The following is a 144,179-nucleotide window of genomic DNA, read 5'->3' on the forward strand; positions in this document are numbered from 1 at the left end:
GGAGGGTGAAAAAAAACATGAGACTGGGCCGGCTGATAACTAGGTTCAGTCATGCAAGTCTTAGTGACAGCAGCAGCACTGTTGCATCTCAACATTATTCAAATCAACTCTTTCCAGCAAAAAGAAAAAGAACACAGTAACTCCAGTGTCACATATGCCACTTCCTCTTATCTGTGATGAACAAAGATTTTCACGATTTTCACCGCTGACAGATTCAAAGCAGCAGTATTTGATACCCAAGGCCCATGGTCAAGGGACCAAAGCCACGCTAGCAGTGTATGACTTGAGAACAAATCCCTGACCAGGATATTTACCAACCCATTAGTGAAGTAGCCCCACCCTCACATTAAGACTGTGAACCAAAATGATCAAACTGGCTAACTTGACCATTAACCAAGTTAGCCAACCATTGTTTGAACTAACATGCTTTTGTGAGGACTGATTGAGTTTGTCTGTTATAGGTGTCATGTAGTGCATATAATTATCTATATTATAAAAGCCGCTCTGTCAAGATATAGTGAGCCATCCACCAACTTACACACCATCCTCTGATCTCTGTACCGTTTGTTGTTGGCCCCCACATCTGGCTTCTTTTCACCAGGGAAATCATTGCTTCATGCTTTTTTCAAATGATTTCACATTGAATGCTCCTACATTATCTGTGTCCCATCATGCATTGCACATTTTTGGCCCATCATGACGCAACCACGCAGGCCGACACTTTGCAGTGATGCACTCACATTATGACCAACAATTGCACCACAAAGGTTAACCATGCTTTCTTAGACAACCCAAGAAGAGGTCAATTTTCTTACGTTGAAATGTTATTGATTTCACAAAGGACACGCCCACATTTCACCTGGTTATTTTCAAGAGGTGGTGATGAACCAGTTGTCTGCCTGGGTGGTTGCCACTCGGGCCCTAAGGCGGTTCTGTAATGCGGTGATTGCAGCAGCATGTGGCACCAGCACATACTCCCAGACAGGACCTGACCTGCAACATTTTCCTTGGGACTTAAATCCTTGTGACATGATCCTATTCCCCATCATGCATTGCAATTTTTGCACACATTGTATCGCCAACAAGCAACGCAGCTCTTGTTGGACTGACTTACTGCTCTTCTCCTTAAATTGCAGATGATGATTTAAGATCTTAACAACAGTTGATGTCGTAGCTAACTTACGCTACACCAGGAAGTAACGGGAACGTCCACCTGCAGCTTGACAGAGGTACCTGGTTTTGGGTTGTGTTTGCAGATGTATTTCTGCATGACCTCTTTACTGTTGCAGCCTCGCAGCTTGGAAATTCCCCTGTCCTCATACTCAGGTCTTGTCTGTTCAATGTGTCCAAATTTGTGATTCATGCGTGCATGGGTGTTTCACACTTGGGGGGGGGGGGGGGGGGGGGGGGGGTGCACTGTGGTTTTCATCCAGCAGCCAATTATATAGTAAGTCTGAGGCAGCAGGAAGTCACATGCTACATGTATTAGCCAATGGGAAATTACAGGAAGAGGCCCCTTCAGGAAATGACTGGCGGGGTTTCAGACCACCAGTGAATGTTCTTATCAGCATCAGTAGCTGTCGTAGCTGTGCGTCTGTCCACTTATTCACTGTTTCATATTTTCAACTGCGATTCATCCTTCTTTCAGTTCATTTATTTTTGTTTTTTTTATGTTTTTTGGGGCGGTTTTCCTCCTAATCCAAATCTTCCTGCTCATCTTGAATCCGACTCCTTACGTTTTGACCTCCATCTATCACACTGTCTCTCCACCGTCTCTCAGGCCGCGTTGGTTGAAAAGTATGCTAAGATATTGTCCCATCCTGCCGCCATCATGTCCACTGACATGTCCGCCGCACCCTTGAGGAAGAAGCAGTCGTTTCCTCGGAGCCCCAAGCCAAGTGTCAGGATGTGTGTCCAGGAACAAAGGAGTATCCTGTAAGTTCAGATGTTCTGATGGTTCTGGTGCAGCGTGTTGGTGTCACTGGGTTTTATCACTTAAGGGAACTGGGAAGCTTTATGACCTGTTCCTGGAAACCTGTGAGGAAATAAAGGGATTCCTCATGTAGATTGCTTAATCTGGTTTCAGAAATCTGGTCTCTCTTAGTCAGTATCAGGGGTGCTTGAGATTTTTATTTATTTGAATATTTGATGGTGATTTATTTATATTATTTGACCTTTATTTAACCAGGTATTTTGATGGTCAGTATTTGAATTTAATTTGGTAAATTTTCTGTGTATTTTAAGATCTTGTTACTTTTATCCTCAAGTCAACTGTAACAAAAGCAAAACTTGCTTTATATAGAAATAAAGCAGGCTGAAGAACAAAACCAAAGCGTGGAGCAATGAATTACAACAATTTACAGCTATTGTTGCTTTGATACATTGTAATATTTCATATTTACTGTATATGTTGCTTCCAAAAACAGAACGTTTGAATTTATTTTAATGATCTGGACTCAAGGGGTACTATTTAGAGAAGATACCTCTAAAAAGACCTGAAACACCTTCTCTTATTTTTCTAGAGCTGCCCCTAAATCTTACACCATCTACTGCAGGTACATGTCCAAGAGTATTCGTTTAGTATTCGCTATGCATCAGTCGTCATCTTATTAGGTTGCCTCCCGGGTGGCGCTGGCAGCTTGGGGGGGTCATCTTTTCACATCATTATGGGGGCCTCAACTCCAGAAAGCTGTTGTGGTGCATGAGGGGTGTTGGTGGCCCTTGTGCCAGTGGATGGACCCAGCAGGGGCATTGGCCTGCTCTCTCTGTGGGGTTCTGGAAAACATTGGGGCTAAGGGTTTGTGTTACAGGACAACTTCACTCCTATGCACACGGGGGTCTTGGGTGCATGATTTTGTTGAGTGGCTAGTCTGTGGGCCCCGTGTTTGCGTTGGCAGTGCGGGGTAATGGTCCTGTCACGATGCATGTTCTCCCCCTGCAGGTGCATGCTGCTCTGTGAATGCTTGCTGTGGCTCCAGGGCCCTGTGGGGTGTCTGTGTATGTGCGTGTGTGTGTGTGTATCTCAGTTCACCATCCATGTGGCAAGTTTGTAACACCAACATTTACATTATCTCACCTCAGTCTTAAGCTTTCACATTTGGCACATAGATTCATAGCTTTCCACCAGAGGTGTCAAGTAACGAAGTACAAATACTTCGTTACTGTACTTAAGTACACTTTTTAGGTATCTATACTTTACTCCATTACTTATTTTTCTGCCTACTTCTGACTTCTACACATTACATTTTCACACAAGTATCTGTACTTTCTATTCCTTACATTTTTAAAACAAACAGCCTTGTTACTCTTGGCTTCAGTTTAATGTTTATATATATATATATATATATATATATATATATATATATATTTCACGTCATGTGCGCCTGTAATCAACTTTTCTGCAGCACGGCTTTGCTTTGAACCGTGAACCAAGCAGTGGTTCGCAGATTGAAGCAATGCTTCGACCATTGCTTCGTTTATTCTTTCTTTCTTTCGCTTAATTTCCCCCCGCTAAAATCCTAAAGAGCATACTTCTGTGAGTATTATTTACCTTTTCTATGTTAAACCGACCTGTTATGGTCTTCTGAAACAGTTGATAGATGTATTTTATAACTTAAAAACGGGAGCGACGCTAACGCGTTAGCATGTCTATGGCATTTTCAATGTTAAAAGTTAGCATTTAGCAATTGCAGCTCTCATCACGTTCAGGTGCATTTGTTTTCAAATTGTAATATTTCTTAAATTTATTTTTGTTTATATATTAATAATCTAATTATTATTATATACAATTCTAGAGAAAGAGGCAAAAAGAACCTGAATAGAAACACAACAGAAAATATAAAAGCAACTAACAATGAACATAAATAAATAAATACATACGTACATAAATGTTTCCTGTGAACACCTAGTGACTATTACACCTCCATTTCATCCCTGTCTTATTTAAGTTTAATGACCGTTTGTTTCAGTCAAACCATATTTTCAGTTTGTTAATTTCTTCAGTGATTTCCTCCAGAACTATCTGCCAAACTAGAAAACTGCTGCATCCTAGCTACTGGAATTAATTTGAATAAGGAAAGTTGTGGTTTTTTTTTTCCTTCACTAAATGGATGCTGCACTCACTGCAGTTTATTGTCTGGAATTGTCCCAGATTGAATTTCAGAGCTTCTAGAATTGAAACATTTTCGTGCAGGTGGTGTTGGGGGGTAATTTTGGGTTTTGGGTCTTGGGCCACATGTAGAACGAATCAGTTTTTAAATTAAGCTTTCAATTCATATAGTGGCATCTACCTTTTTTTTTTTTTTTTTTAAAGGTTACTTTATACTTTTATACTTTAAGTAGGTTTTGGAGCACATACTTTTTCACTTTTACTTGAGTAAAGAGGTCAAGTTGATACTTCAACTTTTACCAGAGTGTTTTTAAACTGCAGTATCTATACTTCTACTTAAGTAACAAATGTGTGTACTTTTGACACCACTGCTTTCCACATATACATACACACATACAGTACATTCAATGTCTTCTCAATATACACAGTCATTAAATCCTGACTATCGCCCTGGCTTCCTCCTTGGGTGGGCGTGGCCTGTCATTTATTTATGTTGTTGTTTTGCTCTCTTTTTACTGTCCTTGTTGGAGTCTTTGTTGGAGTCTTCCAATGACGCTGGAGGAGGTTATATTTTCGCAGAGGTGGGACGAAGTCACTGTCAAGTCATCCTCAAGTCATCAATCTGCAAGTCCTAAGTCAGCTTACAAACAACTGGTGGTCATTATGACTTGAGACTTGACTTGAGACTTTTCGCCCCTGTTTGTTTGTTTGTTTGTGAACAGCCTGGAGCCCATGATTTTTCATATATCCTTATGAAATTTTTACAGAGGATTCATATCCTGATAGGCAAGAACTGATTCAGTTTTAAAGTCATAGGTCAAAGCCAGGAAAAATCTTGGAAAATTTGAAAAATCCCTATCCTTTAACATTGAATACATTTTCAAAAATTCCTAACTCTGTCAAAAAAGATCTAATTTCTTTCATATTTGAAAGTGTTATGTAGGATGGTATCCTTTATTGACTGACAAAGTTTGATCCAGATCTGATCCAGATTACAGATTTTGTGGCAGTTTAAATTCAACATTAAAAACCTCTTTTAATGTATATTTTACATTATATCTTAATCAAACGTGACCCAAAAACTCTCATATTTGAAAGTGGGGTGCAGACTTGTATCATCAGACCTATTGCACCCTCATCTGGTAGGGGACTGAACTACACATGAGTGCAAATGGGATATAGGCTCGTCACAGAGTTGCGGTTCTCCCATTATGATGCTATAACCTATTTGAATGCATGGAGGCAGCTCTGTTCTTTTATTAAACTACGTATGTTAGCATGCCAGCAGCTCCACCTCATTATCCAGATCTATGCTCTTTCCGTACATCTCATACAGAAAATACTCAAAACATCATTGAGGCAGTTAATCATATAAATGACCAACAGATTTATCTGTAATAAAAGTAAAGTTAAATCCCTACAATAATCTGACCAGCCCTTACTTTTGTCAGCATTTGTGTAAAAAGAAACAGAAAGAAAAGTCGGCATTTACAGGAAAGGTTCTTGGTTTTGACTGCCGGGAGAGGAAGGAAGTCTGACATTTGGCATATTTTTACCTTTTCTTGTTCTCTTTCTGTCCAGATTTTTTTTTCATCACTCACTCTGATATCTTTGCATTTTTAAGAGACGTTACACAACTTGATGTCAGAAAAGTAAACAGTGAACATCACTGTGTGACAACAGGTTCCTGTTGCCGTATTTGGCTGTGTAGAAGTCACAAGCAGAGAAAGAGGACCTTACTATTTCTGTTCTTTGGGGCTCTGTGCTGCAAGTGGACATTTGTCTCTCTGACAACTTAACCATCGTTTTCATTTAACAAAACAAATTAACAAAAACACATTTTGCAAAACATATTAACAAAACTGAAAACACTAACAAAAATTTTTTACAAAGTATATTAACAAAACCAAAAACACATTTTACAAATCACATTAACAAAAGTACACTGTTGGGAAAGTGTAGGAACACGGACCCACAACAGGGGGCGCAAATGAACGGACAATGGAGTAAGTCAAATAACAACGCTTTACTGTTGTGAATGTGCACAACGAATACAACCAATCACAGAAATGGACAACAGTCAATTTACAAAAGTGTCGTGTGGGCAGGCTCGAAGATAGGAGACGCCTCTCCAAGGTAAGACCGGTACCACACGGCTTCCTCCGCCACAGGACCCCGGGTATACTGGAGCCGCCAAGTCCCGAACTCCCAGGTGGCCACTGCCTCCGCGTGTCGGACCTGGTACTGCTGGCGAGGAACAAAAACACAATTAAAGGTGGGCGCGTTTGCACCCAGTAATCCACACGGCAGGAAAGCTACCTCCACCTCTCGTTGGAAAAAAAGGTCTGTTATCACTCACAAAAGTCACAAAAGGTTACTGTCAAGCAGTCAGCTGAGAATATTACCTTCCAGGTAGAACGATATCTCGGCAATGAGGTGGAGATGCCGTCCTGCTGATATACCCCACTGATGATTGCCGTCAGCTGTCTCAGGTGATGGGTGACAGCTGTCACCGAGGCTGCTCCCGTGAGGCGGCGGCGCCCTCTGGTGCCTGGAGCCCGCACTCCAGGCAGGGCGCCCTCTGGTGGTGGTGGGCCAGCAGTACCTCCTCTTCAGCGGCCCACACAACAGGACCCCCCCCTCAACGGGCGCCTCCTGGCGCCCGACCGGGCTCGTCCGGGTGGCGACGGTAGAAGTCGGCCAGGAGGGCCGGGTCCAGGATGAAGCTCCTCTTCACCCAGGAGCGTTCTTCAGGGCCGTACCCCTCCCAGTCCACCAGATATTGAAAGCCCCGGCCCATCCGTCGGACGTCCAACAACCGGCGCACTGTCCAAGCCGGCTCGCCATCGATGATCCGGGCAGGAGGTGGCGCCGGACCGGGTGTACAGAGGGGCGAGGTGTGATGGGGCTTGATTTTCGACACATGGAACACTGGATGGATCCGCAGTGAGGCTGGAAGCTGAAGCCTCACTGCGGCGGGATTGATGACCTTGAGGATTTTAAACGGTCCTATGTACCTGTCCTGTAGTTTGGGGGAGGCCACTTGTAGTGGGATGTCCTTTGTGGACAACCACACTTCCTGCCCGGGGCGATACGTAGGGGCCGGGGTCCGCCGCCGGTCTGCATGGGTCTTCGCCCTCATCCGGGCCCTCAGCAAAGCAGAACGGGCGGCACGCCACACCCGACGGCACCTCCGCAGGTGGGCCTGGACCGAGGGCACACCGACCTCTCCCTCAACCACCGGGAACAACGGGGGCTGATACCCCAAACACACCTCAAAGGGGGAGAGGCCGGTGGCTGATGACACTTGACTGTTGTGGGCGTACTCGATCCAGGCCAGATGAGTACTCCAGGCCGCCGGGTGCGCGGCTGTCACACAACGCAGTGTTTGCTCCATTTCTTGATTGGCCCGCTCTGCTTGCCCGTTGGTCTGGGGGTGATACCCGGACGAGAGACTGACCGTGGCCCCCAGCTCCCGGCAAAAGCTCCTCCAGACATGCGAGGAGAACTGGGGACCGCGATCGGAGACGATGTCTGATGGTATCCCATGCAGGCGGACGACGTGGTGGACCAGGAGGTCCGCTGTCTCCTGGGCCGTTGGGAGCTTCGGGAGGGCCACGAAGTGGGCCGCCTTGGAGAATCGGTCCACTATCGTGAGGATCACGGTGTTGCCCTGGGACGGCGGGAGGCCCGTGACAAAATCCAGGCCGATGTGGGACCGGGGCGAAGAGGCACGGGCAGCGGCTGTAGCAGTCCCGGAGCCTTGCGATGGTCGGCCTTGCCCCTGGCACAGGTGGTACAGGCCTGGATGTAGTCCCGGACGTCGGCCTCCAGGGACGCCCACCAGAAGCGCTGCCGGACAACTGCCACGGTTCTTCGCACCCCTGGATGACAGGAGAGCTTGGAGCCGTGACAGAAGTCCAGGACTGCAGCCCTAGCCTCTGGTGGGACGTACAGTCTGTTCTTTGGTCCAGTCCCGGGGTCCGGGCTCCGTGCCAGGGCCTCCCGGACGGTTCTCTCTACGTCCCAGGTGAGGGTGGCCACGATAGTGGACTCCGGGATGATGGGTTCCGGTGGATCCGACAACTCCGCTTTGACCTTGTCTTCGTGTACCCGGGACAAGGCATCCGACTTCTGGTTCTTGGTCCCGGGCCGGTAGGTGATGCGGAAGTCAAAACGGCCGAAGAACAGTGACCAGCGGGCTTGCCTGGGATTCAGCCGCTTGGCGGTCCTGATATATTCCAGGTTCCGGTGGTCAGTGAAAACCGTGAACGGCACGGACGTTCCCTCCAACAGGTGTCTCCACTCTTCAAGAGCCTCTTTCACCGCTAGGAGTTCTCGGTTGCCGACGTCATAGTTCCGTTCAGCCGGGGTCAACCTGCGGGAAAAATAGGCACACGGATGAAGGACCTTATCGGTCTTCCCACTCTGGGACAGCACAGCTCCTATCCCTGAGTCCGAGGCGTCCACTTCAACCACTAACTGGCGGCTAGGATCGGGCTGCACCAGAACGGGTGCAGACGAGAAGCGCCGTTTCAACTCCTTGAACGCAGCATCGCAACGATCCGACCAGGTGAAGGGGACTTTTGGTGAGGTCAGGGCTGTCAGGGGGCTAGCAACCTGGCTGTAGCCCTTAATGAACCTCCTGTAGAAATTCGCAAAGCCGAGGAACTGTTGCAGCTTCCTACGGCTTGTGGGTTGGGGCCAGTCTCTCACCGCTGCAACCTTGGCCGGATCAGGAGCGACGGAGTCGGGGGAGATGATGAACCCCAGGAAGGACAAAGAGGTGCGGTGAAACTCACACTTCTCGCCCTTAACAAACAGCCGGTTCTCCAATAACCGCTGCAGGACCTGATGTACATGTCGGACATGGGTCTCAGGATCCGGAGAAAAGATGAGTATGTCGTCTAAATATACGAAGACGAATCGGTGCAGGAAGTCCCGCAAGACATCATTAACCAATGCTTGGAACGTCGCGGGAGCATTTGTAAGACCGAACGGCATGACCAGGTACTCAAAATGACCTAACGGGGTGTTAAATGCCGTCTTCCACTCGTCTCCCTTCCGGATCCGAACCAGGTGATACGCATTCCTAAGATCAAGCTTGGTGAATATCTTGGCTCCATGCAGGGGCGTGAACACCGAATCCAACAAGGGTAAGGGGTATCGGTTACGAACCGTGATTTCGTTCAGCCCCCTGTAATCAATGCATGGACGTAATCCGCCATCCTTTTTCCCCACAAAAAAGAAACCCGCACCCATCGGGGAGGTGGAATTCCGGATCAACCCGGCAGCCAAAGAGTCCCGGATGTAGGTCTCCATTGATTCGCGTTCAGGTCGTGAGAGGTTGTACAGCCTGCTGGATGGGAACTCAACGCCTGGAACCAAATCAATGGCACAATCATACGGGCGGTGCGGGGGAAGGGTGAGTGCCAGATCCTTGCTGAACACCTCCGCAAGGTCATGGTACTGCACCGGCACCGTCCCTAGATTGGGCGGGGCTCTGACCTCCTCCCTGGCCTGGGAACCGGGAGGAACCGAGGAACCTAAACATACCCGATGGCAGGTCTCGCTCCACTGGACCAGTACCCCGGACGGCCAATCGATCCGGGGATTGTGCTTCAACATCCAGGGAAAACCTAAAATCACACGGGAGGTGGCCGGAGTTACAAAAAACTCGATCTCCTCCCGGTGATTCCCCGACACCACCAGAGTTACTGGTGGTGTCTTGTGGGTGATTGGAGGGAGTAGGGAGCCATCTAGTGCCCGTACCTGCACAGGCGAGGTAAGCGCCACCAGAGGGAACCCTATCTCCCTGGCCCATTTGCTATCAAGCAAATTCCCTTCTGAGCCCGTGTCCACCAGTGCTGGGGCCTTCAGGGTTAAATCCTCATAAAGGATTGTAACTGGGAGTCGTGTGGCGATGTGGGTGTGTCCCACGTGAACGTCTCGGCCCCCCCCTAGCCCAGTGTCTAGGGGCGGGCGTTGGTGTTTAACCGTTCGGGGCAGTCTCGTACCTGATGCTCAATCGAGCCACAAACAAAACACGCTCCGCGGGCCAGCCTCCTTTGTGTGACCGGTGCCCTAAATGTTGCCCTACTCGTGTCCATAGCTTCGTCAGCAGGGGGAGCTGTGATCGCACGGAGCGCAGGGGCCGTGGAGCGTGGGGAGGGCGGAACGCGGTCGGAACCGGAAGGGAGAGGGACGACGCGTGCCTGGCCACGCCCTTCGTCTCGTTCCCGACGGCGCTCATTTAACCGATTGTCTAATCGTATGACAAGATCGATAAGCCCATCCAAATCCCGCGGTTCGTCCTTAGCCACCAGGTGCTCCTTGAGGACCAATGACAGTCCGTTTACGAAGGCGGCGCGGAGGGCAGTGTTATTCCAGCCGGACCTCGCAGCCGCGATGCGGAAGTCGACTGCATAGGCAGCTGCGCTCCGGCGCCCCTGTCTCTTTGACAGCAGCACGGCTGAAGCGGTCTCTCCTCTATTAGGGTGATCGAACACTGTTCTGAGCTCCCTCACAAACCCATCATATGTCTGAAGGAGCCGTGACTTTTGCTCCCAGAGCGCTGTAGCCCAAGCGCGTGCCTCACCACGAAGCAGATTTATCACATAAGCTACCTTGCTAGCGTCGGTCGCGTACATGACGGGACGCTGTGCGAAGACGAGCGAACACTGCATAAGGAAATCCGCGCACGTCTCCACACAGCCTCCGTACGGCTCTGGGGGGCTTATGTATGCTTCAGAGGATGGTGGGGGGGGGTCGTTGGACAACCAGTGGAACGTCGCTGTCACGCACAGGGTCTACGGGAGGGAGAGCCGCAGCGGCGCCCGGAGGGCGCGCTTCCACCTGCGCGGCGAGAGCCTCCACCCTGCGGTTCAGGAGGGCGTTCTGCTCGGCCATCGATTCTAACCGAGTCGTGAAAGCGGTGAGGATCCGCTGCAACTCACCGATTACCCCTCCTGCGGACGCCTGTGCGCCTTGTTCTTCCATTGGCCGTTCAACAGCCGGTTGACGCCCCTCGGGATCCATGACGCTGGCCGAGATATCCTGTTGGGAAAGTGTAGGAACACGGACCCACAACAGGGGGCGCAAATGAACGGACAATGGAGTAAGTCAAATAACAACGCTTTACTGTTGTGAATGTGCACAACGAATACAACCAATCACAGAAATGGACAACAGTCAATTTACGAAAGTGTCGTGTGGGCAGGCTCGAAGATAGGAGACGCCTCTCCAAGGTAAGACCGGTACCACACGGCTTCCTCCGCCACAGGACCCCGGGTATACTGGAGCCGCCAAGTCCCGAACTCCCAGGTGGCCACTGCCTCCGCGTGTCGGACCTGGTACTGCTGGCGAGGAACAAAAACACAATTAAAGGTGGGCGCGTTTGCACCCAGTAATCCACACGGCAGGAAAGCTACCTCCACCTCTCGTTGGAAAAAAAGGTCTGTTATCACTCACAAAAGTCACAAAAGGTTACTGTCAAGCAGTCAGCTGAGACTTCCAGGTAGAACGATATCTCGGCAATGAGGTGGAGATGCCGTCCTGCTGATATACCCCACTGATGATTGCCGTCAGCTGTCTCAGGTGATGGGTGACAGCTGTCACCGAGGCTGCTCCCGTGAGGCGGCGGCGCCCTCTGGTGCCTGGAGCCCGCACTCCAGGCAGGGCGCCCTCTGGTGGTGGTGGGCCAGCAGTACCTCCTCTTCAGCGGCCCACACAACATACACTTTACAAAACACATTTACAAAAATACATTTACAAAACACATTCAAAAAAGCAAAAACACATTTTAGAAAATACAGTAACAAAATGACAGCACAACATAGAAAATACTTGAACAAAACTGGACACGATATTTTAGAAAGCACATTAACAAAATCCTGCCACATTTTTTAAAAAGCATGAACAAATCTGAATAATTCTTAACAAAACCAAGCATACAAAATATTAAAGACATTTTGGTAAACATTAGAAAATGCACTAACAAAACTTGGCAGATATTTTAGAAACTGCATTAAAGAAATCAAAATGCTTCACTGTAGAAAGTGCATTAACCAAAATAATTTTTTTTTAAATAAATTCATATACCTGAAAACATATTTTTTTTTAAAAAGTAACTATTACAAAACCAAAACTTTAAGCCTAAAAAAGAGCCAAGAGTAAACTTGTGAAAATTAAACACGGCATTGAAAACATAAACTTATTTTACATATACATTAGCAATAGTAAAAACAAAAGGACAAATAACAGATATCCTGTGCATTATTTACACGTAGCACTTGTACATTACAAAAACAAAGAGAAATCATATGCATTTAGCACTTGTATACAGTAAGCCTACGTAAAAAGAAAGTACAAAAATATACATGGAATACAAGGCCAAAAACAGACTAACCCTCCATTAAAATACTACAGTACATTGACCCAGTGATGTACTGAAACATGTATTTACTTACAGTATACTGTGGTATAGTATAGTCATACAGCAATTCCTGTCAACATTTACATACTATAATGTCAGAAAAGGTAATTATCTGTTCTCTTCTCTAAATCTTGGGATTCTGGTGGACACAGTGAATCTACTGATGTTTGGTTGGACCCTTTGTCCGGCCTCCCTCATGCTCATATCATGGACAAGAACATGGTCAATCATAGTAGCTCTGATTTCATCAGATATTATTGTTCTTTGTCTTCGATGACCACTTCGACCACCTCGACCACCTCTCACACAAACTCCTCCTCTCAGATTTCTATCCATTGTAGTGCCTCACAAACCACTGCTCTCTGAACTGCCTTATATACTCAACAAAAATATAAACGCAACACTTTTGGTTTTGCTCCCATTTTGTATGAGATGAACTCAAACATCTAAAACTTTTTCCACATACACAATATCACCATTTCCCTCAAATATTGTTCACAAACCAGTCTAAATCTGTGACAGTGAGCACTTCTCCTTTGCTGAGATAATCCATCCCACCTCACAGGTGTGCCATATCAAGATGCTGATTAGACGCCATGATTAGTGCACAGGTGTGCCTTAGACTGCCCACAATAAAAGGCCACTCTGAAAGGTGCAGTTTTGTTTTATTGGGGGGGATACCAGTCAGTATCTGGTGTGACCACCATTTGCCTCATGCAGTGCAACACATCTCCTTCGCATCATCCGTGAAGAGAACACCTCTCCAACGTGCCAAATGCCAGCGAATGTGAGCTTTTGCCCACTCAAGTCGGTTACGATGACGAACTGGAGTCAGGTCGAGACCCCGATGAGGACGACGAGCATGCAGATGAGCTTCCCTGAGACGGTTTCTGACAGTTTGTGCAGAAATTCTTTGGTTATGCAAACCGATTGTTTCAGCAGCTGTCCGAGTGGCTGGTCTCAGACAATCTTGGAGGTGAACATGCTGGATGTGGAGGTCCTGGGCTGGTGTGGTTACACATGGTCTACGGTTGTGAGGCTGGTTGGATGTACTGCCAAATTCTCTGAAACGCCTTTGGAGACGGCTTATGGTAGAGAAATGAACATTCAATACACGAGCAACAGCTCTGGTTGACATTCCTGCTGTCAGCATGCCAATTGCACGCTCCCTCAAATTTTGCAACATCTGTGGCATTGTGCTGTGTGATAAAACTGCACCTTTCAGAGTGGCCTTTTATTGTGGGCAGTCTAAGGCACACCTGTGCACTAATCATGGTGTCTAATCAGCATCTTGATATGGCACACCTGTGAGGTGGGATGGATTATCTCAGCAAAGGAGAAGTGCTCACTATCACAGATTTAGACTGATTTGTGAACAATATTTGAGGGAAATGGTGATATTGTGTATGTGGAAAAAGTTTTAGATCTTTGAGTTCATCTCATACAAAATGGGAGCAAAACCAAAAGTGTTGCGTTTATATTTTTGTTGTTCAGGGGCAAAACCCTGTATCTCCACCAGACCACTCTTGTTTTACATAAGGATATTTACCTGATGGAAGTTGTACATCTCCATGAATCATTCTTTCTTGTTATGAAATGGTTATGGATGGTGCACTGAACAAACTAGCAGAATCTCAAAAATCAACCTTTATTCAGAAATGTGTTAATTAGCAACCGTTAATATATTTGGCTGCAAAACCTGGTATCTCCACCTTCAGTTTGTTTGCAAAACTCAGTAAATCCATCACTTTAATGTACACTAATGCTGCGTTTACTCATAGGCAGTATGCATTATGAATGTCGTATTTGCGTCATTCTTGGCACATTCCTGACATTCTTAATGTGGCTTAACGCATCTGAATAAGTTTCTTAATAGTGCGTTGGTGCGTGATTTTCGTGGAGCATGTTCTTGGCTGTCAAAAAATCTTCCACGAATGTCACATACCACCCTCATTTTGTCTCATGTCGTGGAGGTCGCAATTGAGCATGTTAATCCGTCTTGATTAGTGGTGATCCTTAATAGAGCGTGACAGTGTTCTCTGACGTGCGCACAAGTAAACCCTGCTGCACTGCATTCAGTCTCATTGCTGCAAAGAAGGACGCCAAGTCGGCTAAAAGTTTAATTCTAGTGCTCCTCAGCGTGCTCCTGCAGGTGTTCCACCTGCTGCTGCGCCTGATGTTTGGGGAAAACGAACGAGATGAGAGCTGCGTGAAGCCACACATCTGGCCCAACTAAGCACGCAGTCACAAAGTTCTTCTGGTGTGGATTTAAAGGAGCAAACTGGTGTGATCTGAATTGTTCATCAGCTGATGAATGAATATGGGTGTGTGTGGAGACAATTCGCCGCATTCACAACATGACAGAACTTAATGATGCGCAACAGCGCGGAACATTATTCTTAACCGTGCATAATGGTTCCTGATAATGCTCCACCAACATGTTACATTAATCAGAACACGTGGTAACAGGCTGCAGCATTTCCTTAGGACAACTGACGCTTCCGCCTCAAATCATCACATTCATGATCAGCAGCCAAGAATGTATACTTCGTGGCATTCGTGACGTGCCATCGTTATGTGTAAACGCAGCATTAGAGAAGCTGTCGTGGGCATCGCAATATTTGCGTCACGTGACCGAGATACATGCCAGTGTGTGGTGCGCTGTTCACTATGTGGTTTTGCACACAAACTAGGATGGCACTTATGAGGGTCTGCATACAGACCACATCTTGACTTGCATTTACCATAGGATTTATGGGGTATTGCAGCAGAACTGATTTTGTTATCGTATACGAGCCTCGGTAAGCTTTCACTTGTAATAAAGTAAGTCCCTTCGGCTGCTCCCTTGTTCGCACTCTGGGTCGCCACAGCAAATCCAAGGTGGATGTGCATGTTGATTTGGCACAGGTTTTACGCCGGATGCCCTTCCTGACGCAACTCCACATTACATGGAGAAATGTGGCAGAGGTGGGATTTGAACCCAGAACCTTCCGAACTGAAACCAAGCGCATTAACCACTTGGCCACCACCCCTGCTCAAGCTTTCACTTGTAATGGTTATCTCATTTTCCATGAGCGTGGCGTTTACAGGATTTTGCGTCTGAACTCTTCATATGTTCCATCACATCACTGGCCACAAGTATGATCAATTTTGAGTTGTTGTGTTCATCCGGTCACACCAGTGCTTTAACTGTGATTGACTTTTGCCACCTGTGGTCACCATTATGCAACACAGGTGCATCACAATGAAAATATGTTGGTAAGTTGTGTCTAAACAGGTGAAAAGTGCTTATGGTTTTGCCAAAAGAGTGACTGTTTCAATGAGTGGGTTCAGGCAACTGAGCATTTGGATCAACAACAGGGTTTAGTGTTTTAGCAATTGAGAAAAACTGTACTGTAACTTCACTACGTAAAATTATTTCAACTTACATAACTAGAGATGTCATGTGGCATTATGAAATAACTAAATTGAAATTACAAAAGAAAAAACATGCAAATTGTTACATCAATGTTTCTCATTGAGACAGCACCTTTTTTAGAGTGCAGCTTCCCTCAGTGTGTGCCTGTGGTTGATCACATGGTCCACCAGAGTTGCTTGAATTTCATCTGAAACATTTCTCCTTCTTGCTCTTCTTTGTCTTTGTCCTTGTCCACATATCTCGCTTTGTCTTCCTTGTCCTCTATCTCTTTCTCTGGTTGTTACCACCTCCTTGATTGCAGATTTGACAAAATGTCTTACCTGAGCTCGATTTGTAGATCCAAATGTCAGCCTGATTGGTGGTGAGTTTTCTGTGTGAGTGTTTTCAGATGTGTGCATAAGTATTTCCAATTGCCAGATGTGTTTTGCATTTATATTAGAAGTGTTTTCCCAATGACAAGGTATTTTATCTTTGAGTTCAGTGTCTAATGTAGGAAACTGTTCTGCAACAACTGTGTTGAGGAATTGCAAGTAAAGTGCAAAGCAGAAAATGTGTTTAAGGTATTGTCACTTTGTATTTTAGCTGTTGGTACAAGAACTGTTGGATTTGAAGTTTTAGTCTAAGCATTCACTTTTTGAGCGTAAGCAGTTGGAAAAAACTGTAACAGGGAAGTATGCTAATGAAGTCAAAAAAGATGCTGTTAAAATTCAGGATTAGTGTGTTCATGCATGTTTCAAAAGAAAACAAATTTTATGTTCTCAGGAAGGTTTGACTCTGTAGTGTCAGAGAGAAAGTTCAGATCAAACAAATGATGACGATGATGCAGCAGCAGCGTCAGAACCACAGAGCAGAACAGAAAGTGAGCTGGAAGTAACGTATGGTGTTTCCTGAACATTGTGCAGCTGGTAAAGTGGTTTAGGTGCCACTGTTCCACCTGTGGGGTTTGTGTGTTTGTGTAGTTTCCAGATGTGTGTGTGTGTGGCGGGGGTGTCCTTATCTTTAGTTTAAGCATATATACACACACACACACCTGGCAGTCATCTAAATCTGTGCTGCTTTATCATCTGTGTCCTGTTTAGTGATCCATGAACCCCTGATTAGTCACCCTCTAAACTCAGCGGTCGCCACTGTTTGCTGTCTTTGAAAATTAAAAAAAAAAGAAAAAAAAAATCAGCCCAACTTATTCACCTGTAACCAACTATGAATAATATGAAGTGAATTACTATCAAAATAAGAGCATCACAATGTATTTGGTCAAATAGAATTGTGATGAACGCGTCCAAAGTTACAATTTGAGTTCTTAAAAACCCAAGAATTTCTACAGATTGTGAACCTGAGAACATTCATGCTAAAACAGATTAATGTGCAATTATGTGAACAAAAATATGAAAGTAGCTTGATGAAGATGATCTTATCGTGTATGTCAGTTATTATCTCCAGCAGCTGGCACTTATACATCTGTTTGTTTATTTGTGTGCGTACGATATCTGGACGTGTAAGCGATGGATGTCTGAGCATTGTTTGGGGAGGTGATTTGATTTGATGTTGGCAATAAAAATATACAACTAAAAACAAATACAAACTAAAAAATATTGCAGAATATAGCACAAAACAAACAAACTAAAAAAATAAAATAAAAATGTCACTTATTTCCATTGTGGTCCTGAAGATGGCCAGCAGGCTAAACCAGAGATTCACTGACCAGTAAATTTAACTGACAATAAATACAAAATAATAAAATAAAATAGGAGGTGGTTCTTAAGCCCCCGTCACACATAGCAAGAATGTGCAGGAACCAGGCCGACAAGGCAAATAGGGTCATAAACCGGACGCAGTCAGGAGGGAAAGAGGCATGGTCAGCCGTGTCAGAACGCAGCTAGACTGCCTCATGCACACCTGCAGTGAGTGTGTGTCTGAAATGTTGCGTGTATGTGTGTTCTTAATGGCTGTTTCAGCCACTCCATGTGCATACGTGGGGCGCACAGGAGCACGAGAGCTGTCCATTCAGAGAGCGCACACAAACAGGCTGACAGCCGTCAGTGATCGCCAGCTGTTAGTCCGGTGAAAAGTCCCTTTAGGTGTTTGATCAATATCTACTTGCGTTGCTAGATTTTATTTGTCTGGCTGGACTCCTCATTGCTGCTGAACTGTGCTGGCAGTGCACCAACTTCCCACATGTGCGCAACATTCTTCAGACGCAGCCAGTGAACTTTTTCTTCTCTCTTCGTGTAAACTCTTTTTTGTGGCCATTTCACTTGATACGCATCTTAACACTGTAGTTGGATTATCGGTGCGGGACGGTGCTTCACATGGGATTTATTTATGCCAGAGGTGGATTGTGCATTTGTCATCTGATCGACGTTGCCAGCAGACAGCGCAGCTGGGTGAAAGGGACTTGACCAGCTGTCTGCGCTGCGCTGTGGAATGCGGGGTACCGGAAGTGAGTTGCATGTGTATTTATGTTATCATGGGCTGGGGAAACGTTTCCACATCATACCTGCTACAGACTTCGGAGGTGTATTACAGCAGTAATATCCCGCTCAGCTGTGTTCCGGGGCGCTGCACCGAGCCTCTGACGCATGCAGAGTGCCACATGCATATTATTACATATCAACATTTCCTTTGCCCTCCCTGGCCAGGGTCCAGTGGAGGTGGACATACGTAGAACAACATGTCGACAGGCTTTACTGTGACTGATCGATCTCAGAGCTCAATCAACTGCAATCAGATCATTTCAGATGCTGTTTTGATGCCGTCAGAATACGTAGACTGAGATCAGATGATGCAAAAACTGCACATAGATCACTGTCAGATGTGTGTCCCATCTTGATGGCACCAAGAGTGTTTTGAACATGTGCAACACACTCGGGACAGCTGAGCGAATGGGACCAAATATGTGGACTGCTCATAGACTGCCGTCTGTTTGTCTTCAGGCCGCACTTCAATACTTCCTGATTGTGGCCGGATATGTCATTCTGATGCCATTCGGCCTCTATCGGCCTCAATCGGCATATGTGTGATGGGGGTATTAGCTCGGCTGATATGGATCTGTGTCAGAATGTTGGATTTTCTATCTTAAGTTCTGGAATTTTTAGTCCTGAGTCAGTCGTGAATTTTGACCTAATCAGTACCACATGAGAGGACAACACTAACAATCCAGCCTCAGCCTATACAAAATATATGGTGGCCTTCCCAGGGTGGTAGCTGTAGGTGATGAAGAATTACATAGAGGTCAAAATTTTAAAATGCTCCAATCATATTGAAAACTATAACACATTATTAGTCTAAAGCTATAGTTTGGACTATCTGTGACCGAAAGTGATGGAGTTACAGGGTAAAAACTTCACTCTTTACCAAAACTGAAGAAATTTTAACTTTTGACCCTTGTACAAACTGAAATTGACCTTTGTCACCATTTTTGCTATTTTTACCTCATAACTCCATCACGTTCGGTCACAGATAGTCCAAACTATAGCTTTAGACTAATAATGTGGTATACTTTTCAATATGATTGGAGCATTTTTAAATTTTGACCTCTGTGTAATTCTTCATTGACCTCTACCTGGCTACAGCTACCACCCTGGGATGGCCACCATACAATTTGTGTAGGCCATGGTACACTGAGGCTGGATGGCAAGTGTCATTTATTCCCCTTAAGTGGTACAGGTTGATTGCAACTGACGTCACATTTCCCATGATCCTCCTCCGTGCCCTGAGAGTTCCTATTATTGTGAATACTTATCACTCTTTTTTTTTTTGTTGTTCTCAGTACAGCAGCTTGATGAACAGTGTGGTTGTAGATCAGGACAGGCTGCTATAAAAGTGCTTTTAATCTGTCTGGATGTTTGTGGTGCCGTTGATTTATTTTGTATTTCTTACTATTTGTTAAGTTCCACATAGCTGGTTGGTCAGAACATCGTGATGACATCAATCAACAGTGAAACGAATCGCGAGGTTCCTCTCTGTTCTTTGTCTCGCTCTTCTTCTGCGTGAGAAAATTAAACTTCATGCTCTTTTCCGTGGAAAAAACAATATAATGCTGAGAAAGCAGCAGGTCTGTAGTTTCGACTGTCATAGTACACGGACATCAGGAAATCCTCTGAGCGGTGAGGCCATGGAGCTGAGGACGCTCTTTGTGTCGGCTGGTTATCAGAAAAATAAATCTCACTGTGTCTTTTTGGTGTGTTGGTTCTTCTCCAGCTGTGCAGCTCCTCCCTGATGATTTATGGTCTCAGCAGGTTTGCCTCCACGTTTTATCATCTTTCCACTCTCCCTCACTCTCCCGTATCACTGTCATGTCTTCATTACATTCCTAAAGTGTGATATAATTTACTAACGGGGTAGACTGTAATCAGGCACATGCACAGATGACCAATGGGGTTTGGGTTTTTTGTTTGTTTTTTTGTTTGTTTGTTTGTTTGTTTTTGTTTTTTTTTTTTTGGTGGGAGAGGTCAGTCTTGGAAAAAAAAAATCAAAGAAAACATCACCGCAAGCAAGATTTAGAACTCCGGAATGGTCCTTAATCCTGACTTCTGCATTTTAAGTCATTTCTAAATTCTTGCCAGTTAATCATGGATTTACAGTAAATTATGTCATTTACTGTGTAAGTTGCAGAACAGACTTTTTAACACAGCATTTCCCTGGAGTTGACTTTTAAATTCCAAAAATAACACTATGTAACAAATTGTTATTTTTGTTTTGTTCCTGGGTACACAGTGTGTTTTCCTAACCTGTTATGTGTGTTGTGTGTTGGGGGTGTGTGGCTGGACATTTTGGTGTTCTTTTCTTTTCTTTGCTCTCCAGGTGGTATGCAAACTGATTTATTGTCTGTGGAGAAGGTGCTGGCAGAAGAGTCCTTCACCCTCATCAACATGATGTGCAGCACCTGTGGATGGTGCTCACGTGCAACCTTAAAGACTTTCAGCTGAAGCAGATAATGAGATGGCGTTCTGCATTTAAGCCATGTGTGATTCAAGCAGAATTGCCGGGAACTCGACCTTGTGATGTTCGTTTGTGAGACGCTGAGGACCGCGCCTGGGTTTGACACATCGTGCCTGTGAAGGAGGACGGGTGAGGGACACATGCTGTCAGCACACATCAGAGGTGATTGATTATCTGAATAATTGTTAACAGTAACTTGGTATTTTGTTACGCAGTATATTTGAACTTTGATGAGAGTTGTGCAGCTCGCTTCTCACTGTCGTGGCATGCGGACTGATGATCCTCCACCTGTTGAGAGAAGCTGCTCATTTACATAAAGCTTGAATTCGGACCTGAATGTGTTGCTGATAGTGTGTGTCTTTTGAAGGATATTAGTTGTAGCTGCTGACTTACCTCACCTTTTCTATCCTTCGCAGAGTCGGTTTGTCGTGTCCACCTGGGGGGTGTTTGGCGGTGAACGTGGGTCCAGAAGCGCCGGGCTTCGATCCTTTTGGGCGCTGGAGAGCGTGCCGTCCTTCACTCCGCCAGACCGACGCAGTTTTTGTTTGTACACTTTGTTATGCACCAAAGGGGGAAAATAAATTGTTTTGTTATTGGAACCGCTTTCTGGTTGTTTTAGCGCTGGGTTCCGTCAGACGCAGGTCCGCTCCTCAACCCGCGTCAACACATAACATTACGCCTTAAATAAATAGAAAATAGCTGTTATTCCACAGAAACTTTGCTTCTGTGATCAGGACAATGATATTTTGAAATTTGTCTGTTTTTAAGAATATTCTCGATTCACCTTCACTACTACTGAGTAGTCTTCTAGAATATTCTTTAACTGCTAGAACTGTCCAGAATTATCTAGAAATTTCAAGAAACTTTTAGAACCTTCTAGAACATTGAAAAAAATAAAATCAAAGTTTGTGCTGAATGTAGTAATTTTTCCATAGACTTTAGACATAAGCAGTTGAAATATAACACTTAGAAGCCAGGAACAAAAATTGTGTTACATAGTGTAATCAAAATCAACAAATAAACATGCGATGGATGACATATTGGATGTTATTTGATGCACTTTGAACAACAGAAAAAAATCAGATGGACATGGATTGCTGACCCATGGCTTTGGAAACATTACAAGAAAATGTTAGTCCAGTTGCTTTTTAAAAAAAAATCAGCTCTTTAATTGAGGATTTTTGTGCATTGTTGTGGTACACTTTTATTATTGTAGTTCATTTTGCTTTTGTGTTGATGGGAAAGCTCTGTAAGTTGTGCTTGTCAGGAGAAATTCTGTCCTTCCAGAAAATGTTTGTATCGTAGAACTCAAGAACCATAAAACTCTCAAAATCTAAATTTTTATATTAATTATAATACTGAGAGGTCAAAGCTCTGCATGCCAAAAAATTGTGCATTTCTGACATTTATATAAATGCCTTTTTTTTTTTTTTTTTTTTTTTTTGCTGAATTTTGGGTTTCACCGGTAGGAAATGTTCCAGAAGCTCTATAATTCTCACATCGCCCACTAGATGGTAACACAAGCTGCTCAAATGTACAGCGAGGTTTTGACTGTTTATTTATTTGAGAAGTTAACTTTGGGTAAAACAAGAGCCAAAAATCAACTTACAGCTGTGTTACTTGTGATTTACAAATTAGTAATTTTTTTATCAGTAAATAAGTTGCAGGACCTCCCAAAATAGTAAAATATAACGCAATGCTAAAATACGCTTGGCCATATGAGCCTTGTGTTCTTTATAATTTGCAGTTTAATTAATTATTAAGATCCTATTGTCTTGCGTACAATTTCTACGTGTTCAATAAAGCCCCTCTATCAATCAATCAAAAATAATATTTATATTTTAACAGTGTCTGCAGGAGGCCTCCTGTGTGCGCATATATATTTCAACAAGAGCCAAAGTTGTGCAAATCAAGGAATATTTGTAGATCACCCTCTGTGCATTTGCAGATATTAATGAGACAAATTAGATCTGTAAAAGTTATATTATTTGATTTCCTGCTTACAAAATATGAAATGCAGCAAAAATATTCCTCAGCTAGCATTAGTCTGCTGCAGTTATTCTTTTTACCTCCACCAACGAATTGGGCAGCGTAGTCTTGTTTGAGGGCGGGCGGAAAAGGAGTAAAATATGATGCATACGACGTAATGTCTCTACTTCCAGGAGGGAAACAACAGCATTTTCTATGTGTTTTTGGACAAAATACACACAAACAAAATGAAAATGCAAAGAAAAAGTGACAGTGCAGTGGGAAAGTGTACATGTTTTGCAATTTGTTTATGACCCGGAGCACAAACATGTCGGGGTGGTTTTGCAGGTGAGAGAACGGAGCTACTCTGGTTAGCTGTGGAGGCTAACACGTACCGACACAACGGCTCCCGTTCGCTTCTTCTTCCCTTCTCCACTGGGAACTGTAAAAAAAAAAAAAACACTTTTTATGACTGCTTCAGTAATTGCGGCTGAAACAAAACAGTACACCATTTGCCCGTGTGAAGTTATGCTGTGTATATATTGCACAACAGGAGCAGAGGTCCACATAAGTGGTCAAATCCTGCGATATCACGCAGGGTTCAAATGAGACTGCAGTGTCCCATTTGGGTGGAGGTTATGTTTTCATCTCTCTTTGTTAGAGAACAGCCTGGAACCCACAATTTCTGATATATATTGTTATGAAATTTTTACAGAGGATTCATATTCTGATAGGCAAGAAGTGATTCAATTTTCAAAGTTATAGGTCAAAGTCAGGAAAAATCTTGGAAAATCCCTGTCCTTTAACATTGAACAAATATTCAACAATTCATAACTGTCAAAAAAGATCAAATTTCTTTCATATTTGAGACCATTATGTAGGATGGTATCTTTTATCAACTGATAACGTCTGATCCGATCTCATCCAGATTACCTATGAAATTATTCATGGACTGGCACCTCCCTACCTAGCTGACCGAATTAAACCTTACGTACCGGCCCGGGCTTTACGTTCTCAGGGTGCAGGACTACTTTGTGTCCCTAAGGTGAATAAGAAGTCTGCGGGTCACAGAGCTTTCTCTTATCGTGCCCCTGTTCTGTGGAATGATCTCCCTGCATCAATAAAACAGTCAGATTCTCTGGAGATTTTCAAGTCCAGACTTAAGACGCACTTATTTTCCCTTTCATATGGCTAGCATACTGGTACAGTTTTGTTTTCCGCTTTTTACTCTTTTAATTCATTTATTAGTAATTGGAGCGGGCTGCGGCCTCAACTTTACCTAAATTCTAGGTCTTTTAGTGAAGTTTAGGGCTACTGGCTGGTGATCACCTTAGTATTTCTCTGTTTTTCTTGTTATTTAATGCTGACAAATTATACAGTATTTTTTGTCTTTCTGATGCCTGATTCTGTTTTTTCTCTCTGTTTAAGGTGCAGCTCCATCCAGAGATGGGAGTTGTAGTCATGTTGGCGATCCTCCTGTCCTGTGCGCCAACAGAATTTCTTGTATATTTGTCCGTGAATTGTTCTGTGAATTGTTCTGTAATTTATGTTTGTAGCATGGCCCAAGCAGAGGGTCACCCCTTTGAGTCTGGTCTGCTTGAGGTTTCTTCCTCAGAGGGAGTTTTTCCTTACCACTGTTGCTCTGGGGGTTGGTAAGGTTAGACCTTACCTGTGTGAAGCACTTTGAGGCAGCTCTGTTGTGATTTGGCGCTATATAAATGAAAATAAATTGAAATTGAAATTACAGATTTTGTGGCCATTGGAATCCCCATTTAATGTATATTTTACATTATATCTGAATGAAATGTGTCCCAATCAGTCCCATATTTGAAAGTGAGGTGCAGAGTACCCTCACTATCACCTGACAAAGTTTGATCTGGATCAGATCAGGATTATGGATTTTGTGGGCGTTTGAATGACATATTGAAAACACCATTTGGTGTACGTTTTGCATTATATCTCAATTAAAAGTGCCTCAATAACTTGGATTTACCCACACCACCAAAATTGGATGGAGGTTCCAATTTCACACCTCTTTGTCTATCTTCCAGTTATCAGTTGTAAGCCAAGTGCCAAAAAGCAATGACAAATTGTGCATAATAGAGATAACCAATGTTCTGTGAAAAATATCTGAAAAATAATTCACAAACCAAAAAAGTTAGAAAAGAAAAATGTGACAACACCACACAAAAAAATTAATTCAAGTGTATGGACTAAATACATACTCCTGACATTTGATCACATCTAATTTATCTTATGAAAATACACTTCTAACAGGACTTTGACCTTGAAAATTTTTGCCAAGGTAAAAATTTGTGGAATTGGAAACTACGAGGTCCGTTAGAAAAGTATCCGACCTTTTTATTTTTTTCATACCTCGTACTGACATACCTCGTACTTTCGTCCTCGAACTGTTGGCTGAGTTTTGTGCTTTACGTGCACAGTGCTCTAGTTTAAAATGTACTGAATCTTGCACTTGTAGCATTGGATATTTGCATGAGGATAGGCTCCGCCCACACTGACGACACATGCGCTGCTGCAGCAGGTCACTCCGGCCTCCAGCTTCAGTCCGTTTCTCTTGAGGACACATTACACTTCTGTCAAATGCTGCCTTCCCTGATGTGAGCGTTCACAGATTGTGGACTGGGCGCTGGTCAAAAACAGCCTGCAGCTAAAGTGACCAGGGAGCGACTTACAAAGCGCCACTGACGGCGGTCTTCCACTTCAGCCCAAAAACTCCTCAGATTTGTTGGCCCCAGTTATGGCACCAAGTTGTGCCTCCTTCTTTACAACAGCCTCATTCTTTTCATGTTGTGAGACAAGTGAACATGCATTGATGTTTTATTTACACATATATGCATGTGATGCTAACTTGGCGTTGCAAAAAATTTTAAACCCAAGAAAAAAATAACTTGCCCACGTCTGGAGACGCTGCTGATAGTCTGGAAAGACGGCGGATGTTTATTTCAGCTACTGTTCCATCATTACGTGCTTCCTGAATGTGTGTGTGTGTGTGTGTGTGTCGGGGGGATTTTTCTCAGTTAGTGTCTGAAAGCACGCAGCAGTAACCCCCCCCCCAAGATGAAAAAGAAGGATGGAAAAGGAAAAAACAAAATCTCTTCAGTTGGAGTGAAACTACATAGTCCTCGGATCAGTTGAGGGTTTCTGTTCACGGACTTTAGTTTCCACAACAGCCAGCGTGAAAGAGAAAGAGACAGAGAGAGAGAGAGGAAGAGAGAGCATCAACAGGGGTTCAGCAGAAGGTAGGCAACACCTGGACTTGACTGTTACCTGAGGAGGCACTGAGCAAAAAAATAAAGAAAAGACAGCACGGTGGCTTAGTGGTTAGCACTGTTGCCTCACAGCTAGAAGGTCATGGGATTGATTCCCACCTGGGGCCTTTCTGTGTGGAGTTTGCATGTTCTCCCGTGTTTACGTTGGTTCCCTCCAGGTGCTCCGGCTTCCTCTCACAACCACAAACATGCAGGATAGGTGGCTTGGAGACTTTAAATTGTCCGTAGGTGTGGGTGCGAATGTGAATGTGTGTGTTTGTCTATATGTGGCCCTGCGACAGATTGGCGTCCTGTCCAGGGTGAACACCACCTCACACCCCATGTCTGCTGGGATAGGCTCCAGCTCCGCGTGACCTTCACTTAGAGTAAGCGGGTATAGAAAATGGATGGATGAAAAAAAACATGAGGAGAAATGTTCAATTGTGTGCACGTTCCATGTATGGAATTGGATTTATGTCAAAAAGAACGTGGATTCGTGAGCTCAAAGTCAAACAAGAGTCAAGAAGACATGACATGTCAGCTGCAGTTTGTCAGAAGGCAGAGTCAAGCCTGGATTTTAAAAAATTAAACCAAATTTTAAAAAATGTAAAATTTTCTGTGTTCCATTCAACTGTGTGGCTTTCATTGGAGAAGCAGCAGACAAAAGCTGTTACAAGCACAGTCTCTCCAATCACAGCGATTACAGTTTGTCAGATGGCACAGGTGTCTTGGTGGCTTCCCTCACTCCTCTAATTCATTCACGCTTAGTTTTTGAGGGCCGGCCTTGTGTAGACAGATTTACAGCCCTGTTTCATACTTTTTGGATTTCTTACTGATTGGTTTAGTGAATTCACAGTGATTTTAATGATTTTTTTATCTCACATGCTGTAGAGATTTGTTTCACTGGGAGGTTGCATATTTTTATTGTATCTTAATTGATGGCTGTTCGGATGATGAAATGTTTAAAAAAAAATCAAAGTATGTACATGAAAGCCCAAAGGTTCACACTCTTTTAGCTTTTTAATTCTAAACTCATAGAGTTGTGCTGTGTGCTCTGTGTCTGTGGCAGAACCATGTTATCTCCAGACTTGTGCTGCTGGCCGGTGCCCATGAGAGCCATCGGAGCTCAGAATCTCCTCACCATGCCGGGAGGAGTTTCCATAGCAGGATACCTCCACAAGAAGGGAGGCAGCCAGTTCAGCCTCAAGAAATGTGAGTTTCTCATGACGGAAATACAAAAATCCCATTATTAACCTACAAAAATAAATAAAACCCACAACTGACTCAACAGCTCTCAGATAAAATCCTGATAAAGATACACAGAAAATCACATTGACTGCTCACTTCTCTACACTTTACACTGTGCATCCTGAAATTGCATACACATGTTGGAGGCCACTGTGCTCACTGGGACCTTCAAAGCAGCACAAGTGTTTCTGGTGCCCTTCTCCAGATTTGTGTCTTGAGACAATCCTGTCTCAGAGATCTACAGACAATTCCTTTGACTTCATGTTTGGTTTTTGCTCTGACATACACTGTCAACTGGGGGACCTTATATATGGACAGGTGTGTGCCTTTCCAAATCATGTCCAATCAACTCAGTTTACCCCATCGGGACTCCAGTTAAGGTGTAGAAACATCTCAAGGATGATCAGTGGAAACAGGATGCACCTGAGCTCAATTCTGAGCTTCATGGCAAAGGCAGTGAATGCTTATGTACATGTGATTTCTTAGTTTTTATTTTAATAAATTGAGAAAATCTCAAACTTTTTACATTGTCATTATGGGGTATTGTGTGTAGATGTTTGAGGAAAAAAACGCATTTCATCCATTTTGGAAAAAGGCAAAATGTGGAAAAAGTGATGCGCTGTGAATAGTTTTGGGATGCACTGCATATTGGTGTGTGTGTGTGTGTGTGTGTGTGTGTGTGTTGTGTGTGTGTGTGTGTGTGTGTGTGTGTGTGTGTGTGTGTGTGTGTGTGTGGTGTGTGTGTGTGTGTGTGTGTGTGTCTTGCAGGGCCATTGAGGTACATCATCATACACAGAGGCTGTATTTACTACTTTAAGAGCAGTACCTCTCAGTCACCACAGGGGGCGTTCTCTTTGAATGGTTATAACAGGTCAGTGCAGAATTTCACCTGTTTGTTTGTTTTTTAATACAATTACCATCAAATTAAAGCTGCCACGTTGCACTCTTAATCTTCAGCATGTTGTTTTGGAATGCATGCACTACAAATGTTTTGTTAATAACCAAATATTAACAGAATCTAACTGAACAGTGCACCACAACAGGAGGCTGCAGGTTGAATTTAATTTAGTATTGGTAAATCTTGTAAATCTCTCTTGTAAATCTTGTAAATTTCTCCATCAGAAATTGCTGTTATGAAGTTGAATGATAGCTGCTGCATTCGTTTTCTCAATGGGAAAGTTCATCAAAAGTGTGATTTCTCGTCCATGGCAAATCTTTGACAGTAATTCTTCTTGTACAGGGTGATGAGAGCAGCAGAGGAGACGACGTCCAGTAATGTTTTCCCCTTTAAGATCATCCACTTCAGTAAGAAACACAGGACGTGGTTTTTGTCTGCAGCCAGTGAGGACGAGAGAAGGGTGAGCAGCAGCTTTTCAACATCACAGAAAAGTTCCCTGAAATCAGTCTTATAGTCCATCAGCCAATCCAACAATCCAGTCCCCATATATCATGACCTACATCAAAATGTGTGGTGGCCATCCCATGTCATAGTATACAAATAATGAATGTTTATGAGTGCAATGGTAAGATATATCTTTCCAATGAACGAATTCAAAACATTCATTATTGTTTTTATATAACACCTAAAATAGATCCTTGTCATTTGATATTTATTAATTTATAAACAAGAGAAAAGGGAGTTTTGATGTGACGGACTGGTCCTTTAACGTCAAGAGGTTCCAAAAGGTCCAATATGAATTTTAAATAGAAATCCAATCCAACCCAAAATTGTTCACAGTCAACTTGCAAAAACAATCACATAGTTCAAAACAATCCTGACGATGTAGTCCAAAGCTGATGCCGTGCTCTCACTTCTTCATGTACAGACTGCCGTCTGCTTTTCCCAGTCCAGCGAAAATTTGCGACAGTATTTTGTCGAGCTCTTCATCCGACAGCGGTTCTACTTTAGCTAGAGACGTCTCAGCGAATACTGCATATGCCTCCAGACGGCTAACAGCGTACTGGATTTGTTTATTCTTTTGTGTTAGAAGAATGAGCCGCATCAATAACTTGCTACGTGCAGTCACCACTACTGTGCACACGTGGTGGTTGCATGTGTGCAATGTACAAAACATATGGAACCAAATTTGCACGGGTAAATGAAAGCACAGTGGCAAATGGGATGAATGATAAATATCACGTGACATACAAACCACCGATCAAATGACAAGGATCTATTCAAGCGTTATATAAAATCCACTGAACATCAGCCAACTTTAACCATTACTTAGGACATAAAGCATTCAGCACAGTCTAAATATTTATTATTATCATTTATTAACAGCCAACAATATAAACCTCAACTGTTTTTACTGTTTTTCAGAAATGGATGCGATTCTTGCGGAGGGAGATAGACCACTATAACGACCGAAAGGAGGCCCAAATTCCGAGGTACAAGAATGTAATTTATGATAAACGTGGTCATTGGACAAGCAAATTCTCAGTCTATACAGTGGCATGAAAAAGGTTGGGCACACTGTGGGCTTTTACATATTTTTAGTTCATGAGTTGTGGTATTATTGATTCTCCATCATGCATCTATCATACGTCAACTTCTACATCGGACCTCTCCTTCTCCCAGGGGTCTTACTGGATTATTATTAGAGTGCAAACTAAACCCATAATACCACCAAACGAATGGAGTCAGAATTTTGAATTTATATCCACAATTCTGATAAAAAGTGAGAATTTTAAAAACTGGACCAAAGTTGCAGAACGCTTCTCTGGTTCAGCAAGGGATCAAATCTAGGCTCAGATCTCCCATATGCTGTCTAAAAAACTATGTGAAATTTCATATGTGCTCTAGAAAATATTTCTCCCTTCCACTCCAAGTGAGACTATATAACTGGTGATGACTCAACCAACAAAGGCTGCACTGTGCACATTCACAAAAGTACAGAATTAAATCAGACTTATCTTGGGTGTCTTGGTGGCTTCCCTCATTCATTTCCTTTTTGCACTGTTTTGAGAACTGCCTCCTCCTTGACAGAGGAGAGTTTTATTACAAGAATCCAGATAAAATCTAGGCTCCAGCCTGGGAAACTGTCGCTGCAGTTTCACATCTTTATTATCTTTCTTATAATTTTTCATGTCTTGACTTGTCTAAAGAACACTGGCTGTAAAAGTGAGAATTTAGACATGTTATATTAAAGGGTACCGATATGTATATAACATATGTATTCTGTTCTTTTGTCTTTGATATTTTTAAGTATTTTACATCATGTCGTATCATTTTGTTCACACTGCAGGTTAAAAGGGAAAAAAATTGAAATTTGACAATACAGAAGTTACAAATTTTTTAACTTGATGTTGTGATATGAATGTAAATGTATAAAAGCTCAAGGGTTCCCAGCCTTTTTCTGCTGTGAAGCGTACCGAATGACGGTGTGGTACTCTACGTGCTGCTCTGTGTGATGTTCTACCTGTTTTTAGTATCTCACTTCTCCTTTCTTACTGACTGAATGATGTCATTCCCTTTTAGAAGAACCGTGCAGACTGACATGTTGTTTCAGGCTACAACAGCAGTGATGGTCTTTTTAACCATTATTGTTTCATCTCAACTCCACTCTGGTGGTGTTCAGAGGAAAAATCACATTGGGCTTGTACGAGCCAATAGAATCCATTTAATTTTTTGTTGTTGTTGTTGTTTATTATTTTCTTCCTGCATAAAATTAATCAGATTTCTATGTATTTATTTATTTTTGTCATAGTGACTCTGACTCAGATGCTGACAGTTTCTATGGAACCATTGAGAAGCCCATGGATATTCATCACACTGTGGATAACACAGAAGATGGTATGAATGCATTACCAAGAATACACACGCATGCACGCATGCGCACCACACCACACACACACATACCAAAACACTTACATGCCAGTTGTCACTTTTTTGTGTGCAGATTACATTGAAGAGGATGATGAAGATGAAGAAGACTATGTGAAACCAGACAGTGACAGCGAGTCAACATCTACAGGTGTGTTGAAAAAGTGTGAATGACTATATACAGTTTTTTTGTGTACTTTTGTGAACTAATTTGATCTAACCAAACCACAAGTTCACTTCAGGTTTCTTTTTTTTCTTTCTTTCTTTTTTTACTGTCTATGCAACATGAAATCTGAGCCAAACTGTGGTGCAGGGTGCAAAAGGGCCCGATTAAGATGCGCTGGCGTGTCCATGGACCCCAGTTGGTTACAATGTGTGAAAAAATAATTTTTAAGATTTATCTACACTGTTTTTCAAATGTATTGAGGACAAATTAGTTCTATCTTACATTAGTTTGTATGTATAATCCACTTTAAACAAGAGACCAATCACAGTCCCCTTTCCTCTATCTCAGCAAGCCTACAGGGCCTCCTCCCTCATACCCTCCTCCCCCAGTCCCTGCACCATTTCAGCTCCACCAGGATGCCAGTCCAGTTTTCCACAGAGGTCTGCCTCCTCCATTCCATCACACAACAAAACAGCAACCAGCTCACTCCCCAAAAAACCACCGTCTCCTCACGCCCCTGCCTCCATCCAGGACTTCTCCAACAAAGGTCCGCCTCCACCTCTCCCGTTTGCCCCTCACCTGAAGAACTCCTCTCCCACACCTCCTCCACCACCTCCTCCCAATGCAAAGAGACTTCTCAAGAGCAGAGGGTCCACAGTGTCTGAATCAGGAATCACCAAGAAAGACCAGAGGTCTCTGCCGGCCATATTTGTCCAATCTCCTGCTACTCTGCCCATCTGCAACCAATTAGAGACCAGGATGGTCCTTAATGGCCCCGCCCACTGCTCACTTAACCAGGATGAGACCATCAATCATCGTAGCAAGTTTGGTTCCTTGATGCCCCCAGATGATGGAGGGCCAAATCATGGACCTAGACCTGGGATATCCACCCCCCTGGCCAAACCCCAGACCCCCCCAAACAACCCTCCCCCATCTCCTGCACCTATAACTGGATTTTACAATAAACCGTTGATCCCCAAGCCTCCTTCACCAGCATTCAAACCCGAACTGCCTGCAGCCAAGTCCAAACTACTTCAGTAAGTTTGACTCAGACACACACCACACACACAGAACTGGAAAAGCTTCCACGGTCGTGCATTTGTTCCAGGATAGGTCCAAACTTTCACCAAAGTGCTTTAAAAGACCTGCTATGAAGATGCCCAGGGATGGATCTTGCTTCAGGTGAATCGGTGCGGGTTAGAGGGTGGAATCTGGGCATGCCAAAAATCTGGGCCTTTTCTCTGTATTCTAAGGCAAGCTGGGATGCTAAATACTACCTCTCCAGTTGTCATTTTTAATACACAGTTTTCTTTTTAAACACTGGAAATTAATTCAGCGTGCAGCAGCATTCATCAATCATCTTGTGCATGCAAGACTTTTCCCATATGTTGTCACACATTTGGCCAGTGGCTTTTGGTAGATGCACCCCCAAATTTTATAATTAAAATTTAAAATGTTCCTTACAGTCCAATGCTACATATACAATTTTTTCTTGTTCACAACTGTACGTTGTTCCTGTCAGGAGAAATTATGTCCTTCTGTATGTCCTTCTGGCAAATTTTCATCTTGAAACTGAAGAACTGTAAAAATCTCAAAATTTAAATTTTTATACATTATTACTTGGAGGTAAAAGCTCTGCATGCCAAAAGATCATGCAGTTCTGAAATTTATGAATGCCTTTTTCACTGAATTTTGGGTTTCAAGTAGGGAATATACCAGAAGCCCTGAAATGCTCACATCACCCACTAGATGGCGAGAAAAGCTGCTCAAATGTGTGGCAAAGTCTCGACTGTTTATTCATTTGAGAAGTTAATTTTTAGCTAAAATAAGATCTGCTTATGGTTGTGTCCCTGATCTTATGGCAACGTGTTTTTGGACAAACCTTTCTTTTGTAATTGTTGATTTCTTGCTGAAGGTGATTGTGTTGTTCACAATGATCAGCGATGTCAATGATTCATGCCATAAACAAATAAGAACATATATCAGCAAATTATTCTTACATCAGATCAAGAAAGCAGAAAATTGTCCTGTAAAGTTAAAAAAGGCACATTATTAACCACATTTTCCTGTCAGAAGAGCGCCCCCTGAAGGTCAGAGCTTCAGGTCACCTGGAGAAGAGAAACCTGCAGACACCAAGATGAAACAGGCTTTGTTGAAACATTTCAAAGAAGACGATTCTGACGACGACTATGAGAATGTAAGAGCTTCCACACGGGTGTTTCTACAGATGAATGAGCTCGACTCCACTAATGAGACTGAAAATAAACCAAAATGTTTTCAACTTTATTTCACTTTCTTCCTGACTGCTCGAGTCAACAACACACTTTATCTCTAAAGCACAGTTCTTAAAAAATATCAGAATTTTAAATTAAAATGACAAGAATACGTATTAGAGCACATACCTTACACAATCTTGTACTGTTGAAGTATTTCCTTGGCTCCACCCCTTTATCTGAGTTAGGGTGATGTTTATGTGATTGTCTGTTTTTGTTTATCTGAAATCATCCTGCACAGATTTTAACTCAGTCTTGTCCAAAGATGACCCAGAAATTAGGAAAGTGTTGCATAACTTTGCGTTGGATCCATCTTGTTCCTTTGATTTTCTTTTTTAAACATTCATGCCTTACGGCCCTGTCCCACTGGCATTTAGGAGGATTTGTGTATGGATCGTGCACAAAATTGGCTCATATTCTCTTAACATCCACAATATGCGTGAAACATGCTTGTATGAGTCGGCCGACACCCGCACACGTCCGCAATTATCTGCAGAGGCATGTTTTTCCATTACCAGGATTTTTGACTGCACAAAATTTTGGCTACGGATGACATCCGCCGTACATACTGCATACATACTCAATACATACACAATACATACATATACATACTCAATCTATGCACTGTATATTCGCCGTCATCTGCTGATATCCGCAACTGACAGGGATTTGCAGCTTGGCAGCGGACTGGGACAGTGTGTAAAAAGGATATTTTGCGTGCCCATCATGTCCACATCACGGACTAAAATAAGATGTAGCGACTGCATACAGATTGGCCACGAATAAAGCGTTTTTATTACGTCTGCTTTGCATCTGATTTGCGGCGGATGCAAATCAGATGCACTGTGTTCACAGCTGGACGCCGTTATTTGTTCTACCGGCTGCCACGCGCACTGCGCTGGACGCTGCGTATATAAAATAATTATTTCGTGGCAGATTAATCATTTTATTCTGCAAATTGGCTGTTGAAAACAGTTCTAAACACCTCCTGAATCACACAGGAAGCTGCAGCTGGGCCGTTCGCACGCGCATGCAGAAAGCATTTTGAGCCGTCTAAAAAGGTAATTATTTGACTTGTTTACATTGTCAAGGCTTGAAAAAACAGTTGCGTGTTTTTTCCTTCTTGTCTGCAGCTGTTACAGTATTTATTCCTGTTCATAACAGATTTAACTTCTTGTTATAATTGTTCAGACGAGCTGCGCTCTGATGCAATCCACTGACGTCACCACTCGCCCTGTTCACTGCTTCTTTACTCCATTCAACTTGTCCAAGTCCAGCAATTGCTCCAGAGCCTGCATTGTTGGTGTGAATAGTGATGCCGACGGCCCGAGTGCGCTTATTTTATGACCGCAATGCACATGCTGTGCACGCGCAACACGTGTGTAATGCATTCATAATACACCCGTAATACTGCCATGATAATCGCAATGTGTCGGATCCGTTTCCTCACTACATGCGTTATACAACCGTGATTGTTCATCATATATTTGCTATATATTATTAATATATCCGTAATTCATACTGGGACATTTGTCATATTTTGGCCATTTTTGCTGCGGACGACAACGAATGTCCGTTTGTGTACTCAATTCATGCCCAATTAATCCTCTCCCCAGTGGGACCGGGCCCTTAATGACATCATAACGGAGTGATGGGTGAAAATATGAGAATTCTGCCTGCACTCTTCTCTGGGTTGTAAAAATGGTTGTCCATTATCTTCTCCAGCCCTCTAGTTAATAAAGTGTTCTATCTTGTTGTGCTGATAAATAGTTTAAACTGCTTTGTTCAGAGCCCATCCTGTTTCTGCATAAAGAATGCTGGGTACAGGGTGCATGGATGGATGTTCTGACACTGTTATCCATATTTGCTCCAAAACCTTAATGGAATCTTTGCAGAGACAGATTCATCATTCCAGAAAATTACAGGAAAGTCTGTAGTTAGACATTCCATCCGTCTTCTAAAATTGATGGGTAGAAGGGTGGGTCACTTCAGTCCTGGGACATGCTTGTTCTCATTATTATAGTATTTGGCGCCACCTATTGTGGCTGTATGTGAGTCATTCATTTTCTCACTCACTTACTCGTCTTCAACCCCTTAATCCAGTTAAGGGTCATGGGGGCTGGAGCCATCCCAGCAGTCAGAGGACGTGAGGCGGGGTACACCGTGGACAGGAAGCCAGTCTGTCACAGGACCACACATAGAAACAAACACATTCACACCTGCACGCACACCTACGACAATTTAAAGTTTCCAATCCACCTAACCTGCATGTGTTTGAATGTGGGAGAAGCTGGCGCACCCAGAGAAAACCCACGCAAACACGGAGAAACACGCAAACTCTACACAGAAAGGTCACAGGTGGGAATCGATCCCATGACCTTCTTACTGTGAGGCAACAGTGCTAACCACTAATCCACCGTGCTGCCTGTCATTCATTTTTTATACCAGCTTATTCCAACTAAGGAAATTGAGGGTTGAGCCAATGCCAGATGGGTCCATATAGACAAACAAACACATTCACACCTGCATTCAGTTTAAAGTTTCCAATTCATGTAACCTGCATTATTTTGGAAGTGGAAGTAATTAAATACATATGGTGCTTTCAGAATTGAATATCTAAAAAAAAAAAAAAAAAAAATTAAGTAAAATATGTGACCGACTGAAATACTTAACTTGGAAAATTCTGGTTGGTTTTGTTTAATCAGTTTTTTGCAATAATTTTATTATGTTCCCAATTCCATTTTATTACATTGTCCAACACACCTGCAAAGAAGTCAGTCTTTATTTGAAAGTGTGTCACCTGAAAATTGATTAATTTCTTTAAAAAAAAAAAAAAAAAAAAAATGCGTGCATGGGTGTTTCAGGGGGGGGGGGGGGGGGGGGGTGCACTGTGGTTTTCATCCAGCAGCCAATATATAGTAAGTCTGAGGCAGCAGGAAGTCACATGCTACATGTATTAGCCAATGGGAAATTACAGGAAGAGGCCCCTTCAGGAAATGACTGGCGGGGTTTCAGACCACCAGTGAATGTTCTTATCAGCATCAGTAGCTGTCGTAGCTGTGCGTCTGTCCACTTATTCACTGTTTCATATTTTCAACTGCGATTCATCCTTCTTTCAGTTCATTTATTTTTGTTTTTTTTATTTTTTGGGGCGGTTTTCCTCCTAATCCAAATCTTCCTGCTCATCTTGAATCCGACTCCTTACGTTTTGACCTCCATCTATCACACTGTCTCTCCACCGTCTCTCAGGCCGCGTTGGTTGAAAAGTATGCTAAGATATTGTCCCATCCTGCCGCCATCATGTCCACTGACATGTCCGCCGCACCCTTGAGGAAGAAGCAGTCGTTTCCTCGGAGCCCCAAGCCAAGTGTCAGGATGTGTGTCCAGGAACAAAGGAGTATCCTGTAAGTTCAGATGTTCTGATGGTTCTGGTGCAGCGTGTTGGTGTCACTGGGTTTTATCACTTAAGGGAACTGGGAAGCTTTATGACCTGTTCCTGGAAACCTGTGAGGAAATAAAGGGATTCCTCATGTAGATTGCTTAATCTGGTTTCAGAAATCTGGTCTCTCTTAGTCAGTATCAGGGGTGCTTGAGATTTTTATTTATTTGAATATTTGATGGTGATTTATTTATATTTTGACCTTATTTAACCAGGTATTTTGATGGTCAGTATTTGAATTTAATTTGGTAAATTTTCTGTGTATTTTAAGATCTTGTTACTTTTATCCTCAAGTCAACTGTAACAAAAGCAAAACTTGCTTTATATAGAAATAAAGCAGGCTGAAGAACAAAACCAAAGCGTGGAGCAATGAATTACAACAATTTACAGCTATTGTTGCTTTGATACATTGTAATATTTCATATTTACTGTATATGTTGCTTCCAAAAACAGAACGTTTGAATTTATTTTAATGATCTGGACTCAAGGGGTACTATTTAGAGAAGATACCTCTAAAAAGACCTGAAACACCTTCTCTTATTTTTCTAGAGCTGCCCCTAAATCTTAACCATCTACTGCAGGTACATGTCCAAGAGTATTCGTTTAGTATTCGCTATGCATCAGTCGTCATCTTATTAGGTTGCCTCCCGGGTGGCGCTGGCAGCTTGGGGGGTCATCTTTTCACATCATTATGGGGGCCTCAACTCCAGAAAGCTGTTGTGGTGCATGAGGGGTGTTGGTGGCCCTTGTGCCAGTGGATGGACCCAGCAGGGGCATTGGCCTGCTCTCTCTGTGGGGTTCTGGAAAACATTGGGGCTAAGGGTTTGTGTTACAGGACAACTTCACTCCTATGCACACGGGGGTCTTGGGTGCATGATTTTGTTGAGTGGCTAGTCTGTGGGCCCCGTGTTTGCGTTGGCAGTGCGGGGTAATGGTCCTGTCACGATGCATGTTCTCCCCCTGCAGGTGCATGCTGCTCTGTGAATGCTTGCTGTGGCTCCAGGGCCCTGTGGGGTGTCTGTGTATGTGCGTGTGTGTGTGTGTATCTCAGTTCACCATCCATGTGGCAAGTTTGTAACACCAACATTTACATTATCTCACCTCAGTCTTAAGCTTTCACATTTGGCACATAGATTCATAGCTTTCCACCAGAGGTGTCAAGTAACGAAGTACAAATACTTCGTTACTGTACTTAAGTACACTTTTTAGGTATCTATACTTTACTCCATTACTTATTTTTCTGCCTACTTCTGACTTCTACACATTACATTTTCACACAAGTATCTGTACTTTCTATTCCTTACATTTTTAAAACAAACAGCCTTGTTACTCTTGGCTTCAGTTTAATGTTTATATATGATATATATATATATATATATATATATATATATATATATATATATATATATATATATATTCACGTCATGTGCGCCTGTAATCAACTTTTCTGCAGCACGGCTTTGCTTTGAACCGTGAACCAAGCAGTGGTTCGCAGATTGAAGCAATGCTTCGACCATTGCTTCGTTTATTCTTTCTTTCTTTCGCTTAATTTCCCCCCGCTAAAATCCTAAAGAGCATACTTCTGTGAGTATTATTTACCTTTTCTATGTTAAACGACCGACCTGTTATGGTCTTCTGAAACAGTTGATAGATGTATTTTATAACTTAAAAACGGGAGCGACGCTAACGCGTTAGCATGTCTATGGCATTTTCAATGTTAAAAGTTAGCATTTAGCAATTGCAGCTCTCATCACGTTCAGGTGCATTTGTTTTCAAATTGTAATATTTCTTAAATTTATTTTTGTTTATATATTAATAATCTAATTATTATTATATACAATTCTAGAGAAAGAGGCAAAAAGAACCTGAATAGAAACACAACAGAAAATATAAAAGCAACTAACAATGAACATAAATAAATAAATACATACGTACATAAATGTTTCCTGTGAACACCTAGTGACTATTACACCTCCATTTCATCCCTGTCTTATTTAAGTTTAATGACCGTTTGTTTCAGTCAAACCATATTTTCAGTTTGTTAATTTCTTCAGTGATTTCCTCCAGAACTATCTGCCAAACTAGAAAACTGCTGCATCCTAGCTACTGGAATTAATTTGAATAAGGAAAGTTGTGGTTTTTTTTTCCTTCACTAAATGGATGCTGCACTCACTGCAGTTTATTGTCTGGAATTGTCCCAGATTGAATTTCAGAGCTTCTAGAATTGAAACATTTTCGTGCAGGTGGTGTTGGGGGGTAATTTTGGGTTTTGGGTCTTGGGCCACATGTAGAACGAATCAGTTTTTAAATTAAGCTTTCAATTCATATAGTGGCATCTACCTTTTTTTTTTTTTTTTTTTAAAGGTTACTTTATACTTTTATACTTTAAGTAGGTTTTGGAGCACATACTTTTCACTTTTACTTGAGTAAAGAGGTCAAGTTGATACTTCAACTTTTACCAGAGTGTTTTTAACTGCAGTATCTATACTTCTACTTAAGTAACAAATGTGTGTACTTTTGACACCACTGCTTTCCACATATACATACACACATACAGTACATTCAATGTCTTCTCAATATACACAGTCATTAAATCCTGACTATCGCCCTGGCTTCCTCCTTGGGTGGGCGTGGCCTGTCATTTATTTATGTTGTTGTTTTGCTCTCTTTTTACTGTCCTTGTTGGAGTCTTTGTTGGAGTCTTCCAATGACGCTGGAGGAGGTTATATTTTCGCAGAGGTGGGACGAAGTCACTGTCAAGTCATCCTCAAGTCATCAATCTGCAAGTCCTAAGTCAGCTTACAAACAACTGGTGGTCATTATGACTTGAGACTTGACTTGAGACTTTTCGCCCCTGTTTGTTTGTTTGTTTGTTTGTTTGTGAACAGCCTGGAGCCCATGATTTTTCATATATCCTTATGAAATTTTTACAGAGGATTCATATCCTGATAGGCAAGAACTGATTCAGTTTTAAAGTCATAGGTCAAAGCCAGGAAAAATCTTGGAAAATTTGAAAAATCCCTATCCTTTAACATTGAATACATTTTCAAAAATTCCTAACTCTGTCAAAAAAGATCTAATTTCTTTCATATTTGAAAGTGTTATGTAGGATGGTATCCTTTATTGACTGACAAAGTTTGATCCAGATCTGATCCAGATTACAGATTTTGTGGCAGTTTAAATTCAACATTAAAAACCTCTTTTAATGTATATTTTACATTATATCTTAATCAAACGTGACCCAAAAACTCTCATATTTGAAAGTGGGGTGCAGACTTGTATCATCAGACCTATTGCACCCTCATCTGGTAGGGACTGAACTACACATGAGTGCAAATGGGATATAGGCTCGTCACAGAGTTGCGGTTCTCCCATTATGATGCTATAACCTATTTGAATGCATGGAGGCAGCTCTGTTCTTTTATTAAACTACGTATGTTAGCATGCCAGCAGCTCCACCTCATTATCCAGATCTATGCTCTTTCCGTACATCTCATACAGAAAATACTCAAAACATCATTGAGGCAGTTAATCATATAAATGACCAACAGATTTATCTGTAATAAAAGTAAAGTTAAATCCCTACAATAATCTGACCAGCCCTTACTTTTGTCAGCATTTGTGTAAAAAGAAACAGAAAGAAAAGTCGGCATTTACAGGAAAGGTTCTTGGTTTTGACTGCCGGGAGAGGAAGGAAGTCTGACATTTGGCATATTTTTACCTTTTCTTGTTCTCTTTCTGTCCAGATTTTTTTTTCATCACTCACTCTGATATCTTTGCATTTTTAAGAGACGTTACACAACTTGATGTCAGAAAAGTAAACAGTGAACATCACTGTGTGACAACAGGTTCCTGTTGCCGTATTTGGCTGTGTAGAAGTCACAAGCAGAGAAAGAGGACCTTACTATTTCTGTTCTTTGGGGCTCTGTGCTGCAAGTGGACATTTGTCTCTCTGACAACTTAACCATCGTTTTCATTTAACAAAACAAATTAACAAAAACACATTTTGCAAAACATATTAACAAAACTGAAACACTAACAAAAATTTTTTACAAAGTATATTAACAAAACCAAAAACACATTTTACAAATCACATTAACAAAAGTACACTGTTGGGAAAGTGTAGGAACACGGACCCACAACAGGGGGCGCAAATGAACGGACAATGGAGTAAGTCAAATAACAACGCTTTACTGTTGTGAATGTGCACAACGAATACAACCAATCACAGAAATGGACAACAGTCAATTTACAAAAGTGTCGTGTGGGCAGGCTCGAAGATAGGAGACGCCTCTCCAAGGTAAGACCGGTACCACACGGCTTCCTCCGCCACAGGACCCCGGGTATACTGGAGCCGCCAAGTCCCGAACTCCCAGGTGGCCACTGCCTCCGCGTGTCGGACCTGGTACTGCTGGCGAGGAACAAAAACACAATTAAAGGTGGGCGCGTTTGCACCCAGTAATCCACACGGCAGGAAAGCTACCTCCACCTCTCGTTGGAAAAAAAGGTCTGTTATCACTCACAAAAGTCACAAAAGGTTACTGTCAAGCAGTCAGCTGAGAATATTACCTTCCAGGTAGAACGATATCTCGGCAATGAGGTGGAGATGCCGTCCTGCTGATATACCCCACTGATGATTGCCGTCAGCTGTCTCAGGTGATGGGTGACAGCTGTCACCGAGGCTGCTCCCGTGAGGCGGCGGCGCCCTCTGGTGCCTGGAGCCCGCACTCCAGGCAGGCGCCCTCTGGTGGTGGTGGGCCAGCAGTACCTCCTCTTCAGCGGCCCACACAACAGGACCCCCCCCTCAACCGCGCCTCCTGGCGCCCGACCGGGCTCGTCCGGGTGGCGACGGTAGAAGTCGGCCAGGAGGGCCGGGTCCAGGATGAAGCTCCTCTTCACCCAGGAGCGTTCTTCAGGGCCGTACCCCTCCCAGTCCACCAGATATTGAAAGCCCCGGCCCATCCGTCGGACGTCCAACAACCGGCGCACTGTCCAAGCCGGCTCGCCATCGATGATCCGGGCAGGAGGTGGCGCCGGACCGGGTGTACAGAGGGGCGAGGTGTGATGGGGCTTGATTTTCGACACATGGAACACTGGATGGATCCGCAGTGAGGCTGGAAGCTGAAGCCTCACTGCGGCGGGATTGATGACCTTGAGGATTTTAAACGGCCTATGTACCTGTCCTGTAGTTTGGGGGAGGCCACTTGTAGTGGGATGTCCTTTGTGGACAACCACACTTCCTGCCGGGGCGATACGTAGGGGCCGGGGTCCGCCGCCGGTCTGCATGGGTCTTCGCCCTCATCCGGGCCCTCAGCAAAGCAGAACGGGCGGCACGCCACACCCGACGGCACCTCCGCAGGTGGGCCTGGACCGAGGGCACACCGACCTCTCCCTCAACCACCGGGAACAACGGGGGCTGATACCCCAAACACACCTCAAAGGGGGAGAGGCCGGTGGCTGATGACACTTGACTGTTGTGGGCGTACTCGATCCAGGCCAGATGAGTACTCCAGGCCGCCGGGTGCGCGGCTGTCACACAACGCAGTGTTTGCTCCATTTCTTTTGATTGGCCCGCTCTGCTTGCCCGTTGGTCTGGGGGTGATACCCGGACGAGAGACTGACCGTGGCCCCCAGCTCCCGGCAAAAGCTCCTCCAGACATGCGAGGAGAACTGGGGACCGCGATCGGAGACGATGTCTGATGGTATCCCATGCAGGCGGACGACGTGGTGGACCAGGAGGTCCGCTGTCTCCTGGGCCGTTGGGGGCTTCGGGAGGGCCACGAAGTGGGCCGCCTTGGAGAATCGGTCCACTATCGTGAGGATCACGGTGTTGCCCTGGGACGGCGGGAGGCCCGTGACAAAATCCAGGCCGATGTGGGACCGGGGCGAAGAGGCACGGGCAGCGGCTGTAGCAGTCCCGGAGCCTTGCGATGGTCGGCCTTGCCCCTGGCACAGGTGGTACAGGCCTGGATGTACGGACGTCGGCCTCCAGGGACGCCCACCAGAAGCGCTGCCGGACAACTGCCACGGTTCTTCGCACCCCTGGATGACAGGAGAGCTTGGAGCCGTGACAGAAGTCCAGGACTGCAGCCCTAGCCTCTGGTGGGACGTACAGTCTTTCTTTGGTCCAGTCCCGGGGTCCGGGCTCCGTGCCAGGGCCTCCCGGACGGTTCTCTCTACGTCCCAGGTGAGGGTGGCCACGATAGTGGCCTCCGGGATGATGGGTTCCGGTGGATCCGACAACTCCGCTTTGACCTTGTCTTCGTGTACCCGGGACAAGGCATCCGACTTCTGGTTCTTGGTCCCGGGCCGGTAGGTGATGCGGAAGTCAAAACGGCCGAAGAACAGTGACCAGCGGGCTTGCCTGGGATTCAGCCGCTTGGCGGTCCTGATATATTCCAGGTTCCGGTGGTCAGTGAAAACCGTGAACGGCACGGACGTTCCCTCCAACAGGTGTCTCCACTCTTCAAGAGCCTCTTTCACCGCTAGGAGTTCTCGGTTGCCGACGTCATAGTTCCGTTCAGCCGGGGTCAACCTGCGGGAAAAATAGGCACACGGATGAAGGACCTTATCGGTCTTCCCACTCTGGGACAGCACAGCTCCTATCCCTGAGTCCGAGGCGTCCACTTCAACCACTAACTGGCGGCTAGGATCGGGCTGCACCAGAACGGGTGCAGACGAGAAGCGCCGTTTCAACTCCTTGAACGCAGCATCGCAACGATCCGACCAGGTGAAGGGGACTTTTGGTGAGGTCAGGGCTGTCAGGGGGCTAGCAACCTGGCTGTAGCCCTTAATGAACCTCCTGTAGAAATTCGCAAAGCCGAGGAACTGTTGCAGCTTCCTACGGCTTGTGGGTTGGGGCCAGTCTCTCACCGCTGCAACCTTGGCCGGATCAGGAGCGACGGAGTCGGGGGAGATGATGAACCCCAGGAAGGACAAAGAGGTGCGGTGAAACTCACACTTCTCGCCCTTAACAAACAGCCGGTTCTCCAATAACCGCTGCAGGACCTGACGTACATGTCGGACATGGGTCTCAGGATCCGGAGAAAAGATGAGTATGTCGTCTAAATATACGAAGACGAATCGGTGCAGGAAGTCCCGCAAGACATCATTAACCAATGCTTGGAACGTCGCGGGAGCATTTGTAAGACCGAACGGCATGACCAGGTACTCAAAATGACCTAACGGGGTGTTAAATGCCGTCTTCCACTCGTCTCCCTTCCGGATCCGAACCAGGTGATACGCATTCCTAAGATCAAGCTTGGTGAATATCTTGGCTCCATGCAGGGGCGTGAACACCGAATCCAACAAGGGTAAGGGGTATCGGTTACGAACCGTGATTTCGTTCAGCCCCCTGTAATCAATGCATGGACGTAATCCGCCATCCTTTTTCCCCACAAAAAGAAACCCGCACCCATCGGGGAGGTGGAATTCCGGATCAACCCGGCAGCCAAAGAGTCCCGGATGTAGGTCTCCATTGATTCGCGTTCAGGTCGTGAGAGGTTGTACAGCCTGCTGGATGGGAACTCAACGCCTGGAACCAAATCAATGGCACAATCATACGGGCGGTGCGGGGGAAGGGTGAGTGCCAGATCCTTGCTGAACACCTCCGCAAGGTCATGGTACTGCACCGGCACCGTCCCTAGATTGGGCGGGGCTCTGACCTCCTCCCTGGCCTGGGAACCGGGAGGAACCGAGGAACCTAAACATACCCGATGGCAGGTCTCGCTCCACTGGACCACTACCCCGGACGGCCAATCGATCGGGGATTGTGCTTCAACATCCAGGGAAAACCTAAAATCACACGGGAGGTGGCCGGAGTTACAAAAAACTCGATCTCCTCCCGGTGATTCCCCGACACCACCAGAGTTACTGGTGGTGTCTTGTGGGTGATTGGAGGGAGTAGGGAGCCATCTAGTGCCCGTACCTGCACAGGCGAGGTAAGCGCCACCAGAGGGAACCCTATCTCCCTGGCCCATTTGCTATCAAGCAATTCCCTTCTGAGCCCGTGTCCACCAGTGCTGGGGCCTTCAGGGTTAATCCTCATAAAGGATTGTAACTGGGAGTCGTGTGGCGATGTGGGTGTGTCCCACGTGAACGTCTCGGCCCCCCCCTAGCCCAGTGTCTAGGGCGGGCGTTGGTGTTTAACCGTTCGGGCAGTCTCGTACCTGATGCTCAATCGAGCCACAAACAAAACACGCTCCGCGGGCCAGCCTCCTTTGTGTGACCGGTGCCCTAAATGTTGCCCTACTCGTGTCCATAGCTTCGTCAGCAGGGGGAGCTGTGATCGCACGGAGCGCAGGGGCCATGGAGCGTGGGGAGGGCGGAACGCGGTCGGAACCGGAAGGGAGAGGGACGACGCGTGCCTGGCCACGCCCTTCGTCTCGTTCCCGACGGCGCTCATTTAACCGATTGTCTAATCGTATGACAAGATCGATAAGCCCATCCAAATCCCGCGGTTCGTCCTTAGCCACCAGGTGCTCCTTGAGGACCAATGACAGTCCGTTTACGAAGGCGGCGCGGAGGGCAGTGTTATTCCAGCCGGACCTCGCAGCCGCGATGCGGAAGTCGACTGCATAGGCAGCTGCGCTCCGGCGCCCCTGTCTCTTTGACAGCAGCACGGCTGAAGCGGTCTCTCCTCTATTAGGGTGATCGAACACTGTTCTGAGCTCCCTCACAAACCCATCATATGTCTGAAGGAGCCGTGACCTTTGCTCCCAGAGCGCTGTAGCCCAAGCGCGTGCCTCACCACGAAGCAGATTTATCACATAAGCTACCTTGCTAGCGTCGGTCGCGTACATGACGGGACGCTGTGCGAAGACGAGCGAACACTGCATAAGGAAATCCGCGCACGTCTCCACACAGCCTCCGTACGGCTCTGGGGGCTTATGTATGCTTCAGAGGATGGTGGGGGGGGTCGTTGGACAACCAGTGGAACGTCGCTGTCACGCACAGGGTCTACGGGAGGGAGAGCCGCAGCGGCGCCCGGAGGGCGCGCTTCCACCTGCGCGGCGAGAGCCTCCACCCTGCGGTTCAGGAGGGCGTTCTGCTCGGCCATCGATTCTAACCGAGTCGTGAAAGCGGTGAGGATCCGCTGCAACTCACCGATTACCCCTCCTGCGGACGCCTGTGCGCCTTGTTCTTCCATTGGCCGTTCAACAGCCGGTTGACGCCCCTCGGGATCCATGACGCTGGCCGAGATATCCTGTTGGGAAAGTGTAGGAACACGGACCCACAACAGGGGGCGCAAATGAACGGACAATGGAGTAAGTCAAATAACAACGCTTTACTGTTGTGAATGTGCACAACGAATACAACCAATCACAGAAATGGACAACAGTCAATTTACAAAGTGTCGTGTGGGCAGGCTCGAAGATAGGAGACGCCTCTCCAAGGTAAGACCGGTACCACACGGCTTCCTCCGCCACAGGACCCCGGGTATACTGGAGCCGCCAAGTCCCGAACTCCCAGGTGGCCACTGCCTCCGCGTGTCGGACCTGGTACTGCTGGCGAGGAACAAAAACACAATTAAAGGTGGGCGCGTTTGCACCCAGTAATCCACACGGCAGGAAAGCTACCTCCACCTCTCGTTGGAAAAAAAGGTCTGTTATCACTCACAAAAGTCACAAAAGGTTACTGTCAAGCAGTCAGCTGAGACTTCCAGGTAGAACGATATCTCGGCAATGAGGTGGAGATGCCGTCCTGCTGATATACCCCACTGATGATTGCCGTCAGCTGTCTCAGGTGATGGGTGACAGCTGTCACCGAGGCTGCTCCCGTGAGGCGGCGGCGCCCTCTGGTGCCTGGAGCCCGCACTCCAGGCAGGGCGCCCTCTGGTGGTGGTGGGCCAGCAGTACCTCCTCTTCAGCGGCCCACACAACATACACTTTACAAAACACATTTACAAAAATACATTTACAAAACACATTCAAAAAAGCAAAAACACATTTTAGAAAATACAGTAACAAAATGACAGCACAACATAGAAAATACTTGAACAAAACTGGACACGATATTTTAGAAAGCACATTAACAAAATCCTGCCACATTTTTTAAAAAGCATGAACAAATCTGAATAATTCTTAAAAACCAAGCATACAAAATATTAAAGACATTTTGGTAAACATTAGAAAATGCACTAACAAAACTTGGCAGATATTTTAGAAACTGCATTAAAGAAATCAAAATGCTTCACTGTAGAAAGTGCATTAACCAAAATAATTTTTTTTTAAATAAATTCATATACCTGAAAACATATTTTTTTTAAAAAGTAACTATTACAAAACCAAAACTTTAAGCCTAAAAAAGAGCCAAGAGTAAACTTGTGAAAATTAAACACGGCATTGAAAACATAAACTTATTTTACATATACATTAGCAATAGTAAAAACAAAAGGACAAATAACAGATATCCTGTGCATTATTTACACGTAGCACTTGTACATTACAAAAACAAAGAGAAATCATATGCATTTAGCACTTGTATACAGTAAGCCTACGTAAAAAGAAAGTACAAAAATATACATGGAATACAAGGCCAAAAACAGACTAACCCTCCATTAAAATACTACAGTACATTGACCCAGTGATGTACTGAAACATGTATTTACTTACAGTATACTGTGGTATAGTATAGTCATACAGCAATTCCTGTCAACATTTACATACTATAATGTCAGAAAAGGTAATTATCTGTTCTCTTCTCTAAATCTTGGGATTCTGGTGGACACAGTGAATCTACTGATGTTTGGTTGGACCCTTTGTCCGGCCTCCCTCATGCTCATATCATGGACAAGAACATGGTCAATCATAGTAGCTCTGATTTCATCAGATATTATTGTTCTTTGTCTTCGATGACCACTTCGACCACCTCGACCACCTCTCACACAAACTCCTCCTCTCAGATTTCTATCCATTGTAGTGCCTCACAAACCACTGCTCTCTGAACTGCCTTATATACTCAACAAAAATATAAACGCAACACTTTTGGTTTTGCTCCCATTTTGTATGAGATGAACTCAAACATCTAAAACTTTTTCCACATACACAATATCACCATTTCCCTCAAATATTGTTCACAAACCAGTCTAAATCTGTGACAGTGAGCACTTCTCCTTTGCTGAGATAATCCATCCCACCTCACAGGTGTGCCATATCAAGATGCTGATTAGACGCCATGATTAGTGCACAGGTGTGCCTTAGACTGCCCACAATAAAAGGCCACTCTGAAAGGTGCAGTTTTGTTTTATTGGGGGGATACCAGTCAGTATCTGGTGTGACCACCATTTGCCTCATGCAGTGCAACACATCTCCTTCGCATCATCCGTGAAGAGAACACCTCTCCAACGTGCCAAATGCCAGCGAATGTGAGCTTTTGCCCACTCAAGTCGGTTACGATGACGAACTGGAGTCAGGTCGAGACCCCGATGAGGACGACGAGCATGCAGATGAGCTTCCCTGAGACGGTTTCTGACAGTTTGTGCAGAAATTCTTTGGTTATGCAAACCGATTGTTTCAGCAGCTGTCCGAGTGGCTGGTCTCAGACGATCTTGGAGGTGAACATGCTGGATGTGGAGGTCCTGGGCTGGTGTGGTTACACATGGTCTACGGTTGTGAGGCTGGTTGGATGTACTGCCAAATTCTCTGAAACGCCTTTGGAGACGGCTTATGGTAGAGAAATGAACATTCAATACACGAGCAACAGCTCTGGTTGACATTCCTGCTGTCAGCATGCCAATTGCACGCTCCCTCAAATTTTGCAACATCTGTGGCATTGTGCTGTGTGATAAAACTGCACCTTTCAGAGTGGCCTTTTATTGTGGGCAGTCTAAGGCACACCTGTGCACTAATCATGGTGTCTAATCAGCATCTTGATATGGCACACCTGTGAGGTGGGATGGATTATCTCAGCAAAGGAGAAGTGCTCACTATCACAGATTTAGACTGATTTGTGAACAATATTTGAGGGAAATGGTGATATTGTGTATGTGGAAAAAGTTTTAGATCTTTGAGTTCATCTCATACAAAATGGGAGCAAAACCAAAAGTGTTGCGTTTATATTTTTGTTGTTCAGGGGCAAAACCCTGTATCTCCACCAGACCACTCTTGTTTTACATAAGGATATTTACCTGATGGAAGTTGTACATCTCCATGAATCATTCTTTCTTGTTATGAAATGGTTATGGATGGTGCACTGAACAAACTAGCAGAATCTCAAAAATCAACCTTTATTCAGAAATGTGTTAATTAGCAACCGTTAATATATTTGGCTGCAAAACCTGGTATCTCCACCTTCAGTTTGTTTGCAAAACTCAGTAAATCCATCACTTTAATGTACACTAATGCTGCGTTTACTCATAGGCAGTATGCATTATGAATGTCGTATTTGCGTCATTCTTGGCACATTCCTGACATTCTTAATGTGGCTTAACGCATCTGAATAAGTTTCTTAATAGTGCGTTGGTGCGTGATTTTCGTGGAGCATGTTCTTGGCTGTCAAAAAATCTTCCACGAATGTCACATACCACCCTCATTTTGTCTCATGTCGTGGAGGTCGCAATTGAGCATGTTAATCCGTCTTGATTAGTGGTGATCCTTAATAGAGCGTGACAGTGTTCTCTGACGTGCGCACAAGTAAACCCTGCTGCACTGCATTCAGTCTCATTGCTGCAAAGAAGGACGCCAAGTCGGCTAAAAGTTTAATTCTAGTGCTCCTCAGCGTGCTCCTGCAGGTGTTCCACCTGCTGCTGCGCCTGATGTTTGGGGAAAACGAACGAGATGAGAGCTGCGTGAAGCCACACATCTGGCCCAACTAAGCACGCAGTCACAAAGTTCTTCTGGTGTGGATTTAAAGGAGCAAACTGGTGTGATCTGAATTGTTCATCAGCTGATGAATGAATATGGGTGTGTGTGGAGACAATTCGCCGCATTCACAACATGACAGAACTTAATGATGCGCAACAGCGCGGAACATTATTCTTAACCGTGCATAATGGTTCCTGATAATGCTCCACCAACATGTTACATTAATCAGAACACGTGGTAACAGGCTGCAGCATTTCCTTAGGACAACTGACGCTTCCGCCTCAAATCATCACATTCATGATCAGCAGCCAAGAATGTATACTTCGTGGCATTCGTGACGTGCCATCGTTATGTGTAAACGCAGCATTAGAGAAGCTGTCGTGGGCATCGCAATATTTGCGTCACGTGACCGAGATACATGCCAGTGTGTGGTGCGCTGTTCACTATGTGGTTTTGCACACAAACTAGGATGGCACTTATGAGGGTCTGCATACAGACCACATCTTGACTTGCATTTACCATAGGATTTATGGGGTATTGCAGCAGAACTGATTTTGTTATCGTATACGAGCCTCGGTAAGCTTTCACTTGTAATAAAGTAAGTCCCTTCGGCTGCTCCCTTGTTCGCACTCTGGGTCGCCACAGCAAATCCAAGGTGGATGTGCATGTTGATTTGGCACAGGTTTTACGCCGGATGCCCTTCCTGACGCAACTCCACATTACATGGAGAAATGTGGCAGAGGTGGGATTTGAACCCAGAACCTTCCGAACTGAAACCAAGCGCATTAACCACTTGGCCACCACCCCTGCTCAAGCTTTCACTTGTAATGGTTATCTCATTTTCCATGAGCGTGGCGTTTACAGGATTTTGCGTCTGAACTCTTCATATGTTCCATCACATCACTGGCCACAAGTATGATCAATTTTGAGTTGTTGTGTTCATCCGGTCACACCAGTGCTTTAACTGTGATTGACTTTTGCCACCTGTGGTCACCATTATGCAACACAGGTGCATCACAATGAAAATATGTTGGTAAGTTGTGTCTAAACAGGTGAAAAGTGCTTATGGTTTTGCCAAAAGAGTGACTGTTTCAATGAGTGGGTTCAGGCAACTGAGCATTTGGATCAACAACAGGGTTTAGTGTTTTAGCAATTGAGAAAAACTGTACTGTAACTTCACTACGTAAAATTATTTCAACTTACATAACTAGAGATGTCATGTGGCATTATGAAATAACTAAATTGAAATTACAAAAGAAAAAACATGCAAATTGTTACATCAATGTTTCTCATTGAGACAGCACCTTTTTTAGAGTGCAGCTTCCCTCAGTGTGTGCCTGTGGTTGATCACATGGTCCACCAGAGTTGCTTGAATTTCATCTGAAACATTTCTCCTTCTTGCTCTTCTTTGTCTTTGTCCTTGTCCACATATCTCGCTTTGTCTTCCTTGTCCTCTATCTCTTTCTCTGGTTGTTACCACCTCCTTGATTGCAGATTTGACAAAATGTCTTACCTGAGCTCGATTTGTAGATCCAAATGTCAGCCTGATTGGTGGTGAGTTTTCTGTGTGAGTGTTTTCAGATGTGTGCATAAGTATTTCCAATTGCCAGATGTGTTTTGCATTTATATTAGAAGTGTTTTCCCAATGACAAGGTATTTTATCTTTGAGTTCAGTGTCTAATGTAGGAAACTGTTCTGCAACAACTGTGTTGAGGAATTGCAAGTAAAGTGCAAAGCAGAAAATGTGTTTAAGGTATTGTCACTTTGTATTTTAGCTGTTGGTACAAGAACTGTTGGATTTGAAGTTTTAGTCTAAGCATTCACTTTTTGAGCGTAAGCAGTTGGAAAAAACTGTAACAGGGAAGTATGCTAATGAAGTCAAAAAAGATGCTGTTAAAATTCAGGATTAGTGTGTTCATGCATGTTTCAAAAGAAAACAAATTTTATGTTCTCAGGAAGGTTTGACTCTGTAGTGTCAGAGAAAGTTCAGATCAAACAAATGATGACGATGATGCAGCAGCAGCGTCAGAACCACAGAGCGGAACAGAAAGTGAGCTGGAAGTAACGTATGGTGTTTCCTGAACATTGTGCAGCTGGTAAAGTGGTTTAGGTGCCACTGTTCCACCTGTGGGGTTTGTGTGTTTGTGTAGTTTCCAGATGTGTGTGTGTGTGGCGGGGGTGTCCTTATCTTTAGTTTAAGCATATATACACACACACACCTGGCAGTCATCTAAATCTGTGCTGCTTTATCATCTGTGTCCTGTTTAGTGATCCATGAACCCCTGATTAGTCACCCTCTAAACTCAGCGGTCGCCACTGTTTGCTGTCTTTGAAAATTAAAAAAAAAGAAAAAAAAAATCAGCCCAACTTATTCACCTGTAACCAACTATGAATAATATGAAGTGAATTACTATCAAAATAAGAGCATCACAATGTATTTGGTCAAATAGAATTGTGATGAACGCGTCCAAAGTTACAATTTGAGTTCTTAAAAACCCAAGAATTTCTACAGATTGTGAACCTGAGAACATTCATGCTAAAACAGATTAATGTGCAATTATGTGAACAAAAATATGAAAGTAGCTTGATGAAGATGATCTTATCGTGTATGTCAGTTATTATCTCCAGCAGCTGGCACTTATACATCTGTTTGTTTATTTGTGTGCGTACGATATCTGGACGTGTAAGCGATGGATGTCTGAGCATTGTTTGGGGAGGTGATTTGATTTGATGTTGGCAATAAAAATATACAACTAAAAACAAATACAAACTAAAAATATTGCAGAATATAGCACAAAACAAACAAACTAAAAAAATAAAATAAAAATGTCACTTATTTCCATTGTGGTCCTGAAGATGGCCAGCAGGCTAAACCAGAGATTCACTGACCAGTAAATTTAACTGACAATAAATACAAAATAATAAATAAAATAGGAGGTGGTTCTTAAGCCCCCGTCACACATAGCAAGAATGTGCAGGAACCAGGCCGACAAGGCAAATAGGGTCATAAACCGGACGCAGTCAGGAGGGAAAGAGGCATGGTCAGCCGTGTCAGAACGCAGCTAGACTGCCTCATGCACACCTGCAGTGAGTGTGTGTCTGAAATGTTGCGTGTATGTGTGTTCTTAATGGCTGTTTCAGCCACTCCATGTGCATACGTGGGGCGCACAGGAGCACGAGAGCTGTCCATTCAGAGAGCGCACACAAACAGGCTGACAGCCGTCAGTGATCGCCAGCTGTTAGTCCGGTGAAAAGTCCCTTTAGGTGTTTGATCAATATCTACTTGCGTTGCTAGATTTTATTTGTCTGGCTGGACTCCTCATTGCTGCTGAACTGTGCTGGCAGTGCACCAACTTCCCACATGTGCGCACATTCTTCAGACGCAGCCAGTGAACTTTTTCTTCTCTTCGTGTAAACTTTTTTGTGGCCATTTCACTTGATACGCATCTTAACACTGTAGTTGGATTATCGGTGCGGGACGGTGCTTCACATGGGATTTATTTATGCCAGAGGTGGATTGTGCATTTGTCATCTGATCGACGTTGCCAGCAGACAGCGCAGCTGGGTGAAAGGGACTTGACCAGCTGTCTGCGCTGCGCTGTGGAATGCGGGGTACCGGAAGTGAGTTGCATGTGTATTTATGTTATCATGGGCTGGGGAAACGTTTCCACATCATACCTGCTACAGACTTCGGAGGTGTATTACAGCAGTAATATCCCGCTCAGCTGTGTTCCGGGGCGCTGCACCGAGCCTCTGACGCATGCAGAGTGCCACATGCATATTATTACATATCAACATTTCCTTTGCCCTCCCTGGCCAGGGTCCAGTGGAGGTGGACATACGTAGAACAACATGTCGACAGGCTTTACTGTGACTGATCGATCTCAGAGCTCAATCAACTGCAATCAGATCATTTCAGATGCTGTTTTGATGCCGTCAGAATACGTAGACTGAGATCAGATGATGCAAAAACTGCACATAGATCACTGTCAGATGTGTGTCCCATCTTGATGGCACCAAGAGTGTTTTGAACATGTGCAACACACTCGGGACAGCTGAGCGAATGGGACCAAATATGTGGACTGCTCATAGACTGCCGTCTGTTTGTCTTCAGGCCGCACTTCAATACTTCCTGATTGTGGCCGGATATGTCATTCTGACGCCATTCGGCCTCTATCGGCCTCAATCGGCATATGTGATGGGGGTATTAGCTCGGCTGATATGGATCTGTGTCAGAATGTTGGATTTTCTATCTTAAGTTCTGGAATTTTTAGTCCTGAGTCAGTCGTGAATTTTGACCTAATCAGTACCACATGAGAGGACAACACTAACAATCCAGCCTCAGCCTATACAAATATATGGTGGCCTTCCCAGGGTGGTAGCTGTAGGTATGAAGAATACATAGAGGTCAAAATTTTAAAATGCTCCAATCTATTGAAAACTATAACACATTATTAGTCTAAAGCTATAGTTTGGACTATCTGTGACCGAAAGTGATGGAGTTACAGGGTAAAAACTTCACTCTTTACCAAACTGACGAAAATTTAACTTTTTGACCCTTGTACAACTGAAATTGACCTTTGTCACCATTTTGCTATTTTTACCTCATAACTCCATCACGTTCGGTCACAGATAGTCCAAACTATAGTCTTTAGACTAATAATGTGGTATACTTTTCAATATGATTGGAGCATTTTTAAATTTTGACCTCTGTGTAATTCTTCATTGACCTACCATGGCTACAGCTACCACCCTGGGATGGCCACCATACAATTTGTGTAGGCCATGGTACACTGAGGCTGGATGGCAAGTGTCATTTATTTCCCCTTAAGTGGTACAGGTTGATTGCAACTGACGTCACATTTCCCATGATCCTCCTCCGTGCCCTGAGAGTTCCTATTATTGTGAATACTTATCACTCTTTTTTTTTGTTGTTCTCAGTACAGCAGCTTGATGAACAGTGTGGTGTTTGTAGATCAGGACAGGCTGCTATAAAAGTGCTTTTAATCTGTCTGGAGTTTGTGGTGCCCGTTGATTTATTTTGTATTTCTTACTATTTGTTAAGTTCCACATAGCTGGTTGGTCAGAACATCGTGATGACATCAATCAACAGTGAAACGAATCGCGAGGTTCCTCTCTGTTCTTTGTCTCGCTCTTCTTCTGCGTGAGAAAATTAAACTTCATGCTCTTTTCCGTGGAAAAACAATATAATGCTGAGAAAGCAGCAGGTCTGTAGTTTCGACTGTCATAGTACACGGACATCAGGAAGCCTCTGAGCGGTGAGGCCATGGAGCTGAGGACGCTCTTTGTGTCGGCTGGTTATCAGAAAAATAAATCTCACTGTGTCTTTTTGGTTGTTGGTTCTTCTCCAGATGTGCAGCTCCTCCCTGATGATTTATGGTCTCAGCAGGTTTGCCTCCACGTTTTATCATCTTTCCACTCTCCCTCACTCTCCCGTATCACTGTCATGTCTTCATTACATTCCTAAGTGTGATATAATTTACTAACGGGGTAGACTGTATCAGGCACATGCACAGATGACCAATGGGTTGGGTTTTTTGTTTGTTTTTGTTTGTTGTTTGTTTGTTTTTGTTTTGTTTTTTTTTTGGTGGGAGAGGTCAGTCTTGGAAAAAAAAAATCAAAGAAAACATCACCGCAAGCAAGATTTAGAACTCCGGAATGGTCCTTAATCCTGACTTCTGCATTTTAAGTCATTTCTAAATTCTTGCCAGTTAATCATGGATTTACAGTAAATTATGTCATTACTGTGTAAGTTGCAGGAACAGACTTTTTAACACAGCATTTCCTGGAGTTGACTTTAAATTCCCAAAAATAACACTATGTAACAAATTGTTATTTTTGTTTTGTTCCTGGGGACACAGTGTGTTTCCTAACCTGTTATGTGTGTTGTGTGTTGGGGGTGTGTGGCTGGACATTTTGGTGTTCTTTTCTTTTCTTTGCTCTCCAGGTGGTATGCAAACTGATTTATTGTCTGTGGAGAAGGTGCTGGCAGAGAGGTCCTTCACCCTCATCAACATGATGTGCAGCACCTGTGGATGGTGCTCACGTGCAACCTTAAAGACTTTCAGCTGAAGCAGATAATGAGATGGCGTTCTGCATTTAAGCCATGTGTGATTCAAGCAGAATTGCCGGGAACTCGACCTTGTTGATGTTCGTTTTGTGAGACGCTGAGGACCGCGCCTGGGTTTGACACATCGTGCCTGTGAAGGAGGACGGGTGAGGGACACATGCTGTCAGCACACATCAGAGGTGATTGATTATCTGAATAATTGTTAAACAGTAACTTGGTATTTTGTTACGCAGTATATTTGAACTTTGATGAGAGTTGTGCAGCTCGCTTCTCACTGTCGTGGCATGCGGACTGATGATCCCTCCACCTGTTGAGAGAAGCTGCTCATTTACATAAAGCTTGAATTCGGACCTGAATGTGTTGCTGATAGTGTGTGTCTTTTGAAGGATATTAGTTGTAGCTGCTGACTTACCTCACCTTTTCTATCCTTCGCAGAGTCGGTTGTCGTGTCCACCTGGGGGGTGTTTGGCGGTGAACGTGGGTCCAGAAGCGCCGGGCTTCGATCCTTTTGGGCGCTGGAGAGCGTGCCGTCCTTCACTCCGCCAGACCGACGCAAGTTTTTGTTTGATACACTTTGTTATGCACCAAAGGGGGAAAAATAAATTGTTTTGTTATTGGAACCGCTTTCTGGTTGTTTTAGCGCTGGGTTTCCGTCAGACGCAGGTCCGCTCCTCAACCCGCTTCAACACATAACATTACGCCTTAAAATAAATAGAAAATAGCTGTTATTCCACAAACTTTGCTTCTGTGATCAGGACAATGATATTTTGAAAATTTGTCTGTTTTTAAGAATATTCTCGATTCACCTTCACTACTACTGAGTAGTCTTCTAGAATATTCTTTAACTGCTAGAACTGTCCAAATTATCTAGAAATTTCAAGAAACTTTTAGAACCTTCTAGAACATTGAAAAAAAATAAAATCAAAGTTTGTGCTGAATGTAGTAATTTTTCCATAGACTTAGACATAAGCAGTTGAAATATAACACTTAGAAGCCAGGAACAAAAATGTGTTACATAGTGTAATCAAAATCAACAAATAAACATGCGATGGATGACATATTGGATGTTATTTGATGCACTTTGAACAACAGAAAAAAATCAGATGGACATGGATTGCTGACCCATGGCTTTGGAAACATTACAAGAAAATGTTAGTCCAGTTGCTTTTTAAAAAAAAATCAGCTCTTTAATTGAGGATTTTGTGCATTGTTGTGGTACACTTTATTATTGTAGTTCATTTTGCTTTTGTGTTGATGGGAAGCTCTGTAAGTTGTGCTTGTCAGAGAAATTCTGTCCTTCCAGAAAATGTTTGTATCGTAGAACTCAAGAACCATAAAACTCTCAAAATCTAAATTTTTATATTAATTATAATACTGAGAGGTCAAGCTCTGCATGCCAAAAAATTGTGCATTTCTGACATTTATATAAATGCCTTTTTTTTTTTTTTTTTTTTTTTTTTTGCTGAATTTTGGGTTTCACCGGTAGGAAATGTTCCAGAAGCTCTATAATTCTCACATCGCCCACTAGATGGTAACCAAGCTGCTCAAATGTACAGCGAGGTTTTGACTGTTTATTTATTTGAGAAGTTAACTTTGGGTAAAACAAGAGCCAAAAATCAACTTACAGCTGTGTTACTTGTGATTTACAAATTAGTAATTTTTTTTATCAGTAAATAAGTTGCAGGACCTCCCAAAATAGTAAAATATAACGCAATGCTAAAATACGCTTGGCCATATGAGCCTTGTGTTCTTTATAATTTGCAGTTTAATTAATTATCAGATCCTATTGTCTTGCGTACAATTTCTACGGTTCAATAAGCCCTCTATCAATCAATCAAAAATAATATTTTATATTTTAACAGTGTCTGCAGGGAGCCTCCTGTGTGCGCATATATATTTCAACAAGAGCCAAGTTGTGCAAATCAAGGAATATTTGTAGATCACCCTCTGTGCATTTGCAGATATTAATGAGACAAATTAGATCTGTACAAGTTATATTATTTGATTTCCTGCTTACAAAATATGAATGCAGCAAAAATATTCCTCAGCTAGCATTAGTCTGCTGCAGTTATTCTTTACCTCCACCAACGAATTGGGCAGCGTAGTCTTGTTTGAGGGCGGGCGGAAAAGGAGTAAAATATGATGCATACGACGTCATGTCTCTACTTCCAGGAGGGAAACAACAGCATTTTCTATGTGTTTTTGGACAAAATCCACACAAACAAAATGAAAATGCAAAGAAGAAAGTGACAGTGCAGTGGGAAAGTGTACATGTTTGCAATTGTTTATGACCCGGAGCACAAACATGTCGGGGTGGTTGTGCAGGTGAGAGACGGAGCTACTCTGGTTAGCTGTGGAGGCTAACACGTACCGACACAACGGCTCCCGTTCGCTTTCTTCTTCCCTTCTCCACTGGGAAACTGTAATAAAAAAAAAAAAACACTTTTTATGACTGCTTCAGTAATTGCGGCTGAAAACAAAACAGTACACCATTTGCCCGTGTGAAGTTATGCTGTGTATATATTGCACAACAGGAGCAGAGGTCCACATAAGTGGTCAAATCCTGCGATATCACGCAGGGTTCAAATGAGACTGCAGTGTCCCTTTGGGTGGAGGTTATGTTTTCATCTCTCTTGTTAGAGAACAGCCTGGAACCACAATTTCTGATATATATTGTATGAAATTTTTACAGAGGATTCATATTCTGATAGGCCAAGAAGTGATTCAATTTTCAAAGTTATAGGTCAAAGTCAGGAAAAATCTTGGAAAATCCCTGTCCTTAACATTGAACAAATATTCAACAATTCATAACTGTCAAAAAGATCAAATTTCTTTCATATTTGAGACCATTATGTAGGATGGTATCTTTTATCAACTGATAACGTCTGATCCGATCTCATCCAGATTACCTATGAAATTATTCATGGACTGGCACCTCCCTACCTAGCTGACCGAATTAACCTTACGTACCGGCCCGGGCTTTACGTTTCAGGGTGCAGGACTACTTTGTGTCCCTAAGGTGAATAAGAAGTCTGCGGGTCACAGAGCTTTCTCTTATCGTGCCCCTGTTCTGTGTGAATGATCTCCCTGCATCAATAAAACAGTCCGATCTCTGGAGATTTTCAAGTCCAGACTTAAGACGCACTTATTTTCCCTTTCATATGGCTAGCATAATGGTACAGTTTTGTTTTCCGCTTTTTACTCTTTTAATTATTTATTAGTAATTGTAGCGGGCTGCGGCCTCAACTTTACCTAAATTCTAGGTCTTTTAGTGAGTTTAGGGCTACTGGCTGTGGTGATCACCTTAGTATTTCTCTGTTTTCTTGTTATTTATGCTGGACAAATTATACAGTATTTTTTGTCTTTCTGTGCCGATTCTGTTTTTTCTCTCTGTTTAAGGTGCAGCTCCATCCAGAGATGGGAGTTGTAGTCATGTTGGCGATCCTCCTGTCCTGTGCGCCAACAGAATTTCTGTATATTTGTCCGTGAATTGTTCTGTGAATTGTTCTGTAATTTATGTTTGTAGCATGGCCCAAGCAGAGGGTCACCCCTTTGAGTCTGGTTTGCTTGAGGTTTCTTCCTCAGAGGGAGTTTTTCCTTACACTGTTGCTCTGGGGGTTGGTAAGGTTAGACCTTACCTGTGTGAAGCACTTTGAGGCAGCTCTGTTGTGATTTGGCGCTATATAAATGAAAATAAATTGAAATTGAAATTACAGATTTTGTGGCCATTGGAATCCCCATTTAATGTATATTTTACATTATATCTGAATGAAATGTGTCCCAATCAGTCCCATATTTGAAAGTGAGGTGCAGAGTACCCTCACTATCACCTGACAAAGTTTGATCTGGATCAGATCAGGATTATGGATTTTGTGGGCGTTTGAATGACATATTGAAAACACCATTTGGTGTACGTTTTGCATTATATCTCAATTAAAAGTGCCTCAATAACTTGGATTTACCCACACCACCAAAATTGGATGGAGGTTCCAATTTCACACCTCTTTGTCTATCTTCCAGTTATCAGTTGTAAGCCAAGTGCCAAAAAGCAATGACAAATTGTGCATAATAGAGATAACCAATGTTCTGTGAAAATATCTGAAAAATAATTCACAAACCAAAAAAGTTAGAAAAGAAAAATGTGACAACACCACACAAAAAAATTAATTCAAGTGTATGGACTAAATACATACTCCTGACATTTGATCACATCTAATTTATCTTATGAAATACACTTCTAACAGGACTTGACCTTGAAAATTTTTGCCAAGGTAAAAATTTGTGGAATTGGAAACTACGGAGGTCCGTTAGAAAAGTATCCGACCTTTTTATTTTTTTCATACCTCGTACTGACATACCTCGTACTTTCGTCCTCGAACTGTTGGCTGAGTTTTGTGCTTTACGTGCACAGTGCTCTAGTTAAAATGTACTGAATCTTGCACTTGAGCATTGGATATTTGCATGAGGATAGCTCCGCCACACTGACGACACATGCGCTGCTGCCGCAGGTCACTCCGGCCTCCAGCTTCAGTCCGTTTCTCTTGCTGACACATTACACTTCTGTCAAATGCTGCCTTCCCTGATGTGAGTCGTTCACAGATGTGGACTGGGCGCTGGTCCAAAAACAGCCTGCAGCTAAAGTGGACCAGGGAGCCGACTTACAAAGCGCCACTGACGGCGGTCTTCCACTTCAGCCAAAAACTCCTCAGATTTGTGGCCCCAGTTATGGCACAAGTTGTGCCTCCTTCTTTACAACAGCCTCATTCTTTTCATGTTGTGAGACAAGTGAACATGCATTGATGTTTATTACACATATATGCATGTGATGCAACTTGGCGTTGCAAAAAATTTTAAACCCAAGAAAAAAATAACTTGCCCACGTCTGGAGACGCTGCTGATAGTCTGGAAAGACGGCGGATGTTTATTTCAGCTACGGTTCCATCATTACGTGCTTCCTGAATGTGTGTGTGTGTGTGTGTGGTGTCGGGGGGATTTTTCTCAGTTAGTGTCTGAAAGCACGCAGCAGTAACCCCCCCCCAAGATGAAAAGAAGGATGGAAAAGGAAAAAACAAAATCTCTTCAGTTGGAGTGAAACTACATAGTCCTCGGATCAGTTGAGGGTTTCTGTTCACGGACTTAGTTTCCACAACAGCCAGCGTGAAAGAGAAAGAGACAGAGAGAGAGAGAGGAAGAGAGAGCATCAACAGGGGTTCAGCAGAAGGTAGGCAACACCTGGACTTGACTGTTACCTGAGGAGGCACTGAGCAAAAAAATAAAGAAAAGACAGCACGGTGGCTTAGTGGTTAGCACTGTTGCCTCACAGCTAGAAGTCATTGGATTGATTCCCACCTGGGGCCTTTCTGTGTGGAGTTGCATGTTCTCCCGTGTTTACGTTGGTTCCCTCCAGGTGCTCCGGCTTGCCTCTCACAACCACAAACATGCAGGATAGGTGGCTTGGAGACTTTAATTGTCCGTAGGTGTGGGTGCGAATGTGAATGTGTGTGTTTGTCTATATGTGGCCTGCGACAGATTGGCGTCCTGTCCAGGGTGACACCACCTCACACCCCATGTCTGCCTGGGATAGGCTCCAGCTCCGCGTGACCTTCACTTAGAGTAGCGGGTATAGAAACTGGATGGATGAAAAAAAAACATGAGGAGAAAATGTTCAATTGTGTGCACGTTCCATGTATGGAATTGGATTTATGTCAAAAAGAACGTGGATTCGTGAGCTCAAAGTCAAACAAGAGTCAAGAAGACATGACATGTCAGCTGCAGTTTGTCAGAAGGCAGAGTCAAGCCTGGATTTTAAAAAATTAAACCAATTTTAAAAATGTAAAATTTTTCTGTGTTCCATTCAACTGTGTGGCTTTCATTGGAGAAGCAGCAGACAAAAGCTGTTACAAGCACAGTCTCTCCAATCACAGCGATTACAGTTTGTCAGATGGCACAGGTGTCTTGGTGGCTTCCCTCACTCCTCTAATTCATTCACGCTTAGTTTTTGAGGGCCGGCCTTGTGTAGACAGATTTACAGCCCTGTTTCATACTTTTTGGATTTCTTACTGATTGGTTTAAGTGAATTCACAGTGATTTTAATGATTTTTTTATCTCACATGCTGTAGAGATTTGTTTTCACTGGGAGGTTGCATTATTTTTATTGTATCTTAATTGATGGCTGTTCGGATGATGAAATGTTTAAAAAAAATCAAAGTATGTACATGAAAGCCCAAAGGTTCACACTCTTTTAGCTTTTTAATTCTAAACTCATAGAGTTGTGCTGTGTGCTCTGTGTCTGTGGCAGAACCATGTTATCTCCAGACTTGTGCTGCTGGCCGGTGCCCATGAGAGCCATCGGAGCTCAGAATCTCCTCACCATGCCGGGAGGAGTTTCCATAGCAGGATACCTCCACAAGAAGGGAGGCAGCCAGTTCAGCCTCAAGAAATGTGAGTTTCTCATGACGGAAATACAAAAATCCCATTATTAACCTACAAAAATAAATAAAACCCACAACTGACTCAACAGCTCTCAGATAAAATCCTGATAAAGATACACAGAAATCACATTGACTGCTCACTTCTCTACACTTTACACTGTGCATCCTGAAATTGCATACACATGTTGGAGGCCACTGTGCTCACTGGGACCTTCAAAGCAGCACAAGTGTTTCTGGTGCCCTTCTCCAGATTTGTGTCTTGAGACAATCCTGTCTCAGAGATCTACAGACAATTCCTTTGACTTCATGTTTGGTTTTTGCTCTGACATACACTGTCAACTGGGGGACCTTATATATGGACAGGTGTGTGCCTTTCCAAATCATGTCCAATCAACTCAGTTTACCCCATCGGGACTCCAGTTAAGGTGTAGAAACATCTCAAGGATGATCAGTGGAAACAGGATGCACCTGAGCTCAATTCTGAGCTTCATGGCAAAGGCAATGAATGCTTATGTACATGTGATTTCTTAGTTTTTATTTTTAATAAATTTGAGAAAATCTCAAACTTTTTTACATTGTCATTATGGGGTATTGTGTGTAGATGTTTGAGGAAAAAAACGCATTTCATCCATTTTGGAAAAAGGCAAAATGTGGAAAAAGTGATGCGCTGTGAATAGTTTTGGGATGCACTGCATATTGTGTGTGTGTGTGTGTGTGTGTGTGTGTGTGTGTGTGTGTGTGTGTGTGTGTGTGTGTGTGTGTGTGTGTGTGTGTGTGTGTGTGTGTGTGTGTGTGTGTGTGTGTGTCTTGCAGGGCCATTGAGGTACATCATCATACACAGAGGCTGTATTTACTACTTTAAGAGCAGTACCTCTCAGTCACCACAGGGGGCGTTCTCTTTGAATGGTTATAACAGGTCAGTGCAGAATTTCACCTGTTTGTTTGTTTTTTAATACAATTACCATCAAATTAAAGCTGCCACGTTGCACTCTTAATCTTCAGCATGTTGTTTTGGAATGCATGCACTACAAATGTTTTGTTAATAACCAAATATTAACAGAATCTAACTGAACAGTGCACCACAACAGGAGGCTGCAGGTTGAATTTAATTTAGTATTGGTAAATCTTGTAAATCTCTCTTGTAAATCTTGTAAATTTCTCCATCAGAAATTGCTGTTATGAAGTTGAATGATAGCTGCTGCATTCGTTTTCTCAATGGGAAAGTTCATCAAAAGTGTGATTTCTCGTCCATGGCAAATCTTTGACAGTAATTCTTCTTGTACAGGGTGATGAGAGCAGCAGAGGAGACGACGTCCAGTAATGTTTTCCCCTTTAAGATCATCCACTTCAGTAAGAAACACAGGACGTGGTTTTTGTCTGCAGCCAGTGAGGACGAGAGAAGGGTGAGCAGCAGCTTTTCAACATCACAGAAAAGTTCCCTGAAATCAGTCTTATAGTCCATCAGCCAATCCAACAATCCAGTCCCCATATATCATGACCTACATCAAAATGTGTGGTGGCCATCCCATGTCATAGTATACAAATAATGAATGTTTATGAGTGCAATGGTAAGATATATTCTTTCCAATGAACGAATTCAAAACATTCATTATTTGTTTTATATAACACCTAAAATAGATCCTTGTCATTTGATATTTTATTAATTTATAAACAAGAGAAAAGGGAGTTTTGATGTGAGTGACTGGTCCTTTAACGTCAAGAGGTTCCAAAAGGTCCAATATGAATTTTAAATAGAAATCCAATCCAACCCAAAATTGTTCACAGTCAACTTGCAAAAACAATCACATAGTTCAAAAACAATCCTGACGATGTAGTCCAAAGCTGATGCCGTGCTCTCACTTCTTCATGTACAGACTGCCGTCTGCTTTTCCCAGTCCAGCGAAAATTTGCGACAGTATTTTGTCGAGCTCTTCATCCGACAGCGGTTCTACTTTAGCTAGAGACGTCTCAGCGAATACTGCATATGCCTCCAGACGGCTAACAGCGTACTGGATTTGTTTATTCTTTTGTGTTAGAAGAATGAGCCGCATCAATAACTTGCTACGTGCAGTCACCACTACTGTGCACACGTGGTGGTTGCAGTGTGCAATGGTACAAAACATATGGAACCAAATTTGCACGGTAAATGAAGCACAGTGGCAAATGGGATGAATGATAAATATCACGTGACATACAAACCACCGATCAAATGACAAGGATCTATTCAAGCGTTATATAAAATCCACTGAACATCAGCCAACTTTAACCATTACTTAGGACATAAAGCATTCAGCACAGTCTAAATTATTTATTATTATCATTTATTAATCAGCCAACAATAATAAACCTCAACTGTTTTTACTGTTTTTCAGAAATGGATGCGATTCTTGCGGAGGGAGATAGACCACTATAACGACCGAAAGGAGGCCCAAATTCCGAGGTACAAGAATGTAATTTATGATAAACGTGGTCATTGGACAAGCAAATTCTCAGTCTATACAGTGGCATGAAAAAGTTTGGGCACCTGTGGGCTTTTACATATTTTTAGTTCATGAGTTTGTGGTATTATTGATTCTCCATCATGCATCTATCATACGTCAACTTCTACATCGGACCTCTCCTTCTCCCAGGGGTCTTACTGGATTATTATTAGAGTGCAAACTAAACCCATAATACCACAAACGAATGGAGTCAGAATTTTGAATTTATATCCACAATTCTGATAAAAAGTGAGAATTTTAAAAACTGGACCAAAGTTGCAGAAACGCTTCTCTGGTTCAGCAAGGGATCAAATCTAGGCTCAGATCTCCCATATGCTGTCTAAAAAAACTATGTGAAATTTCATATGTGCTCTTAGAAAATATTTCTCCCTTCCACTCCAAGGTGAGACTATATAACTGGTGATGACTCAACCAACAAAGGCTGCACTGTGCACATTCACAAAAGTACAGAATTAAATCAGACTTATCTTGGGTGTCTTGGTGGCTTCCCTCATTCATTTCCTTTTTGCACTGTTTTGAGAACTGCCTCCTCCTTGACAGAGGAGAGTTTTATTACAAGAATCCAGATAAAATCTAGGCTCCAGCCTGGGAAACTGTCGCTGCAGTTTCACATCTTTATTATCTTTCTTATAATTTTTCATGTCTTGACTTGTCTAAAGAACACTGGCTGTAAAAGTGAGAATTTAGACATGTTATATTAAAGGGTACCGATATGTATATAACATATGTATTCTGTTCTTTTGTCTTTGATATTTTAAGTATTTACATCATGTCGTATCATTTTGTTCACACTGCAGGTTAAAAGGGAAAAAAATTTGAAATTTGACAATACAGAAGTTACAAATTTTTTAACTTGATGTTGTGATATGAATGTAAATGTATAAAAGCTCAAGGGTTCCCAGCCTTTTTCTGCTGTGAAGCGTACAGAATGACGGTGTGTACTCTACGTGCTGCTCTGTGTGATGTTCTACCTGTTTTTAGTATCTCACTTCTCCTTTCTTACTGACTGAATGATGTCATTCCCTTTTAGAAGAACCGTGCAGACTGACATGTTGTTTCAGGCTACAACAGCAGTGATGTCTTTTTAACCATTATTGTTTCATCTCAACTCCACTCTGGTGGTGTTCAGAGGAAAAATCACATTGGCTTGTAGAGCCAATAGAATCCATTTAATTTTTTGTTGTTGTTGTTGTTTATTATTTTCTTCCTGCATAAAATTAATCAGATTTCTATGTATTTATTTATTTTTGTCATAGTGACTCTGACTCAGATGCTGACAGTTTCTATGGAACCATTGAGAAGCCCATGGATATTCATCACACTGTGGATAACACAGAAGATGGTATGAATGCATTACCAAGAATACACACGCATGCACGCATGCGCACACACACACACACACACATACCAAAACACTTACATGCCCAGTTGTCACTTTTTTGTGTGCAGATTACATTGAAGAGGATGATGAAGATGAAGAAGACTATGTGAAACCAGACAGTGACAGCGAGTCAACATCTACAGGTGTGTTGAAAAAGTGTGAATGACTATATACAGTTTTTTTGTGTACTTTTGTGTGAACTAATTTGATCTAAACCAAACCACAAGTTCACTTCAGGTTTCTTTTTTTTCTTTCTTTCTTTTTTTTACTGTCTATGCAACATGAAATCTGAGCCAAACTGTGGTGCAGGGTGCAAAAGGGCCCGATTAAGATGCGCTGGCGTGTCCATGGACCCCAGTTGGTTACAATGTGTGAAGAAAATATATTTATTTAAGATTTATCTACACTGTTTTTCAAATGTATTGAGGACAAATTAGTTCTATCTTACATTAGTTTGTATGTATAATCCACTTTAAACAAGAGACCAATCACATGTCCCCTTTCTCTCTATCTCAGGCAAGCCTACAGGGCCTCCTCCCTCATACCCTCCTCCCCCAGTCCCTGCACCATTTCAGCTCCACCAGGATGCCAGTCCAGTTTTCCACAGAGGTCTGCCTCCTCCAGTTCCATCACACAACAAAACAGCAACCAGCTCACTCCCCAAAAAACCACCGTCTCCTCACGCCCCTGCCTCCATCCAGGACTTCTCCAACAAAGGTCCGCCTCCACCTCTCCCGTTTGCCCCTCACCTGAAGAACTCCTCTCCCACACCTCCTCCACCACCTCCTCCCAATGCAAAGAGACTTCTCAAGAGCAGAGGGTCCACAGTGTCTGAATCAGGAATCACCAAGAAAGACCAGAGGTCTCTGCCGGCCATATTTGTCCAATCTCCTGCTACTCTGCCCATCTGCAACCAATTAGAGACCAGGATGGTCCTTAATGGCCCCGCCCACTGCTCACTTAACCAGGATGAGACCATCAATCATCGTAGCAAGTTTGGTTCCTTGATGCCCCCAGATGATGGAGGGCCAAATCATGGACCTAGACCTGGGATATCCACCCCCCTGGCCAAACCCCAGACCCCCCCAAACAACCCTCCCCCATCTCCTGCACCTATAACTGGATTTTACAATAAACCGTTGATCCCCAAGCCTCCTTCACCAGCATTCAAACCCGAACTGCCTGCAGCCAAGTCCAAACTACTTCAGTAAGTTTGACTCAGACACACACACACACACACAGAACTGGAAAAGCTTCCACGGTCGTGCATTTGTTCCAGGATAGGTCCAAACTTTCACCAAAGTGCTTTAAAAGACCTGCTATGAAGATGCCCAGGGATGGATCTTGCTTCAGGTGAATCGGTGCGGGTTAGAGGGTGGAATCTGGGCATGCCAAAAATCTGGGCCTTTTCTCTGTATTCTAAGGCAAGCTGGGATGCTAAATACTACCTCTCCAGTTGTCATTTTTAATACACAGTTTTCTTTTTTAAACACTGGAAATTTAATTCAGCGTGCAGCAGCATTCATCAATCATCTTGTGCATGCAAGACTTTTCCCATATGTTGTCACACATTTGGCCAGTGGCTTTTGGTAGATGCACCCCCAAATTTTATAATTAAAATTTAAAATGTTCCTTACAGTCCAATGCTACATATACAATTTTTTTCTTGTTCACAACTGTACGTTGTTCCTGTCAGGAGAAATTATGTCCTTCTGTATGTCCTTCTGGCAAATTTTCATCTTGAAACTGAAGAACTGTAAAAATCTCAAAATTTAAATTTTTATACATTATTACTTGGAGGTAAAAGCTCTGCATGCCAAAAGATCATGCAGTTCTGAAATTTATGAATGCCTTTTTCACTGAATTTTGGGTTTCAAGTAGGGAATATACCAGAAGCCCTGAAATGCTCACATCACCCACTAGATGGCGAGAAAAGCTGCTCAAATGTGTGGCAAAGTCTCGACTGTTTATTCATTTGAGAAGTTAATTTTTAGCTAAAATAAGATCTGCTTATGGTTGTGTCCCTGATCTTATGGCAACGTGTTTTTGGACAAACCTTTCTTTTGTAATTGTTGATTTCTTGCTGAAGGTGATTGTGTTGTTCACAATGATCAGCGATGTCAATGATTCATGCCATAAACAAAATAAGAACATATATCAGCAAATTATTTCTTACATCAGATCAAGAAAGCAGAAAATTGTCCTGTAAAGTTAAAAAAGGCACATTATTAACCACATTTTCCTGTCAGAAGAGCGCCCCCTGAAGGTCAGAGCTTCAGGTCACCTGGAGAAGAGAAACCTGCAGACACCAAGATGAAACAGGCTTTGTTGAAACATTTCAAAGAAGACGATTCTGACGACGACTATGAGAATGTAAGAGCTTCCACACGGGTGTTTCTACAGATGAATGAGCTCGACTCCACTAATGAGACTGAAAATAAACCAAAATGTTTTCAACTTTATTTCACTTTCTTCCTGACTGCTCGAGTCAACAACACACTTTATCTCTAAAGCACAGTTCTTAAAAAATATCAGAATTTTAAATTAAAATGACAAGAATACGTATTAGAGCACATACCTTACACAATCTTGTACTGTTGAAGTATTTCCTTGGCTCCACCCCTTTATCTGAGTTAGGGTGATGTTTATGTGATTGTCTGTTTTTGTTTATCTGAAATCATCCTGCACAGATTTTAACTCAGTCTTGTCCAAAGATGACCCAGAAATTAGGAAAGTGTTGCATAACTTTGCGTTGGATCCATCTTGTTCCTTTGATTTTCTTTTTTAAACATTCATGCCTTACGGCCCTGTCCCACTGGCATTTAGGAGGATTTGTGTATGGATCGTGCACAAAATTGGCTCATATTCTCTTAACATCCACAATATGCGTGAAACATGCTTGTATGAGTCGGCCGACACCCGCACACGTCCGCAATTATCTGCAGAGGCATGTTTTTCCATTACCAGGATTTTTGACTGCACAAAATTTTGGCTACGGATGACATCCGCCGTACATACTGCATACATACTCAATACATACACAATACATACATATACATACTCAATCTATGCACTGTATATTCGCCGTCATCTGCTGATATCCGCAACTGACAGGGATTTGCAGCTTGGCAGCGGACTGGGACAGTGTGTAAAAAGGATATTTTGCGTGCCCATCATGTCCACATCACGGACTAAAATAAGATGTAGCGACTGCATACAGATTGGCCACGAATAAAGCGTTTTTATTACGTCTGCTTTGCATCTGATTTGCGGCGGATGCAAATCAGATGCACTGTGTTCACAGCTGGACGCCGTTCTTTGTTCTACCGGCTGCCACGCGCACTGCGCTGGACGCTGCGTATATAAAATAATTATTTCGTGGCAGATTAATCATTTTATTCTGCAAATTGGCTGTTGAAAACAGTTCTAAACACCTCCTGAATCACACAGGAAGCTGCAGCTGGGCCGTTCGCACGCGCATGCAGAAAGCATTTTGAGCCGTCTAAAAAGGTAATTATTTGACTTGTTTACATTGTCAAGGCTTGAAAAAACAGTTGCGTGTTTTTTCCTTCTTGTCTGCAGCTGTTACAGTATTTATTCCTGTTCATAACAGATTTAACTTCTTGTTATAATTGTTCAGACGAGCTGCGCTCTGATGCAATCCACTGACGTCACCACTCGCCCTGTTCACTGCTTCTTTACTCCATTCAACTTGTCCAAGTCCAGCAATTGCTCCAGAGCCTGCATTGTTGGTGTGAATAGTGATGCCGACGGCCCGAGTGCGCTTATTTTATGACCGCAATGCACATGCTGTGCACGCGCAACACGTGTGTAATGCATTCATAATACACCCGTAATACTGCCATGATAATCGCAATGTGTCGGATCCGTTTCCTCACTACATGCGTTATACAACCGTGATTGTTCATCATATATTTGCTATATATTATTAATATATCCGTAATTCATACTGGGACATTTGTCATATTTTGGCCATTTTTGCTGCGGACGACAACGAATGTCCGTAATTTGTGTACTCAATTCATGCCCAATTAATCCTCTCCCCAGTGGGACCGGGCCCTTAATGACATCATAACGGAGTGATGGGTGAAAATATGAGAATTCTGCCTGCACTCTTCTCTGGGTTGTAAAAATGGTTGTCCATTATCTTCTCCAGCCCTCTAGTTAATAAAGTGTTCTATCTTGTTGTGCTGATAAATAGTTTAAACTGCTTTGTTCAGAGCCCATCCTGTTTCTGCATAAAGAATGCTGGGTACAGGGTGCATGGATGGATGTTCTGACACTGTTATCCATATTTGCTCCAAAACCTTAATGGAATCTTTGCAGAGACAGATTCATCATTCCAGAAAATTACAGGAAAGTCTGTAGTTAGACATTCCATCCGTCTTCTAAAATTGATGGGTAGAAGGGTGGGTCACTTCAGTCCTGGGAACATGCTTGTTTCTCATTATTATTAGTATTTGGCGCCACCTATTGTGGCTGTATGTGAGTCATTCATTTTCTCACTCACTTACTCGTCTTCAACCCCTTAATCCAGTTAAGGGTCATGGGGGCTGGAGCCCATCCCAGCAGTCAGAGGACGTGAGGCGGGGTACACCGTGGACAGGAAGCCAGTCTGTCACAGGACCACACATAGACAAACAAACACATTCACACCTGCACGCACACCTACGGACAATTTAAAGTTTCCAATCCACCTAACCTGCATGTGTTTGAATGTGGGAGGAAGCTGGCGCACCCAGAGAAAACCCACGCAAACACGGGAGAACACGCAAACTCTACACAGAAAGGTCACAGGTGGGAATCGATCCCATGACCTTCTTACTGTGAGGCAACAGTGCTAACCACTAATCCACCGTGCTGCCTGTCATTCATTTTTTATACCAGCTTATTCCAACTAAGGAAATTGAGGGTCTTGAGCCAATGCCAGATGGGGTCCATATAGACAAACAAACACATTCACACCTGCATTCAGTTTAAAGTTTCCAATTCATGTAACCTGCATTATTTTGGAAGTGGAAGTAATTAAATACATATGGTGCTTTCAGAATTGAATATCTAAAAAAAAAAAAAAAAAAAAATTAAGTAAAATATGTGACCGACTGAAATACTTAACTTGGAAAATTCTGGTTGGTTTTGTTTAATCAGTTTTTTGCAATAATTTTATTATGTTCCCAATTCCATTTTATTACATTGTCCAACACACCTGCAAAGAAGTCAGTCTTTATTTGAAAGTGTGTCACCTGAAAATTGATTAATTTCTTTAAAAAAAAAAAAAAAAAAAAAAATATATATATATATATATATATATATATATGTATATATATATATATATATATATATATATATATATATATATATATATATATATTTTTTTTTTTTTTTTTTTTAACAGTTTAAATGGGATGATCTGTTGACCCACTGATGGAGGGGATAAAAGCATTAAAACTACATTGTGGTGCCTTGACATGGAAAGGCCTTCAGCGAACACTAAGCTGTGTGAAACACTGTTCATGACATCTGATTCATCAGTCAGACGAAGCAAAAGACAGAAAACATTATCATTTAAGTGACTGCACATAAAGTTTCTATTTTCCCGTCAGTTTGTAAATGTTTAACCAGGTGTGTGTGTGTGTCCAGGTGCAACTGCCTGACTCAGTCTTCATCGACACAACCGAAACCTGCTTCATAGAAAAGTAAGACATTAACATTTGGGAGGATGTTTGTTTGTCTGTTTGTTTGTTTGTTTGTTGCTTGATTTTTGATTTATAATAGTGCAGCAGATATAAGAGAATATTTAGAGTAAAATCGTGCAAATGGTGATACAAGCACCAAAGTTGGCACAAATACTCCTGAGACATTATTCTTTTGATCAAACTGACTGACCACTTGAATTTTCAATAGATGCCCAGGTAGGGGTTAATTGAAGAATTATACAGGGGTCAAAATTAAAAATGCTCAAATCATTTTGAAAACTACACCACATTATTTGTGTGATCGTAAAGATTCCACAAAGGTATAGTTTGGACTATCTATGACTGAATGATCAGGAGTTATGGGGTAAAAACAGCAAAAATAGTGACAAAGGTCAGTTTCAGTTTGTACAGGGGTCAGAAGTTAAAGTTGCTCCAGTTTTGGTAAAAAGTGATGCAAATTATTAGTTAACAAGGTTTTGAAAAGGAATAGTTTGGACCATGTATCATGCTCAGTTATCATGTTGCGGGGTAACATATGTCACATGTCATAGAATCCAATGGACGTTGACCTTGTTTGACCTTTACTTTGGAGACCAAACATTCAACACAATTAAAACTATTCCATTTATTAATCCTATTAGCTCAACCCATAATTTGCATCACTTTTTACCAAAATTGAAGGAACTTTAACTTTTGACCCCTGTACAAACTGAAACTGACCTTTGTCATGACCATTCTTGCTGTTTTTACCCCATAACTCCTGATCATTCAGTCATAGATAATCCAAATTATACCTTTTTGGAATCTTTACGATCAGACAAATAATGTGGTGTAGTTTTCAAAATGATTTGAGCATTTTAATTTTGACCCCTGTGTAATTCTTCAATTGACCAATACCTGGCCACCTATTGAAACTCAAGTGGCCAGTCGTTTTTTTTTTTCTTTTCAAAAGAGTAATGTCTAAGGAGTATTTGTACCAACTTTGTTGCTTGTATCACCATTTGCACGATTGTTTCAGTTATCTGCTGCACTATCAAATCTGAATCAGTTCTCATCATGTGAGCAGTCCTGACCTCTGGTGGTGAAAGCACAAACAGCAGTTAAACTATTTTATGTAGAATCTTTAAAAAATTCTTGTTTTAAAAATATCGATGACATCAGAATTCATTCAAACAATCTGTAATTTAGTGTTCTGTTTCCTGATCATGTATGTGTGTGTGTGTTTGTTTGCAGATTATTCAGAGAGTGTTCAGCCACACCACAGGATGGACTCTACGCCATCAGGAATTCAGGAACCAAAACCTCGAAGGTAGCAAAGTAAAAACAAAAATGTATTCCTCCCATTTGCAATCTAAAGCAGCAGACTTTAATCTTACACAGCGGCTCAGCTCAGAATTCTAAATAAAGGAGGGGAAAAAGTATAAAAATGTCTTTGTAAAGCTCAGTGCAGGTGTGCTGATCACCGCGCTTTAAGAGGTGAGGACGAGTCGAGCAGCTGCAAAAAACCGTGGATGAAAAGCTCACAGCTCACTTAAAGTGTGCAGTTCAGTCGAACCCCGACCTCCTGCCCACGGACCAAGTTTAATGCTGCTGTTGACCCACAATGAAAAATAATAGTAACGCACAGTGACATGGAGAAGTAACTTTAATCTGATTACTGATTTGGAAAGATTAACGCGTTAGATTACTCGTTACTAAAAAAAAGTGGTCAGATTAGAGTAACGCGTTAGTAAGTAACGCGTTACCGGCATCACTGCCATCAGATCAGTTAGTGGAGTGGAGCCTTCTCCCCCCACCATTCCAAACCGGTTCCCTGTCTTGGTGCAACAAGTCGAAAAAGTCACAGCGCCTCATTAACGTCTCATTTACCACAGACTCCATCCGATCATGGCTGCGTGTGATGAAAGTGCGAAAAAGAAGTTCAAATGACTCAGTTCTCCATGTGGAGCAGAGACATCATGCACGCGCACTGGATGATGTGGGCATCAATATTTACGTGTAACACTTCAGAGAAAAAAGCATTTACAGTATGTATTTAATTAAAAGTTAAAAATCTTTCTAACATCTTTCTGTGTAAATATCTCATGTTACAACGTGGAGACCCGCGGCTTATAGACAAGTGCGGCTTATTCATGTAGAATTTCTTTTTTTCTTGTTAAAATTGGTGGGTGCAGCTAATAATCAGGTGTGCTCTATAGTCCGAAAATTAGGGTGGTGGTGGGGGGGGGGGGCAAAATCGCTGGCGGCGCACCTGCCTACATGTATCAAATTTGTTGGGAATATTACTTGGACAAATATCTTGAGGAGCTTAAATTTTGGAGTAGTTTTAGACGGAGGTAAAGGAAACTGCAGCCCAAATGAAACCACCTTTTTTTCCTCTTTTTGTGTGTATATCTCAACAACCATAAAGCCTAGATGGATCAAATTTGTTGGGAATATTACTAGGAGAGATATCTAAGGGAGATTAAATTTTGGAATAGTTTTAGACAGAGGTAAAGGAAACTGCAGCCCAAATAAAACCACCTTTTTTTTCCTCTTTTTGTGTGTATATCTCAACAACCATAAAGCCTAGATGGATCAAATTTGGTGGGAATATTACTAGGAGAGATATCTAAGGGAGATTAAATTTTGGAGTAGTTTCATCAAAGGTCAAGGGAAACATAGTCCAAAACCACATTTTTTGTTCTTTTTGGCATAAAGCTCAACAACCCAGAAGCCCAGATGGATGATCAAAAGCGTATACAACCCCTGGCAAAAATTATGGAATCACCGGCCTCAGAGGATGTTCATTCAGTTGTTTAATTTTGTAGAAAAAAAGCAGATCACAGACATGACACAAAACTAAAGTCATTTCAAATGACAACTTTCTGGCTTTAAGAAACACTATAAGAAATCAAGAAAAAAAGATTGTGGCAGTCAGTAACGGTTACTTTTTTAGACAAAGCAGAGGAAAAAAATATGGACTCACTCAATTCTGAGGAAAAAATTATGGAATCACCCTGTAAATTTTCATCCCCCAAATTAACACCTGCATCAAATCAGATCTGCTCATTGACATTGACCCTATGTGTCTTTTTGCAAGGAATGTTTTTGCAGTTTTTGCTCTATGGCAAGATGCATTATCATCTTGAAAAATGATTTCATCATCCCCAAACATCCTTTCAATTGTCCAAAATATCAACATAAACTTGTACATTTATTGATGATGTAATGACAGCCATCTCCCCAGTGCCTTTACCTGACATGCAGCCCCATATCATCAATGACTGTGGAAATTTACATGTTCTCTTCAGGCAGTCATCTTTATAAATCTCATTGGAACAGCACCAAACAAAAGTTCCAGCATCATCACCTTGCCCAATGCAGATTCGAGATTCATCACTGAATATGACTTTCATCCAGTCATCCACAGTCCACAATTGCTTTTCCTTAGCCCATTGTAACCTTGTTTTTTTCTGTTTAGGTGTTAATGATGCCTTTCGTTTAGCTTTTTTGTATGTAAATCCCATTTCCTTTAGGCGGTTTCTTACAGTTCGGTCACAGACGTTGACTCCAGTTTCCTTCCATTCGTTCCTCATTTGTTTTGTTGTACATTTTTCGATTTTTGAGACATATTGCTTTAAGTTTTCTGTCTTGACGCTTTGATGTCTTCCTTGGTCTACCAGTATGTTTGCCTTTAACAACCTTCCCATGTTGTTTGTATTTGGTCCAGAGTTTAGACACAGCTGACTGAACAACCAACATCTTTTGCAACATTGCGTGATGATTTACTCTCTTTTAAGAGTTTGATAATCCTCTCCTTTGTTTCAATTGACATCTCTCATGTTGGAGCCATGATTCATGTCAGTCCACTTGGTGCAACAGCTCTCCAAGGTGTGATCACTCCTTTTTAGATGCAGACTAACGAGCAGATCTGATATGATGCAGGTGTTAGTTTTGGGGATGAAAATTTACAGGGTGATTCCATAATTTGTTCCTCAGAATTGAGTGATTCCATATTTTTTTCCTCTGCTTGGTCTAAAAAAGTAACCGTTACTGACTGCCACAATCTTTTTTTCTTGATTTCTTATAGTGTTTCTTAAAGCCAGAAAGTTGCCATTTGAAATGACTTTAGTTTTGTGTCATGTCTGTGATCTGCTTTTTTTCTACAAAATTAAACAACTGAATGAACATCCTCCGAGGCCGGTGATTCCATAATTTTTGCCAGGGGTTGTATTTATCAGCAAAATACTTGTGATTGATTGGTGTGAAAAACATCATAATGAAGTCACATGATGAAGTCATACATGGCCATAAACACAATTACACGTTCTGAATAAAGTGCTCAGTCTTCACCCACATATAACTGACCTTGCTTTCATTGTTTAAAAACAAAAATGCTGAATTATCCTCGTCCACTGTCCAGGTTTTGGTGGTGTTGGATGTCAGCATCGGCAAAGCCAGAAACTACAGACTCTTTGAAGAGGTGAGAAAGGGTCACTCTCTGTGGTACAGTGAGTGATGTTCTCCTGTTGTGACATCATGATCACTCTGAGTGTTCCCACAGGGTGGACACATCTTTCTGGACAGCGATGTTACCTTCCCCACTCTGTCGGCTCTGATCGAACACTACCACAGCCACCCTCTGCCTCACCACTGTACGCTCTGTCTGCAGAGACCTTACACAAAGATGCTGAACAACTGATGCACAGGCAACAAAACCCCAAAAAATGACTGCACGGGTGACGCAAAAACACCAAACTCCACTCAAGACTGACGCAAAGAGCCTGAAAGGTGGACAGAAGGACACTAATTGCCTGTCACAGAGATTCTGATGGTCTGGTCTCGACTCTGAAGGCTGCCTAAAGTCACCAAACATCTGACTGAAAGATACCAAAGTCCTGGGACAAAAACAACCACAAACCAGACGTGAAGGGACTGAATCTCTGGTTCAAAGACACCAAAAACTTAAACTAACGATGCCGTACGCCTGATGCAATTCATACGATAACTTAAGCATTGTTTGATGGTCAACGCTCTTTGGCCAATTCCTGCCAAAAATGGTGTGGGAATGGTCCTGAATTCAAAGGGTTCATTTGGGCAAAGGTCCAGGTATCCGGGGAAAGGCACTGGCATAAAACTGGCCTCCATACAATTTGCTGATTTTTCTACCTCAAGCTAATTGGGGGTCATTTTTTTCACTCACACATAGGTGGATTCTGGAATTGTCCAGGCAAGGTCAAATCTGCCAAAGGTCAATCACTGCAGTCAAGGTCATGTCTGCCTGTCTGTTTATTAGCTAACACCTCCCACTTCCTTTGGCCAGTTTCTACAAAACTTGGTATGTAGTTGAAGGGCAATTGTAGAATTGCCTGTAAAGTGTTAATTTTGGCAAAAATCAAAGTCATTGTGGTCAGTGTCAAGGAATTTGGTTTTCAGCCTGATGCGGATGATCCATTTTGAACTGACTTGTGATCTGTCTCAGGAAGTGGACAGACACGACCAAGAAAACTCATCTACCTACCCTGGGATTATTTTTTAAATTCAGTGTTTTATATTTACCCATAATGCAGTGTGTTGCTGTCCTGCCACACATGCAATTTCAAACACCACTTTTGAAATTTGACTCCTCAGAAGCTTGACTCCTGCAATTTAACCCCTAAAGGGCAACAGAAAAATGACAGCATCAGTTTTCCATTTATGAGAACCAAGCAGAACACATTTATAGATGTTGCCATCATAAAAAAGTGTGATAACATGTGCTTTAAAACAAACTGGATTTTATTCACATAAATTTATATTCTTGCACAAAAATAATTGCTGTAAATACACAGTTATATACAGATTTACTGCTTTGCATCATTTTATACATCACTATAAATTAAATATCCTTCTGCTTTAGGCTGTTTATCGAACTCGTACAGAACTGAAACCGTCACTTTTGGTTCTGGAGAATAGTAATTGGCAATTGTAATTATTTTCAAGCCTCAGCTCACTCTGTCTGGGTCACATGCCTTCAGCCAATCACAAACTACACGGTATTAAAGATGCCAGTTCACAAAGGATGAGTTTGTGAACAGTTATCAAAGTTGCAAAGTATAATCAAAGTTTTTCCAACAGTGAAAATAAATAACTGCAGCTAAACACACACACACACACACACACACACACACACACACACACACACACACACACACACACACATATCGGTCACTAGAGGGCGCGAGAGAGCACACCCGTCCGACAAAGTCAGTTGGGGTTCACAGGGTAATTTTTTTTTAAGTATTGATCTGAAAACCACTGCATTTGTGATCTTTATGTCATCATGAAGCTGACAATTATACAGATTCCTTTCTTTTTTTTTCCTCTCTTGGGCTTGCCATGTCATTATCACACATATATACAGATCAGTGCGTTATCGTCGGTCTGTTTCTGACGCATGAAGACGCCGACAGATGTAGAGTATTTTGTCCACTGGGGGCGCTGTGACTCCACAATTTATGCAATCATACAAGATCTGAAATGTTATGTGTGAACACAGATTTAAACTCTATAAAGATTGCAAAGAGGAACAGTTTAGAAATAATACTTTATGTTGAACACAAATTTTTGAAAAACAATTAAAAAATATAGAACTCAGTGCTAAAGTTCCTTTGGCTGTGTGAGCATGTAATCAATGAAAGAATGTGTAGAAAGAATATGACCTTTTGACTACTTAAAATAGGTCAAGGTTAACCATCTTTGAACTTATCCAAGGTCTGTGCTCCAAGAATGTTCCCTGTGAATTTGAAGACTCTGGCAGTAATAGGACTGGACTTATGCTGAGCACAGACAGACAGATGGACAGACAGATGCAAATTCTTTGCAATAACAGATGGCCATATTTTGGCCTTGGATAATAAATTATCAAGTCCTATATATCTGTGTGAAATTAGTTATTAGGCAGTACATCTGAGTCTTAAGTTTTCTGACACTGAAAATTTAAGCATTTCCATCATACAGCCTCAAATGTGTGTGTATATACACACTCCAAAATAAAAACCGAAATCTCAAAATTTCATCAAATCTGACTTTGAAATCTGAAAAACTTGATTAACAGGAAAATAATCATGAAGATTTTAATGATTGATTGATTAGTGTTTAACACATTTCTGGTTCCAGCCTCTCAAGTGTCAGAATATATTGTTTTTTCCTCTCCTTTAATGTCATTAAATATTCAATATATTTAAGTTATAGAGTGGATGTTGGTCAATTACAGCATCAGTTTTGGAAATGCTGGTGTGTTTTTTATTTACAAAATAAGCACAGATTTATGAGACATGATGTTTGAACATAAGGCAGTTACAAATGTTTTATTTCTTAAACCATCACGGATCATTTTCAAAAGTTGGCCCAGAACCGACTTTAATGCTGTAAAATGCTCAATATTTATATGTAAATGCTGTATGTAGTGTAAAGCAAAATGTACAAATGTTAATATGTTTTGTATTTAATAATGTGTTGAAAATAAATGTATACATGATTACTTAAGACATTTGATCATTTTCTTAATTATGGGGTAGGTTAAGTAACAGCTGTGGTTGGGTGTTTCTATCCGCTCATGGGCATGAATGTCACAGCAAACATCATTAACGACTTCTGGTACAATTCTGTCTGTATATTTGACCACTCTTCTTGTCAAAATTACAATCAGAATTAACAACTGGTCGACTGTTGACTAGTTGACAACTAATAGTACCCGACTAGTAGATTAATCATTTTCATTCGTTGTCCCATCACTACTTTAAACCTGACTGGGCCCCATGTTTTCACAGACTGCAAATGATTTGTAGCCAAAACTCTACCCACAGACATTTTGATGTAAAGGACATCACACCAATAGTTAACAGCTTCTACAAATAAATAACTTCAAAGTCCACCAGACCTAGTCTTCTGCTCAAACGTTATTCCACCAGTCTAAAACTTTACAGTTTTATGTATTTGTTGCTGGTAATGTAATTTTTAGTCCATCAGCCAACAGTAAATTTTGACCTAATCAGTACCACTTAAGAGGACTAAATGACACTTACAGCCTCAGTGTGCCAGGACCTTCACAAAAATGTATGGTGGCCATCCCAGGGTGGTAGCTGTAGCCAGGCAGGGGTCAATGGTAAATAGACTGCATTTATATAGCCCTTTTCCATCTGCATTAGAAGATCAAATGCTTTACAATTATGCCTCACATTCACACAGACACACTGAGTGCTGCCATGCAAGGCGCTCACTACACACCGAGAGCAACAAGGAGATTAAGGACCTTGACCCAGAGGCCCTTAATGATTTTCTAGTCTGGCTGCGTTTTGAACAGAGGATCCTCTGGTCTGAAGCCCAACGCTTAACCACTAGACCATCACCACCAATGATTAAGGTCAACATTTTAAAATGCTCCAAGCATTTTGAAAAGTAAACCACATTACTTGTCTGATCATAACTATTCCAAAAAGGTATAGTTTGGACTATGTGTGACTGAATGTTATGTCAGTGGCCTCCAGCTGTAAAACCATTACTGTTTGGGTTATTGTCTCATTGTAGCCCCTTTGGTGCACCTGTAGTTTATTTCATTAACATCAAAGCAGCTGAAACTGATTAACAACCCCCTCTGCTACTTAACTGATCAGATCAATATCCCAGAAGTTGAACTGACTTGATGCTGTACTCTGATGAAGTCTTCCTTTATTGTGTTGTGACGTTCGCGAATGAGCCGATTCTTTTGAACAGCTCTTTAATATGAATGAAGGGAGCCGAGTCGCGGCTGCGCGGGATCCGTTCTTTTTGTCGTTCTTTTTTTTTTCATGCGTGTTTGTTTCACACAGCTCCCAGGAACATGCGGTTGCAGCTGTGCCCCCCCCCCCCCCCCCCCGCATAGAAAGAGAGCAGCTACGGGGGGAGGGGCACAGGCAGCATGTGCCTTCACACGAGTACTCCTGCAGGGGGGAGGGGGGTTCTTGTGGCGAGACAATAAGCGAAAATAAGGCAGAGGGATGTTGTACCACCTAGTGGAATATTTATAATGAATTCAGACCGAAATTCTTTTCAGCATATTATAATGGGATTATAATCAGTATTTCCAAATAATTCAAACTCAGATAATGGTTGATAATGGCTGTGATATCAGATTTAAAGTGAATAGAAAAAAGAACATGTGCAATACAAAAACTTTCAAAATCAAAAAATATATGGAAAGAACAAAAACAAATGGTGTTGGTCTTAATGACCTTTCATTCATTTTTGTGTTTCTCAGTATGGCTTTCCTTGGTTATTTACAATGTGTTAACGCCATCTACTGGCTACTTTAAGCAACAACAGGTTTGGTTTAATGTCAGGTTTCTATTCCCTGTTCTCTTCTCGTTTGGAACAAGATTTCAGTCAGTCAACACCAGTCTTTTGCCTGAGCGTGCTGTTCTCCCCAAGGATTCATGTCGATGTCCACTGCTGGCAGAAAAGGTAGGGAGACACAGAATAGGGGAGCAAATTTGAAAAGTGACATTGAGATGGCTCATTTCTCTCTCTCTCTCTCTCTCCCCCCTCTCTCTCTCTCTCTCTCTCTCTCTCTCTCTCTCTCTCTCTCAATATTTTTAGGCTTAATTATCAATTTATGTCACAAATGGCGCTAGGAATTTCTAACCAGAATGCATTGTAACGGCAAAGTGCGCATGCATGCTGCAGCATGCACCACCACGAATGCGCACATGGCGGAAATTGATAATTAAGCCTAAAATACTTGAGCCAGTTTTTTGAACGGCTCTTTGAAAGGAACAAGCCATAAAGATCCGGATCCCCCCAAAGAGCCATAAATCCCATCTCTATTCCTTTAGGTTTTTGAGGAGTATACGAGGTCTGTTAGAAAAGTATCTGACCTTTTTATTTTTTGCAAAAACCTGATGGTAGAGAAGCTTGAATCTTCGACTGGACTGGGTTGCTTGACGCGAGGACATTTCACTTCAAATCGCAGAAGCTTCCTCAGCTAAAATTCTTGCTCTGGTGGTCTGACTTCTGTCTTGACTCTTGTAGAGAAGAATAATGATTCTTTATTTAATATTTAATAATGATTCTTTATTCCTTATTCTTCTCTACAAGAGTCAAGACAGAAGTCAGACCACCAGAGCAAGAATTTTAGCTGAGGAAGCTTCTGCGATTTGAAGCGAAACGTCCTCGCGTCAAGCAACCCAGTCCAGTCGAAGATTCAAGCTTCTCTACTATGGAAACCACCTGGACAACTGAGAGCCTACACAGAAACAAAAACCTGATGGATTTGAATCACGTGTGCTTGCATGAGCCAACCTTGAACCTTCGTGCGCATGCATGAATTTTTTCACACCTGTCGATTGTGTCATTTGCTGGTAAGCAGCCTTTGTGTGAGGATGGGTGGAGTCTCTTGTCTGATTTTCTTTGTACATGTTGTGACATGCTCACCTCTTCCACAATTTCTCGGATAGTCACACGACTGAAAAGCCACCGAAAGCCATCTGAATCATCCGAATGGTGGAAGAGGTGGGCATCATTTTTCGGAATCCAGCATGTCCTGTGACACTAACACGGAGGCGCTTTTGCTCCGTCAGCAGCTTTGTGCCAAAGCCATCAGCATGAATTTCGCTGCAACTCTTTTCATGGCCAAATCTTCTGTCACAGTGGAATGTGCCAAAAAAGTGCTGATGTCCACCTCTTCCTCAATTTCTCGGATAGTCACACGACGGTCCCACATCACCACAGCGTTCACTTTGAAAATGATCTGGTCATTTCAGCATGTTGATGGCCAACCGGAGCGCGGCACGCTCTCCATCGTTGTGCGGCCGTCTTTAAACCGGTTGTACCGCTCCTTAATCTGTGTGATGCCCATAGGATCGTCACCGAAAGCTGTCTGAATAATCTGAATGGTTTCCACCTGGCTGCCGCCCAGTTTCAGCAGTTTCTGCTCCAGTCGTTCCGCCATTTTCCTTGCAAAGAAAATCCGACGAGAGACGACACCCATCCTCACACAAAGGCTGCTTACCAGCAAATGACGCAATCGACAGGCGTGAAAAAATTCACGCATGCGCACGAAGGTTCAAGGTTGGCTCATGCAAGCACACGTGATTCAAATCTATCAGGTTTTTGCAAAAAATAAAAAGGTCGGATACTTTTCTAACAGACCTCGTATCTATACTGTATTTGAGATGGGGAATTAATAAGATTTTAATGATATCAGTGTCATTATTGGTTCTGCTTATAAATCGGGTTCTTTATCAATTCTATCAACACCTGATCGATTTTCCCTGTGGAAAAGGTGGACCTACACAGGTTTTCAGGATCATTGTAACTGGTTTCCTTGTTGCAGAATGCAGAGTTTGGCAGCATGACATCAGACGTTTTTCAAAGGGTTTTGCACCAGTCAGTCTGTTTTGCTTTAACATGACAGCAGAACGTCTTGTCTCTTATGACTCAGTGCAAAATAAAAATCAACAAGAAGACATCCAGATCAAGACATAACCTCTTTTTCCTCAGAAACCTGTCCCAGATCTGGATACTGTGAAATAGCTGTTTGTTCTGAAGACATTCTGATAGCTGAGGGCTGTGTGACATCATCTGCCTTTAAAAAATCATCTTCCGCACCGCAAAGACTCTTGTCTAATCACTATTAGACATAAAACAAAAGATTACCCAGCCTCATCACTGACATATTCTCTTCCTGCTGGAAGTGACACTGAATGGACATCAGGGGGACACCTGATAGTGCAAGAACATTGATAACACTGGACGTTTGGGGTGTTGTTAGTTTAACCGTGGCTTAAAATATCCCTTTCTTTTTACTCTGGGTCACCAGAGCAGATCTGCAGGTTGATTTGCCGGTTTTACACCAGATGCCTTTCCTGAGTCAACACCACCACCTCCCTGGCCTTGAACCAGGAACCTGCTGTTCTGAAAGTAAACACATTAACCACTCGGACTCCACACTGCCCAAAAGTGCCTAAAAACCATCATGAAGACCATCATCGTTAGTTCAGCCAGATAGTCCCACCATTTTGTTAAAGGTGTGAAATGAAGGTTCACAATATAAACAAAGCAAACTGCTAACACCACAAATGTTTGCAAAGCGGTGTCTCATTGGTCATCCAGTTGACTGGCGACCAGAATGCTTCAGAATCATACGGCAGCAGCCACTCAATTTAATTTGAGTTTCAATTTATGTCATTTATACTGCACCAAATCACAACAAAGCTGCCTGTCAGGAACTCAGGTGATGTGGCACAGAAGGCAGCTGAACACATATGCACTCATGACTCACAGGTAAGGGTAAAAAGGTTTTATCAAAACACTGTCCGATAGACAGGAAGTCAAACACACAGGCAAGGGTACCGACAACCGAGAGGCAAGGGCGTTGTCCAGAAACAAGCAGAGGTCAAACACAGAGGCAGCGGTACCGGCAAGGGTCAGGTTGAAGTGTGGTCCACAAAAACAAGCAGAGGTCAAACACAGAGAGGCAGGGTCAATGTGGAGGCAAAGGGCAACGTCAAAAGGCAAGCAGGGACCAAACACAGGCAGACTAGAGAACAATGGCAAACACAGTAAAATCACCAGTGTAAAACTAACACTGACAGTGAACATATGGTCCTACTCTGGACAGAGTGGGACCATATGTTCACTGGCAGTGTTAATTTAACACTGGTAATTTTACTGTGCAGGAACAGGCTGGAACAAGGGCTCTGGAATGAGGGCTGCCAGTTCATTGGGCAAACTGGCAGAGAACGTTGGGCAGATAGGGTTTAAATAGGCTGTGGGTAATCAAGAAAACAAGACACAGGTGTGGAGAAGATTCAGGAAAAGTGGGCGTGGTCAAAGAAGAGGGAAAACAGGAGGAGAGAGAGTTCAGTGACATAAAAACCAATGGCGAATGACTAAGAGTGCCAAAAGACAGAAAAGACCTAAAGACCAACAATTATTAATGTGAACAAAACAAAAGGGACAAACTAGGAAATAAAGTGACAAATGAAAAGGAGGACCACAAGAAAATAAAAGATTATAACAAAACTAGAACGGAGCTCAGAATGGCTAAAGCAAAGTAAACTGATAATTCAACATATGAAAAAGAACAAAATAAACAAGTGATTCAACTAATGATTACCCAATGTAAAATTCACAGAGAAACTCACAGTAACGACCAGGTGGACGATAGATAATAATAAATAAAACTGTTTTTTGGGACTTCCAATTTGGATGGACAAGACTAAGAGTCAAGCTTTCAAATGAATTAAAGCTCTGTCTGGGTTTTTGATTAATTAATAAGCTGGAATGGAAGATTGCTGCTAATCCTCCGCCTCGGCCCGTGCTATGAGCGTTCTGGCAGTTAGTGTGACTCGGGGGTGTGGACTCATTTAAACTAACATATTCATCCTGCTGTAACCAGGTTTCTGTAAGGCAGAATAAATCAATATGTTGATCAATTATTATATAATTTACTAACAGGGACTTAGAAGAGAGAGACCTAATGTTTAATAGACCACATTTAACTGTTTTAGTCTGTGGTGCAGTTGAAGGTGCTATATTATTTTTTCTTTTTGAATTTTTATGCTTAAATAGATTTTTGCTGGTTATTGGTGGTCTGGGAGCAGGCACCGTCTCTACAAGAATGGGGTAATGAGGGGATGGCAGGGGGAGAGAAGCTGCAGAGAGGTGTGTAAGACTACAACTCTGCTTCCTGGTCCCAACCCTGGATAGTCACGGTTTGGAGGATTTAAGAAAATTGGCCAGATTTCTAGAAATGAGAGCTGCTCCATCCAAAGTGGGATGGATGCCGTCTCTCCTAACAAGACCAGGTTTTCCCCAGAAGCTTTGCCAATTATCTATGAAGCCCACCTCATTTTTTGGACACCACTCAGACAGCCAGCAATTCAAGGAGAACATGCGGCTAAACATGTCACTCCCGGTCCGATTGGGGAGGGGCCCAGAGAAAACTACAGAGTCCGACATTGTTTTTGCAAAGTTACACACCAATTCAATGTTAATTTTAGTGACCTCCGATTGGCGTAACCGGGTGTCATTACTGCCGACGTGAATTACAATCTTACCAAATTTACGCTTAGCCTTAGCCAGCAGTTTCAAATTTCCTTCAATGTCGCCTGCTCTGGCCCCCGGAAGACAATTGACTATGGTTGCTGGTGTCGCTAACTTCACATTTCTCAAAACAGAGTCGCCAATAACCAGAGTTTGATCCTCGGCGGGTGTGTCGCCGAGTGGGGAAAAACGGTTAGAAATGTGAACGGGTTGGCGGTGTACACGGGGCTTCTGTTTAGGGCTACGCTTCCTCCTCACAGTCACCCAGTCGACCTGCTTTCCCGGCTGCTCGGGATCTGCCAGAGGGAAACTAACGGTGGCTAAGCTACCTTGGTCCGCACCGACTACAGGGGCCTGGCTAGCTGTAGAATTTTCCACGGTGCGGAGCCGAGTCTCCAATTCGCTGTCCACAAGCTGTCCACAAGATTATCTACTGAATGGTCATTTTTCTGGAAGTGACACTAAGCTATCAGGAAGTCTGGCTCCAAGTTCAATTGGAGCTTGAAGAGTTGATGTGTTGCCATGATGACACAACCCCAATTCCAATGAAGTTGGGACAGAGTGTGAAATTTTTATTTTTTATTTTCATTTATTTATATAGCGCCAAATCACAACAGTGTTGCCTCAAAGCGCTTCACACAGGTAAATTCTAACCTTACCAACCCCCAGAGCAACAGTGGTAAGGAAAAACTCCCTCTGAGGAAGAAACCTCAAGCAGACCAGACTCAAAGGGGTGACCCTCTGTTTGGGCCATGCTACAAACATAAATTACAGAGCAATTCACAGAACAATTCACGGACAAATATACAAGAAATGCTATTGGCGCACAGGACAGGAGGATCACCAACACGAATACTCCCATCTCTGGATGGAGCTGCACCTTAAACAGAGAGAAAAACAGAATCAGGCATCAGAAAGACAAAAAATACTGTATAATTTGCCAGCATTAAAAAATTTGAATATGCTAAATTCGCATCTTGCTTATTGTAAATGAGATTCCAATCCTGTAAAAGTAAATCATTTTTTAAGGCAGTGATAGCTTCTTCAGATTGCAGGAGCTTGCAATATTGTTTTTTTCTCAGTACATTTTTTATTAAACTTCAAATCAGTTACTATAAAAATTGGTAAATGATCACTAATATCATTAATTAATAAGCCACTTAGTGTTTTGGTATCGATATCATTTGTAAATATATTATCAATGACAGTTGCTGAATGTGAAGTTATTCTTGAAGGCCAAGTAATTTTTGGATATAGATTTAGACTGTACATAGTGTTAATGAAATCCTCAGTTACTACAATACGAGGTCTGTCAATAAAGTATAGGTCCTTTTTATTTTTTTCAAAAACTATATGGATTTCATTCATATGTTTTTATATCAGACATGCTTGAACCCTCGTGCGCATGCGTGAGTTTTTCCACGCCTGTCGGTGACGTCATCCGCCTGTGAGCACTCCTTGTGGGAGGAGTCGTCCAGCCCCTCGTCGGAATTCCTTTGTCTGAGAAGTTGCTGAGAGACTGGCGCTTTGTTTGATCAGAATTTTTTCTAAACCTGTGAGACACATCAAAGTGGACACGGTTCGAAAAATTAAGCTGGTTTTCGGTGAAAATTTTAACGGCTGATGAGAGATTTTGAGGTGATACTGTCACTTTAAGGACTTCCCACGGTGCGAGACGTCGCGCAGCGCTCTCAGGCAGCGTCGTCAGCCTGTTTCAAGCTGAAAACCTCCACATTTCAGGCTCTATTGATCCAGGACGTCGTGAGAGAACAGAGAAGTTTCAGAAGAAGTCGGTTTCAGCATTTTATCCGGATATTCCACTGTTAAAGCCGACGCTGCAATCCGCCCGCACGTCTTTCATTAAAAAAATCTCCTTTAACGGCGCCTCGGAGCGCTGCACAACGTCTTGCACCGTGGGAAGTCCTTAAAGCGACAGTATCACCTCAAAATCTCTCATCAGCTGTTAAAATTTTCACCGAAAACCAGCTTAATTTTTCGAACCGTGTCCACTTCGATGTGTCTCACAGATTTAGAAAAAATTTTGATCAAACAAAGCGCCAGTCTCTCAGCAACTTCTCAGACAAAGGAATTCCAACGAGGGGCTGGACGACTCCTGCCACAAGGAGTGCTCACAGGCGAATGACGTCACCGACAGGCGTGGAAAAACTCATGCATGCGCACGAGGGTTCAAGCATGTCTGACGTAAAAACATATGAATGAAATTCATATAGTTTTTGAAAAAAATAAAAAGGACCTAAACTTTATTGACAGCCCTCGTATATGCTGATGCGGGTTTAAGAGATCAGTGTTTATCTCCACAAACAAATACTCGCTTATTTCCCATCTGTGAAAACAATTTCTCTGTCCAGTTTTGAAATTCTTCAATTTTAGAGCCAGGAGCTTTATATATGCAGCTAATAATTATATTTTTGCCTTTTTCCATACCTACTGTATTTCAATTGTGATGGATTCCAAAAGATGTTCCAAAAGATGTTTTGATCCCAGTCTGTAATTACTGTATGGCTTTTGCCTTACAATATAAAGCGCCTTGGGGCAACTGTTTGTTGTGATTTGGCGCTATATCAATAAAATTGATTTGATTTGATTTGATCTTTAATTTTGTAGTTAATCCTTTTGTCAACATACAAAGCCACTCCTCCTCCTCTGTTTCATCTATTCAGATGATTAAATTCATAACCCTCCAGCTCATAGTTTGTGTCATCACCCTCTGTAAGCCATGTTTCCGTTATGGCAATTATACTGAATGGTTGACAAAATTGTTTTAAATAGTCTTTGATACTCCCAAAAGTTTTGTACAGACTCCTGCTATTAAAGTGGATTATTGACAATTTCCCATCACTTGAAATGCAGTTATTGTATTGTTCCTCTGTGTAATACTGACAGTTACTATCTATGAAGGAATAGAAATGATTGTCCGGATCTATCTCTTATTCCAGATCCTGTATATGATGCTCAGTATACTGAAAAGGTTGTAATTCCACATTCTCATAACCATGTATGATCTCAGTTATACTATTACTGTTCAGAAGCACTGATGAATGATCTGTATGTTTGTCAGTCATTATGAAAGTTGGTTGCGACCACTTACCATGTTTTAGTCATATTTTGCCAATTCCTCCATGCTTCTGATCAGCAACGCTTTGGCTTCTTCTGGAGACCTGTTCATTTTGATGAATACTTTACAGTTTGTAGTCCATGTGTTTTGAATTTTTTGTTGTTTTCTCAAGTATCTTACCTTTTTTGCTATATCTGCATTGTGTTTAGTGAGATGCTCATTTATGTAAACATTGGATTCTTTAAGTTTACGAGGTCTGTGAGAAAAGTAACGGACCTTATTATTTTTTTCAAAAACCATATGGATTTGAATCACGTGTGATTACATCAGACATGCTTGAACCCTCGTGGGCATGCGAGAGTTTTTTTCACGCCTGTCGGTTATGTCATTCGCCTGTGGGCAGTCTTTGAGTGAGGAGTGGCCCACCCTCTCGTCGTTTTTTTCATTGTTTAGGAATGGCTCAGAGACTGCTGCTTTGTTTGATAAAAATTTTTTCAAAAACTGTAAGGCACAACTGAGTGGACACCATTCAATAAATTCAGCTGGTTTTCGGTGAAAATTTTAACGGCTGATGAGAGATTTTGGTCTGGTAGTATTTTGGTCTGCACTCCGAGGCGGCATCGTCTCCTGGTTTCAAGCTGAAAACTTCCTAATTTCAGGCTCTATGGACCCAAGACGTCGTGAGATAACAGAGAACTTTCAGAGGAATTCGGGATCAGGAGTTTATCCAGACATTCCACTGTTAAAGGAGATTTTGTAATGAAAGAACGTGCGGGCAGATTCGCATGTCGAGCCGGACCCGACTGCGGGGGGTCGCCACAGGAAAAACACCTCCGTTGGAAACCTTAACGGACAAGTTGGAACATGCCCAGCTGTTAAACAATTTCTCAGATACTCACTTGTTGAAAGCCATCAAAAGCTGCCTGAATTTTACAAATGGTTTTCAACACGGAGGTGTTTTTCCTGTGGTGGCGCGAACGGATTTGGGGCGTCGTCACGGACCCGACTCGGCAAATTCGTCCACACGTTCTTTTATTACAAAATCTCCTTTAACAGTGGAATGTCCGCATAAACTCCTCATGCCGGCCTCTTCTGAAACTTCTCTGTTCTCTGACAACGTCCTGGGTGAACAGAGCTTTAAATTAGGATGTTTTCAGCTCGAAACAGCCAGACGGACGCCACCTCCGACCGCGCCGCGCCGATCTGCTTTGTGGGCTGTGCTTAAAGCGAAAGAAACTCCACAATCTCTCATCAGCCGTTAAACTTTACACTGAAAACCAGCTGAATTTCTCGAATAGTGTCCACATGGATATCCCTCACCGGTCCTGAAAAAATTTGATAAAGCAACGCGCGCCGTCTCCCTGCAGCGTCTCAGACAAAGAGATTCTGACGGGAGGGGGAATCCACACCTCACTCAAAGCCTGCCCACAGGCGAATGACGTCACCGACAGGCATGACAAAACTCACGCATGCGCACGAGGGTTCAAGCTTGTCTGAAGTAAAAACATATGAATCAAATCCATTTATTTTTTGAAAAAAATAAAAAGGACCGCTTTTTTTTATCACAGACCTCATATATCCTTGTTTGAGCAGAGTTGTTTTGTCTTTCCTGTTAACAAACCTCATGATGACTGTAGGTTTGTCTGCTGAATTCTTCCTGGATAACAGGTGACGCTTCAATAGCGTTTATATCCAGATCGATCCCCTTTGTTTGTAAAAACGCAGCAACTTGTTGCTCTGTGGAGCATTCGTCTTGTTCATCGGGCTCCCCAGTTACCAGAGGCTGCTACCCGAGCATACGATCTGGGTCTGATGTATAGCCCAGATACAACAACATCATTCATTCACGTGTACTGCTCCATTTCAGTCACCCTTCTTTCCAATGACGCGATCCGTTTGTCCTTCTGCTCAATAAGGCCTCGCAGGTCCTTAACTTCCTTCACTAGTGCCAGTATCTCCTTCTGCTGAGTTTTTATGGCACAAACTTCCTCCGTGAGAGTATCCAGAACCTTCTTAATATCCTCCAGATCGTCCATCACGAGTACTTTCTTTGGCCTCATTCTCACTGTCTTATTTAACAGCTGTTTGTTGTGCAACAGCTGTTAGCTTTTAGCTGTTAGTCGAAACACCTATTGAGTGTTGTTAGAAGAAAAGGTGATGTAACACAGTGGTAAACATACCACTGTCCCAGCTTTTTTGAAACATGTTGCAGGTATCCATTTCAAAATGAGCAAATATTTGAACAAAAACAATAAAGTTTATCAGTTTGAACTTTAAATCTCTTGTCTTTGTGGTGTATTCAATTGAATATAGGTTGAAAAGGATTTGCAAATCATTGCATTCTGTTTTTAATTTACGTATTACACAACATCCCAACTTCATTGGAATTGGGGTTGTACAACCCCTGGCAAAAATTATGGAATCACCGGCCTCTGAGGATGTTCATTCAGTTGTTTAATTTTGTAGAAAAAAAGCAGATCACAGACATGACACAAAACTAAAGTCATTTCAAATGGCAACTTTCTGGCTTTAAGAAACACTATAAGAAATCAAGAAAAAAAGATTGTGGCAGTCAGTAACGGTTACTTTTTTAGACCAAGCAGAGGAAAAAAATATGGAATCACTCAATTCTGAGGAAAAAATTATGGAATCACCCTGTAAATTTTCATCCCCAAAACTAACACCTGCATCATATCAGATCTGCTCGTTAGTCTGCATCTAAAAAGGAGTGAACACACCTTGGAGAGCTGTTGCACCAAGTGGACTGACATGAATCATGGCTCCAACACGAGAGATGTCAATTGAAACAAAGGAGAGGATTATCAAACTCTTAAAAGAGAGTAAATCATCACGCAGTGTTGCAAAAGATGTTGGTTGTTCACAGTCAGCTGTGTCTAAACTCTGGACCAAATACAAACAACATGGGAAGGTTGTTAAAGGCAAACATACTGGTAGACCAAGGAAGGACATCAAAGCGTCAAGACAGAAAACTTAAAGCAATATGTCTCAAAAATCGAAAAATGTACAACAAAACAAATGAGGAACGAATGGGAGGAAACTGGAGTCAACGTCTGTGACCGAACTGTAAGAAACCGCCTAAAGGAAATGGGATTTACATACAGAAAAGCTAAACGAAAGGCATCATTAACACCTAAACAGAAAAAACAAGGTTACAATGGGCTAAGGAAAAGCAATTGTGGACTGTGGATGACTGGATGAAGGTCATATTCAGTGATGAATCTCGAATCTGCATTGGGCAAGGTGATGATGCTGGAACTTTTGTTTGGTGCCTTTCCAATGAGATTTATAAAGATGACTGCCTGAAGAGAACATGTAAATTTCCACAGTCATTGATGATATGGGGCTGCATGTCAGGTAAAGGCACTGGGGAGATGGCTGTCATTACATTATCAATAAATGCACAAGTTTATGTTGATATTTTGGACAATTGAAAGGCTGTTTGGGGATGATGAAATCATTTTTCAAGATGATAATGCATCTTGCCATAGAGCAAAAACTGCAAAAACATTCCTTGCAAAAAGACACATAGGGTCAATGTCAATGAGCAGATCTGATTTGATGCAGGTGTTAATTTGGGGGATGAAAATTTACAGGGTGATTCCATAATTTTTTCCTCAGAATTGAGTGATTCCATATTTTTTTCCTCTGCTTGGTCTAAAAAAGTAACCGTTACTGACTGCCACAATCTTTTTTTTCTTGATTTCTTATAGCGTTTCTTAAAGCCAGAAAGTTGCCATTTGAAATGACTTTAGTTTTGTGTCATGTCTGTGATCTGCTTTTTTTCTACAAAATTAAACAACTGAATGAACATCCTCTGAGGCCGGTGATTCCATAATTTTTGCCAGGGGTTGTACATAAGTGTCTCATTCCAGTGAATAAGGCAAAGAGACTGTAAACTTAATGAGTAATCTGAAGCCACTAATGCAAGAGGCACAATGTCAATTTTTGTGACAGCGATATCCCGAACGAGGACCAAATCCTGGGTATTTCCACTAATGTAAGTCGAACCCTGAATGCATTGCTGGAATCCTAATATGCCCATAATATTCATGAATGATTTGCAGAGGGGGTCAGAAGGCTTATTTATGTGAATGGAGTCACCAACAATCAGAATGTTATTGGCACAAGTTGCCAAATTAAAGATAAACTCCCCAAATTCATCTAAAAATTCAGAAAATGGGCCCTATATTCAATGACAAAATAATGGTTGATTTTTATTCTTCTGACTTTGGCTATACGTAGTATCCCTGGCAAAGCAGAGAGTCAAATGTTCAAAGGAATTCTATTTTAGACCCCCAAGAGCTAGTAAGCTAAACCCAGATTTATGAATTAAAGCAACACCACTTTGCTTTGTATCACAAGGGGGATGTGATTAAATGCATATGCCGGTGGGCAGGCTTCATTTAAGGGGAGGACAGCAGTAGGTTTCAGCCAGGTTTCACATAAACCAAACATATCTAGGCAGCGTTCCATAATTAGATCATCTATCAACAATGATTTTCAGGACAGTGACCTTATGTTAATGAGGTCCAAACAAAGGACCTCATTGGGGCTGACATTTTGACTATTGGGATTTGGGGGTGGTTCCAGAGTAATATACATAAGATGCCTAAAATTAGGTTTGGGTTTAAGTTCCACGCGAGTTGAAGGTAGACACGGAAAATTTGACGCCAGTGAGGTATCCTCAATTTTACTATTATCCAGTGTAGTAATGGGAACTAAATTTGCAAAAACTGTTTAAACTGTTTTTGAATTGTTTTGTGTAAGGTGCTTTGAGGTGACTCTGTTGTGAGTTGGCGCCCTATAAATTGAATAAACTGAAAAAAATTTTTGAAATTGGAACATGGAAATTTGTAACCGGCATACCTGAAAACCTACAATTTGACAGCAAAATCACAAAAACCAACTATGTAATGAAATTTTTGTGTGGGAAAATTTGATTTTAGGGTCAATTTGATGGCCATCATGAAATTAAGCACCATCATGGATTTCATTGATGCTGTAAAACAGATCCATTGTGATAGGGGCATTTTAATGCAAAAGGTAATTTTTCAGTAGGTTGTTTTGGCAGTGTTCTTCTGAAAATGGCTGCCATCTTAGATTTTCAAGTGGGCAATGAACCAGATTTATCATTTGTACCATCATTTGCACGGATTTGCTACAAAAATTTATATTATCTGCTCCACTATGAGGGAGAATAGAAATTAAAGCATTGCAATAAATAAATAGATGATTGGAATGATACTTGCTAAATACATGCAACATGGATTAAAATATTATTGAAATATTTATTTTTTTATTCTGGCAATATCTAAGCCAGCACAGAAGGTCCTGCTGGCCCTGAATTACAATTAATCCATTGATACTTTGTAATTAATTGTGATTCACACTTTTTTCAACACACCTGTGGATGCTGATTTGCTGTCACAATCTGGTTTCTCATAGTCTTCATCTTCATCATCCTCTTCAACGTAATAAGCACACAGAAAAGTGACAACTGGGCATGTGTGTGTGTGTGTGTGTGTGTGTGTGTGTGTATTCTTGGTAATGCATTCATACCATCTCCTGTGTTAGGTTGATTAAGGGCTTCTCAATGGTGCCATAGAAACTGTCAGCATCTGAATCAGAGTCACTATGACAAAAAATAAAAAATAAAAATTGGATGAATTTCTAATTAATATATATCCCCTTGATGCGACTGAAATGTACATGAAAAGTACATTTCCATTTACAGTGTGTGTGTGTGTGTGTGTGTATATATATAGGTGCTGGTCATATAATTAGAATATCATGAAAAAGTTTATTTCATTAATTCCATTCAAAAAGTGAAACCTGTATATTATATTCATTCATTACACACAGACTGATATATTTCAAATGTTGATTTCTTTTAATTTCAATGATTAGAATTGACAACTAATGAAAATCCCAAATTCAGTATCTCAGAATAGAATATTACTTAAGACCAATACAAAAAAAAAAAGAAAAAGGATTTTTAGAAATGTTGGCTGACTGAAAAGTATGAACATAAAAAGTATGAACATGTACAGCACTCAGTATGTAGTTGGGGCTCCTTATGCCTGAATTACTGCAGCAATGCGGCGTAGCATGGAGTCAATCAGTCTGCGGCACTGTTCAGGTGGTATGAGAGCCCAGGTTACTCTGATAGTGGCCTTCAGCTCTTCTGCATTGTTGGGTCTGGCGTGTCGAGTCTTCCTCTTCTCAATACCCCATAGATTTTCTACGGGGTTATGGTCAGACAAGAACAGGGATACCATGGTCCTTAGACCAGGTACTGGTAGCTTTGGCACTGTGTGCAGGTGCCAAGTCCTGTTGGAAAATGAAATCTGCATCTCCATAAAGTTGGTCAGCAGCAGGAAGCATGAAGTGCTCTACAGCTTCCTGGTAGATGGCTGCGTTGACCTTGGACTTCAGAAAACACAGTGGACCAACACCAGCAGATGACATGGCACCCCAAACCATCGCTGACTGTGGAAACTTTACACTGAACCTCAAGCAATGTGGATTTTGTGCCTCTCCTCTCTTCCTCCAGACTCTGGGACCTTGATTTCCAAAGGAAATGCAAAATTTACTTTTATCAGCGAACATAACTTTGGACCACTCAGCAGCAGTGCAGTCCTTTTTGTCTTTAGTCCAGGCAAGATGTCAAGTCAGCAGTCTTCTCCATGATTGTGTCGCCTACAGAACTAGACTGAGAGACCAGTTAAAAGCCTTTGCAGGTGTTTTGAGTTAATTAGCTGATTAGTTTGTGACACCAGGTGTCTTCAATATTCAACCTTTTCACAATATTCAAATTTTCTGAGATGCTGAATTTGGTGTTTTCATTAGTTGTCAGTGATAATCATCAAAATTAAAAGAAATAAACACTTGAAATATATCAGTCTGTGCGGAATGAATGAATATAATATACAAGTTTCACTTTTTAATGGAATTACTGAAATAAATCAACTTTTGAGCGCCTTGGGGCAACTGTTTGTTGTGATTTGGCGCTATATAAGAAAAAAGTTGATTGATTGATTGATTTTTATGACATCCTAATTATATGACCAGCACCTGTGTGTGTGTGTGTGTGTGTGTGTGTGTGTGTGTGTGTGTGTGTGTGTGTGTGTGTGTGTGTCTTTTCGGAAGATGATATTTTTTAATTGATTTCAAATTTTGGAGAGGTTTCTTCACTTTTCTGGAACATGGTAGTAGTGAGTTTACAAATGTTGAGTTTCCTCAGAGGTATTTCATGAAAGGCTTTAGAACAGCATAGAACTGACAGATACCAACACACAGAGAGACTTATGCAGCAATTTGTCAGCTTTTGTTTTTGTTTTTTAATAGAATGGAGAAATCTGGGGCAGAAGAAGCCTCGGGGTGTATCAACAGCCATCAGCCATCACTGACGACGAGGTTCAATCCTCTGATAAGGACTGTGAAAGTCTGTGAAATCTGGCAGCAGCTCTAAATCCAAAGGCCTGGAGATCAAACTGGGGAGAAATGACATCAGACAGGAGAGAAAACGTAAATATACTGCGCCCTCACTGGACTAGAGATGAGTAATAGTTTTGATGTTATGTTTTACAATTTGATAATGGAAGTCTTTGTGGAAAATGTGAGTTTTTGTTATCATATGATGATAATAACTGGGAACCATGCTTATTATCAATATTTCATTTACAGCGTTTCCAACAAAATGATCTGGTCCTCAATTGAAAATTGCAGAAAAGCTACTGCCAGCCCACTCATTATGTTGGCTTTCACTTAAAGTTGTACCATTTGATGGTTCAAAATGGGAACAATACAAGTTTTTTCTGATCTGAACCTTAATCTTATGACATGGAGTGCAAAATTTCTGACCCCTTACTTGGACATATCCAGAAGTTTATTCAGCAGAAACTGAGCTTCTTGTTGGCCTTCTTGTTGTTGACACCACTCATTCAAGATGCAAATGAGTGGCATAATAACTTGATGACCAACAAGAAATCCAGTTGTTGGAGGATAAATTTGGAGGCATCATCTAAATGGATGACTGAAAACTTTCGTCAATCTGGATATTACTTACCTTGACATCTAGAGGTGATTCGATTTTGGCGTAGCTTGGTCAAATGTCGAGGGTCAAGGAACACATGGTCTGAAAAATATCTTTTTTGGTATATCTCAACAACAAAGAAGCCTAGATGGACCAAACATGGTGGGAATATTACTTGAAATGATAACTAGAGGTGATTAGATTTTGGGGTACTTTGGGAAAGGGTCAATATCAAGGAAAAGATGGTCCAAAAAACCTTTTTGGACCATGCGTATAAGCTATATGGACTGCCTTTATATTGTAGTTTCATATATGGCTGTTTTCCGCAATGTGTGAGGCTGAAACTGTATTTTATTTGTGTTTTGTGTGGTTGTTGTAATCTGTTTTGTGCTGCCCTCTTGGCCAGGTTACTCTTGAAAAAGAGGTTTTAATCTCAAAGAGTTTTTACCTTGTAAAATAAAGGACATCGATTGATTGATTGATCACTGTCAAAGCACATGTGCCTCACATCCACAGATGTCCAACCCAATCTCCCTAACCATAACCTCCCAGAAACCTCCCACTTCACCCCACATTACGTGCAGTGGTATCGCGAAACAATAGATTCATATTCTTTACATGATGCCATAACAACATGGCGTGAGATAGGGTTGAGATGTCAGGGTGCTCCCACGCAAGGTGCTCACTACCCACTGGGAAAAACCTGGTGTTTGAACCGAGGATCCTCTGGTCAGAAACCCACCACTTTACCATCACCTCTTGACAGCCAAGATGGCTGACGCTTGGTGATAATATTGGATAGCTATCAAGCCACTTAACAGATATCTAAATGTGTATCTATACAGCACCCTTTTTGTCAATTTCAGCAACCAAGAAGCCTAGATGGATTATCTAAAACATAATTGATCAGCAAAATATTTGATTGATTGGTATGAATGACTTCATAATTAAGTCACACAGAAGTCATATGATAAAGTCAAAAATTCTCAAAAACACCATTGCAAACAGATGTATATTTACTTGTACATTTATATTGTGGTATCCAGACCATACAGGTCTGCCCATCAGCCCTCTGATGCCTTTCATTTATTATTTAAATAATCCAAGCAAGGGCTGCACTGTGGCTAAGTGCTTAGCACTGTTGCCTCACAGTAAGAAGGATATGGGACTGTTCCCTACCTGGTCCTTTCTGTGTGAAGTTTGCAAGTTCTCCCTGTGGGTTCCCTCTGGGTGCTCCAACTTGCTCCTACTTCCAAGGACATGCAGGTTAGGTGAATTGGTGACTCTAAATTGACTGTAGGTGCACATATGATTTTGTCTGTATATGGTCCTGTGATAGACTTGTGTCCTGTCCAGGGTGCACCCTGCCTCTCACCCTATGACTGCTGGGATAGTCACCACCCAGTGACCTTTGATTGGTGTAAGTTTGTACAGAAAATGAATGAATAATCCAGGCATTTTGTTATTTTTAATTTTAGACCACAAAAAGACATAAATTATAGAGTGATGTGCAAAAAATACACACAAGAAAATCAAAATTATGAGAGTCCAAACTATGAGGAAAAAAGACAAAATTTCACATTTCTGTAAGAGCTGTATAAGGCTGATTCTTTGAAATCTCACAAAGCCATGTGGTTCCTGATTAGCGCTTGGATGGGAGGCCTCTTTGGAAGTCCAGGGGCTGCATGTGTTTCTTCAGGTAAAACTGGAGTTGTGTCAGAAAAGGCATCCGGTGTAAAACCTGTGCCAAATCCTAATGTGGAGCTGTGCTTTTATCTGCTGTGGTGGCCCTAAATAAATGGGAGTAGCTGAAAGGCAACATTTCACAAGAGATCATAACATACATCCTAACTTTAACATTTCAGTGTTCATTAAATCTCAGAAACTCTTAAATTTAATTATGTCACAACTTTGATTGTTTTCCTCATAAATAGGATTTAGTCATATCAACTTTCAGTTTTATTTGGCTGAGGATTGGGAAGTGTGGGTTGAGCTGCCTGGTCTGCTGCCACCTTGACCCAGACAATATAAGTGGCAGAAAATGAAGGAATTAACTTTTTACTCTCAGTTCCAATTTAGAAAGTCATAATTTTGATTGCTTTCCCTCATAATTTGGATTTCGTCATATCAACTTTTTACTTTTTACTTGGCCAAAGATAGCGAAGTATGGGATGAGCTGCTGTGCTGCCGCTTTGACCCAGACAATCTTTTTACTCTCACAATTCCAAATTAGAAAGTTGTAATTTCGACTTTTATGTCTGATAACTACTTTTTGCCTTTATCTCGTAACACTCATAATTTAAATTTTCTGTAGCAGGAGGTGGTAATGGTAGAAAATATATATTTTTTTCAAATATGCTTACATCCACTTCAGAGATTGTGCATTGTGTAATTTGGGAGATATTTCATATAGGAAGTGGGTGTCTACCATGACAAAAAAAAAAAAAACCCCACCCCATGCAAAAAAGAAAACTACAATATATACTGTAATTTTAACATCTTTCAAAATATTAGAATGTAATTATTTTGACTTCATGATTAGTTTTGATGAACGCTGCATTGAACACAACATTCAAGTTTATGATATATAATGCTCCTGACTTGGTAGTACTTGTTTTAGAGAAGTCACAAAAGCTACATAAAATATTCTGATCATGCAATTACACATGTAATTTCAAGTCACAGCATGGCAAGTTGTAGTAAATCAAGTGTCATGGTCAAGCCAAAAACAAGATCTCAGGCTAAAGAATTTGATGCTGTTAAGGATTTTCCTCACTCCAGATATTTCCAGCCACCCACCAAACTGGAATTCTCCTTCCCTTTTTGGCCATATCTTTTTCTGCCTTCACTAAATTGTTTGCAAAGACTTTCAACCCGCCTCTGGATAGTGCTCAGAGATACACAGTACACAGTGTCATGGTAGTACTTAGCATAGATCTGCTTTGCTACCTCACGTACTGCCATGTTGTCAGTAGTTACCGTACCAGTACCACCCTAAAAGGGGAATCTACGTAATCATATCTATCACACTCTGCAAACAATGGTTTATGTTTTGAAAGTTTTTGAAGAGCATGGCCTCCTCCTAAGTTCTGTTATTCACACAGTGTGACTGAAATAAAACCTTTGTGAAAGAATTGTGTTTATAAAGTTTTTGAAGAGCATGGACAAACTTTACACATAGCGGAATAGTCAGATAATTGAAAATAGACCATACTTTGTTACATTCAAGGGGTGGGGGGTTATTTTCAAGATATGGGATTAATTTTGATGCCAAAATGCTGGTATTAATATTGTGAATCATTTCCCAAGTGGATGTATTGAAATTCTGACTTGTGATTTTACCACCTCCTGCTATTTTCTGTCTCATAATTATGGCTTTCTAAATCATATTTTCAGCCTTTTGTCTAATCATTAAGATGTAATAATTGTTTTATCTCATAATTTTGATTTTGTAGTACATTATAAATCCATAATTATCGGGGGAGGAGGAGTGTCGCAGCGGAAATGGGCTTCTATAAGATACAGATTTCCCTTCACAATACAAGATCATCGGTTATTTTCATCATAATTTTTCCTGTTTTAAGTTATTTCATAGGTGGATACTGAAGGGTTAACGACGTGCCAAGACGTACTGAAGGGGTAAAGAAAAAAATTAAAACATGCTCAGTTGTGAAGGTGAGGCCGCTCGTGGCTCGTTAAGGGTTTTCCTTTTAGGGGGGGATTCCTGTGCGCGTGGCGGCTGGAGGACATAAAAGACGCCGCGCGGTCAGTGTCACTTTGATCGCTGCGCCTCTGTGGCACGTTCTCTGCAGCGCGTGCTGAGCTGATCTGGAGCAGTTTGTGTGGAGGCGCGCGCGCGCTGTGTGTAAGACTGGCGCGTGAACCGGCAGAAGAAAGGGGGAAAGAAAAAAAAAAAGCAGCGCGAGCCACCCAGAGACAGAGAGCCAGGCAGCCCGCGCGAGCGCCCAGCAGCTAGCAGCCGAACACTTCGAGAGATGGTCACATCCACGCGTGGAATCCTGCTCTTGACGATGCTAATATGTCTCCAGCAGTGTGCTAACGTCCACGGTAAGTCCACGAAACGCTGTGTGCGTGTCTGAGCGGGGAATGAGAGGCCGTGTGGCGGTGTGCCGTGATGTTAGCTAACACACCGTGCACCTGTCCGGCTGCTCCTTCGAGGAGTCTCCGTGCGTGGTGGAGACGCTTCACGGCTCCGAACGGGGTGGGTGGCGAGAAATCTACTCCGTGGAGTTAAAAAAAAAAAAAAAAAAAAAAAAAAATTTCCTTATCATGCGGGCTTTAAATTATGTATAGAAGTGTGCGGTTGGTTTTGAATAAACTGTGATTTTTGTGGAGTTAAACCGGGCTGACTGTGCAGAGGCCCGTTCGATTCGCGGTGACACCTGTCCGTCGGTACGACAGCTGCTTCTCATTAAAGGCCACTAACGATGCGGTACAGCTGCGATTAACGATTAGAATTCGTATCGACAAAGTGCGAGTATTCTATGTTTTTTCTACTCGATTTTGAAAGTGGAAAATGCAGAGCACACTTTCTCAAAAGCTAGTGGAATCTGTTAAATTAAACTTTGTCCAACCAGTGTTCCAAAACTTGAACATTTGAGTTACAGTGCCCTTGTCAAACTGTAAAAAACTTTCAAAAGGTCTTCTCATCACTAACTTGATAGCAATGTTGGGACCACAATGTGAATTACTTACAACTTCAGCATTTCTCATGTACCAGATGTATGTATACGCACACACACTTAAATCTGCGATATTATGTAGTTTTGTCTTAAATGCTAGATAAATAAAAACTTACAGGCATGACGGTTCGCGACTTCAGGGTCCCATGATCCTGTCGCACACAGATACATTTGGAGATTCATTGTTTACTCAGTTATTGGGAAATATGATCCTTCTGGAATGGCAATATCAATGGCATATAATGTGTGATTTGTGGCGAGATTTGACTTTTAAAATAAATAAAAATCTAAACATTGCATTTGAATGCCTTTGGTGCTGCTTTGTTTGCAACCGGTGAGTTGAGCCAGAACTATTCCGAACGCACAGGGGATGATGTGACCCTGAATATTATTTTGTACAAGCGTTGCCTGTGGAGATCGTAAAATTGGTAGCTATTTTTCAAGGGTGATAACAAATAAAGTAGTGGGTTGGAATGATGTCTGAGTCCAGAAAGTTTTTAGAACCTTAGACCAACAATTTTTAGAAGAGGAACTCAACCCTTTTATTTCCTGTTAATGATGTATTTAGAAACTGTTTAGGTTCATATACATACTGTTATATAGTAGAGAAGCTTGAATCTTCGACTGGACTGGGTTGCTTGACGTGAGGACGTTTCGCTTCAAATCCCAGAAGCTTCCTCAGCTAAAATTCTTGCTCTGGTAGTCTAACTTCTGTCTTGACTCTTGTAGAGAAGAATAAACCAGAAGCCAACAAAAGCTGGAGTTTTTAACCTAACCAGACCCCTCCTACCGAGAGGCCGACTGCTATAGGCTAGTGACTAAACAATAGCTCTAATTAGCACCTATTGTGCACTCTCCTAATGATGGGATTTGTCGTCAAGGGAGCCATCAGGGGAGGCTTCCATCCCATCATTAGGAGAGTGCACAATAGGTGCTAATTAGAGCTATTGTTTAGTCACTAGCCTATAGCAGTCGGCCTCTCGGTTTTTTTACTTATGGCACCAACATGAAACTGATGTCACTCATGGTAAGAGCAACATTGAGCTACAAAAACACAGTAAATCAAGAACAACATCCTTTGTTTGATTAGCTAAAGTTGCTAATTTCTCCAAAAATATTTGTACCATCAACTTTGTTTTCACAGTATTCATCCTTGACCAAAAATACATAAGCATGCCAAACAGCAAATGTCAGCTCTCCTGGTTTTTGCATGATCAGCCATAAATGTGCACGCATAGGCCACTTGGTTATTATAATATAGATTGGGGACTATGTAGTAGCTTCCAGTACTGGCTGAGAAGCAGGGTTTTTTTGGACCCGAGGTATATCTTGAATAATTGTTATAACCATAGTTTTTTTTTTTTTTTTTTAGCCACATCATTCAAGATGATTTGTTAGTTATGCTGGCTTATCTGAAATCTGTCTAGGTCTAGACAAAGCAGGAAGCTCAGTGGATAAGGAGACCTGGGTTTGAATCCTGCTCATACTACCTTTTCTGTATCCTTTGACAAGACAATGCATTGTGCAGCTGTAAATGAGACCTTGCTCAACCATGGGAAGTGTTACCCAGATTCACAGACCCTCTTCATGCTATGGTATTCAGAGATGAGCAAGGGGCTCAGGGCCTATATAGAGCTTAATGTTTTAAGACTTTTTATTTTATTCACCAATGGAAAGCTTAAATGGTTTGCAGATGGGGTAGAAGCGACCTTGACACACTTGAGATCTGACCTGCAGGATGGGTCTGTGAGCCATAAGCGTTTCAGGCTTTCAGTCCTGTTCTGTTGTGACCAAGTTTATAACGTTAATGCAGCAAAGACGATCTGTTTTCTTGGCTGCTCTGAAAATTCCAACCCACTGTGGAAAACTGCCTTTGAAGTGTAACGGTGACTCAAAACGTATGCTTGTAACACAAGCAGCACAGCTTGAACCCAAATGCAGACAAAATTACACAATTAGATGTTGATGTTGGCCTAATTTAAAATGAGGGCTTTTTCATTTCTTGGTTGTTGGTACTGTGAGTCCAAATCCTCAAATATATGGTTTGTGTGTTGGGTGGGGAGTAGCGTTTTATTTTACCAAAGCAGACAGGGCAGTCAGTAGGAGGTGTTTAGACCCACTGTCTAAATTACAGTACAGTGACCTGCAGTGTGACAGTTATAAAAAGCACAATGTGCTATTTTTAGAAAGTGTCCTTGTCATCCTGATCCACACCTGGCAACTTGAGCTTAAAACCTACAGGTTCACCTTATCTGATTTACAGACTCAAATAAGGGCTTTTATTTGCCCTTATTTGATATTTTGAAATAAAAAAAAATAGTTAAACTGATAATTGTAATTAGTGAGTTGTATGCATTTGAGTACAAGCTGGTCTGGGTGGTTTTGGATATAATATGACTTATTCTTTTGTTAATTTTAGCATTTACATGTCTGTTAAGTCAGGAGTCTGCCAGGTTGGCATTCTTGTCATATGATGACCTGCATGTTTGCAAACTGTCTGAACATTCAATACTAAGGCTGACTTGCGCCCTGCTTGAATAGGACCAGGTTTAAGCTGTAGGGTGTCATATTCTTCAGCTGTGGCAGTACAATGTATTAAATGTATGCAACATTCACAGCTCAACTACTCAATTAGAAAATTCATCGTTTATAGAACTGTCAGTTAGGACCCTGATTCCTTAACGCTCCATTTGTAATATGACATGCATGTCCTTTTCTCCATGTAAACTTTTTCTGGCGGGGAGCAGGCAAACTTCACCTGAAGCACATGGCAGATTTCAATGAAAGTTTACACAAACGTAGTACACCGTATAAAGATGTCTGTGAAGGAAAATAACACTGGCCTGATGCCTTTAAGGGGAGATGACTGGCTGCTTTAAAAAATATATATACGAGGGCTGTCCGTAAAGTATAGGTCCTTTTTATTTTTTTCAAAAATTATATGGATTTCATTCATATGTTTTTACGTCAGACATGCTTGAACCCTCGTGCGCATGCGTGAGTTTTTCCATGCCTGTCGGTGACGTCATTCGCCTGTGAGCACTCCTTGTGGGAGGAGTCGTCCAGCCCCTCGTCGGAATTCCTTTGTCTGAGAAGTTGCTGAGAGACTGGCGCTTTGTTTGATCAAAATTTTTTCTAAACCTGTGAGACACATCGAAGTGGACATGGTTCGAAAAATTAAGCTGGTTTTCAGTGAAAATTTTAACAGCTGGTGAGAGATTTTGAGGTGATTCTGTCGCTTTAAGGACTTTTCACAGTGCGAGACGTCGCGCAGCGCTCTCAGGCAGCGTCATCATCCTGTTTCAAGCTTAAAACCTCCACATTTCAGGCTCTATTGATCCAGGACGTCGTGAGAGAACAGAAGTTTCAGAAGAAGTCGGTTTCAGCATTTTATCCGGATATTCCACTGTTAAAGGAGATTTTTTTAATGAAAGACGTGCGGGCGGATTGCAGCGTCGGCCCGCAGCCGCCGCGACGCTCCGTCACAGGAAAAACACCTCTGTTGGAAGCCTTGAGGACAAGTTGGAACATCTCCAGCTGATAAACAATTTCTCATATACTCACTCCACTGAAAGCCATCAAAAGCCAACTGGATTTTAACAAATGGTTATCAACACGGAGGTGTTTTTCCTGTGCTGCCGCACCGCGTCGGCTGCGTCCTGACGCGCGAACCCGTCCGCACGTCTTTCATTAAAAAAATCTCCTTTAACAGTGGAATATCCGGATAAAATGCTGAAACCGACTTCTTCTGAAACGTCTCTGTTCTCTCACGACGTCCTGGATCAATAGAGCCTGAAATGTGGAGGTTTTAAGCTTGAAACAGGCTGATGACGCTGCCTGAGAGTGCTGCGCGACGTCTCGCACTGTGAAAAGTCCTTAAAGCGACAGAATCACCTCAAAATCTCTCATCAGCTGTTAAAATTTTCACTGAAAACCAGCTTAATTTTTCGAACCATGTCCACTTCGATGTGTCTCACAGGTTTAGAAAAAATTTTGATCAAACAAAGCGCCAGTCTCTCAGCAACTTCTCAGACAAAGGAATTCCGACGAGGGGCTGGACGATTCCTCCCACAAGGAGTGCTCACAGGCGAATGACGCCACCGACAGGCATGGAAAAACTCACGCATGCGCACGAGGGTTCAAGCATGTCTGATGTAAAAACATATGAATGAAATCCATATAGTTTTTGAAAAAAATAAAAAGGACCTATACTTTACGGACAGCCCTCGTATATTTATTTATTTTTTTTAAGTGAAGCAGATTTGTCAGTGGTCTGTGTGCAGAGGTTTCATTTGGATATCGTTTTGTGAGCCTGCTCACAGGTCTCTAGTTAATTGTTGGTCTTTGTATTGGCTTTCCAGTTCAAGCAGTGATTTATGGTTTAAATAAACACCGGGCAGTCTCTGGGCCCCCAGGGCTTGCTCAGTCAGCATTAAATGTATGTAAGCAGTGGGTCAGGCAGATATGAGTCAGGAGTCTGACTGCTGAAGTGAACAGTTTTGTCCTCAGTTACCAACTCTGGGTCACTGCTGTGCGTATCTGACTTTTTCCTGATATATACCCCACATGTGCCACGTAGCAGCCTCTAGTGACCCACGACTGACGTGTCATTAGAGCATCGAATGGCTAGCATCAGCCATGCTAAGCCACGTAGTGCCATGATAACGTGATGTTGGCGCATGTTTAGGCATGAGTTTGGTCCAAACCTCTAGCCCTCCCACACCTGGTCCCTTTAAAGTGTGGGTTTTCAATTCACAGCAGCATTTAAAGATGTCACATTTTTAAATCCAGTCCAAAAATAAATGCTCCAGTACAGTCTTGCGGTTGTGCACCAGGTTGTTGTCCAGCTAGAACCGAACCAAGGGATCCTGGACAGCTGCCTCTGTGCTCCTCACTGGCTCTGTGGCTCACTGGCTTTATTTCTTCTGCGGCTTTAAACACGCACATCGTAATCCCACTTTTAACTTTGTGTTTGTCCGTTTATTTCTGCAATTTCACTCTTTTGCGTGCACGCTGCTGTTCTGCATTGCTGGACAGCCACCTCTGTGCCTTCTCACTGGCTTCCTTTCCATCCGTGTCTTGCTGGCTCTATTTTTTCCCCTGGCTTTAAAGTCATTTTCACACTGTGATCCCACTTTTAACTTTGTGTTTGTCCGTTTATTTCTGCATAATGGCGTTCTTGCGCATGCGCGCTGCTACACAATGAGGTGGCTGCTTTAATTATATACACCCAGGGCTTGACATAAACCAGTTTGCCCCACTGGCCCATAGGGCCAGTAGAATTTAGAAGTTAGTGGCCCACAGTGTGGGAGCACTGGCCCATGTTTTTGCGCACGAGAGTTCATGATATTCCACCTTAAAATCCTGCAAATAAAACTGCCTGTATAATATAAACCAATTCAGAAAAAAAAAAAAATAGTCTATGGACCATGAAGTAAAAAAAAAAAAAGAATTTATCAGAGGGCATTCTCAAGTGTAAAAAATAGTGACTCCCATAAAATTTAGAGGGCATTTTTAAGCAACCCTCAGAGTTGGCTAACTCAGTCAGAAATGTAAAATATAGATGTAGGTCCATAGCAAAACTAAAAAGTATGCCTTGTCTGGATTGGAGTTATAGATCTAAAATTGAAAAAAAAAATGCTTGGCTCCTTTGCTAATGTTGTCAACATGGGGTTTTCACAAAAACAAGCTGGTTAGACTTTTAAACTAGCTTCAAAAAACTACTTTACTTGTCAGCATACGACGGATATGCCCTGCAGATTTGGCAGAAAACCTCATTCTTCTCTCGGTCATGACCAAGCCACGGCCATTTCTGTGGCCAGGTTGGGCCAAAACCTCTCTTCCTCTTGTTTCTTTCATATAGCCTTAACTCATCACTAAGCTTCCTCTTCTGGCCAATTCCTTCAGCAAAACTTTCCTGGTTGTTGTCTGGGCTTGGGTGGATGTAGCTTAAACATATTTCAAAGCATTCTGTTATATTTGCGTCTTGTTAGTCTTCATTTCTTGCAGCTTCCCGCACATTTAAAGATGGTAACGAACATTGCCGAAGATCGGTGATGGAAACACCGCTTGTGAATTTTCTGTCTACTAAAAGTAGGCTTTAAAGGTTTTCTGAGTCTTAAAGTAAATAAATATGAAATTGGTTACTGGATCCTTAAACTCTGGACCTAAATAAACTCTATATGGTGGGCTCCTTGATCTCTGAATATAAATAGAAATAAACAAAATCTTGTTTTTGTTGAAAGCATTTCCTTTCAGACATTATTGGTATGAATGTCTTTCCATACCTCTGAGCTGAACTCTTGCAGCTGGCTGTGCTTCACATCAGCATCAGTTTCATTCATAAAGAATGCAGGACGTCTCGTTTTGGGAAGGAAAAAAAGTTTTAGTTGATTTTCTGTATTATGTTTGGAAAGAGGTGTCATTTTATTTAAAGCAGCAATTTGTTTTGAAGTTATTAATTCCGACCAGACTGTGTCTCAGCAGAGCCGTGCAGCGTTTGGAGCTGTGCCAACGGAACGGAGGACGATTCTCGTTTCTTGACTGCCACAAGATCGATCCCACTTACCGACCTTAATCTGCACAAAAGTAACTCAGTCACGATTGACATATTTTAATGGCTGTGAGAGGAGTTAAGAAGTGGACTTGCCGCTTCTGAAGAGTTATTACTATTATTGCTGTTGTTGTTGCTATTATAAATATATAAATTTAAAAAAAATTTAATACATTTGACTCTCTTACGACAACAAGCCCTGAGCCATTAATTATTATGCATAAAACAAATGCACACAAATGTGCTGAAATGCCAACAGCTAATCAATCAATCAATTCAATCAATTTTATTTATATAAGTATGAGTAAGGATCTGGTTAGACACCATGTTTCTAAGATTTGTGGGGCCAAGTACAATAACTTCAGTTTTATCTGAGTTTAAAAGCAGGAAATTAGAGGTCATCCATGTCTGTCTGTTTAGCTAATTGGTGTGTGTCCTCTGGCTTCATGGATAGATAAAGCTGGGTATCATCTGCGTAACAATGAAAATTTAAGCAATGCCGTCTAATAATACTGCCTAAGGGAAACATGTATAAACTGAATAAAATTGGTCCTAGCACAGAACCTTGTGGAACTCCATAATTAACCTTAGTCTGTGAAGAAGATTCCCCATTTACATGAACAAATTGTAATCTATTAGATAAATATGATTCAAACCACCGCAGCGGATTGCCTTTAATACCTATGGCATGCTCTAATCTCTGTAATAAAATTTTATGGTCAACAGTATCAAAAGCAGCACTGAGGTCTAACAGAACAAGCACAGAAATGAGTCCACTGTCTGAGGCCATAAGATCATTTGTAACCTTCACTAATGCTGTTTCTGTACTATGATGAATTACGATACATTACGATAATTCCGCTACACCACTTCATCAGGAAGCTGGATTTTATCTTTTTAATTCATTTTTATCAAGTTGTAAAGATTTGCTTTCAGTTTGAGTTAAGGAAGATAATTTTAGAAAAAAAATAATTGAAATGGAATAAACAAAATAAAGTGTGAAATACCAAGTGTTCCAATACGTTTGAGGGCAATTGAGAAACACTGAGGAGCAGCATCTTACATCTCATATATAGTGCAGCAGATAAGAGAATATTTAGAGTGGAATCCTACAAATGGTGATACAAGCATCAAATTCGGCACAGATAATCCACAGACATGAACTCTTTTGAAAAAAACTGATTGGCCACTTGAATTTTCAAAAGGCAGCCAGGTAGTGGTCAATTGAAGAATTACACAGGGGTCAAAATTAAAAGCTGTTCCAATCATATAGAAAACTACACCACATTATTTACCTGATCATAAAGCTTCCAAAAAGGTGTAGTTTGGACAATCTGTGACTGATTGTTATGAGGTCAAAGCAGCAAGAATGGTGACAAAGGTCAGTTTCAGTTTGTACAGGGGTCAAAGTTAAGTTGCTCCAATTTTGGTAAAAATTATGCGAATTATTGGTGGAGTTAATCGTGTTTTAAAAATTAACAGTTTGCATCATGTGTCATGCTTAGTTCATGTTACAGGGTAACATATGTCACATGGACATTGACCTTGTTTGACCTGTACTTTGGAGACCAAGCATTCAGCACTGTCAAAACTATTCCATTTATTAATTCTATAAATAGTAATTTAAAATTTTGACCCCTGTGTAATTCTTCAATTGACCCCTACCTGGCCACCTATTGAAAATTCAAGTGGCCATTCATTTTTGTTTTTTGTTGTTTTTTTAAGTATAGTGACTAAGCTGTATTTGTGCTGAATGTGATGCTTGTATCAACATTCGAAGGATTGTTTTAGTTATCTGCTGCACTAATAAGCCAACAGAGCATGAACCAGCTGCCATCTGTGAGCTTAAATATGTGTATATAAGGCAACCTGAATTAAAGGAGAAATGCTGCTTTTAACAACCTGGACCTCATTTCTTGCATAAAATAGTCGTTTACTCACCAATATAAGTTTGGTGTGATAAGAAGTCCATAGTTCAAACGTGTTCAGTTCAAATCTGAGGCTAACATTTTTCTTCTTCTACTAAGGTGGATTAGAGCTTTTTGTGGTACACAGCACCAACTACTGGACAGGAGGAACCTAGCAGTCAATATGACTCACTAATTTCAAAATGAAGGTCTTTCAACCACATGTGCGGTGCCGTGACATGTCAATCATCTGTGTCCAATCTGATTTCAGGGGAGTCCAGTGAAACCTCGGCCTCCACTCTAGCTCCACCCATGCCAGGAAGTGATCAACATTTGACATTTCCTGTTTCACCGTGACTGAAAATTTGGCACTTCCTGTTTGAGTGTGAGCTTGCCAATGAGTTCCTACAAGATTCCATGGGATCTCATCTGTCAATCCAGGAAGTGTTTGACATTTGGCATTTCCTGTTTCACTGGATTAGGAATTTGGCACTTCCTGTTTGGGCCACAGTGTACCATGAGCGAGCTTCGTGCCGCTTCGCTCGTAATATTGAATGATTTTCACAAATAAACCCGTGAAAAAATGAGGACAGGACTACAGCCATTACAGCATATGTTCTCTGTTAAATACAGTCGTATCGTTCCGATTGTCACATCTGGCACGCGTTTAATGAACTTTGTCCATCCTTCTTTGAGCTAGTTACGAACACTTGCTGCAGTGTTATCCATAGATTCAGCCATGTCCATGTAGCTTACGTGGAACATACATATCCGTGAACTAATACTTTGCACACCCAAATCTGCACCACAGATAGATATGGGGATCCAGATCCAGAGTGGCAGATGTCAGAAATCTCCGATTGCTCTTGTTTTGATATGTTGCACCCCTGGTTTGACGCAATCAAACTGCACTGATGGATCTGGTCAAACACACACTGATCCTGTTAACGGATGGATCCAGGTCAACATACTGCATGCGCACCTACATCACTGCCATTATGGAAGTCTATTTCCTAATGAATACTGGGGATTGTGAGTGTGTGTTGAGTGACATTTTAAAGCATGTACAACCCCCGGCAATAATTATGGAATCACCGGCCTCGGAGGATATTCATTCAGTTGTTTAATTTTGTAGAAAAAAAGCAGATCACAGACATGACACAAAACTAAAGTCATTTCAAATGGCAACTTTCTGGCTTTAAGAAACACTAAGAAATCAGGAAAAATAATTGTGGCAGTCAGTAACGGTTACTTTTTTAGACCAAGCAGAGGGAAAAAATATGGAATCACTCAATTCTGAGGAATAAATTATGGAATCACCCTGTAAATTTTCATCCCCAAAACTAACACCTGCATCAAATCAGATCTGCTCATTAGTCTGCATCTAAAAAGGAGTGATCACACCTTGGAGAGCTGTTGCACCAAGTGGACTGACATGAATCATGGCTCCAACACGAGAGATGTCAATTGAAACAAAGGAGAGGATTATCAAACTCTTAAAAGAGGGTAAATCATCACGCAATGTTGCAAAAGATGTTGGTTGTTCACAGTCAGCTGTGTCTAAACTCTGGACCAAATACAAACATGGGAAGGTGGTTAAAGGCAAACATACTGGTAGACCAAGGAAGACAAAGCATCAAGACAGAAAACTTAAAGCAGTATGTCTCAAAAATTGAAAATGCACAACAAACAAATGAGGAACGAATGGGAGGAAACTTGAGTCAACGTCTGTGACCGAACTGTAAGAAACCGCCTAAAGGAAATGGGATTTCAAATCAAATCAATTTCATTTCTATAGCGCCAAATCACAACAAAGAGTTGCTCCAAGGCGCTTCATATTGCAAGGCAAAGCCATACAGTAATTACAGAAAAACCCCAACTGTCAAAATGACCCCCTGTGAGCAAGCACTTGGCGACAGTGGGAAGGAAAAACTCCCTTTTAACAGGAAGAAACCTCCAGCAGAACCAGGCTCAGGGAGGGGCAGTCTTCTGCTGGGACTGGTTGGGGCTGAGGGAGAGAACCAGGAAAAAGACATGCTGTGGAGGGGAGCAGAGATCAATCACTAATGATTAAATGCAGAGTGGTGCATACAGAGCAAAAAGAGAAAGAAACACTCAGTGCATCATGGGAACCCCCCAGCAGTCTAAGTCTGTAGCAGTATAACTAAGGGATGGTTCAGGGTCACCTGATCCAGCCCTAACTATAAGCTTTAGCAAAAAGGAAAGTTTTAAGCCTAATCTTAAAAGTAGAGAGAGTGTCTGTCTCCCTGATCTGAATTGGGAGCTGGTTCCAGAGGAGAGGAGCCTGAAAGCTGAAGGCTCTGCCTCCCATTCTACTCTTACAAACCCTAGGAACTACAAGTAAGCCTGCAGTCTGAGAGCAAAGCGCTCTATTGGGGTGATATGGTACTATGAGGTCCCCAAGATAAGATGGGACCTGATTCTTCAAAACCTTATAAGTAAGAAGAATAATTTTAAATTCTATTGTAGAATTAACAGGAAGCCAATGAAGAGAGGCCAATATGGGTGAGATATGCTCTCTCCTTCTAGTCCCTGTCAGTACTCTAGCTTCAGCATTTTGAATTAACTGAAGGCTTTTCAGGGAACTTTTAGGAGAACCTGATAATAATGAATTACAATAGTCCAGCCTAGAGGAAATAAATGCATGAATTAGTTTTTCAGCATCACTCTGAGACAAGACCTTTCTAATTTTAGAGATATTGCGCAAATGCAAAAAAGCAGTCCTACATATTTGTTTAATATGCGCATTGAATGACATATCCTGATCAAAAATGACTCCAAGATTTCTCACAGTATTACTAGAGGTCAGGGTAATGCCATCCAGAGTAAGGATCTGGTTAGACACCATGTTTCTAAGATTTGTGGGGCCAAGTACAATAACTTCAGTTTTATCTGAGTTTAAAAGCAGGAAATTAGAGGTCATCCATGTCTTTATGTCTGTAAGACAATCCTGCAGTTTAGCTAATTGGTGTGTGTCCTCTGGCTTCATGGATAGATAAAGCTGGGTATCATCTGCGTAACCATGAAAATTTAAGCAATACCGTCTAATAATACTGCCTAAGGGAAGCATGTATAAAGTGAATAAAATTGGTCCTAGCACAGAACCTTGTGGAACTCCATAATTAACCTTAGTCTGTGAAGAAGATTCCCCATTTACATGAACAAATTGTAATCTATTAGATAAATGATTCAAACCACCGCAGCGCAGTGCCTTTAATACCTATGGCATGCTCTAATCTCTGGAATAAAACTTTATGGTCAACAGTATCAAAAGCAGCACTGAGGTCTAACAGAACAAGCACAGAGATGAGTCCACTGTCAGAGGTTATAAGAAGATCATTTGTAACCTTCACTAATGCTGTTTCTGTACTATGATGAATTCTAAACCCTGACTGAAACTCTTCAAATAGACCATTCCTCTGCAGATGATCAGTTAGCTGTTTTACAACTACCCTTTCAAGAATTTTTGAGAGAAAAGGAAGGTTGGAGATTGGCCTATAATTAGCTGAGATAGCTGGGTCAAGTGATGGCTTTTTAAGTAATGGTTTAATTACTGCCACCTTAAAAGCCTGTGGTACATAGCCAACTAATACAGATAGATTGATCGCATTAATTAATGGTAGGGCTTCCTTGAGCAGCCTGGTAGGAATGGGGTCTAATAGACATGTTGATGGTTTGGAGGAAGTAACTAATGAAAATAACTCAGACAGAACAATCTGAGAGAGAGTCTAACCAAATACCGGCATCACTGAAAGCAGCCAAAGATAACGATATGTCTTTGGGATGGTTATGAGTAATTTTTTTCTCTAATAGTTAAAATTTTATTAGCAAAGAAAGTCATGAAGTCATTACTAGTTAAAGTTAAAGGAATACTTGGCTCAATAGAGCTCTGACTCTGTCAGCCTGGCTACAGTGCTGAAAAGAAACCTGGGGTTGTTCTTATTTTCTTCAATTAGTGATGAGTAGTAAGATGTCCTAGCTTTACAGAGGGCTTTTTTTTATATTTATTTATTTATTTTTTATCTTTTTCCAGGCTAAGTGAAGATCTTCAAAATTAGTGAGACGCCATTTCCTCTCCAACGTACGGGTTATCTGCTTTAAGCTGCGAGTTTGAGTTATACCACGGAGTCAGGCACTTCTGATTTAAAGCTCTCTTTTTCAGAGGAGCTACAGCATCCCAAGTTGTCTTCAATGAGGATGTAAAACTATTGACGAGATACTCTATTTCACTTACAGAGTTTAGGTAGCTACTCCGCACTGTGTTGGTATATGGCATTAGAGAACATAAAAAAGGAATCATATCCTTAAACCTAGTTACAGTGCTTTCTGAAAGACTTCTAGTGTAATGAAACTTATTCCCCACTGCTGGGTAGTCCATCAGAGTAAATGTTATTAAGAAATGATCAGACAGAAGTGAGTTTTCAGGGAATACTGTTAAGTCTTCAATTTCCATACCATAAGTCAGAACAAGATCTAAGATATGATTAAAGTGGTGGGTGGACTCATTTACATTTTGAGCAAAGCCAATTGAGTCTAATAATAGATTAAATGCAGTGTTGAGGCTGTCATTCTCAGCATCTGTGTGGATGTTAAAATCTCCCACTATAATTATCTTATCTGAGCCAAGCACTAAGTCAGACAAAAGGTCTGAAATTCACAGAGAAACTCACAGTAACGACCAGGTGGACGATAGATAATAATAAATAAAACTGGTTTTTGGGACTTCCAATTTGGATGGACAAGACTAAGAGTCAAGCTTTCAAATGAATTAAAGCTCTGTCTGGGTTTTTGATTAATTAATAAGCTGCAATGGAAGATTGCTGCTAATCCTCCGCCTCGGCCCGTGCTACTAGCGTTCTGGCAGTTAGTGTGACTCGGGGGTGTTGACTCATTTAAACTAACATATTCATCCTGCTGTAACCAGGTTTCTGTAAGGCAGAATAAATCAATATGTTGAACAATTATTATATCATTTACTAACAGGGACTTAGAAGAGAGAGATCTAATGTTTAATAGACCACATTTAACTGTTTTAGTCTGTGGTGCAGTTGAAGGTGCTACATTTTTTCTTTTTGAATTTGTATGCTTAAATAGATTTTTACTGGTTATTGGTGGTCTGGGAGCAGGCACAGTCTCTACGGGGATGGGGTAATGAGGGGATGGCAGGAGGAGAGAAGCTGCAGAGAGGTGTGTAAGACTACAACTCTGCTTCCTGGTCCCAACCCTGGATAGTCACGGTTTGGAGGATTTAAGAAAATTGGCCAGACTTCTAGAAATGAGAGCTGCTCCATCCAAAGTGGGATGGATGCCGTCTCTCCTAACAAGACCAGGTTTTCCCCAGAAGCTTTGCCAATTATCTATGAAGCCCACGTCATTTTTTGGACACCACTCAGACAGCCAGCAATTCAAGGAGAACATGCGGCTAAACATGTCACTCCCGGTCCGATTGGGGAGGGGCCCAGAGAAAACTACAGAGTCCGGCATTGTTTTTGCAAAGTTACACACCGATTCAATGTTAATTTTAGTGACCTCCGATTGGCGTAACCGGGTGTCATTACTGCCGACGTGAATTACAATCTTAACAAATTTACGCTTAGCCGTACCCAGCAGTTTCAAATTTCCTTCAGTGTCGCCTGCTCTGGCCCTGGCCCCCGGAAGACAATTGACTATGGTTGCTGGTGTCGCTAACTTCACATTTCTCAAAACAGAGTCACCAGTAACCAGAGTTTGATCCTTGGCGGGTGTGTCGCCGAGTGGGGGGTAAAACGGTTAGAAATATGAACGGGTTGGCGGTGTACACGGGGCTTCTGTTTAGGACTACGCTTCCTCCTCACAGTCACCCAGTCAGCCTGCTTTCCCGGCTGCTCGGGATCTGCCGGAGGGGAACTAACGGCGGCTAAGCTACCTTGGTCCGCACCAACTACAGGGGCCTGGCTAGCTGTAGGATTTTCCAAGGTGCGGAGCCGAGTCTCCAATTCGCCCAGCCTGGCCTCCAAAGCTACGAATAAGCTACACTTATTACAAGTACCATTACTGCTAAAGGAGGCCGAGGAATAACTAAACATTTCAGACCCAGAGCAGAAAAGTGCGGGAGAGACAGGAGAAGCCGCCATGCTAAACCGGCTAAGAGCTAGTAGCTGCGCTAAGCTAGCGGATTCCTAAAAACACACGAAGTGAATAATGTGTAAATAATTTAGAGGTGATTCAGCAGAGGGAGTGCTTTAGTTAAGGCACGTGAAGATTACACTGTGAAACAAATCGTTATCTAGATCAATCTAAGTGCGCAGATTAAACAGCTAACAGATACAGCAAAACACCGCTGTGCTCCAGAACAGGAAGTGATACAATACCGCAGTGAGAGCCAACCACCAGTAGAGGCAAGCAAGAGCTAATGCTAACTTTAACATTGAAAACACCATAGACATGCTAACACGTTAGCACCAGTCCCATTTTTAAGTTTTACAATACATCTATCAACTGTTTCAGAAGACTCTAACAGGTCGGTTTAACATAAAATGGTATATATTACACGGTCATATGCTCTTAGGGTTTTAGCGGGGAAAAATTAAGAAAGTCCAATGACCCAGCGGATCAAACCATTGCTTTGTTGGTTCACGCTTCAAAGTGCAGTCACTGTGCAGAAGCAGTTAATTACAGACCTGCTGCAGGGTCTGCAATCAACGTAGGGAAATGATCATTTTCCCGACAAAGACCCTCAAACACAACGGCTGCTCTGAAGAACCAATAAGGGAATCGTTAAGCAAAAGACTATCAGTGGATCGAATCATTTCTTAACGATACCCAACCCGAAATGCGAGATGTGGCGCGAGACCAAAACAAAGAAGACCAGAACAAACATGACAGACTCTGTGAAGTTTGACATGGAGATGTGAAGAAATTTGACTTTGCTGCCGCAAATAAATAGAATTTTGCGTATTTTTGTAGTGGCCTGAGCGGGCCATCGTTTGATAAATTGTAGTGGGCCAAATCGGCGCCGGGCCAGTGCGCAAATGGCTATGTCAAGCCCTGTACACCTGCTGCCGCAACTCGTGGATCACTTTCAAAAAAAAATTCTTTATCTTCCGCAGCTCACGAGTCACCATGATACCACCTTTAACTTTCTGTTATGTCTTCAAAATCGGTCTTTTACACGCTCTCCTTCTCTGTTGCTGCACAGCTCTGCACTGCTTTTAGTGGCTTTACTGGAGTTACTTCTTCCGCGGCTTTAAACAGTCATCCAAATTTTAACTTTGTGTTCATCCATTTGTAACCTTTTTTGAGAGAAATGGGCTTTCCTTTTCTCTCAAAAATTCTTGAAAGGGTAGTTGTAAAACAGCTAACTGATCATCTGCAGAGGAATGGTCTATTTGAAGAGTTTCAGTCAGGTTTTAGAATTCATCATAATACAGAAACAGCATTAGTGAAGGTTACAAATGATCTTCTTATGGCCTCAGACAGTGGACTCATCTCTGTGCTTGTTCTGTTAGACCTCAGTGCTGCTTTTGATACTGTTGACCATAAAATTTTATTAGAGATTAGAGCATGCTATAGGTATTAAAGGCACTGCGCTGCAGTGGTTTGAATCATATTTATCTAATAGATTACAATTTGTTCATGTAAATGGGGAATCTTCTTCACAGACTAAGGTTAATTATGGAGTTTCACAAGGTTCTGTGCTAGGACCAATTTTATTCACTTTATACATGCTTCCCTTAAGCAGTATTATTAGACGGCATTGCTTAAATTTTCATTGTTACGCAGATGATACCCAGCTTTATCTATCCATGAAGCCAGAGGACACACACAAATTAGCTAAACTGCAGGATTGTCTTACAGACATAAGGACATGGATGACCCCTAATTTCCTGCTTTTAAACTCAGATAAAACTGAAGTTATTGTACTTGGCCCCACAAATCTTAGAAACATGTTGTCTAACCAGATCCTTACTCTGGATGGCATTACCCTGACCTCTTGTAATACTATGAGAAATCTTGGAGTCATTTTTGATCAGGATATGTCATTCAAAGCGCATATTAAACAAATATGTAGGACTGCTTTTTTGCATTTACGCAGTATCTCTAAAATTAGAAAGGTCTTGTCTCAGAGTGATGCTGAAAAACTAATTCATGCATTTATTTCCTCTAGGCTGGACTATTGTAATTCATTATTATCAGGTTGTCCTAAAAGTTCCCTGAAAAGCCTTCAGTTAATTCAAAATGCTGCAGCTAGAGTACTGACGGGGACTAGAAGGAGAGAGCATATCTCACCCATATTGGCCTCTCTTCATTGGCTTCCTGTTAATTCTAGAATAGAATTTAAAATTCTTCTTCTTACTTATAAGGTTTTGAATAATCAGGTCCCTTCTTATCTTAGGGACCTCGTAGTACCATATCACCCCAATAGAGCGCTTCGCTCTCAGACTGCAGGCTTACTTGTAGTTCCTAGGGTTTGTAAGAGTAGAATGGGAGGCAGAGCCTTCAACTTTCAGGCTCCTCTCCTCTGGAACCAGCTCCCAATTCAGATCAGGGAGACAGACACCCTCTCTACTTTTAAGATTAGGCTTAAAACTTTCCCTTTTGCTAAAGCTTATAGTTAGGGCTGGATCAGGTGACCCTGAACCATCCCTTAGTTATGCTGCTATAGACTTAGACTGCTGGGGGGTTCCCATAATGCACTGAGTGTTTCTTTCTCTTTTTGCTCTGTATGCACCACTCTGCATTTAATCATTAGTGATTGATCTCTGCTCCCCTCCACAGCATGTTCTCTCCCTCAGCCCCAACCAGTCCCAGCAGAAGACTGCCCCTCCCTGAGCCTGGTTCTGCTGGAGGTTTCTTCCTGTTAAAAGGGAGTTTTTCCTTCCCACTGTCGCCAAGTGCTTGCTCACAGGGGGTCGTTTTGACCTTTGGGGTTTTTACGTAATTATTGTATGGCCTTGCCTTACAATATAAAGCGCCTTGGGGCAACTGTTTGTTGTGATTTGGCGCTATATAAATAAAATTGAATTGAATTTAATCCATTATTTGCTGAAAAATCACACTCTTGTGAGCTGGCGTTCTGCCTAAATGCTCCTTTGGAGCGTGATGAGTCTCTGCCTCAGTGACTCATCACTCTTGTTAATGGATCACATGTGTGATCCATTAACAAGATATTAATCAACAATAGAAATACTTTTACAGCTAGGAACTGTTTTATCAAATTATAAAAACATTAAAAAATAGTTACCTTAAGCTGTTAAAAATCCATTCCACATGGAGCAGGAAAGAGAGGAAAAAAGCATCCAGATGAAACGGTCCTCTGTGATTCTAAGTGATTTGGTGTTTTCAGCATCCAAGGTTTGGCAGAAAATGATTAATCCGCTACAAAATAATTATTTTCTATACAGCGTCCAGCACACAGAGCAGGTGGAATTGTGTGCGCAAGAGGGCAGCCGCTCCAAAAATAGCCTCTCGGGTCCTGCGTAGCTGCCAGGTGCACGGATAATGGGCCTTTAGCAGCCTCGTAAGCACCACGCACATACCTCTAAGTTGTCGTAGTAACTCATACACAAACTGCCCCGCTGTTGTTACTAAATTTTGAACATCTTCAAATTAGTGCCACGCTCAGAGGAGCCTCTAACTGAAGATAATGCCTCTCAGAGCCACTATTCTCCCACAATAGTTGAAGAAACCCTCTCATCGCAAAGAAAACATGCTGCATGGCTCATTCATCCTTCATTATTTGGTGGGACCCAGGCGTTAGGCCTTAAAAGAGCTCCCGAAGTGAAAAAATGTTTAGAGGGAGGAGGACGTTTAAAAAGCCTAAAGGGGCATTTACACGCGCATGCCTTTGCTTCACGACACATCATGACCTATGTCATGCTGGAGAGTAAACTCGTCTTTAACGGGTGTAGACAGGATGCATAAGGGGTGCCGATGCATGCTATTGTGCACACATTTTGAAATGTTCAAAAAATCTCACACACAAATGTCGTGCTACAACACCTGGCAAAAATTATGGAATCACCGGCCTCGGAGGATGTTCATTCAGTTGTTTAATTTTGTAGAAAAAAAAGCAGATCAGAGACATGAAACAAAACTAGTCATTTCAAATGGCAACTTTCTGGCTTTAAGAAACACTATAGAAATCAGGAAAAAAAATTGTGGCAGTTAGTAACAGTTACTTTTTTTTTAGACCAAGCAGAGGGAAAAAAATATGGAATCACTCAATTCTGAGGAAAAAATTATGGAATCATGAAAAACAAAAGAACGCTCCAACACAACTAGTATTTTGTTGCACCACCTCTGGCTTTTATAACAGCTTGCAGTCTCTGAGGCATGGGCTTAATGAGTGACAAACAGTACTCTTCATGAATCTGGCTCCAACTTTCTCTGATTGCTGTTGCCAGATCAGCTTTGCAGGTTGGAGCCTTGTCATGGACCATTTTCTTCAGCTTCCACCAAAGATTTTCAATTGGATTAAGATCCGGCCTATTTGCAGGCCATGACATTGACCCTATGTGTCTTTTTGCAAAGAATGTTTTCACAGTTCTTGCTCTACGGCAAGATGCATTATCATCTTGAAAAATGATTTCATCATCCCCAAACATCCTTTCAATTGATGGGATAAGAAACGTGTCCAAAATATCAACATAAACTTGTGCATTTATTGATGATGTAATGATAGCCATCTCCCCAGTGCCTTTACCTGACGTGCAGCCCCATATCATCAATGACTGTGGAAATTTACATGTTCTCTTCAGGCAGTCATCTTTCTAAATCTCATTGGAACGGCACCAAACAAAAGTTCCAGCATCATCACCTTGCCCAATACAGATTCGAGATTCATCACTGAATATGACTTTCATCCAGTCATCCACAGTCCACGATTGCTTTTCCTTAGCCCATTGTAACCTTGTTTGTTTGTTTAGGTGTTAATGATGGCTTTCGTTTAGCTTTTCTGTATGTAAATCCCATGTCCTTTAGGCGGTTTCTTACAGTTCAGTCACAGACGTTGACTCCAGTTTCCTCCCATTCGTTCCTCATTTGTTTTGTTGTGCATTTTCGATTTTTGAGACACATTACTTTAAGTTTTCTGTCTTGACGCTTTGATGTCTTCCTTGGTCTACCAGTATGTTTGCCTTTAACAACCTTCCCATGTTTGTATTTGGTCCAGAGTTTAGACACAGCTGACTGTGAACAACCAACATCTTTTGCAACATTGCGTGATGATTTACCCTCTTAAGAGCTTGCTAATCCTCTCCTTTGTTTCAATTGACATCCGTCGTGTTGGAGCCATGATTCATGTCAGTCCACTTGGTGCAACAGCTCTCCAAGGTGTGATCACTCCTTTTTAGATGCAGACTAACGAGCAGATCTGATTTGATGCATGTTAGTTTTGGGGATGAAAATTTACAGGGTGATTCCATAATTTTTTTCCTCAATTGAGTGAGTCCATAGTTTTTTTTTTTTTTTTTTTTTTTTTTTTTTTTTTTTTTTTTTTCCCTCTCCTTGGTCTAAAAAAGTAACTGTTACTGACTGCCAGTTTTTGTTTTTGTTTTTTTTTCCTGATTTCTTAGTGTTTCTTAAAGCCAGAAAGTTGCCATTTCAAATGACTTTAGTTTTGTGTCATGTCTATGATCTGCTTTTTTTTTTTCTACAAAATTAAACAACTGAATGAACATCCTCCAAGGCCGGTGATTCCATAATTTTTGCCAGGGGTTGTACACTCAACAAAAATATAAACGCAACACTTTTGGTTTTGCTCCCATTTTGTATGAGATGAACTCAAAGATCTAAAACTTTTTCCACATACACAATATCACCATTTCCCTCAAATATTGTTCACAAACCAGTCTAAACCTGTGATAGTGAGCACTTCTCCTTTGCTGAGATAATCCATCCCACCTCACAGGTGTGCCATACCAAGATGCTGATTAGACACCATGATTAGTGCACAGGTGTGCCTTAGACTGTCCACAATAAAAGGCCACTCTGAAAGGTGCAGTTTTGTTTTATTGGGGGGGGATACCAGTCAGTATCTGGTGTGACCACCATTTGCCTCATGCAGTGCAACGCATCTCCTTCGCATAGAGTTGATCAGGTTGTCAATTGTGGCCTGTGTTATGTTGGCCCACTCCTCTTCAATGGCTGTGCAAAGTTGCTGGATATTGGCAGGAACTGGTACACGCTGTCGTATATGCCGGTCCAGAGCATCCCAAACATGCTCAATGGGTGACATGCCTGGTGAGTATGCCGGCCATGCAAGAACTGGGACATTTTCAGCTTCCAAGAATTGTGTACAGATCCTTGCAACATGGGGCCGTGCATTATCCTGCTGCAACATGAGGTGATGTTCTTGGATGGCACAACAATGGGCCTCAGGATCTCGTCACGGTATCTGTGCATTCAAAATGCCATCAATAAAATGCACCTGTGTTCTTCGTCCATAACAGACACCTGCCCATACCATAACCCCACCGCCACCATGGGCAACTCTATCCACAACATTGACATCAGAAAACCGCTCACCCACACGACACTACACATGCTGTCTGCCATCTGCCCTGGACAGTGTGAACTGGGATTCATCCGTGAAGAGAACACCTCTCCAATGTGCCAAACGCCAGCGAATGTGAGCATTTGCCCACTCAAGTCGGTTACGACGACAAACTGGAGTCAGGTCGAGACCCCGATGAGGACGACGAGCATGCAGATGAGCTTCTCTGAGACGGTTTCTGACACTTTGTGCAGAAATTCTTTGGTTATGCAAACCGATTGTTTCAGCAGCTGTCCGAGTGGCTGGTCTCAGATGATCTTGGAGGTGAACATGCTGGATGTGGAGGTCCTGGGCTGGTGTGGTTACACGTGGTCTGCGGTTGTGAGGCTGGTTGGATGTACTGCCAAATTCTCTGAAACACCTTTTGGAGACGGCTTATGGTAGAGAAATGAACACTTAATACACGAGCAACAGCTCTGGTTGACATTCCTGCTGTCAGCATGCCAATTGCACGCTCCCTCAAATCTTGCGACATCTGTGGCATTGTGCTGTGTGATAAAACTGCACCTTTCAGAGTGGCCTTTTATTGTGGGCAGTCTAAGGCACACCTGTGCACTAATCATGGTGTCTAATCAGCATCTTGATATGGCACACCTGTGAGGTGGGATGGATTATCTCAGCAAAGGAGAAGTGCTCACTATCACAGATTTAGACTGGTTTGTGAACAATATTTGAGAGAAATGGTGATATTGTGTATGTGGAAAAAGTTTTAGATCTTTGAGTTTATCATACAAAATGGGAGCAAAACCAAAAGTGTTGCGTTTATATTTTTGTTGTGTATGTGGTGCGACCTAATCACCAACACGACGTGCAGCTCGTCAGGTGGAGTAAACAAGCAGTGAAGAGGGCAAGTGCTGATGTCAGCAGATCACAGATGAGCACCGCTCGTCTCAAGGATTATAACAAGAAGTTGTTAAATCTGTTATAAACATAAAAATACTTCAACATCTGCACACAAGAAGGAAAAAACACACAATTGTTTTATCCAGCTGTTTTTTAGACGGCTTAAAATGCTTTCTGCAGCTTGTTAGGCGCGAGTTTAAACGGCTCCGGCTGCAGCATCCTCTGTGATTCAGGAAGTGATTAGAGCCGTTTTCAACGGCCAATTTGCAGAAAAAAATGATTAATCTGCCACAAAATAATTTTATATAAGTAGCGTCCAGCGCAGGGCACGTGGCAGCCGGTAGAACAAAGAACGGAGGCCAGCTGTGAACACAACAGGTGGGATCTTCACAACACAGGTCGTGCTGTTGCGTGAAGCAAAGGCATGGGTCTTAAGACTGTCCTAAACAGACAAGACAGAGGAAGGAGAGAGATTCGCCATCTGTTGAATGGCAGTGATTCATTAATGTGCTACCAGCTTGACCGTGCAGGGATAATGTTTGTGGTTGACCTAATTAGCAATGATCTTACTTTTCCCACCCTGCATAGTAACTTTTATCTTTAGGGTACTTCATGGACAAGAGCCCTGGGTCCGTATCCACGAAGCAGCCTAAGGCTAAAAATAGCTCCTAGTGACATTATTCTAAGAAAAAGCTTAGAATTCCTCAAATTCTTAGACATTTCTTAGAATTTTCCCTTGGTAAGATGAAAGTTGTCCACAAAGCAACGTAGGCCTTAAGAGAGCTCCTAAGGTGCCAAACTGCTAAGAAGAGGGAGGAGGACTTTTAAGAAGCCTAAGGCCTGGTTCACACGGCAGGATAATTAGGCAGATATCGGACCTGATCTTCGCCTTCAGACAATCTTAAGGAAGCCCCGACAATCGTGATGACGCTAAAGATAATCTTATCAGATATTCTTGCCGTGGTGTGTTAAGAGCACTCTGATCTGCTCGGAAGGATGTCAAGGGTGCTCCGATCGCAAATCGGGGATATTCAACATGTTGGATTGTCTTGGCCCAATATGTGTGTGGTGTCCTCCGACCTCATACGAGTACACGGCCTGCTGAATGTGTCGTGTAGCCAATCAGAAAGCGATATGACAGCGTACGGAGCGGAAAATGAAATCAAAACAGCTGTTCTGACTTACCAGAAAGTCTGGTGGTCATGCTGTCTCCACTCCTTTAAAGAACGCTTTTTCTCTTTGTATTGTTTATTTCCCTCTGTTTTAAATGGTCCACAAAGTATCTGTTTACTGTGAAGTCACGTTTAATCTCGATTTTGCGAGATTTCCTGTCTGAGCTGGGAATGTTCATGTGTGGTCGTGTTCTTGCCGTGTGGCTGAACACCACACACTGTACGACAAAACCTCTTAGATCTATGATTCCCCCCCATGTGTGGTCTCTCAGGTTTTAGAAACCTAAAGATAACTTTAAAATCCTGTTGTGTGAACCAGGCTTAAGAGTGTCTTAAACAGAGGAGATGGCGGAAAAGACAGAGGAAGCAGATATATTCACCGTATGTAGAATGCCAGTGAGTTGGTAACACGTTACCAACATGACAATGTAATTATTTTGTTAATTTACTGTCTTAATGTATTTATAAATTGTTTAGGTTCTTATCATACGAGGTCTATTAGATAATAAACCGACCCTTTTATTTTTTTTTAACTATATTGATTTGAATGACATGCGATTACACCAATCATGCTTGAACCCTCATGCGCATGCGTGAGCTTTTTCGCGCGTGTCAGTGACGTCATTTCCCTGTGGGCAGGCCTTGAGTGAGATGTGGTCCCGCTCTCTCGGCTGAATTCCTTTGTTTCACGCTGCTCGAGACGGCGCGCGTTGCTTTATCAACATTTTTTCTGGACCTGTGAGGAATATCCGAGTGGACACTATTCGAGAAATTAAGCTGGTTTTCGGTGAAAAGTTTAACGGCTGAGAGATTATGGGGTGTTTCTGTTGGTGTAAGGGCTTCCCACAGAGCAGGACGTCGTGCAGCACTTCCAGGCGCCGTCGTCGGCCTGTTTTGACCTGAAAACATCCTAATTTAAGGCTTAATTCACCCAGGACGTCGTGAGAGAACAGAAGATTCAGAAGAGGCCGGCATGAGGACTTTATGCGGACATTCCACTGTTTAAGGACATTTTTTAATGAAAGACGTGCACGCAAATTCGCCGAGTTGCTTCCGTGACGACTCGGCAAATCTGTGTGCGCCGCGACAGGAAAAACACCTCAGTGTTGAAAACCATTTGTAAAATTCAGGCGGTTTTTGATGGCTTCCAACAAGTGAGTAACTGAGAAATTGTTTAACAGCTTGGGCATGTTCCATCTTGCCCGTTAAGGTTTGCAACGGAGGTGTTTTTCCTGTCGAGACCCCCCGCGGTCGGGTCCGGCCCGACATGCGACTCTGCCCGCACGTTCTTTCATTACAAAATGTCCGTTAATGGAATGTCCGAATAAACTCCTCATGCCGACTTCTTCTGGAAGTTCTCTGACGACGTCCTGGGTCAACAGAGCCTGAAATGTGGAAGTTTTCAACTTGAAACGGCGAGATGCTGCCGCCTCGAAGCACAGATCGCCGTCAGGCGCCGTCAGGCGTCCTTACGGCGACACTACCAGACCAAAATCTCTCATCAGCCGTTAAAAGTTTTACCGAAAACCAGCTGAATTTATCAAATGGTGTCCACTCAGTTGTGCCTTACAGTTTTTAAAAAATTTTGATCAAAGCAGTCTGAGCCATTCCTAAACAATGAAAAAATCGACGAGAGGGTGGGCCACTCCTCACTCAGACTGCCCACAGGCGAATGACGTAACCGACAGGCGTGAAAAAACTCTCGTATGCCCATGAGGGTTCAAGCATGTCTGATGTAATCACACGTGATTCAAATCCATATGGTTTTTGAAAAAAATAAGGTCGGATACTTTTCTAATAGACCTCGTATACACTGTTAATGTCATTATCATTATTATCTGTATTTTCTTTTATCACATCCATTTTGTCATTTGATTTTAAATGGATCACAATGGAAATAAGTGTCTTCACTTTCGTGTCATGCTTGTATTTACACTTATATTATGCACTTACAATGAATGTACCAGTGTTGTATAAAGTACCGGAAAATCACACTTACCCATTTTAAAAAAATTACTTTGGTAGAAGTTCAAGTAACCGATTGAAATGCTGCTCAGGTAAAGGTCTTAAAGTATCTAGTATTTATTGTACTTAAGTATGACAAGTAATGTACAACTAAATGTATTGAAGTAAAAGTACAAGTAAATGTTAATCAAAAACAGACTCTTTTTTTTATAAAAGTTTATCTAGGCTTGTAAATGACTGGTAGTATTAGTCAAAATACTGAAAATTGTGCACATCACACAAAAACACTTCAGAAACAAGGTTTCAAAACCTAAACAAGAGTAGGCTACTCACTAGGTGTTCACAGGAAACAGTTTTCTGTGTAGGCTCTCAGTTGTCCAGGTGGTTTCCATAGTAGAGAAGCTTGAATCTTCGACTGGACTGGGTTGCTTGACGCTAGGACATTTCGCTTCAAATCAAAGTTAGCTGAGGAAGCTTCTGCGATTTGAAGCGAAACGTCCTCGCGTCAAGCAACCCAGTCCAGTCAAAGATTCAAGCTTCTCAACACAGGAAAGTTATTTATTTCTATATTTATTTGTCATTGTTACATGGTTTGATCTTTTATTTTGTTTCAATGGTTGTCTTTTTCTCTAAAATTGTATTGTAACATTATTAGTCTATTATTATTATTGTCTATTATGTAGACTGTTATTGTTGTTGCTATAATATATGAATAAAAATACATTTTAAAAAATTACAATTTGACTTTTACGACAACGAACACAAATCAACACAAACGTGCTGATCCGAACAGCTTAATGCTACCTTTAACATTGAAAACACCATAGACATGCTTTTTGTTAGCATCGGTCCCATTTTTTTAAGTTATAAAATACATCTGTCAACTGTTTCAGTAGACCATAACAGGTCGGTTTAACATAAAATATTAAATATTACTCAGACATATGCTCTCCAGGGTTTTAGCGTGAAATAAATTAGGATAAAGCGACATAAAGATTAGACCTGCAGCGGGTCTGTAATCAATGTAGAGAAATGATCACAGATCTGCAGCGGGTCTGTAATCAATGTAGAGAAATGATCACAGATCTGCAGCGGGTCTGTAATCAATGTAGAGAAATGATCATTTTCCTGACAAACACCCCACAAGTACGCAACTGCAAAAAAGCCTACCGGACATGACTCATGACAAATCGGCCTGACTTCGTTGCAGTAACTAGTAGTGGTGTCTTTGGCAGAAAACGCTACTTTTTTTCGTGTGTGTCTTTTTTTTTGTTTTTTTTTTGTAACGAGTAACGTCATGGCAATGTATGCACAAAATGTATCGGAGTAGAAGTATGCAATTAAGGTCAGAAATGTAGTGAAGTGAAAGTAAGCTGAATAAAAAAAAAAAAAAAAAAAAAAAAAAAAAAAAAAAAACTCAAGTAAAGTACAAAGTCTCCCAAAACGTACTTAAGTACAGTAGTGAAGTATTTTTACTTAGTTACTATACAACACTGGAATGTACTAAATAAACTCACGCATGCACGCTTTTAATAGATATTTGGCATGTGAATGACGTACGCTCAAACATTTTCAAGCAGTATAACAGTTATTTAATTTTGCTGGGTTTCATCACAAAACAGTTATTCTCACCACTACACATCTTAATGCCGTTCAGGTTATATGATCTGTCGATTTCACTGTCCATTCATGACTAGGAGGGTGGAATGCATTTGTTTTGTTTTTTTGTCTCCTCCCTTTCTGTGACAACCAATCACAGCTCTTAGAGGACTGCATCATACCTGGTAATGGTGTTGACCCCGCCTCACAAAGATAGGAGTTTCTGTCCCCTTGTTGCTCTCAGACACCTGCTGGCTCACTCTTAGGCTGAGATTCCTTGCTAGGAAATTTTAGGCCAAGTTGGAAGCTCTTTGAGAGGGCTTTGAGTTGCTTCACGGTACGGGCCCTGGAGTGTTAAGATGCCAAGGAATAGAACCAGTGGGGTAAAAGATTACAAGCACTACAGGCTGAGTGGGTCAGTTTCAGGCTGGGCTGTAATGTGCCCAAAGATGAGACTTTCAGAAGTCATAACTGCATTTTAGTTCAGTTTTATTCAAATCTGACATACAATTATATTTGTGCTTTTAGTAAAGAACAAACTGGTAATTGGGCATAAATTTGCTTTTGGGGCTGGGCTGTTGGGTTGGTGAAAAATCCAATTTTTTCGATTGCACAACGCAACTGTTGGCAAATGTTTGGATTGTCTGTTTTATATGCTGTAAGAACAAAACAATAACTTTGACTCATGTTTCTGCTTTTTCCAAGGAAATGTTGAGCAAATACTTACCCTCAGTTCAGTGTCTTCATAAAAATCAGAGTTTAAAATAATATGAAGTCTGTCTTTTTTCTTTTCTTTTTTTTTTTTAAGGCCAAGCAGGCAAGTAGTTGTGCTTGTTTTGCTACAAAGTCAGATTATGGAAATGAGTGTAAAGAAATTTGCAGTGGAGGTCTGTGGTGGGGGGGGTGTTTAATCCTCTCCCTGTTGATCCATTTCAAACCTGCAAAGCTGTAATTGAATGGGATAGTGCAGGGACAAGTGATTGGAGTACAGATGTACCTTTCAGTGTAGGGATGATCAATCTGTGCTTTATTGTAGTGGAGGAGGGAGGCAGAGTAAGTGGGGTCTCGTCTCTGGCATTGTTTAGGAGTCAAGCTGCAGATGGATGGAAGCTATTTTTGTGTCTTGAGGTTTTGGTCCTGATGGACCTCGGCCTCCTGCCAGAGGGGAGGGTGACAAACTTTGTCCTGGGTGGGAGGGATCGACCACACTCATCCCTGCTAGCCTCTGCCCTGGAGTCATACAGGTCCTGTAGGGATGGCAGACTGCAGTCACCTTCTCTGCTGCATGGGTAATGTGCTGCAGTCTGCTTCTGTCCTTGGCAGTGATGGCAGCATATCAAACAGTGATGAAAGAGGACAGGATGGACTCCATAAGGTGGTTCAGGCATCTGGGAAGGATGACCCCAGGACTAGGTGGGGTTAATGTGGCCCAGAAAAGGAAAGTTTGTGGTCCCCTACTGGAGCTGTTGTCCCCACAACCTGATGTTAGCTGTTAAGCTGAAGCTGTTAAACTGTCAACCATATAAATTGCCCTGACTTTAACGAGCTATGTAGAAGTATTTGATTGGTAGAGTGTCAAAGATAAATTAGTACTTAAATCTTCAAACTGCACTTCAGACATGGCATGAATTGTGACAAACTTTGTGTGTGTGTGTAGGTACAAAGACAGAATGTGAAACCAACCAGTTTCAGTGTGGAAACGGTCACTGTGTCCCATCGGTTTGGAAATGCGATGGTGATGAGGACTGTGCCGACGCCAGTGATGAGCGCGCCTGTGGTGAGATGCCAGACACAGCATTGGCTTGGCACTAAAACATTGTGGCAGTATATGTATTAAAAAAAAATTGACAAGGACAAGACTATTTATTTTGGTTTTGTCTGATTTGTATAAATGTTACACTTGCAATACAAATGTCTATTTAAAAAATAGAGCTGTAAGGTCTGTGTGGCAAACTGGTGTCATGGAATGCATTTGGAATAAATTTAACACTGAACCTTGAAGGCAGATACTACTAAGACTGAGCATTTAGTGCACAGTTGTTTCATCACTCAGAAATTAGGCAAGATTTTCTTCTCACTGACTGCCGCCCCCCCCCCCCCCCCCCACACACACACACACACAGACTTGCAGAGCACCATCATTCAGATCACTAAAATATTAATCCCATCATCTGATTAAAACCCACAGTTCCTGAAACTTCAAAACTACACTCTTTAAAATTGCAAATTTGATTGTAGCATTATTAATAGCACAGCTGTATCCCAGAAAAACTGAAGGCTGTACTCTTTGCACAGGCTGTCAAATTGAATTTCTACTACTGATACCAGACACCATGGTGATAATTACTACATTTTATTAGATTCTGCTGCTGTCAACAAAAATGACCCTGAAAGTTAATGTTTAATGTAGCATTTCCAGAAATCTTGTTTTTTTTGTTGTTTGTTTTGTTTTTGTTTTTTCCTTCCTTTTCTAAAAATCTTTAAGCTGCCCATTGCTGTGTATAGTCATTTTGACACTGGAAGAGCTCTGAATTTTACAATCATAACACAAAAGGCAACCCTAGTTAGCTTAGTCCAACCAGAAACTTTCCTGGCATCCCTTGATACTTGGTGACCCAGTGATTGGAGGAAAAACTAAATATGGTTCTGGCAGAAACGTGTGTGTATTTCAGGGTGGGTTTTTTTTTCCCCTCCCACATTTATCTGGGTCATGTGCATCTAAGTGGAAAAACTATGGAAACTGACAGTCTTGTGTCATGAGTGACTTTAATTTGGCATAGGATCTGCTGTTCAGAGGATGTTTACAGATCACTTCAGTAAATAAATGATGGTACTCTCCAAAGTTTATTCATTAAATGAACAGTGAAATGAAAGTTATCTGGACATGGTGAGTTTAACTAGGAAAGTGCAGGCTGCAAGCCTTTGATTTGTCTGAGTTTTGAATCAAAATTGTATCCAGGTTTGGGTCACAGAACATTGAGTTTGGCATTCTTTTAATGACGGACCTTCCCAAGTTCAAATGAATACTGAAATTGGTGAAAAACGACTAAATCCCAATTTATGCTATGCCATATCAGCAACTCGGTAGCCATGCAGAGCTGCCTGCATTGTGCGAACCCCTTGAAGCCCCTTGTCATAGCTTGACATGCGCACAGGCTGCGATTTGTCCACCAACTAAATCACTTCCTGAGTCTCCCTTTCCGGTTTCACAGCTGATGACTTTCATGACCATAGCTGTCATGGGATAAGAGTCTTGATGAAAAATGTATCTCTTCCTATTGTTCTGGCAGTGAAATGCATTGGGACACCCAACACATTAACTAGGGATTCACCCATACCACTTTTTCCCAGACTGAGTAAGAGTACTTACATTTGGGTATTCATCGATACACAGTACCGATATGAATACTTAATGATACATTACAGGTTTATGGCTTTGAAAATGTTTTATTAATCAGTTGTTCCTTACTTTTTGACTGTAACTGCTACCAATATAATTAGCTTTTTTATTTACATTTCACTTAAATTATGTAATGTTTTGAGTACAACAAATTGTGCTTTAACACTAACCATGTGTTTCTTAACGAACATGACACTACCAGACATCTCACTGAAATGTAACCTGTGGACTTCAGCACTACTACATATACCACACCAGGAACAGAACTGAAATTATCACTAACTTTACTTATGTCTGTGAGCACCAGTGTCGCCACAGTTATGTTGAAAAAGTAACTTCCTTTACTGATTTCTCAATTTTAAAAGTAACTAAATTATATTAGTTACTTTCAGCAGCTGCTAACACCCCCTGCCACCTCAGCATGAAAATAACCAGTTTTGCCAGTACTCACTTTAGTCTCCCTTTCTTGACTTCAATGAACAAAGACTTTTTTATTAAAAAAACACATCTTTCTTGACCTCATTGAAATGTTGACAGGACTGTAACATTAAAACTTAGAATTTATAATCTACGCTGTTTATAAATGTAACTTAATTTTTTTTTTCTAACATTTAAACTCTTTCTCAACATTTTAATTGTTAAAATTAGTAGTAGTAGTATGAAAAATTGTCTACAAAAGTGGACCTTTAATCTAGGGTTGTGGAGGGGGAAGCAAGTCCCCCCCCTTCCCACCTGGATTAGCTCCTGGATGGCTGGCTGAGCAGGAAGAATTGACAGTGTGTATTTATGAAAAAGCATGACCAGTTTGAGAGGTAGGGAATTTGTTTTACTTTTTCAGCATTTTTGTATGTCATGCCATCCTCAGAAAGAGACTTGGGTGCATTTGGGTGGGAAAAAAAAACAAGCGTTAATGCGAGCAGAGCAGCACAGAATTGTAAAGGGGGGGGGTAAAAAAAAAACGTAAAAATGTCTTGGTAAAGCTCAGTGTAGGTGTGCTGCTCTCACCAAGCTTTGAGACAACCGTTCTCAACTCTGAGCTGCACTACAGAAAACGGATGAAAAGCTCGCGACCACGGGCTGCCGCGATCGACCCCACAATACAAACACAGTGCATTGAGAGGTTGACATCACGCTGCTGTAAAGGAATATCAGGTGTCTAGTATCGGAGCAGTTTTGTGATTACAAGTACGTACATACATACGGGATCGGACCGATACTGGTACCAGCATTGGTGCATCCCTAACGTTAACCCCAAATGGAGAACTTCAAAAGGTTTGCGTCTGCTTCGAAGGGATTGTGTGGCCACGGAGTTAATGTAGTAGAAGCATAAAAGGCCTTAATGTGCACTCAAACTATATTGCCTTTTTTAAACTAAAAATTGTTAGTTGATGGTCCTTCAATATTTTGCTTTTCTTCCCCCCCCTCCCTTTCAGTTCAGAAGACATGTGCAGAGGTGGACTTTGTGTGTCGTAACGGTCAATGTATCCCAAAGCGGTGGCACTGTGATGGTGAGCCAGACTGTGAAGATGGTTCTGATGAAAGCCAGGAAGTCTGCCGTGAGTGCTTGTACACCGAACCAAAGTAGCTGCTTGCACATTTACAGTTGGAAGCAGTTTTTGATGTGTAAACAAATGTTTCATCTTCACCTCTTGGCTAAACACAGTTGATTACTGCTGCATCAGTCATGTCAGACTTTAGATCAGATGTAACATTAGCATGGAGATGTATAACATACTTCTAAAGTCAGTGTAAACAGTTTTCACCTGTCTGTGTAATGACATATTTTCCAGAGTATGTCACAGATTGTCTGTAGTTTGAGGTCTTTTTTGTAGGGGGTAGCACTTCTGTTATTTATATAGGTCTTTCAGAGGAGTTGATGCACTATAAGGAAACGTCAATAAAAATGGAACACAACAATGTACAAAAATCCCAAATTAAAGGGCTGGTTTAATTAATAATAAAAAAATCAAATGACTTCACTTTTTTTGGTGTTCCCAAGGCTGTCAGTGTTCACCTGCACCAAATGTTAGATATGCAACTTTCTGACATTAGGCGAAGTATGCATATGTTCCAATCCCAATATGTATTTCTGACACAAAATGGTATTAGTCAGCTGAAGGTGTTGAACAGTGTTCAGCTTGTAATCTGTACTGCAGGGCTGTACTTACTGGGCGAGCCTGTTGTATCACTGTACTGTTTGACCAGCTGTAGCACATGACTCTGGCTGTAGGGAATGGAATCTGAGTGTCTGGGTTCATGTACAATGGTCCCAACTGTTTGCCTGAACAGCTGCTGTAGCTTGAATAACACAAGTGTCAGTTAAAAGTACACTGCAGTTTCACTTCAGGAACTTGTTTTGTGTGATGTAAAGGATGAAGAGGTTGCTTTACTTGGTTGGCTCCTGTGAAGTTGGCAGCACAAACCACATTCCTGAATATTCTACACGGTCACCTCTGTTTAAAATAAATGTTTGAGGTTGCTGGACAAATGTTTGACACCTTTTGCAAGAGATTAAAGGCCCAAGTCTTTAGGGGTGGGTGGCCAAGTTCGGTCCTCGAGAGCTACCTTCCTGACACTTGTCTCCCTGCTCCAACACACCTGAATCCAATGAAAGGCTCCTTAAAAGTCTGCTAGCGAGTCTTTCATTGGATTCAGGTGTGTTGGAGCAGGGAGACAACTAAGGGTGTCAGGAAGGTAGCTCTCAAAGACCGAACCTGGCCACCCCTGCCTTAGGACGTGCGTGAGACTCGGAACCAGTAATCTAAAGTGACCACTAAATGTTCTTAGTGCCACGTCTCTTATCCTTGGGTACCTGTAGAATTTTGTCAAATGAACAGTTACTTGGCAGGACTAAGATTAGAGTATCACTTGCGTTGTGACGGAATTTCAGCTATGACAACTCGGCCATATGATGCATTTGGAAAGTATTCACAACACTTCACTTTTTCCACATTTTGTCTTATTCCAAAATGGATTAAATTAATTTTTCCCTCAAAATTCTACACACAATACCCCATAAAGATGTGAAGTGTTTTGTTGTTGTTTTTTTTGCAAATTTATTAAAAATTAACAAATTTAAAAAAAAAAATCACATACACAAGTATTCACACCCTTTGCTGTGAAACTCAAAATTGAGCTCAAGTATGTCCTGTTTCCCCTGACGAGGGATGGGTTTTGATAAGATTCTAAGATCAATTCCTTATTGATACCTCTTCTGAATTTTCTGTGTACTAAATGTAGGCTTTACAGGTTTTCTATGTCAACATTTTAAATTCGTCACCGGATCCTTGATCTCTGGACATAAATAAAATCTGTAATTTTTGTCAAAAGCTTTTCCTTTCAGACATTTTGGCATGAATGTCTCTCCATACCTCTGTGCTGAGCCGGCTGCTGCACGTCAGTGCAGGACATCTCATTTTGGAGGAAAAAACATTTTTGATCAATTGCAGTTTGTTTGTATTGCGTTCAAAAAGAGGTGTCATTTGATTTAAACAGTGTTTTGCTTTGAAGTTATTAATTCTGACTGGACTCTATCATTTCAACTTGACTCGGCAGAGAGCCACGCAGCATTTAGATCTGTGTGAACAGAACAGAGGATGATTCTCATTTCTCACAAGACAGGAGTCCCAGTTAGTGACTTTAATCCACACAAAAGTGACCCATAGCTGACATACAACCCCGGGCAAAAATTATGGAATCGCCGGCCTCGGAGGATGTTCATTCAGTTGTTTAATTTTGTAGGAAAAAAAGCAGATCACAGACATGACACACAACTAACGTCATTTCAAATGGCAACTTTCTGGCTTTAAGAAATCAGGAAAAAAAAATTGTGGCAGTCAGTAACGGTTACTTTTTTAGACCAAGCAGAGGGGAAAAAAAAATATGGACTCACTCAATTCTGAGGAATAAATTATGGAATCACCCTGTAAATTTTCATCCCCAAAACTAACACCTGCATCAAATCAGGTCTGCATCTAAAAAGGAGTGATCACACCATGGAGAGCTGTTGCACCAACTGGACTGACATGAATCATGGCTCCAACACGAGAGATGTCAATTGAAACAAAGGAGAGGATGATCAAACTCTTAAGAGGGTAAATCATCACGCAATGTTGCAAAAGATGTTGGTTGTTCACAGTCAGCTGTGTCTAAACTCTGGACCAAATACAAACAACATGGGAAGGTTGTTAAAGGCAAACATACTGGTAGACCAAGGAAGACATCAAAGCATCAAGACAGAAAACTTAAAGCAATATGTCTCAAAAATCGAAAATGCACAACAAAACAAATGAGGAACGAATGAGAGGAAACTGAAGTCAACGTCTGTGACCGAACTGTAAGAAACCGCCTAAAGGAAATGGGATTTACATAACAGAAAAGCTAAACGAAAGCCATCATTAACACCTAAACAGAAAAAACAAGGTTACAATGGACTAAGGAAAAGCAATTGTGGACTGTGGATGACTGGGTGAAAGTCATATTCAGTGATGAATCTCGAATCTGCATTGGGCAAGGTGATGATGCTGGAACTTTTGTTTGGTGCCGTTCCAATGAGATTTGTAAAGATGACTGCCTGAAGAGAACATGTAAATTTCCACAGTCATTGATGATATGGGGCTGCATGTCAGGTAAAGGCACTGGGGAGATGGCTGTCATTACATCAATAAATGCACAGGTTTACGTTGATATTTTGGACACTTTTCTTATCCCATCAATTGAAAGGATGTTTGGGGATATCATTTTTCAAGATGAGAATGCATCTTGCCATAGAGCAAAAACTGTGGAAACATTCCTTGCAAAAAGACACAGGGTCAATGTCATGGCCTGCAAATAGTCCGGATCTTAATCCAATTGAAAATCTTTGGAAGTTGAAGAAAATGGTCCATGACAAGGCTCCAACCTGCAAAGCTGATCTGGCAACAGCAATCAGAGAAAGTTGGAGCCACATTGATGAAGAGTACTGTTTGTCACTCATTAAGGCCATGCCTCAGATTGCAAGCTGTTATAAAAGCCAGAGGTGGTGCCCGTCTTGCTGAACACTCTTAATTACAACCAAGATTTTTAGACATTGGTCAAGCAGGAAAAATATCAACTAGACATTGGTCAAAAGTTACTGGTCTGTGTCCTCTAACCAGTGGATTTCTCTACCCCTGCAAATGGTGTGAATACTTATGTACACGTGATTTTTGGTTTTTATTTTTAATAAATTTGCAAAAATTTCAAAAACTCCATGTTGTCATTTTGAGGGGGAAAATTAATTTACTCCATTTTTGGAATAAGGCTGTGACATAAAATGTGGAAAAAGTGAAGCACTGAATGCTTTCTGGATGCACTACCTACACATGATCAAGCATGCAGGTGCTTCAGTGGCTGCAGGAAACAAAGGACACACCCATATTTCACGTGGCTGCAGGAGATTGGTTAGTTCTGTCTAGATGTAGCTTTATTATTAAACTATCATTTTAGACTGTACTTTAGCAACTGAAAGTATAACCCTTAAAATAACTCGAACTTTCATTTACTAATTCAGACTTTACAGTTGCGTTGCTATATATATATATATATATTTGAACACACTGCGATTTTGCAAGTTCTCCCATGGAGGGGTCTGAAATTTTCATCTTAGGTGCATGTTCACTGTGAGACATAATCTAAAAAAAAATAAAAAAAATCCGGAAATCACAATGTATGGTTTTTTTGTTGTTTTTTATTATTATTTTATTTTTTTATAATGTATTTGTGTTACTGCTGCAAATAAGTATTTGAACACCTACCAACCAGCAAGAATTCTGGCTCACACAGACCTGTTAATTTTTCTTTAAGAAGCCCTCCTATTCTGCACTCTTTACCTGTATTAATTGCACCGGTTTGAACTTTTTACCTGTATAAGACACCTGTTTACACACTCAAACGCCAACCTGTCCACTATAGCCAAGACCAAAAAGCTGTCTAAGGACACCAGGGACAAAACTGTAGACCGGCACAAGGCTGGGATGGACTCCAGGACAACAGGCAAGCAGCTTGGTAGAAGACAACAACTGTTATGATTATTTATTAGAAAGTGGAAGAAACACAAGATGACTGTCAATCTCCCTCGGTCTGGGATTCCATGCAAGATCTCACTTTGTGGGGTAAGGATGATTCTGAGAAAGGTCAGAACTACACAGGAGGACCTGGTCAATGACCTGAAGAGAGCTGGGACCACAGTCACAAAGATTACAATAGTAACACATGATGCTGTCATGGTTTAAAATCCTGCAGGGCAGCAAGGTCCCCCTGCTCAAGCCAGCACATGTCCAGGCCCGTTTGAAGTTCACCAGTGACCATCTGGATGATTCAGAGGAGACATGGGAGGAGGTCATGTGGTCAGATGAGACCAGAATAGAGCTTTTTGGAATCAACTCCACTTACCATGTTTAGAGGATGAGAACAACCCCAAGAAAACCATCCCAGCCATGAAGCATGGGGGTGGAAACGTCATACTCTGGGGGTGCTCTTCTGCAAATTGGACAGGACGACTGCACCGTATTGAAGTGAGGATGGATGGGGTCATGTATTGCGAAATTTTGGCAAACAACCTCCTTCCCTCAGTAAGAGTATTGACGATGGGTCATGGCTGGGTCTTCCAGCTTGACAATGACCCCAACCACACAGCCAGGGCAACTAAGGAGGGGCTCCGTAAGAAGCATTTCAAGGTCCTGGAGTGGCCTGGCCGGTCTCCAGACCTGAACTCAATAGAAAATCTTTAGAGCGAGCTGAAACTCCAAACCTGAAAGATCTAGAGAAGATCTGTATGGAGGAGTGGACCAAAATCTCTGCTGCAGTGTGTGAAAACATGGTGAAAAACTACAGGAAACGTTTGACCTCTGTAACTGCAAACAAAGGCTACTGTACCAAATATTAACATTGCTTTTCACAGGTGTTCAAATACTTATTTGCAGCAGTAACATACAAATAAATTATTTAAAAAAATCATAGTGTTTTTTTTTTTTTTTTTTTATTATGTCTCTCACAGTGGACATGCACCTAAGATGAAAATTTTAGACCCCTCCATGATTTCTAAGTGGGAGAACTTGCAAAATCGCAGGGTGTTCAAATACTTATTTTCCTCAGTGTATGTGTATATGTATATATATGTATGTGTATATATAAAATGACAGTATCCCTAATTTGATTGAATAGACTCTGGCTTTTGTCAAAAATGTAGTGAAAAGGAAGGTTCTCAAACTGGTGACATAACAATTTGTTCATTAATGGGAATGTCTCTCTCCTTAAACCCAAAGTGTTCCCACGGGGCCAGTGCACTTCCATAATCTCTGCAATGGACAAAACTGTGGGCAAGTCTGAACGTAGTGTCCCGAGATGTCAGTTTCCAGTGGAGTGGATGAGACTGGCTCATGCAAATGGATTCAGTTAATTTTGGTTCAGATTCTGATTTGGGCTCCCTTACTTAATACTGGAAAATGACCTAGTTGAGTAAATTTGAGTCATTCTACACTTTGAAGATCACAAACTACTGCAGTGCCCATATCACCAGTGACTAGTTTCTTCTGAAAGGTAGAAGTGTTTGACTGTTACCTTTAAGCCAGTACTGGGAAACAAGACAATCATGTCTGTCTGTCTAGACACGAGGACGTGTCGTGTGAACGAGTTCAGCTGCGGACCAGGATCCACCCAGTGTATCCCAATTTTCTGGAAATGTGATGGCGAGAAGGACTGCGACAGTGGAGAAGATGAGGTCAACTGTGGTAGGTGTAAAACCTGGACATATACTCAAGAACACAGAAATGGAATATACAAACACTGGCAGATTGTTCAAGCTGAATTCTCCCAATGCTACTGGCAAAAAACAAACCTGCAATTGAAAAATTGTTTTGCAAGGTTCTTGGCTCAGTCTGGAAAGCTTTGTAAATGGGTGAAATCAACATAGTTCCTGCTGATGTTTGTTGGTGACTGTTGGCATATTTGTTCTTACAAATGTTGTTGAACAGGCTCTGTTTGGCTCCTGTCACTTGCAGGATTAATGAATTATTCCCCCCCCCCCCCCCCCCCTTGCCTGCTAACCACAGTGAGCTTTCTCTGCTTCTTGTACCACCTCCAGGCAACATCACCTGTGCCCCAAATGAGTTCACATGTGCCAGTGGCCGCTGCATTTCCCGTAACTTTGTGTGCAACGGTGAAGACGACTGCGGCGACGGCTCTGATGAGTTGGAATGTGCGCCGTCCTCCTGTGGGCCCACTGAGTTCCAGTGTGGAAACTCATCGTGTATCCCAGCCAGCTGGGTGTGTGACGATGACGTTGACTGCCAGGTAACAAACACGCCCAGGTAACACACACACAGAGGTAACAAAAGTTGCCTGTATCACTACAATACAGTTTCCTTTTTTCCCCACATTTGTAAGAGTGCATTGACTGCTGGTTGTTAGTTCTGACTGTCTCAGTGCCACTGCGCAGTTCCTGACATGAAAAAAAAAAAATGGTGCAGATTTGGGCTTCCAGAAACACCTAGATGGTCTCAAACAAGAATCTTTCAGGTCTGGGAACATGCATCGCTGTATCCAAGGATTCAAAGGAATTGTGTCATATGCACAGAAGAACATGTTCCCTGCACAATGAAATGTGTCTACTGCATTTAACCCATCCTAATTGCCAGTAGGAGCAGAAGTCGCCATTAGGTGCCCGGGGAGCAATCCGCCACACTGAGCAATCTCCAGCTCTAGAAAATGGTGTTCTGTTGCATTTAGGTAATACTTGGGTATTTCCTTGACCTTCTACAGTTCCAAAATGTTGTAGCTGACACTACTTCACAATGCATGCAGGATTCAAGGATCCTTCAAAGCGACTTAGATTAGATAGAACTTTATTGATTCCTTGGGAAGACTCCCTCAGGGAAATTGAGGACTTGGAAGACTAGTTGTCAAGTCTCAAAACCATATAAGACAGGAACCACTTGGATGCTAATTGTCTTGTTGGCATTGACAGAGACTGACTGGACTAATCTAGGCTACCTTGTAGTCAAAATAGAGAAAAAATTCCGATGCCTATGTTCTCTTAAATGGTCATATGGCTGACTAAATGCATGTTGATATGCTTCCGAAGTGTATTTCTGCCAGTGATTGATTTAAAATAATGTATTGAGAAACACAAACAGTGCAGATGACTTTTGCTAGACAATTTAGCTTTGAAAGTTAAGTAAAAACATGAGAAATCTTACAGCCCGGTGACACTGCATATGATTCCTGAATGGAGGCGGGAAAAAGTCACAAATTGTCAAAGGTAGGCACAAACAAAATGCGACTCTAGCCACTGCTGGAGCAGTGTGTCTGCATCCTGCTCTGCATTCCAGGACTCAGCTCTGGGCTGGAGTGCTGTAGCACCTGAGTCCTGGAGAAGCCGCAAAGAGAAGCATATGATCTGAACCACTGTGGAGATCTGTGCCCATGTCGGTGGATCCACCTGCTCTAGTTGCTTGTCCAGAACAACAGAGGAATCATCTCCTTCATCAGATTCCTCATTGTCAGACTGACTACATGCTGTGTGCTCCATCTTGCTCCAATTTATAAAAATAAAAAAAACTGAAGCATTTGCTCAACATTCATAAGTTGCCTTATTTTTTAACTAAACAAAAAAGGCTGCTGTATCACTGTATTACATTACTAAGCCTTATATTGAATTATAACAGAAAACTGTCAAAAGGGGAATAAAAATAAATGTAAAGATAATTGAATATATCAGCAGTAAACTGAGCAAAATAAGCACATGCAGGAGGCGATTGCTGTTGCTGCTGCATTCAAGCACTGTCAGAAATGACAACTCCTTTTGTTTCGAATTCAGCAGGAGTGTGGTTTTCAGTTTATTTTTGGTAAAATAATTCATTGTATTCACACAAGATTAATTCTATATAAGGTGCTTATGCCCAGTGAAGCTGACTCCCCCCCCCCCCCCACAGATTAAAAAAAAAAAAAAAAAAAATCCAAGCAAACAGGCTGAGTTTGCCCTGTAATTTCTAACGGTACGTGAACGCAGCTACGCTCACAAACTGGCTTCTGCACTGTATGAAAACACTCAGCTGGTCAAACAAAGTCGAACTAAATGCTAACGTTACAAAAAGTATAAGAAACCGTCAAGAATGACAGCAAAAAGAATAGACAAATTGAGGTTTTCTGTAGCATTCATTCAGATTTTTCGACAGTTTAAAAATCCTGAAGCGCCAGCTGCAGGAACGAAGCTGCGTGAAGGTTAAACGATGCCAACAACAGGACTGTTGTTTCATTTGGGCTTCGCTGCCTATTAAGTGCTGTGTGACCGGGCCTTAAACCTGCAATCAGATCAAGTGTGAAAATGCTGTCCCCCATGGGGGGAACAAAAACCTCATTTGACTCGCACTGAATTTGCACATTAAGCAACAAAACTGTTCTGACGTGCTGCAGTTAACCACCACATAAATTTAACCCTGGGCACAAACTCACACTGGTTCTGCAAGTTCCATTTCCCACCTCTCACACACAATGATGCATGTTCACGTGTTTTTCTGAATTGGTGTCTTCCTGGCTGTGGTTATGACTGCTCAACAGTGCAAACAAAAGATGCATGCAGATGGCGTTGACTGTAAACATTATTCCTTTTTTTCCACAATCACCTCTGACTCGCACTCCTAATTAAACTCCTCTGACATGAGTCACTGACGCCTTAAGATGATGAAACAGTGAGAAATGTCTTGCTGCTGTTCATTCTGATGGTTTAAACTGTAATCACATGAAGCCTGACATCTTAACAGAAACTGTTAAGTTTCTGCCCTAGTTGAACACACCTGTCAGTTTGTGTTCAGAAAATGGATAAAACTGCAACTTGTGCAGCTTCATGTTTTTGTTTAGTCTACATTGAACCTTCTGTTGTCAGTCCTGTGAGTGAACAAGTGTCACCATTTATTTCAGCACTACACTTCAGTCAAATGCTGGTTTTTAATATTAAATTCAAACATGAATGAGCAACACATCAAAATACAACTTAAGTTTCCAATTCTTCTAATCAATAGTATTGAGGGGTTTTGTTCTTTTCATCCCAGCCATTCAGTTTATCTGTCAGGTTAAAAGGAACATTACCACATCTGTTTAACTTTTTTAGACTTAAAATATTTCATTAATCTTGTAAAGTACAACTACTGGCTAATTAACAGGAACCGATTAAGTAGTCGGCTGTGGTACTATAAAACAATTTGCAATAAATTGCTGCTCTCAGGACCAGTCAGACGAGTCTCCAGCTCGTTGCGGCCGCCACCCAACGCCACCGGCTAAATGTCTGTCCAGTGACATGCAGTGTCGCTCAGGGGAGTGCATTCACAAGAAATGGAGGTGTGACGGCGACCCCGACTGCAAGGACGGCAGCGACGAAGCAAACTGTCGTATGTACACGTTTGACTTGTGCTTTGATGCATTTTAAAAATGCAGCAGTTGATCTTCTCTGACATGTTTGATGGGTCATCACTCACCAGCTGCTGATCATATTGTCAGTCTCCTGACTGCAGAGCGTTCAGCATTGGTTGTTTTGTAACTGATATGTTTGTGGTTGTCAGCTGTTCGCATATGTGGACCAGATCAGTTCAAGTGTGATGATGGGAGCTGCATCATGGGCAGCAGGCAGTGTAATGGCCTCAGGGACTGTGCAGATGGCTCAGATGAAGTAAACTGCCGGAATGGTAAGTGTTTAGGGCACAGTCTCCACCTGGTGGCGATGCAGAAACATGTCTGATTTCTTACTCTCACTGCAGGGTGTCCTAAGTTGACAGGTTTTCATTTTAAGCATCCACGAGGAGCTGTAGGTCTGTGAACCCTTAAAACGAGAATAGCTACCAAAGTAAACTACTGCTGAAGTATTCTGTTGAATCAGAAATTCCATGTGTACATGGAAGTGTCTTGTATTTCTTTACAAGAAATGACATCCTGGCATGCAGGATGGTTTTAAAGCTAATTGCACTTTTTAATAAGACTTTTTTTTTTTTTTTTTTTGCACATTTTCATAAAACTGCATGCATTCAAATATTGGCATTGACGTGTCCAGATGCACGGCTTTCACGGTCTCTTTGCAGCTACTCACTGTAATGGACCAGAGAAGTTTAAGTGCCGCAGTGGGGAATGCATCGAGATGTCGAAAGTGTGCAACAAGGTCAGAGATTGTTCTGACTGGAGCGACGAACCAATCAGTGAATGCAGTAAGTAAATGCCATTTCTAGTTTTTAAATCTGAGTTGAAAAAATTGTTTATGGTTTTGCAGTGCACACTGGAACTC

At 41.9% G+C, this 144,179-nt stretch overlaps 3 protein-coding genes across 5 annotated transcripts in view; all 3 read left to right on the plus strand.

Moving 5' to 3' along the window:
• The first annotated feature begins 1,550 nt into the window (after positions 1–1,550).
• LOC117529227 (SH3 domain-binding protein 2-like) lies at positions 1,551–33,967 on the plus strand. The gene is given in 10 exon segments (XM_034191957.1): positions 1,551–1,935; positions 27,211–27,353; positions 28,158–28,260; positions 28,630–28,747; positions 29,713–29,780; positions 31,100–31,185; positions 31,292–31,370; positions 31,730–31,830; positions 31,833–32,418; positions 33,455–33,967. Coding segments are annotated over 10 exon segments (1,926 nt in total). The 5' UTR covers positions 1,551–1,555; the 3' UTR covers positions 33,717–33,967.
• Positions 33,968–36,804: 2,837 nt separating this feature from the next.
• Positions 36,805–79,526, plus strand: sh3bp2 (SH3-domain binding protein 2). Of its 3 annotated transcripts, none has more exons than XM_034191942.1 (13): positions 36,805–37,058; positions 62,286–62,428; positions 63,232–63,334; positions 63,704–63,821; positions 64,791–64,858; positions 66,176–66,261; positions 66,369–66,443; positions 66,817–67,507; positions 68,550–68,673; positions 71,962–72,017; positions 73,251–73,326; positions 76,423–76,482; positions 76,564–79,526. In XM_034191942.1, exons 1-13 carry the CDS (start codon positions 36,955–36,957, stop codon positions 76,699–76,701), a joined length of 1,842 nt encoding a protein of 613 aa, XP_034047833.1. In that variant the 5' UTR covers positions 36,805–36,954; the 3' UTR covers positions 76,702–79,526. The 3 variants fall into 3 exon arrangements, with proteins under 3 accessions (XP_034047833.1, XP_034047834.1, XP_034047835.1); XM_034191943.1 differs by having other exon boundaries at positions 68,553–68,673; XM_034191944.1 differs by lacking the exon at positions 36,805–37,058 and adding an exon at positions 61,140–61,208.
• Positions 79,527–100,856: 21,330 nt separating this feature from the next.
• Positions 100,857–144,179, plus strand: part of vldlr (very low density lipoprotein receptor) — a 75,256-nt gene continuing 31,933 nt past the window's right edge. The window contains exons 1-8 of the mRNA XM_034191938.1: positions 100,857–101,263; positions 130,151–130,270; positions 133,327–133,449; positions 139,519–139,641; positions 139,995–140,203; positions 143,133–143,295; positions 143,467–143,589; positions 143,980–144,102. Coding sequence (XP_034047829.1) covers positions 101,191–101,263; positions 130,151–130,270; positions 133,327–133,449; positions 139,519–139,641; positions 139,995–140,203; positions 143,133–143,295; positions 143,467–143,589; positions 143,980–144,102 — 1,057 coding nt within the window. The 5' untranslated portion in view covers positions 100,857–101,190. The remainder of the gene's footprint in view (positions 101,264–130,150; positions 130,271–133,326; positions 133,450–139,518; positions 139,642–139,994; positions 140,204–143,132; positions 143,296–143,466; positions 143,590–143,979; positions 144,103–144,179) is intronic.

This window comes from Thalassophryne amazonica, chromosome 17, assembly GCF_902500255.1.
Source record: "Thalassophryne amazonica chromosome 17, fThaAma1.1, whole genome shotgun sequence".
Classification (NCBI taxonomy): domain Eukaryota; kingdom Metazoa; phylum Chordata; class Actinopteri; order Batrachoidiformes; family Batrachoididae; genus Thalassophryne; species Thalassophryne amazonica.

Coding starts and splice junctions, on each gene's coding strand:
- sh3bp2 (XM_034191942.1), top strand. CDS start 36,955: ATGTCCACTGACATGTCCGCCGCACCCTTGAGGAAGAAGCAGTCGTTT. Junction 37,059..62,285: donor CAGGAACAAAGGAGTATCCT/GTAAGTTCAGAT, acceptor TGTCTGTGGCAG/AACCATGTTATCTCCAGACT. Junction 62,429..63,231: donor CCAGTTCAGCCTCAAGAAAT/GTGAGTTTCTCA, acceptor TGTGTCTTGCAG/GGCCATTGAGGTACATCATC.